This window comes from Schistocerca piceifrons, chromosome 7, assembly GCF_021461385.2.
Source record: "Schistocerca piceifrons isolate TAMUIC-IGC-003096 chromosome 7, iqSchPice1.1, whole genome shotgun sequence".
NCBI lineage: Eukaryota > Metazoa > Arthropoda > Insecta > Orthoptera > Acrididae > Schistocerca > Schistocerca piceifrons.
This window is the reverse complement of record NC_060144.1, coordinates 330788383-330932561: the sequence shown is the minus strand read 5'-3', so window position 1 is coordinate 330932561 and position 144179 is coordinate 330788383. Positions and strand designations below refer to the sequence as shown.

Genomic DNA, 144179 nt, shown 5'->3' with positions numbered 1-144179 from the left:
GGTGATTCAAAAAGAATACCACAACTTTAGGAATTTAAAACTCTGTGACAACAAAAGGCAGAGCTAAGCACTATCTGTCGGCGAATTAAGGGAGCTATAAAGTTTCATTTAGTTGTACATTTGTTCGCTTGAGGCGCTGTTGACTAGGCGTCAGCGTCAGTTGATGCTAAGATGGCGACCGCTCAACAGAAAGCTTTTTGTGTTATTGAGTACGGCAGACGCGAATCGACGACAGTTGTTCAGCGTGCATTTCGAACGAAGTATGGTGTTAAACCTCCTGATAGGTGGTGTATTAAACGTTGGTATAAACAGTTTACAGAGAATGGGTGTTTGTGCAAAGGGAAAAGTTCTGGACGGCCGAGAACGAGTGATGAAAATGTAGCACGCATTCAGCAAGCATTTGTTCGCAGCCCAGGAAAATCGACTCGCAGAGCTAGCAGAGAGCTGCAAATTCCACAATCAACTGTATGGAGAGTCCTACGAAAAAGGTTAGTTATGAAACCTTATCGTCTGAAATTGGTTCAAGGCAAGCAGCCCGTGACACAGCACTTCATCACTGGCCTCCAAGAAGCCCTGATCTTACCCCCTGCGATTTTTTCTTATGGGGGTATGTTAAGGATATGGTGTTTCGGCCACCTCTCCCAGCCACCGACCGAGCGAGGTGGCGCAGTGGTTAGACACTGGACTCGGGAGGACGACGGTTCAATCCCGCGTCCGGACATCCTGATTTAGGTTTTCCGTGATTTCCCTAAATCGCTCCAGGCAAATGCCGGGATGGTTCTTTCAAAGGGCACGGCCGACTTCCTTCCCCGTCCTTCCCTAATCCGATGAGACCGATGACCTCGCCGTCTGGTCTCCTTCCCCGAAACAACCAACCAACCCAGCCACCATTGATGATTTGAAACGAGAAATAACAGCAGCTATCCAAACTGTTACGCCTGATATGCTACAGAGAGTGTGGAACGAGTTGGAGTATCGGGTTGATATTGCTCGAGTGTCTGGAGGGGGCCACATTGAACATCTCTGAACTTGTTTTTGAGTGAAAAAAAACCTTTTTAAATACTCTTTGTAATGATGTATAACAGAAGGTTATATTATGTTTCTTACATTAAATACACATTTTTAAAGTTGTGGTATTCTTTTTTCTTGTCTACAGAACTGATAGGGTGTCTTCAAATATTGTGTGAGCAGTCTGATCTAAATGTAAAGATGAACTAGAAACTTTTACTTAATCTAACGATACCATCTCCATGTCTCATCTCGTAAGAAAGGGAAGGAAAAACTGACTGGTCTAATAGCAACTAACTTAAGAGGGAGGCACTATGAACTGATTGACAATAATAAACGTGTTGAAAGTAACTCATTAACACATTCGCTAGTTACCATTTCCTTCCAAGTATATAGTCATATCAAAACGCAAATCAATGTGCACCGTAATTATAAATTGCAGGTGGCAAGACAGTTCCTTAATTTGAATCTGTTATCGTGGTAGATGACAATTACTGAAGTTTCCCACAAACTGTGATAATAATTACACATTTACTGTCCAATTAATTGTCGAAAAGTCATTAAATTGCTGAATGATCTCTCGTATGCAAAATTTTGTTAAAACTTGACACATTTTACTAGTTATAATTTGTGCTAACTCGTCAGCGGTAAATTTTTGGACACAGATCTTACTCGTCTCATAATCTTACATGGATTGGCTAAAAATACTTCGAGTAGGCATATTTCCTTTTCCGTGTTCAGTAGGAGATATCAATGCCTTGTGTGTAATTCGAATTCCGTCTCGAAACTGATGTTCATTCCAAGGGGTGTGTCCAATTGTGCACATGTTTGAAACGCAAACTGTTATTCCTGACACGTAATTAAGGCGATGTGGGGAACATAGCCATGATGCTCGAGTGCTTATTTCAGATCACTTTCATTCCGTCTGTCAATCACGTTTGTTTTTCATTGTGCAGCACTTGGTGCTACGTTTTTCGCATGTTTTGTCTGGTAAAACGGAACTTCTGAAGGTGATATTGTGGTATGGTGGACAGTTTTGAAAATATAAAATATGATGGAAACAATGATAATCACGAATGTTAAATTCGATGCTCTTTATTTCATTAAGGTGATTATGATACAGTGCGTGGCTATTTCACAGAAAAATTTTTTGAGTCAGTTCAGACCAGTTGGATTATAACAAGACGTCATTTGAAGCTGAAACACTTCTGGTTTTAGAAAATATATAATTGTCATTTTTCAGAACAAAACAGAAATAAAGACAAAAGGAAAGCTTCGATTAGAAACTTTAATTGTAAAATTAATATAAGAATCAAGTTTTTATAACTAAGAGTACCTTAAAAATTCACCATTGAGACAGGGATTGAATATCCTCAGAGATATTAATTATGATCATTGTTCTAATAGAGATTAACTGTAATTGTTCCCATTGGGTCAATGTCGCCCAAACACTGAGCCTGCTGTGTTGTTCTAAAAACACTATAAAGTAATTGGCATGAGAGTTGCATCAGCCAAGCCTTATTTTGAAGTGGCTGTCAGTAAGGAATGTGAGAAAAACTCTCACATTATGTTGTGTAATGCACAAAACATCCACCTGACTGTCAAGTTATGTATCTATATGAACAATAACGTCGTCGAACCTCATGACACGAGATCAGTGATGTTGTCGACGTTTTAAAGCGAAAGTGAGTTACCCAACATTAACGTCTGTATTTCCGTCAAAGAAGAAACTATGTGCATCATAACAACATCGATATTCAAAGAGTGTTAATGATTAGATTGGCTGATGAAATTGTTTATTGGATACAAGTCCCTCCTGAGATCAAACAAATTCCAATATTAAATTTATTTTCTCTGCAACGAAAATTGTTGCTCTCCATGTTGTCATTTTGCACAGACGTCTGTCTCAAGAAACCTATACACATATCTTTCGATGCGCAAAAGATCATTTATAGGAGACTTGCCAGAAGGCTTTTCCCCCAAATAGTTGACAGGTGACAGCAGCATAGAAGGCAATGTTTTCTGAGCTGTACTTCCAAACAGATGGTTACTTCCCGCATATTTCACGTTAATTAGAAGCTCTTTGGCTTTGATTGTGGGAAAGTGATCATGACATTATTACAGATGATCGACAACCGTTATGAGGAAATTCCGAACTGTAATATGGTATATGCCAATACAGTACAAGATGCCGGAATCACTAAGGTTGATTTATTAAATGAGGGGAAAGTGAAAGAAAAATGAAAAAGTGGAAAAATGCGTAACACACTTGTGGGATGGCACCATGAGTGATGTTTAGCATACTGCACGAATATCTGAAGACAGGAGAATAAAGCAAATGACTGTGGATCATCAACACGAATTTTTAAAGATGTAGTACTGCAGTGCTGTAAAGTTTTTAATATGGGCGCGCTAGTGGACTTTTATCATGAAGACACCTGAAGCATTCAACAAGCAGAGATTGATTCAGTTTGCCAATGGGAAAGCGAGAAATCTTATGACAGCATACGAAAAATTTTGACAAGCAATTAGCAATGTTGAAGATCTTGTACATGTGGATGACAGTAGATGAAAGTACTTACTTCATCAAAGACAATACTGATCTGTACATTGTTGACTGTGTAGTGGCAACATGTGACAGTCGACATGGAGCTGTGGATCGATTCTGTAAACATCTCTGTGCTGTAGAAAAGACATGGGATTATACTTACCACATTACTACATTTAAATGATTCCGATCACCAACAATTTGCAAAACACGCTCTGCATGGCCAATTTTCAGTATCATTCTTCGAGAATATGACTGTGAATCGAGCGCAAATAATGAAAGCAGGAAAACTGACTTTTTCATACCAGATAAAGTGCCACAAACTTTTAAAACTTCCAATAAATCGAGAAGAAAGCAGAATAACTTTCAGTAATGAAAACTTCGACAATGCTGTTCAAACTGTTAAAACCCAATGGCAGTGAATTACTGATATCTTGGAGAGGAATTCAAATGCTGAAATACAAAAATTCTCACCAAGTTTGGATCTTGATTTGTCGAAGTTACAGGCTCCTTCAAGTATTATATCATTTATTGTCAGAAAAAAACAGCGAAGACCTTGGAAAGTTAGTGTACAACCTACAATGTTTCCTCGCTGCAACGTATGGGGTATTACATGTATAATGGAAGTCTGGCTGATGAAAAGGAAAGACATTCATAAAATTGTGTCAAATATTGATGATACAAACCTCCTGCTAAGAAAGAATGATTTTATAGAAATTCATAATTATACTTTTATATGTACATAGTTATGTTGATTGGCTTACATATTGTATACATATTTGAATGTAGTTTTGTTTCTATTCTATATAATAACAAATACTGAAAGACTTTGCATTTTATTGCCAGTTAATATCACACAGAACATGCCCCAAACACGGATTTGTAGCGCTCAGTCACTGCGCATAGTAATTGTAAACCCATGCATGATTGGAGGACATGCACCTTGAATTGAAAATGAGTTTAGGAAGGGAGTTAGGGTTACAAACTCGAGCGTTTTTCTAGACACTGCTGCCTCTTATTATACACAGAAAAGGAAATACGGTTCTAGCAGCCTCTCTTTTACATGAGTACTATAATTAGACCTACATTTATCTACTGTTGTTCACTGGCTTTTTACAAATTACAATTGAAAAGTTATATTTCTAATTAACTGAACAGTGGACCGAGATCATTCTAAATACAGAAGTAACTGCTATTGAATTGCACTGTCTGTTTCACCAAACTAGGATGCTCTATTTCAGTAACAATGTTTTAAATATGAATGCTAATTACTTTGAAACTTAGTGAGCACAAAAGGTGCTAACATATTTTCGACATTAGCTGTATAAATGCTACTGTCCTTTACATGGCTTTTTTATTTATATTATCAGGAAGTTACCAATCAGGTATGTAATTACATATGGACAAAGAGAACCAAGTTTTATATTACTGGCATTTGTAATTAGCGCGTTTTTCAGATAAACTAATCACACTTACTAACCAAATTAATGTAACGGATAATAAAGTGTAGCTGGATAAGCCATGAGTTAATATTTAAGATTTGTGGAAGTGAGAACGTGTCACATAAATGATCATACCGATCATATTTGGAAAAAAATGGCGGGATAGGATACACACAACACCTGGATGTAATGCACCAGCTTTGTTAAAAGTGATAGACATAACCAAGTTAGTTCTTTGCTAAACCCAAGATATAAGAAAAGAAAGTAAAATCTAAATGCTCCGTGATTCCCTTGTTGAAACATGTTCAGTGTCATTAATTGACATTGGAAATTGCTATATACATAGAAAAAATCACAACCAATGCTACTGGTTAGGAAATATTCTCTTCACAAATAAGTAAAAGACGTGGGCACTTATAGCGTTTCTGTTAATAAAGTAGAAATTATTAACTGGTGCAGATAAAGAATGTATGTCACTATGACTATTTCCATGTGAGAATTTTAACTGTGAAGCGATATCAGGTCCTTTTGTCTGAAGCTTCCAAACATACTGTTGCTTTGCATCACTAACAGATGGCACTCGATATACTGCCTTGGAATGAATGGCTGCCAATGAAGTTCATGGTTTGATGAAACTGAGTCAAACGATATTTGTAGCAACAAGGCAAGGATTTTGATTTTTTTATTTGCTACTGTTGATTACATAGTGTACAAACGATGCACTATTAATATAGGACAATTCAAGCGAAATAATACGAAATTACCTGAGCATTTTGGACAATACTAAAACTTGTATCAAGTAAATGCTTAAAATAGCAGAATAAATGGCAGTATACATTTTATTCCAGTGTCACAACTAAATAAATAATTTACATTTTTGTCATTATAATTTAAATTAATATACAAATTTTTTATCTTCGTCACTTAAGTTCAAGTGAATACTTTATAGTGTAGAATAAATGAGTCACATTTGAACCTATGATATAAATAAATTTACATTTTATTATTATAATTTATGTTAAGAATATACAACTTTGTTTTCATGACATAAATGAAGATTTCTTTTGAGAATTTTTTTTATCTAAGTGGTTTCCTCATTTTTACTCAAAATGATGCCTTGTAACTCTAGGAATTCATTCATTTCTTTAAAAGTTTGTTCTCTGAGGAAAGTTTTTAGTTTCCTTTTGAATACCTGTATGTTATAAATTTCTTTTTTAAATTGATAGGAAGCTTGTTATAAACTTTTATTCCTGACTCAGTTACTCCCCTACAGATATTTGTAAGAGTTGCAAAGCCTTGGTGGAAATTTATCCCTTGTCTCGTGTTATGCTTGTGAATGTCAGTTTTTCTGGAATAATTCCTTGTTGCTGGCTACAAACAGTATCAGTGAGTATATATACATATATATTGATTTATAACAGTAAATATCCTCTGCAGAATGTTCTGTTGGAGACCCCCTGCTAATTTTTGTAGTTTGAAGACTTTTTCAACTCTTGTAGCATTTCCCTAAAAGATAATGTCATAGGAGAGTACAGAATGTAAACATGCAAAATGTGACAAAAGAAATATTTCTCTGACGACAAGGTGAGAAATAGCTCTCAGGGCAAAACACCCTGTGCTAAGTTTCTTGAACAGTTGATCAATTTGCTCTTTCCATCTTAGCATGCTGTCTCTCTAGATGCCAAGGAATTTTGTATGTCTAATTTCATAATTTTTTTGTTTTGATCTCTACGTCAGGAGATTCGAGTTCTTTTATTTACTGCTTGAAACAGTAAAATGTTAGTTTTTGAAAAATTTAGGGTTAGGTTATTTGCTGGGAGCCATTTGTATAATTGGTTAGGGACTGTCGGGGCTGTAACCCGCATTGTGGAGCTGGGACCCATGATCTGAATACTCACATCATCTGCAAACATTTTTGTTCTGTCATTAATTGGAATTGGTAGATCATTAATGTATATCAGGAAAATCAGTGGTCCAAGTATTAATCCCTGGGGAATTTGTATTTTACATTTAACCAGACTGAATTTACAGTTGCCCCTGCCTCCATAAAGATAACTCTTTGATTTCTTTTGTGCAGATGAGATTCTAGCCATATCAAAGGTTTGTCTTTGATGCCATAGTGTGGAAGCTTTTTTAGCACTGTGTTATGATCTACACAGTCGAATGCTTTAGCAAGGTCACAAAAAATCCCCATTGGATACCTTCTGAAATTTAATTCACCTAGAGTTTCATCTGTTAGGCTCAATAGAGCTCTCTCTATGGAGGATCCCTTATGAAAGCCAAACTGTGCAAGAGTCAGGAAACCATTTTGTGACATATGGCTATAAATCCTATCATACACTACTCTCTCAAACGCCTTTGAGAACACTGGCAGCAAAGAGATAGGCCAATAATCGGATAGTACATTCCTTGCCCCACTTTTGTGGTTGAGTATTACTGCTGCATGTTTCAATCTGTCTGGGAATGTCCCTGTTTTCATTGATTGGTTGCATAAAGAGCTTAATATGTGACTCATTAAGGTTGCACATGATTTTAAGATTCTATCTGATATTCCATTATATCTAAGAGATCTAGAGCTTTTAGGTTATTTTTATGATTCTTGTTTCAATTTCTTTAGGAGTTGTACTTTTGAAATGAAGTTCTATTTTAGGTGCGATTTGCATGTGATTTAATAACTCTATTACTTGAGTGCGAAATTGTTCATGATCCCTGTTCTTTGAGCTACAGTGACAAAAGAATTATTAATATCACAGACTGAGACTTGTCTGGACCACTACCAGAGGACTGTGGAGTCCCTGGTTGCTCAGATTTTATGTTCCTATTTTTCTCATCACTTGTTATGATGTTTCGTAATGTTTCACATTTCTGTTTTATGTACTGATTTTTTCTGCATAATGCATTTGTGTGGTTTTCCTGATTACACATGTTAGAATTTTGTAGTATTTTTTGTAATGTATTTTCACTGTTAGGTTTATACTAGACTCTTTGTTCTATATACATTTGTCTCTGTTTAGCACATGGTATTTTGATGACAGCTGCTACCCACTCTTTCCTTCCACAACAGGTTGATGTCATTTTAATCTGTCTTTGGGGGAAGAGACTTCCAAATGTTTGAGTAATAAGGACAGGAATGAATTGAATTTCTCATTCATTGTATCTGCCTGGTACACTTTCTCCCATTGTTCATGGCATAAACTGTTTCTGAACAAGCAAATAGATTCTGTATTTGTTATTCTAACATGTTTAACCTGAGTCAGACCATTTACTGTTTTTCGACTGGCAAGTTTTAAGATTGTGAGTTAACCATCATGATCAGGTAGACCATTTATTATAGCTTGTGTTTTTATATCATTGTAATTTGTGGGGTCCAGGAACAGATTATCAATCAAGGTTTTGCTGTGCCCATGTATTCTTATTGGGAATGAGACCATCAGGAGTAGGTTGAAAGTTGATGACAATGATTCCAATTGTTTACGACTCTACCTTCTTGAAAGAAAATTAATGTCAAAATCACCATATACTATAGCCTGACTGCTATTCCTATAAAGGTTTGTAAGAACTCTAGCTGTGAGAAGAACTTTTTAATGTTTTCCACAGGTCCCCTGTAAACTGCAGTTATTATGACGAACAGATTTTCCAGTTCTAATTTGACAGCACAGCATTCAAAATCTTGTTCCATACAGTACTTAGCTACATCAATGCTTTCTGATCTAAGAGTACTGTGCATGTAAATTGCCAACTGACCATGCCTTAACTTGGTCCTACAGTAGTAAGAAACAATTCTATGACTATTTAAATATATCTGATTGATATCTGTAGTTCCCAGTTGATGTTCAGTTAGGAAGAGCGCATAAGCAATAGTTTCATCAGTGTCAGTTGTTTCTTGAAGATAAAGCGGTAGTTATTCTTCTTTATTTAGAAGGCTTCTTATATTTTGGTGAAACGTTTTTAAGCTATTCAGGTGATTACCTGTACTTCTGAAAGGTTTCTTAATATGGGATTTGACATGAGGTAAATTATTATGAAAGGGTGCAGCATTTACTCTGTGACTTTCCCTATCCTCTAGCCTAAAAAAGGCTTTCTTTGAGTGTTAACTACTGCCAGAATATGCTACAGTGGCAATAATCACTGTTTCTCATTTTTGTAGTGCGAGAAACGACAGTTTCATGTCTTTTATTTTATCTGATATGAAAGAATTACATGTGATTGTTTTGACTATTTTTTTGAGTTATAAACTTTTTTCCAATTCAAAGGAAGTTCGTGTGTGGTATGGAATCTTTGGCCAATACTATTGTTGTCCACAACATTCACATTTACAAACTGATCTCATATGTTTGAGAGCTGTTCATTTTCAGTGCTGATCTCACACGTGACCAGGAGGGTGGGGAATGTTGACATATGTAGAATTTGTGTCCCAGGTAACTTGGGCACTCCTTTAGTTGTTGGCAGGCTAATGAAGTTTCATTCCGGTACACATGGTTTGAGACAGCAAATAGTACAACATAATCTTTCGATAATAACTTACCAATTTCCTTCAAATGAACATACTTTATTACTTGAAACAGTGATGACCCAGGCCTAACAAAACCTGTTACCTACAGAGTTTGTGTCACTGTATGTACCTGAGAAGCAATCCCTCGCTTGTGACTGTCAGCAAGAATCACAAGCTTTCTCAGGTGATTACAATCATAATCATGTTGGCAGACGTTTTTAGGAACAGAACCACTAGGAAATTCTATATCTTCATGTTGATGTGGAGAAACAGTAGTGTTCCAAAGAGCAGCTATTGCAACACTCGGTATCTGTGTATGTTCAGTGTGATCTTCAAAAGCACTATTGTCATTTTCATCACTGAGCACTTCAAATTGGTGTGTTATAGGAATATTTGCTGACCTGTTTAGTATATCAGTTCACATATTGCAGTTCTATGTTTCTGTGAAGTTCTCATTTTCTTTCAATGAGGAGTCTGCCTTTGCACTTCAAATGTGAAATTTTGACTCTCACTTCACACATATGCCACCACTTTTAGCAGTTCACTGCTTCTTTTATCATATTCCCTATTTTGTTTCTTGAGACTGACATATTTATATTTTAAAGCACAAGTCTCTTCTAGCAGTATGGCAATAATTTCGTCTTTGCAGACTTTCGTTGTTGTTTTGCCAAGGCCATATGCATTACACCTTTTGCAGCACCATTGTTTTCGTCTTGGATTTACGTTTACACATGTAAAATGATACACAGTTTTACCGTTTATGTGGATTATGCCCTTTACAGCAAGCGTCTTGCAGTAGCATAGTTATGTCTGCTCCCTTGGTTTGTATAGCAGTGTGGTTGCTCCATGTGCGATTTCATTTTCGCAATTTTATGCTGCTCTATTTCTTCTTCCAGAAACCCTTTTGATAATAAAACATGCAATATGCACATGATCATGATATATATCAAGTCTATGAAATGTTAAGAACTTTTTATTGTTTCTGTTTCATTTATTCTGGGAATTAACATATTCGCAATTTACTATCGGCGCTATCTTGTTTAGGTGAATGAATGAAGTGTAATGTATTGTCTGTCAGTGTTCAATGAGAGGAAAATGTGTACTGAAATTTAGTTGAACTAACTGATAACCATGATGTTTATGCAAACAATCTGCTGAATTTTTTTACAGATGACAAAAATGTTTGTCAGCTGTGACCAGTGACATTCAGTTCATATATATTTCAAATAACAACTTTACTAGCATTCTTCTGAAGGGAGAAATGCAGTAAGAAGAAGACTCCAGCTTATGAAAATCTGCAGAGCACAAACTGGTAGCATGTGCAGTTTTCATGCATTAAGATAAATTATAAGACTTAAGGCCAGTTTACATCATGTCACATCCCATCCAAACATTCTGCAATGCATTTCAAATGGCATCATCCACACTGGACATCGTGTACTGTCATGTCACATCGTGGCACAATCAAGGTTTATCAGGAGGAAAGTTTTGATGGCTGATGTTAGTCGTCCATTGTTGATCATATGACCACCAAACTCATTTCCTCCCAAATATACGGCCAAGCACAGATCTCTATATTTCGTTATATTGTGGTTTTCGTGGCTAATATCTGCTGGTTTTTTCGTTAGTTGCTACAAATTGTTGCGTTTCGTTATTTCGGTTACTAAATTTTCTAATAAATGAAGAAAGATTATTTGAAGCAGTGAGGCAGCAGTCTGAATTGTATGACTTGAGTGTGCTAAATTACTTACCCTCTACTACATTTATTAAGTGAATTTTTATACATAATGGTATGGTATTTAATATTTTACAATGAACTGCATTGAAGTATGGCTGTGCTTTGAAGTGAAAAATGTATTTTGGTAGAATCAGATTGATTAGTAGTGGAATTTATTTGTAGTTGCCAGGTATTTATGACACTTCGTAAAGAAATGTATTGAAATTTCAGACACTGAAAGTTGTTTGTTTCAATATCGGTTTGTGGCGAGTTTATTTACTGTTATGTAGGTCTCTGGATTGCGTGTGGAACAGTTTTGCAAGAATCAATGGTCAATATTTGGTTCCACTAGCTAATGCCAGTACAAATAGGCACTTGAACTGTTAAAGCAATTAAAAAACGTAAAGAAAAACCTATAAATCTTGAAGGCAAAGTTATTGAGGGAGATATGACTATTACACAAAAATTTGCACTGAACTAGCAACTAAACTTAACATTAAACAAACCAATTTTTCACAGAATGTGATGGCAGCTTGTAACAGTGCGTTCCTTTGAGTGATTCTGGGTGCAGTTTGACACAACAAATGAAAAAACTGGAACTTCGACTTTCTAACATATAAAATGAAGTTTTGTCTTCCTTGTATAGTGTGTGTGCAGTTCCCTTTCTGTACCACATAATGACATTTTTCGGACGCACACTCTTTTTTTGCGCTGTTTTGCACTTCTGATTTCCTTCTCTAATATACACGCTATCTCTGCAACCTCCAAACCATTTGAGTCCAATAAATGTTAATTTGGCACAAATTTGGACGTTAAAATCGACGTATACAGGGTGGTCCATTGATCGTGACCAGGTCAAATATCTCACGAAATAAGCTTCAAACGAAAAAACTACATAGAACGAAACTTGTCTAGCTTGAAGAGGGAAACCAGATGGCGCTATGACTGGCCCGCTATATGGCGCTGCCATAGGTCAAACGGATATGAATTACGTTTTCTTAAATAGGAACCCCAATTCTTATTACATATTCGTGTAGTACGTAAAGAAATATGAATGCTTTAGTTGTACCACCTTTTTCGATTTGTGATAGATGGCGCTGTAATAGTCACAAACATATGGCTCACAATTTTAGACGAACAGTTGGTAACGGGTAGGTTTTTTAAATTCAAATACAGAATGTAGGTACATTTGAACAGTTTATTTCGGTTGTTCAAATGTGATACATGCATTTTGTGAAGTTATCATTTCTGAGAACGCATGCTGTTACAGCGTGATTACCTGTAAATACCACATTAATGCAATAAATGCTCAAAATTATTTCCGTCAACCTCAATGTATTTGGCAATACGTGTAATGACATTCCTCACAACAGCAAGTAGTTCGCTTCCGTAATGTTTGCACATGCATTGACAATGCGCTGATGCATGTTGTCAGGCATTGTCGGTGGATCACGATAGCAAATATCCTTCAACTTTCCCCACAGAAAGAAATCTGGGGCCGTCAGATCCGGTGAATGTGTGGGCCATGGTATGGTGCTTCAAAGACCAGTCCACCTGTCATGAAGTGTGCTATTCAATACCACTTCAACTACACGCGAGATATGTGCCGGACATCCACCATGCCATTCTGTTATGCAGTGAAACATCTTGTAGTGACATGGGTAGAACATTACGTAGGAAATCACCATACATTGCACCATTTTGATTGCCATCGATAAAATGGGGGCCAATTACCATTCCTCTCACAATGCCGCACCATACATTAACCCACCAAGTCGCTGATGTTCCACTTGTCGCAGCCACCGTGGATTTTCCATTGCCCAGTAGTGCATATTATGCTGGTTTACGTTACCGCTGTTGGTGAATGACGCTTCGTCGCTAAATAGAACGCGTGCAAAAAATGTCATCTTTCCGTAACTTCTCTTGTGCCCAAAGTCGTCGCCATGCAAGTCCTAGCGCATAGAAATATCGTACAGGTGCAATCGATGTTGATGTAACATTCTCAACACCGACGTTTTTGAGATTCCCGATTCTTGCGCAATTTGTCTGCTACTGATGTGCGGATTAGCCGCGACAGCAGCTAAAACACCTACTTGGGCATCATCATTTGTTGCAGGTCGTGGTTTACGTTTCACATGTGGCTGAACACTACCTGTTTCCTTAAATAACGTAACTATCCGGCGAACGGTCCGGACACTTGGATGATGTCGTCCAGGATACCGAGCAGCATACATAGCACACGCACGTTGGGCATTTTGATCACAATAGCCATACATCAACACGATATCGACCTTTTCTGCAATTGGTAAACGGCCCATTTTAACACGGGTAATATATCACGAAGCAAAGACCGTCCACACTGGCGGAATGTTACGTGATACCACGTTCTAATACGTTTGACCATTACAGCGCCATCTATCACAAAGCGAAAAAAGTGATCCAGCTAAAATATTCATATTTCTTTACGTACTACACGAATATGTAATAAAAATGGGTGTTCCTATTTAAAAGAACGCAGTAGATATCCGTTTGACCTATGGCAGCGCCATCTAGCGGGCCAACCATAGCGCCATCTGATTTCCCCCTTCAAGCTAGACGAGTTTCGTTCTTTGTAGTTTGATGCTTATTTCGTGAGATGTTTGGCACAGTCACTGTCAATGGACCACCCTGTATAAGCTACTACGTTGTGTATGTGCACTTCACGTGCAAAAACAGCGGGAAATCATCTTGAGAATGTGGCACCTCCCACGAAAAACACAGTTATGGGCAGACATAAAAGTCGATATCACGTGACGTGACGGACAATGTGAATACACTGGCGGCCCCGTGATGTGACGCCCCAGTGCCGTGATGGCAATTGTGAATTGGCCTTTAAGATAGGCATACATATCGCGTGTTTGATATGAGTTGTTGGCTTTGACCAGAGACATAGGAAACATGCGACAAACGCCGTAAACAATATGACTACTATTAGTGATTTTATTGGCGATTCTTCAAATGGGTTAAGCTACAGATCCGTCTGTCACTAACCAGTTTCTTTTTTTCTAATATCGCATCTGTTGGCTTAGCCAACTCACAATCAAACTGTCACCTACCAACCTAACCTTGCGCTCAATGCGTCACTATAACAGTTTTTTTGCTTTCACATTCCTTGGCTAACAAAACTGAATATATGCGTGAAAAGGTGACGTCACAGCAGCCATTAACGTTACTTCACTGGCCAGAGCCGACGACTTGTACTGAACATTCCTCTTGACACCAATGTTTTGACCTGAACAAATACGCAGGCGAAAATTACTACATAATGTTAAGGTACATCGTTGCTTTTATTTGCATATAATTGTTGAAAATATACAAAAAACATGACCTATGAGTGACTAACGAAACAGATTCTTGTTTTGGATTGTAGTGCGGAGTTCCTGAAGCGTGCTTTTATCATTGGTTTGCCTGCATTTAGCGTAGTATCGCCGAAAAATAGGGGAACTGAAACAACACAAGAAAATCGTAAGAGAAAAGCAAGGCAAATTATTTCTCTTTTTTTACCTCTTTCTGTAATATGGTAAACAATCTCAGTTGTAAATACTAGGTACAATACATACTTGAAACTTAACGACAATTAAATACTAAGAGTTAAGAGGAGACGATAATTTTTTTTTTTAAATTAAGTTTCATACCCTTCGAGCTGTTAAGTAAGTTATATGATATGTTACATGTTAGAAAGTGTCATTGTGCATTATTCAAACATGTTCTGCACTTTGTGCATTATTGTTATGAGTTATGTCTGCAAGGTTTTGTTGTTGCACAGACATAATTTTGCTGCTGAAGATCATTGCAATGGACTGCTAATAAATTGTTCTGCTTTTAATGACAAGAGTCATAATGATATCCGCTAATACTAATCTTATTGTTTACCATAATCATTTTACTCCAGATCAGTTTGAGACCAATAGAGATAATGGAGTTGTCAACTACCAGTGGTACTCCAACCTCTGCTGAGATGAAACCTGTTTGAAGTATGTCCTCAGGAAACACATAACATAGAGAAATAACATTTATAGCTTCAGTAACTTGTATATCCTAATTATACTATCATCTACTGCTGAATTATGTAGAATGAAACACTATATTTGCTTATGAACGTAGGCTTCCGTGGCCATTGTCACAGTCAATAAAATTTTTCTGGTTTTGTGACGACATTGTCAAAATGTGAAACTACCGTCGTTTCTGTCACTGTTGCAAGTGACCATGTTCAGGGAGTTTTTGTTTACTGCTAACTGAGGAAACTTCGTTTCACATATAGTTGCAGACGTGGCTGTCATCTAATTTTGATAGGCTGTTAGGCACTCGTTTTACATAATGACAATGTGGTCAAAAACGAAGAGAAATTTTATTGACTATATTTGCTGTTATGGTTTGATGGTTTAGTCAGTACGATGTATATTTTGGTCCATCAAGCTGCTGGTCATTACTCATAATTGACCACTATAATACATTTAGGAATTCCTGTTAAAGAAATCAACTTGTAGGGTTTTGTGAGTGATATATTGATCCAGAGTGAAAGCACACACAGCATGTTAACAAACACTTTTCATACGCCCAAAGCTTACACAATAAAATGTCACAAGAGGACACACCAAACAGATTAAAATAAACTATAAAAGACTAAATATATCTCACTGGGAGTGTCAAATGTTGCTTGTGATGCCTCCATTGATCTTAAAGTTGCTATACCAGCTCATAGCCCCCACTCTCTCCCTCCCCTATTCTACGAAACCCAGTGCCCCAGGAATGTTTGGGAGCTGGTGTTTTATCTGCCATCCGGCCGCAATACCTTTATTGTACATCCTGGCGTAGGTGACTGTGGCAGCCACAGCTGCTTGTTTGTCAGCTTGATGTATGTGCTGGTTGAATACATTGTCCAGCAAGGAGTGTTAATGGGTTACAGTCCCACCCTGTAGATGTGGGCTGGCCCCAGTTGAATCCGTGTTGGTGGCCTCTGCAAAATTAGTTGGCTTTAAGCACATGATTGAAACAGCCTTCCTACTCCCACTTAAAAAAATTGAAAGGCATGTGATCCTCTTTGTATCACAGCATAAGGTCCAATGTATGATGGTTTTAAAGGTGGGTGGAATGAATCATCTCACAGCCATACCTGAGTAGAATTGCACAGATCCTTGTGAATCAGCACTGGCTTGTCACCATGAGGCTTAGGTGTGGTTGACCACAGCAGAGACACAATCTCACAGAATGGCTTGCCAAATTCAGCCACTGGAATCTGTGTGAGTTTGCCTGTAATAATTGTGGCAAACAGTCTCAAGCTTCCCTGTAGACGAGCTTGGTCGCTGTGTGTCCTATATATTCTTTCAGAGCTGTCCTTAAACCCAGCAGGATTCAGCAATTCATTAGCTCAGACCAAATCACTTTCTTTGTCGTAACTGCATCATAGCACACACTCCCAGATGAGACAAATTATGAAATGTATCATTAGACAATATGCCAAAACTATTTGGGGACAACGACTCAAATTATATTACAAGATTTTTCACACTACAGAGATATGCTGAATTCCATGTCATGCATCTACAGTAATTCAAAGCTGGATTGCCTGTGACATGAACTTTGCATGTCTGCATTCTCCAGAAACCCATTGGAGGCTCCTTTTGTGAAGAGTGCCGTTAGAGGAACGTGGTCAGCATAGATGGAAAAATGTTACCCTTCAGATGAGTCTCTTAATATGTCTGACAGCGGCATACAAGCAGTACAACTCTGTCAATGGTGTTCCAGTTCTTCTGAGTACTGGTAATAAGCTGAGAAAAAAATGCTAATGTGCTGATCCATAATGAAGCTACACACCGCCTGTGATAAGCACTTTTAATACACTCAAAGTTTGCACAATACAGTTTTGCTAGGTCATAAGGGAATTTGGGAAATTGAATACAAAGAGCTTAAAAAAGACAAAATATATTTCGCTGTAACAATCGTCAATTGTTGCTTGTGATTTCCTCTTTCATCTTCAGGTCGCTAAAAGCTGAAGTACCTTGTATATTGCTTCGAACTTTATTGCTATCTTACTACTTGTGTCTTCATAAACAGCATTGTAAATATTTTGTCTGAGAACAAGAAAGTAAAAGTTCACCTTTCGCACAGTTCCAGTAAAAACTGTAGCTTCGAATTTAGTGCTTTGCAGACAACATACCAAAGTAAGATTATTTTAAGGGCAGAAGATACATTCTATCTCTCTCATGTTAAATTGAGCTGTTTACATGTATCTTTTTTCTGGAAGTTTTACCAATAGAACACTGTAATTTTTTCACATGCATTTACATTTAATGACCCATTTTTGGGTAAATTTTTAAAATAAAAAAGGTCATTGGCTCCTTTATAATACGATTAGAAAGCCAAAAAAGTATCACATATTGCACGTTTACTAAGACAGTTAAATGTCAAACGTCTCTGTGGAGTCGTTTCATAGACGCTCGTCTCACTGGATTCTGTGCATCCTATTCTGTTCACCACCTGATTGCAGTTTAATTTATTAACTCTCCCAGAAAGACTGAGCAATCAAAGTAAGGCTTATTAAATGATATTATGTTTGATTTTTTTGTGTTCCATAGGAAATTATGTCCTGTATTTATTATGCTTTTCCTGTCACCCTACCATATGTGTGCGTGAATGTAACTGAATGAGTGTTTTTATGAGTGGTTCTGGGTTTTTTTTGTGGTGGACGCTGAGTTGGTTGTCGTCTGCTAGGAGCAGGTGATGTTTGCTTCTCGTTTGGAGGGTAGCGCAAGATGACCAACTTAGGATCCCAGTACCTGGACAGAGAGGTTTACTCCTTTTAGTGTGAGGTTGGTTGTCTGTCAGTTTGGTGGCGGAAGCCTACCCCTCTGGTAGCTTCTGTTGCACCAATAGTTAGGCGAAGCTCGAGGGAGAAAGGACACTCTGCAGCTAGCGGTTTGTGAGTACAGTTCGTACCTCCTAGAAAGGGTTTCTGCATTGCGGAGTTAATTTTATTTCGTGACAGCAAAATCATTCTGCCATTGCACCATTAAAATTTCTTACTTTTGTGCCTAGTTCAATGTCTAATTTCCGAACAGTTAACTCGTAATCAAGTTTACCACGTGCTGAAGCTTGGCTGTTCGTAAGTGGCAGGTGCGGATTCCATGTCGTGTATCTACTATACAAACCTTGCGAATCGGATAAACCTCTTTCAAAGCTAGTGCATGAGCATAATGGTGATAGGCATCTCTCTTAACTATTTCTTTCGTGGGTATGTAGATGAAGTGATTGAATTATTGTGTTCCACTTCCCTTTTGTGTGTTTTTCCTTTTTTAATTGCGCTATTCTACCATTTTTTGGAGAATTATTTAGTTAAATTTTTCATTCAGGCACCAGTCATGTGTATTCATAGGATGTGCATCAAATTCAGTAATGAAATAAATGTGCTACATAAAAGATAAACTCTTTGTTCTTTATCTTTCTCATTGATGCCAGTTTTCAAATTAATTTTCTATTCCCTGATTCTTTTTATACACGACTTAGTGTTGTTCATCTTATTAGTTACTTTTAAAAAATTGCATTCTTATAATTAAATTCTTAATTTAATTAAACTGATAATTTCCAGTTTGGTCTTCTCTTAATTCTTAGGAAGGGCTTGGGCTGGTGGTGACCCTGTAATTTTTAAATTTATGATTGTCCTTGTGAAGTGGCTTAACCAGAAATTGTGCACAAGGCTTACATCCCCATTATTCTTGGTACATAACACATGCCGAGCCTTGGCTAGGATCCATTTACAGTTCTACATACATACTTCACATATGACCGACCCTGGCCTAGGATGTGCTAGACCTGCGAAATTCTGATGTAAAGTTAGATTTAGCAGTGTGTTAACTATATGCAAATTTTTCCACAGCGCTCAAACAACTTCTATGTTGCTTGAGAGAAAGAGTTTGTCTCAATATTATGAACAGCTTTGTTTGTTGTCTATTGTATTTATGTATATTTTTGAATTTGTGTGACATTTTGATATGTTGTTGTTTTTTTGCGTTTGACAAAATTGAGTACAGACTGCGTTGCAAGTTGTGTTTTTGCACAGTAAAATAATCGTGTGTTGTCGAGATCAGCGGACGCGTTATTACTCTTTTTTATTGTATGGATTTTTGAATTTTAAATTTATGGATAGACGCGGCCGTGCGAAAAACAATAGACGTGAGAATCAGGACGACAATAGCATTGGGCTGAATGTAAATAATGAACCTTTAGAACACATAGAAAACAGGATGTTGAACACAGTTGACCAAACTGAAGAGTAGAAAATCGTGCAAATCCGGATTGTCAGAAACTACAGGTCACTGAGAATCTTGATAGGGAAGATAAGAGTAATGGAACCAGCTTAACAGAGTGCTGGAGAAAGCTTAACAGAGTGGTGGAGAAATGGATGCGCTTTTGCAGAGTATGATGGGTCAATTAAGTAAGATCGACGAGGTACATAAATCTACGAAGGAAGCTGGAAAGCGATTGGAGGCGACAGAAAAGCGGTTTGATGTTGTGATACAGTATAGTGAGCAGACGCAGAAGCGATTGAAGGCGACAGAAAAGCGGTTTGATGCTGTGATAGTCTAGTGAGCAGACACAGAAACGATTGGAGGTGTTTGCCAACTAGCTATGCAGAAGGTGTACAGATTGAAAGAACATATGATGGAGACTTTTAAAGGAGATGGATATTTGATTGTAATGGGGGACTGGAATGCAATAGTTAGAAAAGGCCAAAAAGGAAAAATAGTGTGTGAACATGAACTGGGGGAAAGGGATGAAAGAGGATATCACCTATTAGACTTTCTGCACACAGCATAATTTAATCATTGGTAATTAAAGGAAAAGAAAGAAAGAAAGTTGGGCACACAGAAGAGACCTCGAAACAACTGAAGGCTTCAGATTGCTTATATAATGGTAAGGCAAGACCTTTCAGATCTAGTTTTGAAACTGTGTGACGTTTACAGCGGCAGATGTGGACTCTGATCCCAACTTATTTGTTATGAACTGTAGGGAAGAATTTGCAAAAAAGGTACGAAATTTAGGATCTGAATACGTTAAAAGATGCAGAGGTTACTGAGAGTTTCAAAGAGATAATTAGGCAACAATTGACTGAAACAAGGGAAAGAAATACATTACAAGATGGTGGGTAGCTTTGAGAGATGAAACAGTGAAGGCAACAGACGATCAAATATGTAAAAAGATAAGACCTAATAGAATTCCTTGTATAACACAAGAGATATTGATGAGAACATAATCATCTAAAGACTGAGATTGGCAGGAAGCACAAAATGACTAAGAAGGCAAATGTAAGGCTATAGCAGCATGTACAACTAGGCGAAAGATAAATACCACCTACAGGAAAATCAAAGAGGTCTTTGGAGGAAAGGGATGCAGTTGTATGAATATCAAGAGCTCAGATGGTACTAAGCAAAGAAAAGAATGGTGGAAGGAATATATTGTGGATCTATACTCAGCAAATGAAGTTGAAGACAGTATTATAGAAGAAAGGGAAGAGCTAGTAGACAAATATGAGGTGGGATATGATGCTGCAAGATGAATTTGATAGAGCACTGAAACAGGGTGTATACGCGGACAAGGAAAAGGAGAATTCTCGGATTTTTCCCGGATCTCCCAGTTAAAACCGCACTTTTTCCATGTGACAATACATTTTTTCCATGATAAGTGACAGTGTACTTTCCATCAGAGCTGTAAAAACATCAATCATTTGAATGGCAAAGGTTTTATACACTAGTGAGAATTTCCCGGCACTTTAGAAAACGAAAATCGGCAAGGGGACAAGAAATGCGTTTTGGAAAGATCTTTGATGTGCAGCAACATGTACGCTGCATATTTTCTTATTACGATACGCTGCACGTTTTCACATTACGAAAGTGTAAATTCCAATTCCACCAAACACAGCATGTTAGTTTCTGAAGCATTGAAACAGATTGCAATGCACTATTGTAAGCCAATAATAGCTCATGCCACATGATCTCATCAGCCAATCACGGCAGATATCCAGAGCAGAGGACACATGATGTACTCAGCCAATAGCAACATCACTGTTAAGTAGCGTGAATGCACAAATAGGAAAAGTTAATGGTTTAAATTAATATACATAGTGTAGCTCCAAGAAAAGCCAAGCTTACACATATAATATTGATCTCGAGGATTAACAAAACAGAAGCTAGGCTTTCACATGTAACATTGGTCTTTCTTTGCGTGTGTTACACTTTAAAGCGTTGTTTATACGACGACATTGGGTTGCGCCACTCGTTGCGTGGAGTGAGTTGCACGCAAGGGTTTCATATATGACTGACACGGCGACACCAGTGTACATTTCAGTTTCGTCGTTTTGTGGGTCCCTGAGTCGTGTCTGAAATGGAAGTTTTGGCAGCTGCACGTCACACGACTTGATGGAGTTAACGCTTGTTGCCTGGAATCGCTGCACAAGGAAAAAAAAATAAGAAACGTGTTTCGATTCATGACTAGATGAAGAAAAGACGTCAGCTCGGTTGCTCAGCATCTTTGCTTAAATAATTTATAACGGAATATCCAAGAAGTTCTTTTACTGCTCTTATAATGTCACCAGAACTGTTCACGTTTCCTCTAAATAGAGTTAATTATGCGATAAGGAATAAAGGTACTGTAATGCATGAAGCACTGTCGCAAGGACTGAAATTACGCATCATATTGCGTGCATTACAATCGAGCATCATATTGCGTGTATTACAATCGAGAACACTTGGCATGCTATAAGATACAGTTTTAGTTGGTGATGACGCTATTTCATTAACGCCAATAATTATTAACACCAATAATTATTAACATTAACACCAATGATTATTAACATTAACACTAATAATTATTCGACACTCGCCACATTAACAGGAGAATGGTTTGCAAACTACTCTCTCGAAGATAGATCTGTACAGTGGCAATATGACAAAATTCTAACGTATGTGAATGGGGAGCACTGCAGCGACGTTTTAAATAGATGAATATCGAATAAAGAATGCAGCTTGTTGAATTTGTATAGCCTTCCCTCATGTCAACAATATTCCTTAACAAAGAGTTGCTCAACTCGAACGATGGCATTTTAGTGTTGTAGACGAGAACATTGTCACAGCCAGAATTACTCTTGCTTGTATTTTTTTAAATTCAGTTGTATATGTGCTTCTAACTCAATAAATTTTGCCCTGCACATGGGCAGCAATACGTAGCTTATTTTTGTAATCAGCATCACCGAAACCCCACAACCACCTATGCAAAGAATAGATATCCAAAAAGCGAACATTATTCTCCGTTCTCCATGTCATATTTCAGTTTGTCTACACTCTACGAACACACACAACCTCAAAACTCATACAACTAAAGTGCGCGTCATTTATGTTGGCAGCCGAGTTTAGGTTCGTTCTGCGCATCTGACGTCACAAAACAGTCAGCCAATGAACAGAGAACGACGTTGCCAGATCTCGACTGCAGTGCAGAGCATGGAAGAGTGTCTTCAGTCTTAGAAACGTTCAGTCATAAATAAAGTAATAGAACAAATGCAATGTCTTGATAGCAGACTCTCTTTTATACTGCTTTTTCGCAATAAAGAACAGCGGTAACTGTTTGTTTCCTATTGTACTTCGACGAAGCGTGAGTAATTCATAGTTATACCAACAGTGTTTGTCAGTATTTTGCATGACGTGTTAGAGTCCTCATCGCATCCTGTAGGCAGACGAGCCGCGATAGCGTAATGGTTAAGGTGTTTGGCTTCTATCTGATAGGTTATGAGTTCAAACCTTGTGCAGTGCTTAATATTTTCATTATTTAAAGACAATATCGAAGTGCCTTACTTCACAAATTATATTCGTTTGAATGCAATTTTTTGAAATTTCTAGTGCTTTGTCTCTTCATTAACCCTTTCGCTGCTGCAGACACGTGCTCCCCGCATTCCGCGCTGTGGGCGATTTTGTCATCACTGCACTGCTCGCCTGTGCAGACACATGGTGTTCCCACTGCTTTGATACGCTTATCATTCGATTTCACAAAAACTATATGGCCCAAAAATTTGATTTTTACACGTCTTCTTGACTGATACCTTCCCCCCATAAATGACTTAATTTTATTTCGATGTTCAACGCAGTTATTATGCAGCATTAAATGTAGTAAACCATTGCACGAAATTTTGAAGAGTTTGCAGAGGTAGAAGTCCATAGCGTATACTTTACGTATGGTCGATTTTAGTTGCCACAATGTTGAGAATGAAATGTGGACAAGATACCTAAATTTCATATAAAATTTACTGTATAACAATATCTCATTTAATTTAAGCACCACATAGGTGTCTTATGTAATATTGAGAAATATTCCGTCTTTCGCGACTGTAATAAAAGTTTTATTTATACCGGACGCGTTTGGCTTTATTTTAAAGCACTTCAATCAATGAAAGGTATGGCACATACACAATGGTACTCATGTTCTCTTTCTTGTTTTTGTTCCACAGTCGCAGTTTTACCAATGGTACTGAAATATATTCCTCTTCTGCAACTGTAATAAGCGACTTATTTAGACCAGACGCGTTTTTCTCTTTTGAAGCATCTTCAGTGGACAGTATTTTGTCTCCTCCATTGCCAAGTCACCTTTCGTAGTTTTGTGCTGTGGTAACACAATATTCAACGTTTGTGTTAGCTGATCAGTGTTTTAGCAAATAAATGATGTTTGTGTGTGCCACACACAAAAATTATATTTGACATAGCTCAGAGCACTTCACTGATAGACGGTATATTCAAGTTCTAATGTTTTCGTAAGTCCACAGTTTTGTTTAATGTATTTTGTCTACTTCGTTTTGATTGATTGAAGTGCTTTAAAATAAATCCAAACGTGCTCAGTGTAAATAAAACTTTTGTTACAGTTGTTACAGTTTCTCAATATTACATAAGACACCTATGTGGTACTTAAATGAGATATTGTTATACAGTAAATTTTATATGAAATTTAGGTATCTTGTCCACATTTCATTCTCAACATTGTGGAAACTAAAATCGACCATATGGAAAGTATAATCTATGGACTTTTACCTCTGCAAACTCTTCAAAATTTCGTGCAATGGTTTACTATATTTAATGCTGCATAATAACTGCGTTGAACATCAAAACAAAATTAAGTCATTTATGGGGGGGAAGGTATCAGTCAAGAAGATGTGTAAAAATCTAATTTTTGGGCCAAATAATTTTTGTGGAATCGAATGATAAGAGTGTCAAAGCTGTCGGAACACGATGTGTCTGCACAGGCGAGCAGTGCAGTGACAAAATCGCGCACAGCGCGGAATGCAGGGAGCACGTCTTTGTAGCAGCGAAAGGGTTAATGCGGCCGTGGTGGCTTTACTTCATGAACTGCGCGCTCCCCCCTAAACGTAAGCTTGCGAACTATGCTATACTATGGCGCTGCTTCTATTGGCACGTGCGCCGTGTGCAACTGGCAACGCAGCAATCTCCCGCGTCTGGGCGGGCATGCGCGAGCCGCCAAGATAAAAGAATTGAACTACAGTGTCGCCAAAGTTCGATCACTCCGAAAGTGTTTAGTTTCACCAATGAGTTGCGCAAACGCGCGGCGCGCATTCGCAGTGGCCGGTAGCGCAGTTGCCTGCAACCTAGTGTCGTCGCGTAAACTAGGCTTAAGACACATCAAACAAATGTGTCAGTAAAGTTTCAAACAATGACATTAATGAAACTTCGTGGCAGATTAAAACTGTATGCCGAGCCGAGACTCGAACTCGGGTCCTTTGCCTTTCGCGGGCAAGTGCTGCATAGGAATTTCATAAAACGTACTAAATGTATCATTTGGCTTTAGCGACACATTCGTATGTCCAGATTCACAGTGAAGTAGGCCCCAACCTGATATTAAACTTTTCAGTGGGCTTTTCGAAATGCAAATTTTCTTGGTGTACCAGTACTGTATTCTCTCATGTTTGATTCTTTATTATGGCATAATGTCATACGTGGCAGAAGATGAAAATGTTCACTTGAATTTCAGTGAACAGTTGAAACTAGCCAATAGTGTGGAATGAAACACTTTTTTTCCTTATAAATTGACTGCATCTGCGGAAAAGAGTAATAAAAGCCACATTTATTTAGCAAATCGACAAAAATAACTTCATTGTTCTGCAAGCTCATCAGTGCTTGACTGACAAGAACGTGGAAATTAAATAAAAATCAGAAAACTGACACTAATGAACAGCCTTGAGTAGTTACGTGAACGTATTTTAATTCACTTGAGAGCTGCCAGCCACAGAAATCCGTTTAGTTTTCATTTGACATGTGAACTGTAAATAAAGAGGAATGGGGCTTCGGGAAACAGCAAAATCACTAAACGTAAATACGAGTCAACATCCCCGCCCCACTAAAACCCAGACTGTTCTGCGCAAGGGCGAATTTGGCAGCTTGGGCGCAACAGAAAAATTTTTCTGTAGCATGACCGCTTCAGCCACACTTCAAGTAGCCACAATTGGGAGAAGGTCATACGCAACTCAACTGAACCCGGTGGCAACTGCTCAAAACGATCTTAATGTAAAAAGTTGCGACGTCACACTCATCGGAAGCAGTTAGCTGATATGAAGTGTTTCATGGTCTTCGTCCTAAAGCCTCTGACACATTTTGCTGTTTATCTGTTATTATCAGTCAAAATTACAAAAATTTAACGAAAGACTAAAACAATGAAAAATTCCCGGAATGCTGGAAAATTTCCGGATTTTTCCCGGTTTCCTCCTTGATAAAAAAATTCCCGAATTTTTTCCCCAGATCTCCCAGAGCGTATGCACCCTGTGAAAGGCTTAACCTGAAACAAGGTCACTGAAGTAGTAGCTAGAACTGCTGAAACCCTCGGGAGAGCCAGAGATGACTACACTATCACACAAAGCGTGCAAGATATATAAGACAGGGGAAGTAGCCTCAGACTTCAAAAATTTTGTAATAGCAGAGGTTTAAAATACCGCTTCAGTTGTAAATTTCTTTTATTTTCACACGACCGGTTTCGGACTCTTATATGCCCACCTTCAGGTGTCATACTGGAAATAGCAAAAGAAGGGGGATAATTTTCACACGCCGCAACACACACAAGAAACAAAAAACAGAAAATTTCTTAGTTTTAAAAACTTTAAAAAAACATTTAGAAACCGCCAGTCGGGCTAAGTGCTGTGAAACTTATGTCAATGCGAAAGTGGCACCAGACAGTACTAAAGACGACTGCCTGGGTAGGGAAATATACAAATGATATCACAACACGCTGCGCTGTAGTCCCCGAACACTGCATGTACCAGGGAGTAGCGGATGTGAACGAGGAGAAAAATTGGTAAACCAGAGTGGCAAAAGTGCTGCCACCTATTGACGGAAGAACGCGGGGCCACTAGCCCGGTCATTCACAATTTGAACTTAGTGGTTTATATTTGAAATGAAGAAAAAACAAAACAAAAAAATACATACAAATACACAAAATAAGTTAAAAGTGCATTCTGCTTAGTACAGGAGCGTATTGAACAGGTTGGTACAGAACTGTGGTAAAACTGAGTGGAAGGTGCAATGTAAAATTATTTAAACTGTGAACAATGAAACTTTCCTTTTACATGAGTGGAAAACAAGTTTTAAATTTAGTGGGGATATATAAATGGCAATGTGGAACAACGCACCACAGTCATCAGTTAAAAGAATATATATATGTGCCACTCCTATTTACAAGCTCTCAATACAGATCAACAAGGAAAGTAGCGAAACCTTATAGTCTATACTGTCAGAAAGTAACATGTCAATTAATAGCTAGCAGCAATAGCACTAAAAGGACACATTAAGAGTGGGGTCAATTTAAAACTGCAAACCAACAGTCGACAACTAATCGAGGCTTACATTAGATAGGACCTGAGACGCATTTTACATTATGAAAGACAGGTAAATTTTTAATTAGTGAGGGCACAGATAATGCCACAATATTGTAGTGTGCCATAGTCATAGGATAAAATGAAAAACATGCAACTTTTATTAAGAGAGGACAATTTTACAGCTATGTAAAATAAACTGGGTGGACTTTGTGTTCCTCACTATAGGAGAGAGGCATATGCCGTACATACGTTAAGCCTACAGAAGTAAAAAAAAAAAAGAAATTATTGACTTGATAAAAAGTAGTATACATGTATGGCGTACAGTAATCAGGGACCAGAAAGAGAAGGAAATGAGGCTGGACGCTGCTTCAAAAAAGGAAAGTTATTCAGCAGGACTGAGTGTTTAAGCGCAGTTTGCTCGTTCAAAATGCCGAATGGATCTCGTTCAAAATGCCGAATGGATCACAGAAAATGCTGTGGACTATTTCTACTTCTTCTAAAATGTTTAAAAGCGAGCACTGTTATAACAATCAGTTGCAGATGTTCTTCCAACAGGATTATACAGTCCTCTAAAATAGTGCGTTCCATTATCGATTTAACAATTTAAACTTTTAGGGAAAGCTTGCCGCAGTTAGACTGGGATGCGGTGTACAGGGAACACGACGCTAATTTAAAATTTTACCTACACTACTGGCCATTAAAATTGCTACACCAAGAAGAAATGCAGATGATAAACGGGTATTCATTGGACAAATATATTATACTAGAACTGACATGTGATTACATTTTCAAGCAATTTGGGTACATAGATCCAAAGAGATCAGTACCCAGAACAACCACCTCTGGCCATAATAAAGGTCTTGTTAGGCCTGGGCATTGAGTCAAAGAGAGCTTGGATGGCGTATACAGGTACAGCTGCCCATCCATGCAGCTTAAACACTATGTCACAGTTTATCAAGAGTAGTGACTGGCGTATTGCGAAGAGCCAATTGCTCGGCCACCATTGACCAGACGTTTTCAACTGGTTAGAGATCTGGAGAATGTGCTGGCCAGGGCAGCAGTCGAACATTTTCTGTATCCAGAAAGGCCCGTACAGGACCTGCAACATGCGGTCATGCATTATCCTGCTGAAATGTAGGGTTTCGCAGGGATCGAATGAAGGGTAGAGCCACGAGTCGTAACACATCTGAAATATAACGTCCACTGTGCAAAGTGCTGACAATGCGAACAACAGGTGACCAAGACGTGTAACCAATGGCATCCCATACCATCACGCTGGGTAATACGCCAGTATGGCGATGACGAATACATGCTTCCAATGTGCGTTCAACGAGATGTCGCCAAACACGGATGCAACCATCATGATACTGTATACAGAACCTGGATTCATCCGAAAAAATGACGCTTCGCCATTCGTGCACCCTGGTTCTTCGTTGAGTACACCATCGCAGGTGCTCCTGTCTGTGATGCAGCACCAAGGGTAACCGCAGCGATGGTCTCCGAGCTGATAGTCCATGCTGCTGCAAACGTCGTCAAACTGTTCGGGTAGGTGGTTGTTGTATTGCAAACTCAGGGATCAAGACGTGGCTGCACGATCCGTTACAGCCATGCAGATAAGATGCCTGTCATCTCGACTGCTAGTGATACGAGGCCGTTGGGATCCAGCAAGGCGTTCCGTATTAACCCCCTGAACCCACTGATTCTATATTCTGCTAACAGTCATTGGATCTTGACCAATGCGAGCAGAAATGTCGCGATACGATAAACTGCAATTGCGATAGGCTACACTCATACCTTTATCAAAGTCGGAAACATGATGGTACCCATTTCTCCTCCTTACACGAGGCATCACAACAACGTTTCACCAGGCAATGCCGGTCAACTGCTGTTTGTGTATGAGAAATCGGTTGGAAACTTTCATGTCAGCACGTTGCAGGTGTCGCCACCGGCGCCAACCTTGTGTGAATGCTCTGAAAAGCTAATCATTGGCATATCACAGCATCTTCTTCCTGTCGGTTAAATTTCGCGTCTGTAGCACATCTTCATGGTGTAGCAATTTTAATGGCCAGTAGCGTATTTCGTGATATTGTGAGTATATTTGAAAACCGTTTCCCTAAGAAAACAATTAAATATAATTGTAAGAAACAATGTAAAAAGCCATTGCTTACTAACGGAATAAAAAGATCTTGTAAACAGAAAAGGGAAATGTATCTTGTAGTTAGGAGGAGTAATGATCCTGAAACAGTGAAACACTATAAAAACTACTGCACTGTATTAAGAAAAGTTATTAAAAAGTCCAGAAGTATGTGAATTATGTCTGAGATTAGCACATCTGATAACAAAATTACAATTTGGAATATTGTTAAAAGAGAAACAGGGCAACCGAGAGCACAGGAAGACTGTATTTCTATCAAATACAATGAAAAGTTTGTTAACAAGAAGTCAGAAGTAGGAAACATTTTAATAATCATTTTTAAGTGTTGTAGAGCAAACAGGATCCAGCTATTCATTAGAAAATGCAAAGCAGTATATGGAAGAGGCAGTTCCTATGCAATTTGATTAAGTTGAAATTCAACCACCTTTCCTACTGAAATTAGGAATTGATGGCACTTCCAATAGAGTACTAAAAGCTTGTTCCCAACAAATAAGTAGGATTCTCAGCCACATATGAAGTAGCTTACTGAAACAGGGCATTTTTCCAGATAGACTGAAATATGCTATTGTTAAATCACCGCATAAAAAACGGGATAGATCTGATGCTAACAACTACCGCCCAATCTCACTTCCAACAGCTTTATCCAAAATTCTTGAAAAAGTAATGTATTCAAGAGTAGCATCACATATTTGTAAAAATGAAGTACTAACAAGATGTCAATTTGATTTTCAGAAAGGCTTTTGAACAGAAAATGCTATATATGCTTTCACTGATCAAATATTAAATGCATTGAATAACCGAACATCACCCATTGGGATATTTTGTGATCTCTCAAAGGCTTTTGATTGTGTGAATCATGAAATTCTTCCAGATAAGATTAAGTATTGTGGTATGAGTGGGACAGTGCACTAATTAACAGTTCAGATAGTCTCCAAAAACCAGCAGTCCTCTAACTGGGGAGGTATCAAGAATGGTGTCCCACAGGGTTCAGTCTTAGTCCCTTATTGTTCTTAATATACAGGGTGTTTCAAAAATGACCGGTATATTTGAAACGGCAATAAAACCTAAACGAGCAGCGATAGAAATACACCGTTTGTTGCAATATGCTTGGGACAACAGTACATTTTCAGGCGGACAAACTTTCGAAATTACAGTAGTTTCAATTTTCAACAACAGATGGCGCTGCAAGTGATGTGAAAGATATAGAAGACAACGCAGTCTGTGGGTGCGCCATTCTGTACGTCGTCTTTATGCTGTAAGCGTGTGCTGTTCACAACGTGCAAGTGTGCTGTAGACAACATGGTTTATTCCTTAGAACAGAGGATTTTTCTGGTGTTAGAATTCCACCGCCTAGAACACAGTGTTGTTGCAACAAGACGAAGTTTTCAACGGAGGTTTAATGTAACCAAAGAACCGAAAAGCGATACAATAAAGGATCTGTTTGAAAAATTTCAACGGACTGGGAATGTGACGGATGAACGTGCTGGAAAGGTAGGGCGACCGCGTACGGCAACCACAGAGGGCAACGTGCAGCTAGTGCAGCAGGTGATCCAACAGTGGCCTCGGGTTTCCATTCGCCGTGTTGCAGCTGCGGTCCAAATGACGCCAACGTCCACGTATCGTCTCATGCGCCAGAGTTTACACCTCTATCCATACAAAATTCAAATGCGGCAACCCCTCAGCGCCGCTACCATTGCTGCACGAGAGACATTCGCTAACGATATAGTGCACAGGATTGATGACGGCGATATGCATGTGGGCAGCATTTGGTTTACTGACGAAGCTTATTTTTACCTGGACGGCTTCGTCAATAAACAGAACTGGCGCATATGGGGAACCGAAAAGCCCCATGTTGCAGTCCCATCGTCCCTGCATCCTCAAAAAGTACTGGTCTGGGCCCATTTCTTCCAAAGGAATCATTGGCCCATGTTTCAGATCCGAAACGATTACTGCATCACGCTATCTGGACATTCTTCGTGAATTTGTGGCGGAACAAACTGCCTTAGACGACACTGCGAACACCTCGTGGTTTATGCAAGATGGTGCCCGGCCACATCGCACGGCCGACGTTTTTAATTTCCTGAATGAATATTTCGATGATCGTGTGATTGCTTTGGGCTATCCGAAACATACAGGAGGCGGCGTGGATTGGCCTCCCTATTCGCCAGACATGAACCCCTGTGACTTCTTTCTGTGGGGACACTTGAAAGACCAGGTGTACCGCCAGAATCCAGAAACAATTGAACAGCTGAAGCAGTACATCTCATCTGCATGTGAAGCCATTCCGCCAGACACGTTGTCAAAGATTTCGGGTAATTTCATTCAGAGACTACGCCATATTATTGCTACGCATGTTGGGTATGTGGAAAATATCGTACTATAGAGTTTCCCAGACTGCAGCGCCATCTGTTGTTGAAAATTGTAACTACTGTAATTTCGAAAGTTTGTCTGCCTGAAAATGTACTGTTGTCCCAAGCATATTGCAACAAACGGTGTATTTCTATCGCTGCTCGTTTAGTTTTTATTGCCGTTTCAAATATACTGGTCATTTTTGAAACACCCTGTATATTAATGACTTGCAATTCCATATTTATGAATATGCAAAGCTAGTTTTTTTTTTTTTTTTTTTTTTTTTTTTTTTTTTTTTTTTTTTTTTTTGCTGATAATACAAGTGTAGTAATCACACCCAAGAAGCAAGAATCAGCTGAGGAAATTGCAAATAATGTCTTTCAGAAAATTATTACGTGGTTCTCTGCAGATACTCTTCTAAATTTTGAGAAAAAACAGTTTATACAATTCTGTGCAGTAAATGGCATTGATAAATATACACTATGAACGTAAGTCTGTTGCTAAGGCAGAGTACTCAAAATTTCTGGGTGTGTGCACTGATGAGAAATTGAATTGGAAGAATCACATCGATGATCTGCTGAAACGGTTAGGTTCAGTTACTTATACTATTAGGGTTATTGCAAATTTTGGTGATAAACATATCAGCATATTAGCCTACTACACCTGTTTTCATTCACTGCTTTCATATGGCATCATATTTTAGGGCAATTCACCTTTAAGAGAGAAAGTATTCATTGCACAAAAGCATGTAATCAGAATAATAGCTGGAGCCCACCCAAGATCACCTTGCAGACATTTATTTAAGGAGCTTACTTATATTCGCTTATGAAATTTATAATTAATAACCCATCCCAAATCAAAAATATCAGTGAAGTGCATAGCTACAACACTGGAAGAAAGTATGATATTCACTATTCTGGATTAAATCTCACTTTGGCACAGAAAGGGGTGACTTATGCTGCCACAAAAATCTTTGGTCATTTCCCAAATAGTATTAAAAGTCTGACAGAGAGCCAACCAACATTTAAAAGCAAATTAAAAGAATTTCTGAATGACAACTCCTTCTACTCAATAGATGAATTCTAACATATGAAGCAGTAAAAAAAAAATAAAAAAAAAATAAAAAAAAAAAAAATAAAAAAAATTAATTAATTATCTTGTTTAAAGAAAACTTATGTTAAAGTGACATGTTCCACATAATTACGAAATGTTGTATTCATGATCTATGGAACAATATATATATAAAAAAACAAAGATGATGTGACTTACCAAATGAAAGTGCTGGCAGGTCGACAGACACACAAACAAACACAAACATACACACAAAATTCAAGCTTTCGCAAAAACTGTTGCCTCATCAGGAAAGAGGGAAGGAGAGGGAAAGACGAAAGGATGTGGGTTTTAAGGGAGAGGGCAAGGAGTCATTCCAATCCCGGGAGTGGAAAGACTTACATTAGGGGGAAAAAAGGGCGGGTATACACACACACACACACACACACACACACACACACACACACACACACACACACGTCCATCCACACATATACAGACACAAGCAGACATATATATATATATATATATATATATATATATATATATATATATATATATATATATATATACATACTCATTAGTGAAGTTGTAAAAACATTTGACACTTTCAAGTGTAAAACTAAAGAAGAATATATATAGTTTTGTACTTAAATGGGGTTCATGGAAAAAAAAATTTAAGAAAGGGGATAAAGCACAAATAGTTTCAGCTTATTAATTTTACCTTCAGACACCCACAACTTGATTATTCAGATAAATCACTGACATTCTATTTTACTTAAGAAGTAAAATTTCATTGATTATTTTATAAATGAATAAAGGCTTTAGTTTCTCCAAATTCTATTACTTTAAACCCCAATTTGTTTAATGTTTACCATTATGCCTGGTGTCTGTAGGTAGAACAGTACATTGGAGCACCTGACAAGGTATCAACTAACCTGCAAAAAAAATGTAGTTTGACGATTTAAGGGCACTAGGGATTTATTGCAATGATTTTGTGTGATACGCAACAGGTTCAGGTGTTTGTTTATGTTATCAAGTAGTTTTGTGTGTTTACACTAAAGCAAATGTGACAGTGTGAAGTGATACTGCTTCATGCATTTCATTTCTATAGGTTTTTGAATTCTTGTTGATCTACAGAAATGATACAGTTCACAAGTACTTTGTCATGTTTTGCAATGATTTTACATCTTCACAAAAACTTTTTGCAAATTCTTCCTAATAGCTATTGAGTAGAACAGTTCCCCCTTTCCTGAGTTGCATCCAATCTTCACCACCACAAGTATGAAGAAAAAATAATGTTTCTAAGATGAGGCCAAACTCCACAGAGTGATGTTTATATCTTCATTAGAAGATACAGTTTCTTTCTGCCAGCCTTGGTAAGTGTATTTACAAAACTGTTTCATTATTATTATAAAAATTCACTGAAAACCTTAACAAGCCATATATCACTGAACTCCTTTTTCGAAGAATTTTTGAATGTGTCAGTATCTCAGTAGTTGTGTTTTTGAAAACTAAATACAGAAAGGCCTTATCATTATCAAATATCACATTATTTGTCTAAATACGAGCCTCAGTACAATTAATGAAACTACACTTTTAGAAAATGTGTATGAAGATGTAATGAGCACAATAATATTATGACCATCAGGTTTCTTCAGCATATTTGATGATTTACGTGTTTGTGTGTTTTATAGCTGAGTTGTCACTTTATTTCTACATGATATTTCAATAACTTCCTTAGTTTTCTTCGTCCAACGTTGAGTGCAGATTTCAATGCTAACTGTTTGGTTGGAGTTCAAACAGTGAGGGATTAAATCTATCCTCAACGTCAGATGTTGACAACTATGGAAACTGTCAAATAGTGTAACCCCGAGACTTGTAACAAGAATAATGGCTCTTTCGATGTCTTTTTCATGCCATTTTCAGCAATACATAAAACTGCACAACGTATACCACATTTTTTGGGTGTTATTTGCTTTCTGTAGGTAGTATGAGATCAGAAAGTTCTTTTCATGAAAGATAGAGGGGTGATTATGCTATTTCTGAACACCGAGTTTTCCAAGAACATCTACCACCATCATACTTTATGGGGGGGGGGGGGGGGGGTGTCTCCCTTTTGACTTCAGTTTTTACTGCAAGGTCTCTCTTAAATCATTGTATATACAATGGAGATTATATGAAAAATATTTTATTTGGAGTACTCCATTACTCATTTCCTTGGCAGAGGATAATGTGACTACTGATGATGATCTGCACGGTGTTTTCCATGACGTTGTCAAGAGCTGCACTTGGTTTCCAACATTATCTTTTGACTCTTCCCTACCATAAGCATTTTATTATCTACTAGGTTGAACAGTATAACTTGCTGGCCCAATCATTAGTCATGCCAAATTTTTGTTAATATGATGAAGTTCAACAGAGGATGAACACTCCAGACAGTTTGGACAAGCAGCAGATGCTTCCATAACGTGTGTGCAAATATTTAGTTTCTTCATGTTAGTTGTTATTAAATTTCCCAGATAACACGCATATCATTATTTCATATCTAATCTGATATGTACACTGCCCTGAAAGAACATATATACAACTTTAAACTCACTCTCACTCTTCCAACTCATCTACACATCTGTGGCACAAACTACTCAGTAACCTATGTCCTATTCAAACCTACGCTGCGTCTGAGAGGAGATTAAAGTTTTTCCTGTCATCATTGGCATATATCTCCATCTGTCTTCCTACAGCCAAACAGCTTATCAGTACATCTGTCCTGTGGCCAAAATTCTCCATTCCCTATGCTTTAATTTATTGCCCTCCTCCGAACAAATTACATCTAATCTACAAACATACGGTCCAAGCCTTTATACAGAGCACGGCAGAGGGTACCACACACACTACCAGTCATTTCTTTGCAGTTCCACTTGTGAATACAGTGAGAGGCAAACAATTGTCTAAGGGTCTCCATACATACCCTAATTTTGCACATCTTATCTTGATGGTCCTTACACAACATGTATGTTGGTGGCAGTAGAACTGCTCTCTGCAGTCAGCCTCATATGCCGGTTCTCTAAATTTACACAATAGTGCCTTACAAAAAGAACACCATCTCCCCTCCAGGGATTCCTATTTGAGTTCACGAAGCACCATCATAATACTTGCGTGCTGACTGGACCCACCAGTGACAAATCTAATCTAGCAGCACACATCTGAATTGCTTCAATACCTTCCTTTAACCCGATCTGGTGTGGATCAGAAACACGAACAATTCTCAAAAATTGGTCGCACTAGCATTCTATACACCATCTCCTTTATGGATGAGCTACTCTTTCCCAAAATTTTCACAATAAAGCGATGTCGACATTTCACCTTTCCAACTACCAACCTGACGTGTTCATTCTATCTCATATTACTGTACATTGTTAGACCTACATATTTAATCAATGTGACTGTGTCAAGCAGCACCCTAGTAATGCTGTATTCGAAAATTGCACAACTGTTTTGCCACTAATGTGCATTAACTTACATTTTTCTATGTTAGACCAAGCTGCCATTTGTCATGTCAACTAGAAATTCTAAGTCATCTTGTATACGCCTACAGTCACAACACTGATGCCATACCGTACACCACAGCATCACCACCAAACAGGTGTAAACTGCTGCTCACCCTGTTTGTCATCACATCACTTATGTATATAGAAAACAATAGTGGTCCTATCATCTGTGGCACTCCTGATGATACCCTCATTTCTGATAAACACTCGCCTTTGAGGACAACTTACCTAATTCTATTGCTTGAATGGTCTTAGAGCCACTCATACATCACACATCTGGAAACCTAAATTTTCATCAACACTCTGCACTGGGCACCATGTGAAACACTTTCTGGAAATCTAGGAATACGGAATCTGCCTGCCACCCTCCATCCATGGTTTGCAGAATATTATGTGAGAAAAGAGCAAGCCAAGTTTTGCACGAGTGATGCTTTCTTAATCCGTTCTGATTTGTGAAGAGAAGCTTTTCTGTCTCAAAGAAATTTCCTATATTCAAATCAGAATGTGTCCAAGAATTCTGCAGCAAACTGGTGTTAAGGATATTGGTCTGTGATTATGCAGGAGTCACCTGCACTTTTTCCAGTCACTTGGGACTTTGCACTGGGTGAGAGACTTGCAACAAAAGCAATTTAAGTACGAAGCCAGCACTGCAGAGTACTCTGTGTAAAACTGAATTGAAATTCCATTAGGCCCTGGTGGCTTACTTTTTTTTCGTCTCTTTCAGCTGCTCCTCTATGGCATGGATGTCTATCTCTATGTTCTCCATGCAGGAGTCTGCACAAAAGTCAGATGACAGTATGTTCTTACAATCCTCCTACGTGAAAGATTTCTTAAATGTGAAATTTAAAATTCCAGCTTTCTAAAGACACAATTCTTCTGGTCTTGCTTTCATGGCTTTCTGTTAGTATATTCTCTCTTTCATGATGCAGGAGAATTAAATCACCTTAATGCAACTGACATTTGCCCTACCACCGCCAATTTGGTATCCACTGCAGAACAGAGGTCCATCTAGTATGCGTTCCAGCGAGAAACACTCAGGCTGCTCCTGCATGCTTTTTTAATGTCACCACTCACCTTGCATTAGTTCATCTTTGTCCTTCCTTCTCTCTGGAAATACAGCAAAGAACTTCCGTAGCATCCCTAATATTAATTCACCTCCCTTGACATTACTGTAATAAGTATGTTCACAACTATATCTCTATTACGATGTGTAACTTATGTACTATACTTATTGCGATGGCACATATAATGAGAACCTCTAAGGATGTGTGGTTAAATGTAAGATAGGGCTTGAAGGTCCTAATCTTGTCAGAAAAACTAAATGCTTCAATGAAAGACAGATAAAGAAATGGACGAATGAATCCCCAAATGATGTCGCTCACTTCAAACACAATGCTCGTCTAATACAGTTAATTATAACTATTAAATTATGGAAATGATAGATTGTTACTCACCACATAGGAGGCATCGAGTCACAAACAGGCACAATGAAAAAGACTGCTTAACATGTTGAGTGGTCTTTTCCTTGTGCCTGCCTGTCTGCGACTACCAGCACCTTCACATGCTGAGAAGCAATCTATCCTTCTCATAATTTGCTGTTACATTATCATAGACTTTCTACTTTTTAATCATAACTTTCCTGTACATGTTGTAATGGAACGAATCTGACCAAATGTTCTGAAAAAAATAGCTGTCTGTTGTGATTCATTTCCCACTGCTTTCTACATTTCTCTCTCTTGCATCCTCTCTCTCCTAACTGAACCAGTTTTCTCTCTCAACAGAATTCCCCTTGCCTGCTTACTTTTCACCTCTGAATTAAAATATAATGTTTATGGTTTGCACAGTTGCACTAGTAGTTTTGAGATTTTGCTTGTGATACTGAAGTTTTACTCACATCAACTGTTAAATATACCTTTATTAATTTTTCCCATATATTGTGTTCATTCTATTTTACCATATGACATTGTGAAATATTATTTCATAATGTTTTACATACTTTGGTCTCGAAATAATATTTTTCTACAGATACTATTACCTACAATCTTACATATAATCCTTAATTTAATTTTACCCTGCACGTTTCACCACAGTCCATGGTGTTGTTGAGTTTATGTATGTTTATAACATTAGTCCTATCCTGGATACAATTTACATCATGATAAATAAACACTTTTTATTTATCTCCAATAATGTTATTTAATATTGACTATTACAAAGGGGAGTGTATTTCCACTAGGGGTTTATGATGAAATTTAAGCTGTCAACACTGGAGTATCTTGAAGTTTTGTCTGCCCTAATACATTGCAAAAGATAAGTTGTACTATCCAACGCTTGAGTTTTACGAACGTGAGTTCTGAGTATAATTACAATATTACTACAACTATAAACCATAGAGAGGAGATAATAAATACTTAGAGAGAGGACAGTTTTGTACTATGTAGCGATTTGATCTAATAAGTAACTGGTAAACAGACAGAGAGAGAGAGAGAGAGAGAGAGAGAGAGAGAGAGAGAGAGATTGGGGGAGGGGGGAGGGAGAGTCTTATCACGTCTAACTTAAATGCACTTGTAACAACACGCTTACAACAGCTGGAGACCACGCAAGAGTAAAATGAGTACTTCTTTGCTCCAGTACCTGCCCAGTGATATTTTATGAAACAATGAAGAAATTTTATTAAAATGAATTAACTGGAAGTCATAAATTATCTGCACTAGAGCACATACAGCATGCAATAACTCAAAATTACATTTTTATGGATAAGGAGATTCTTCTGCCACCTGCTTCAGTTATCTCAGGAATAATCCCCCTAACAATACTGTGACTAAGGAGACTTCACAACTCTATTACAGTTTTTCACCTTGCAAAAGGAAAGTTTGCTTTTGTAGAGGAATCTTAAGGGTAAAGGGTGGATTTTCACACAATGTGAAATTACTAGGATTTATCTTAACAGTAATCCACATACATACAATAAAATAATGATTTCTTTATAATGTCAGTTGTGTTTGTATCACATTTTTTTTCTACAAAAAGATCTCTCTTGTAACACTGGAGTAACACATACAAAAAATTATGTAAAGGGCAATATCACACACACACTTGCAAGATTTATAAAAGGACACACTTTTTTTCTGAAAAATATACCTAGCTAGGTTAAGTCTCACCACATTTATGCATCAACAACATTTGAGAACCATCAACAATTTTTTAATTCACTCTCTCCTGCACAACGTTTTGAGATTCACACAACTTTTCCGACATATAGTTTTCATGAAACTCCACACAATCCCATTCATTCATAGAGTTGTGCAACTACTGCTACCAAGACTTAATATTCCGCTACAATACAAATGACTCAACAGTACAGTATTAGTGTAACAGCATCTGCTGATTTTGATAACTTCTACAGCACAGACTGGAGTATTAACTCTTTCTGACTTCACTATAAGACTCAGAATTTCTATCATATCATATGAAACACATTACACAAAACTGTAGATGGCAATAGTAGTAGATGCTCAGTGATGGCACACAATTTCTTTCTAAATATTTGAGGCAAGTAACACAGTTCCACAAGTTAAGTTTCTGCAACAATGCAAAATAGTGTGCAATGAACTGAAAGTTCTAACCAATTTTCATATGCCACTGTTGTTAAATAATTAAGAAGCTGTATATAAAATCTCTTCATTATATACAGAATAATGTATATTAAGCTAATGTAATCTGAAACTGTCATTGCAGAACAGCCAACAATCTGACATATTTTAAGCACTGTACTAATCTGTTACTATCAAGTTATCTTCAAATTTTCATGAATACTTTCCTTTGTACTGAAACAATTTGTGTAAACACTTAAGGAATACCTACCATTAAATTATATTTAGAAGTCAATTTGTTAAGATAACAAAAACACACAAAACAACATTAAAAGAGAGCACCATTTGATACACACACTAATATTAACAGTCCATTTTTCAACAAGAAAGAACATTTCTTTAAAAAAATACACAAAAAGTAAAAGATGACACCACAAATATGAACAAACTTCTTGTTTTTCAGTAACTGTCTTGTCTTTCACTTTCTCTCTCAAACCTTTGATTAGCAAGACTCAAGATTTAGCATACAGTTTTGTGCACTGCTGTTTTTTAATCTGTTTTATGTGGAGTCAAGTTCGGATTCTTCTGTATATGTTTCCTAAAACAGCTTATCCAACAGTTAGTGTGTAACAGTGAAATTAATAATGTGGGAAACACACTGTCAAACAAATGAGAAGTCTCGAGTGGCGATCAACAATATGCTACATAACTAAATAACTCTGATAATGGCAGACTTTTTCAATAAACTTTCACATTTTTAGCATCCTAAACAAATTATCACAGAATTATCTGGTTCTTGTACTTGTCACTAATTTTAAAAGAAAGAATACACAAGGCCACAAAAATGAAAATGATAATGTTTGTACAAGTTAAAAGTGGAACATGCAATGGAAAAACTATATGTTTAATTGGTTTCAGTTTTGGTAACATTTTGTTTTTATAATTAAGGTCTATGAGCTGATTTACATTATGTTCCTTTGGCCACTCCCAATTGGTTGCAAGAGTGGAAGCCACTTACTTGGAAAGCTCACATATTTACTTCATCTCTTTGCTTGTGCAAACTGTTACATTATTGTTTTCTAGTAACACAAAAGAGTTGTCTTCTCTAGTTTCCATGCATTTCTAAAGAAATCCAAGGAAGGTTTCATTTATGCAACTTTTATCTGCACATCAAGTAACTAATTCATTTTCAAAAAGTAGCACAGGTCATAGCGAAACACAATCAATCACTTTAAGGAGACACAGAGTAATATTGAGAGATATTTGTCTGTAGTCCATGTCACAAATTACAAAAGAATGAGTCACACAAATACAGCAAAAGAATCTTAATTCAGCATTTTTCATTACTTCACACCATTTAAGGCTCTCCACAATGTGATTTATGGAATACAATGTGTGAATGAATGAATGAATGAATTAATTATTAAAGTTCATTAAAATGGTTTCCATATCTTGTATCTGCAACATATTATAAATTTTAATTAAGTACGAACACAATGTTGAATGAAGATATCACAATAGGACATGTCAGGTATTACTTCCTTGGGTGGTGGTGGTGGTGGTGGTGGTGGTGGTGGTGAGGGGGGGGGGGGGGTATCAAATTTCTCAGACATTTCACAAATAATATGCATAGCAAAAACTAGTAATCTTTTTCTCCATATAGAGAAAATGTTCAGTGCACAGACAGACAAAAGAATACTGCTATACATGTGAGCTTTATGCAAAAATGGTTCTTCTAATGTAGAAAACAAACACCCATAAATAAACACCATGTGTGGCCAGTGAGTCTGGCTTCAGTGGTCAGAGACAGTTGTTGTACTTGGGTGAATGAGTTTGGGTTTTCTAAATCAGAACACAGCCTTCTGGCCAAAAGGTCAAACGTAAAGTGTCTTTTTGTTGTGTCTGCCTACAGCTCAACATCTCTATATGGTGAGTAGTAACCTATCCTTTTCATAATACTGTTACTACGTCCTGGGTTTTCCATTGTTTACCCTTTTTTTCCATTTGAAAGTACAGGGAAAGAACGTGCTTTGTCCACTTTTTTCCCAAAGTAAGTTATGTATACCATCAGATGTAGGCTTCCATGTTGTTTAATATTTGTAATCAACCAGTGTGATAATATGAACAGTCCACATTCTATAACTCTACTCTACGGATGCAGGGAAAGAACGCTACTGAAAACCATTGCTTTAGTCTGAGACATTCTGTTCAGTAATGCAGGTGCAGTAAGTGATTCATTTCAGTGTGAATAGTTAATTATTTATATTGAATGATGTGTACTTCATCTGAGGATGAAAGACAAGAGTCCTTTAGACTCCCACAGTGTTAGGAAAACCCATGGATGAGAGCAAATGAGTACAGTCATGAAGAAATTAAGAGTTGAGCCACACGAACTAGGAAGAGGCTGTAACGGTATGTTTAAGTGTTTTGTGATAGTAAGGGCTGGAGAAAGATAAAATATTATATAAAAATTTAGTGATATGGGACACTGGAATGAACACTCGTTGTATCTGATAGGTCACATTACAATACTTTCACTTCAGAGTGCTATTAAGGGAGAATGAAGATGAAGCTCAGCTTTGAGCATACTACACACTACGAGTGAAAGGTGATGACATTGTACATGAAATTCCTATATGCAGAAAAGCCTTTATGAGGAAGTACATGGAGTACCAAGGCAATGATTAATAACGGGTCGTAATTTTTTGAAGCTGGGCAAGACTGCTCATGCTGGAAGGAATAAGCATGGCAATAGGCTGTAGAAAATTGAGGAAGAAGTTGGGTATTGATCGGAAAGTACACAAATTCAAAGGTGAAACATTTTATTCCAGAAAGAGACATTCATTTAAGAAGCCAAAAGTCTAATGAAACAGAAGCAACCTGCATGGACAAATAAAAGAATGTACGCTTACCAAACATAAGTACTAAGGATGTTTATTACACAAGGCAGTTGTCTGTTTACTCTTTCAATGTTCTCAGCTTTCAAGTGCAACTTCAGTTTTCTACAATTAGATTGAAGATATTGAAAGGAAAGGGGCCAATGAAGTTGTTTCCTATCTAAGTCACTTTGTGACAAAATTATTGGACAAGAAAGTCAAATGTCTTGAAGTTTTTGTGATTCATCTTCATCCCAGAAAAACAATTACATTGTACCAAAGTATCTTAATTATTGTGTGAGTGAACTGAAACTTTTGGAAACAATGGAAGTAGCTTCCCCTACTACAAGACACTATTTTTGGAGTGTGATAAGAATATGGGACTGATTGACGAGACAAGCATTAGCAGGAGTTACAGTGGATAGTGTGCAGATAATGGTTAAAGCTTGATGTAAAACTAAGCCTTTTAATGTTGTGCTGGTCAATTAAGATATGATACAAAATTGTGGGTCATTTCAGAAGAATAAATATTTGAGGAAATGTCCTTTCCTAACAAGACTCATTAGAGTGTTAGTCATAGTAAGAAACATCTGTGCGTCATTCAACATAAAGAAACTGATAATGAAGCTTAGATTTTATAGGTGGTGAGAGATTCACAGTGACTTCAAAAGTAGCAATCGCTTGAATACCCATCTCCTGCTTACAGGGGTAAAATGTAAAAATATAAAAATTTATTTCAGTATAATTTTGTATAATGCCAACAACAATAATAATATGTACCTATAGGTCCTCCGGCAACATTAAAAGAAAAGTATCACAGACCTCCAGGTTTTGAAGGAGTATTGCAGAAGAGAACCAAGAGTGTTTTACATAAACATTTTACACTAGGCTGAGAAGTGTATGTTGGGACAAAGTGATATTATATTTTACTCTAATTACCACTTTGCCACACGAAGTTAAAATAGCGAAGAGAAATTGCTTACCAAGAAGTGTCTTTATTCCAGAATGAAATTTTCACTCTGGAGCAGAGGGCATGGTGGTCTGAAACTTCCTGGGAGATTAAAACTGTGTTCCAGACTGAGACTAACTCAGGACCTTTGCCTTTCACGGGCAAGTGCTCTAAAATGTTTTAATCAGCCAGGAAGTTTCATTTTAGTATCTTCATTGTTTCAAACATTGTTTTTCATTACAAAATAATCAAACACAATTTCTAACAAAAAATATAGGTTTACTTGATTATATTCTATTCTGCTGTATACAAGTAGCACGTTTTTCCTTTGTTACACATGAGATCACTTTAAACATTATGCCAATAAAATTACAATTTTAATATCTAAGGAATCAGCTTATATTTAATTTAATGCATATAACGTGTCCTTCCAAATGACTTTTGTATTGATTAATTTTGTTCATTATATCCATGAAATTCAGTTTCAAACTTTAAAATTTCTCTCCTGAACAGTTTGATAATATGGAGAAACCACATTCTTTTCCTGTGCTCTTCATCTGGCATCATCAAAATAAAAATTTAAGTGCCTATTGTACTTGATATCTCTCACTAAATTGAAGGTTTTTAATCTGATTACAACAGAACAATCCTGAGAGAAATAAATGGCCAAATGATAGTGTTAACCATGAAAGCATTGCTTCCTGACTGGCAGTTTTCCAGAATCAGTTACTTTTCTGACCATTAATGTTAGCACCTTTCAGTCACCTATCATTATTCCACAGTAGCCATTTTTTATTTGCTTTGCGTCAACAATATTATGGCCCTAAAATGGAAAAGTCCACATGCATTGTTCTGTAAATTCTATTATAGTCTCAACACAGATTATGAGTAACACGATTGCCCACAAGATGTAGGAGTGGCAAAAGCCAGCAATGAGATCCTCACCCATCAATAAAACAATTACTGCGACCAATTTCACAGCAGGACACTTTACCCCAGCAGATGAGAAGTGATTTCTAGAAACTGTCATTTACTTGAAATGTAGTATATATGTATTGTTTTGGAGTGGAAGGTCATGCCATGCAACACTTGTAGAAAGCACTGTACCCAAAAATATTTACTATTTCTTGTCTTGTGACAATTCTGAACGTCAGCAAGACGATAACACATCAACAAAAACCTAAATGTTTATGAGTTGACCATCATGGTGGTGACTGTTTAACAAGGGACAGACATTTGCTGCTATTGTGAAAAAATAATTTTCAGCTTATGTCAGTAAGGAATGCAAACATGAAGGTAACAAGTTGCACAGTAACTATAATAATGAAATTACTTGTGTTATTAATTTTAGTATGTATCAAAAAGAGAGCCTCGAAATATGACATTTTGTTCATTAGCAATCAACATAGATTAACAACAAAGAGGGCAGGTAGCATACTTCTTCCGGAGGCAAACTGTATGGTACACGTGTCCACATGGATATGCAGTAAGGCCCTGCCCTTCTCTCAGCAAAACTTGTGATCCTAAGGGCAAGCAGCATAGAGCACATGTATCATGAGAGAAGTCAAGTCGTGCTCCCCAGTGATGATTATTTGCTCTTTCTGTGATGTTCTTATATCCTGTCTGTTTCAAAACAAATCCATCTTCATGAAGAGCTTTGTTGATCCTGTCTGCTGCCTGCAGATACAAGAAAAAGAAATAATTTTCTCCTTAATGCCAAGTTAGGGTAACCTGACAGTTAACACTCTGAATTTTTAGCTTTTCTTTCAGAACAGATAATACAAAAACAACTTAAGAAAAACTCTTAGAAATAATAATTAAATTTCACACACATGGTGTATAATTTTACTCAAGCAGCTTGCTACATAACTTCTTCACAAGGCTGAAATCTTTAATGCTACACAAGCCTTATTAGTACTGTTCCATACCTTTATCATCATCCTGTAACATGTGCAATATTATACTGTGAACAGCATTTATTTTCCTGAAAGTTTGTCCATTATAAATTAAGTAATGAAACGAAGCACCTGCATTAAGCAGTTAGATTTGGGGAGAAGTGCAATAATGTGAATCTTAATACACTGAATGAACAAAAAGTGCAGCAAAAAATGGGTCATAACCTCTTTATCAAAAGATGTAGTGTGTTCAGAATCCATGTTATATAGATGTTTCATATCTCCCTCCCCTTTTGCATGTGAATAACATATTTTATGCACAAGCAATGCTCACAGATGGATGAAGTTTACAGAAGCTGAAACCAGCATTAAAAAGCACAGGTGGTGACTAACTGCGTCTACTGACATGAATTGCAAAAGATTGGACAGGGTGACTGGTGCAGACATAATTGAGTTACCAATTTTGTGTAGAAGAAGAGTGTATCTATTCAAATGCTCAATTTACCTTAGAGAGATGTCGAGCTGCAGAGAGGCACAACAAAATGACTGCTGTACATTTGAAATTTTGGCTAAAAGGCCTTGCAGTAGAAAACACATGCACATGCATATGCACACATTTACGCAAGCATAATTATACCCATGACCACTGTGTCTCAGGCCACTGAGGCCACACTGCAAGCAACTGCTCCTGATGGGAAAAGCAATCCTTGGCTGGGGTGGGGGAGGGCAGGGTACGGGTGGGGGAGGGTGTAGTGCTGCTTGTGGGAGCATGCAGCGGCGTGGTGGGGACAGTGTAGGGATCCTAGGAGCAGTCAGGTGGCTCAAAGGAGGGGGGGGGGGGGGGGCGGAGGGGGAGCAGAAAAGTAGAGAAATACAGGAGGTGAGAAAGACTAGTGAATGTGTTAGTGGAACTTTGTAGTTCTGTAGTGGCAACATGTAGGGAAATATATGGGTGAAGACAGGACTATCGAAGGTTGAGGCCAAGGAGGGTTAAAATAACTCTCCCTGCACGATATCCTCCATTCCAGTAACCCCACCACCTTCAACTTTCGCTAATCCCTGTCCTTCAATTGTCTATCCCCTTCCCTTCTCCCACTCCAGCACTACACAGCCTTTAGTTCCCGAGTGTGTCCACTACAGCCCTACACTGTCCCTGCATGCTCCCACAAGCAACACTACACCCTCCCCAACCTCTACCCTTCTATCCTTCCCCCTCCTCACCCCAGCCTCTTCCTTATCCCCACCACCAAAGATCTTCTCCCATCAGAGGCAGTTCTTTGCAGTCCAGCCTTTGTGGCCTGAGAAAGTGGTCACGTGTATGTGAGTTGGGCTTGCACTTGTGTGTGTGTGTGTGTGTGTGTGTGTGTGTGTGTGTGTGTGTGTGTGTGTGTGTGTGTGTGTCTCCTTTTCATAATGTTGTCATTCTGTTGTGCATTTTCCATTGTTTCAAATGTGTAATGTCAACTAAGTATGTCAGCTACTAGAAAGTTACTTTAAATTATACATTACTTTCAGAACAGATCTTATATTAAATAGTGGTTGTGTTTTCAAGCTTTGTGAAGAAGCAAATGTGAAATTGCTTCCTGACTGTCAGCATAGTTGGGTGTTATGGAACAGCTGAACTACCGTGGAAATAGCCACCATGGATAGCAGCCCATATGTTTCTAATGGATTGCAGTGGAAGTAAGTAATGACATGCAAGCAATGAAATGTGATGTAATATTCTTATGTCACTGGTCCCTCTCAATTGCGCAGAAAATTCCACGGAACAAAGAAGCAACACACTGGTACAATGACGGAGGGGTGGGGAGATGTCATAAACGAAAATTGCCTCAATGATTCAGGTTCTTTACAAATTATTTGAGTGGATCTTGCAAAATCCTCTAGCTCCACAATTTTGTTTACTTGTTGGTGAAATATGATTAATTCTGATTTGCTTAAAAGAATCATTGTTCCTGTCTGGCCGTAAAACTAAACTGTGATGTGCTATAAGAAAAATTTTGACAGTCAGTCATTTTCAATTCAGCATCTTTTAATGTTTTCATACCTTGCGTATGGTTATCTCATAAGCACGTCAGAAAGTCAGTCCAATGTTAAAATTAATTATGACTGCTTAACCATACATCAAGGAACTCCTCTATCTTTGTTTGCTGTCACCATTTGTGTGAAGCTGTAAAAAATTCAGGAATTTCATCTGACACGAAAATACAGAAATTAATATACGTATCTGCTACATGATGTATGTTACACCCAAAAGTGAATAAATTAGTTAGCATCACGAACATATAGATGAAAACAACGGCTACGTGAGGGTAGACAGATGTAATCTCCTTTCCTGGTCTATCACGAGATATATAACTGTGGCACTCAAATGAAGTTCATGAAGACAGATTCTGTACAGGGTATAAGAAGTTATGTCCTACTGCTAGAGACTTAACCCACATTCTACTGCAATGGTGAGAATGATCAATTAGGAATAGGGTAAATCAATCACCTTTGTAACATATTTTGCATATCTCCACTTGATGATGTCTTATGGAACAATTTTCTGGGGTAACACATCACTTAGACAAACACATTGACTGCAAGGCAACGAGAGGTAACCATAACATCGATGTTCACTCACAGTTATCTAGCAGGTAGCTCTTCAAGAAGCTTGGAATTTTAACTACACCTTTACAACACATATATTCGCTAATGAAATTCATCATAAACAATACATCACAATTTGAGAAGGCTATCAATGTCAGTACCTACGTCATCAGAAGAAAAAATGACCTTTGTTACCGACTACTAAAGCTGTCAATGGACCATAAAGCACTTCAATATGCATCAATGAAAATATTTGATTACCTCCCCAATAACATCAAAAGTCTGGTTGGTAGCAAAGAAAGTTTAAAATTTTAATTAAAATCATTTCTTCTGGATAATTTTTTCTATTCTACACAAACTTTTTATTCAAAAATTGATAGCTTATAAATAAATGAACTAGTTTGTAAGTGTAGTTGCATAATGAATAGGACTGAAAAATAATATGTTCATTAATGTTAAAGCTAATTATGTATACATATCCCATACAGTATTCTGATTCGTTCCACATCATTTTATAAAAAACATTCAAATAATCTACGGAACATGTAGTTAAATAACTTTGATGCACTTAACCTTGTACTAAAACAATGTGAGTAGTGTGAATAATGTTTTATGACAACACTAAACAATGTATGTAAGTACTGCAGCTCAACTGTTGTGGGTACACTCTTCACTGCAAAATTTCAACATAGTTCATGAGAAAATTTTGGGTACGTACTGGAAGATGAAATACTGCAACAGACGAGTTGCTGTGTTGCTTGATTGTTGAAGTCAGTTGAAGGGAATCCGAAATGAAAATAATCAATTCAGTAAAGCACTTGTGTAACACCAAACTATGAAGAACTGAAAAACTGATATTTGGAGTTCATGCTTTTTAAAGATACTGGAAGATTGATCAAAACTAGTTCAAAAGGACTGCAGACCGTCTCATTCAAAGAGTAATAAAATAAAGAACACGGGTGGTCTGTAAATTTTTTTTTAGCTAAAATACCTGTATCTGGTAGCCACTACTCCAGCAGAGATTGTGGGAAAAGGTTTTTGTCACTCATATGAGCAGAGCAGTGTAGTACAAAGACTATTCTACAGAGTTTTGCGAAGACACTACGCCTGTCTCTTAAAGACTCTTCTGTAAAGAATTCCTTGGGACGAAACACGACTATTGCATGACACATGGGCCAAAATGGCCCATAGGATTATAGGAAAAACCAAGTTTTATCTTATCCTGAAACAGCTGAGACCACAACCACTACACCATCCACTCAACTGAAACATATTCACACTGGTGCTCTGGGCTCTCATGACCTCCACTGTTGACCAAACAGCCCCTTTAACTTCCTGCATAGGCCACGAAGGCCAATGTGTCACACAAAGAGTTAAAGAATTTAAAATTGATGATAGGCTGCTTGTAACATGACTGGATTTGAAAATTAAGCTGTCATCAGACTAAGACGTAGATACTGTAGTGTACCAACCATATATGGGCAGAATACTGTGAGCCTGAGTTGTGTATTGCAGCAGGCGAGTGCGGGATGTAATCACCACATTTGTAATGTTGTAAATCAAATGGAGCATTGCACTCCATTGCTACTGCACTTTGGGAAATATTTCGAGACTACGGATGGTGCCATTCTGTAATAGAACCAATGTCAGATGACAAAAGTGGGAGCAAGTCTAGCAAACTTCATATACACACATACCATCTAAAGATGGCTACATATGGAACTGTATGTTGACAAACACACATCGTCAAGTGTACCTGCACAAGCATGCAAAATTTCCTTGCCCTTCCACATGGATAAGCATGCTTTTACAAGTCACAGCTCGTTTTCCAGAAAATATTGAGCTCAGATGATAATCTGGCTTTGGCGGCCTTTTACTTGCATTATGAAGAAAAAACAATCAGAAGAGGAAATGTGTTATGAGGAGTAAAAAGAGGGGAATGAAATGAAAATATTATTCTCATATTAACTATTTGTGGTAGACACCCTACAGAAACTGTGTTAGAGTATTGCTGTTTCCCTTCTCTATTTCTTCGTGTAACATTGTAATCTTTAACTTTCCTTTGTTCTACATTACAGTACAGCCTTTGTAGAGTGTAATTTAACACTACCAAATAGAAATGAAATCATATCACCAATGAATGCTTGCACAAGCCTCCCTATTCTTGGTACATACGCACAATCATGCATAATCAAAATCTGATCAAACATCATGCTGCTTGTACAGTCCTGATGCTTTGGCAAATTTATCCTATGCACATTCGACCATGCTTCAGCAAGCACGCTTGTCCATGCGTGCTTGTCAAGCATGCAGATGTAGCTGCATTAATAGACCAAGCCATGTGGTAACAATTACACTATTGTCTCAGCAATACTGTAGCAATTCTTCATATGCCATGTGTTGCTCTTTCCAGCTGTCAGCAGTTATTAAAAATAGCATTGATCACTTTTCCCATTTTCTATAATAACCAGATATTTCAAACCAATGGACATTTAATGAATAAACATTACTCTTTTTTAATAAGTTTTATTTAAAAATAAAAAAAATCAGCACTGCTGATAAGGCAAATTGAAAGACCAGTTTTTTTTACCCAGTTATTGGGAAAACAAAGACCACCTGATACAATCTAGATCAAATGAATACCAAAAAATACAGTTAATCAGAATTAAAATATCAGTATAGGTTTTAACAGGTCACTTTTTCCCATTCCTACCTTACCTCTACCACCGGTTTGCACCATCCCGCCTCTAAGCCACCCCTCCCTGCCCTGGGGGCACTATGTTTGGTTTCAGAATTAGTGGTGGTATCTTCACTCAAACTGGTGTCTGGACCACAGACTATGGTGTTAACACAGTGCAGTGAGTGATGTATCACTTTGTTATCTTTTGGAGGATGTAATAGACATTGAAGTGAAGTGTGACCATGAACATAACTTGAAAATTACTTTGTCAAGGATGGAGGAGCCAACTGACTTATCTGAGTTTAGGAGTAATTGCAGAGAGTAGCATTTGGCGTCTGTAAGGTGTACACACTGTAACTTGCTTGGGAATACTGTGCCACACATGGAGTCAGTGTCTCTAGCCTATTATATGTATTGTCAGTGTGGTCACACTGCAAGGCCAGAATAGAGATTCTAGATGGCTCATGATAAACAAAAAAAAAAAAAAAAACTAGTTTGTGATGAGTTTTTGGAGCCATGATTCCTTTTTACTTTATTGTGTGTAATGGAGAGTAGTGTCGTGATGGCAGAGTCAGACACGCCAGGTTTAACGAGCTGCAAGCAGTATGGATATTGTTGGAATAGGTGGCACAGCTGACAAAATGCAATTGTATGGGAAAGTGATAGCTAGTGATAAACAGTTTGCATGGCTTCAGGTACCACGTCAAGAGGTGAAGCCAGCTGCCACAGGATTAATTGTTCCCTTGTTTTGGAAAATCATCTGTGGATGGGAGTCACTGACCGACACTCAATTGTTTTGGGCAGCAAAACTGCGACTAGTGGGAGATGTGAACACAATACATAAAGCACACACAGGCACTAAAGAATGCAGAAATTTTGAACAGATGGAAAAGGGGTGTTTGCAAATATGCAAAAAGAGAATAGTGTGAGATATTTTCAGGAGCAGTTGAGCACTGCTGTGAAGAGGCATGGCAAAACTGTGGAAGATATTGCAGACATGATAAGTAAAGTTAAAGAACAAAAATGTACAGAGAGACAGGTTGTTACTTACTGTAAAGAAGTGAGACATGCACCATTCCCACACACCTCACACACAAACAACTACCAACTCCAGCATCTCCGACAACTATCATGTGGGATGCAAGCAGCAGTCTGGCGGGGTGGGGAAGGGGTAAGGATAGTAGTGTATGGGTGGGGACAGAGAGAGGAACACTGTCTGCTGGAGTGTGCAGGAACTAGACTGCCAACAGGTGCACCATCAGGTGGCAGGAGGTTGTGAGGCAGGGAGAAAAAAAAGAGGGGAAGAGGAGTGGGGAAAATCAGGTGAATGCATCAGCAGCGGGCTGCAAATTAACAGGGTGAGAGATGAGAATGGGGAGAAGATGATAGGACAGAGGGGGTGGAAACTGTTGGGTGGAGGGTGTGGGGACAGTGTGTTATCATAGGTTGATGCCGGGTTAATTAGGGAGCAGAGAATTTGTTGTAAGGATAACTCCCATCTGCTCAGTTCAGAAAAGCTGGTGGTGGAGGGAAGGACCCAGATGGCTTGGGTAGTGCAACAGCCATTGAAACCAAGTGTGTTATGTCCAGCAGCACATTGTGCCCCAGGTTGGTCTACTTTGCTCTTGGCCATAATTTGTGGTGGCTGTTCATCCTGGTGTACAGTTGATTGGTCATCATACCAATATAAAAAGCAATGTAATGATTGCAGCAAAACTGATAGTGACATGGCTGCTTATAAACCCTGCCAGAGTGATCCCATCCCAGAAGTCCAACACACAATCCCTGCTTAAAGCCTTAGGCCCCTCCCTGAACATAACCTCTGAATCCATTTCCCTCCTCACCCCTATGACACCCTGCACACTCACCTTTTACATGCTCCCTAAAATTCGCAAACTCAACAATCTTGGACACCTCATTCTGGCTGATCATTGTGCCTCCACTGAAAGAATTTTGGCTCTCATGAACCAACACCTCCAACCAATTGCCTGCAGCCTAGCCTCCCATGTGAAAGACACCAACCACTTCCTTCACTGAATCACCGCCATCCCCAACCCGTTACCTCCTGGATCCCTGTTTTGTCATGTTGATGCCACATCCCTCTACACCAACATCCCTCACACAATGGCCTTACCACTACTGAACACTACCTTTTCCAACGTTCTTCAGACTCAAAACCAGCTGCCTCATTCCTCATACACCTTACTAACTTTAACCTAACACACAACTACTACTTATTTGAAGGGAAGGTGTATAAACAAATCCACGGCACAGCCATGAGCACCCTCCTCTGCTAACCTTTTTACGGTCCATCTAGAAGAGACCTTCCTAGCTTCCCAAAGCACCAAACCTCTTGTCTCGTTCAGGTTCATTAATGATATCCTATCTTCATTCCTTCACAGTGTCAAGACCTTCTCTCCCATCTGCTTTACCTGGTCCTCCTCAAACCAGCCTGCCATCTTCCTAGATGTTGACCACCTCCTCTCTGATGGATCTATCCACACCATTGTCCACATTAAACCCACCAACCACCAATGGTACCTGCATTTTGACAGCTGTTGTCTCTTTCACACCAAAAAAATCCCTCCCATACAGTCTGGTCACCCAGAGACTGCAATCTGCAGTGAGATTAACTCTCTTCTTCAGGACGCTGACGGATTCACCAAGGCCTTTAAAGAAAGGCACTATCCCCCATATCTAATCTGCAAACAGATCTCCGGTGCCATTTCCCCTCACATCCCCAATTCTCCCATCACCCCTAAGTACCAGCCACAGAGGAATACCCCTTTTACCACCCAGTGCTACCCCGGACTGGAACACGTTTATCCTACCCATCCGGGGCCAGGCCATGTGTGAAAGCAGCCACTTCATTTACCATTCCTGCTGCAATCATTGCACAGCTTTTTATAGTGGTGTGACTATCAACCAGCTGTCCACCATTATGAATGGCCACCACCAAACAGTGGCCAAGAGCAAAGTAGACAACCCTGTGGCACAACATGCAGCTGAACATAACAAACTTGATTTCAATGGCAGCTTCACTATGTGAACCATCAGGATCCTCCCCTCCACCACCAGATTTTCTCAACTGCGCAGATGGGAGTTTTCCTTACAACACATTCTCTACTCATGCAATTATCCCGGCCTCAACCTACACCTTCCGCCCAACAGTTTCCCTGTCCTATCACCTCACCCCCATTCTTGTCTCCCACCTTCTCTGTTTGCTGCCCTCTTTAACACACTTACCCGTTTTTTCCCGCTCCTCTCCTTTTTTTCTCCTTTTCCCCCCACCTCCCTGCCTCACAACCTCCTCATGCTGCAACTGGTTGGCAGCCTAGTTCCTGAACACTCCATCAGGCAGTGGCCATCTCTCTCCCCACCCGTACACTACTATCCCTTTCTCTTCCCCACTCCCACCAGACTGCTGCTTGCATTCCACGTGACAGTTGCATTCTGGTCCAAGATGCTGGAGATGGTGGTAATCTCTGCCAGTCTGCAACTTGATATGTCTTCTTAATGGTAAGTAGCTATCTGTCTTTTCCTACATTGTTGATATTCCTTGCTGGATTTCCATTGTTTGAAAGTTAATGAACACACATACGAGTTTGGGGCACAGCAAATGCAATTTCATTACAAGAAGCTGAGTACAGGGTGCTCAATGCCTTTTTTTGAGGAAGTTTCTGTCATACATGTCAAGAGGGGTGCGTATAGGTGCAGCAAAGGACCTGTATTCTGCTATTAGGTTAGTGACGGAATGCGAAGAAACTGACATATCAACAGGGGTACGAGACAGACGTGGGGTATTTTCTGCGAACATGGAGTGTTACAGGTGTGGACAGCTGTGCTGCCAGCCAAAGAGAACCACAGAATGGAAGGTATCAGCAGTAGATGTTTGGTAATGGACATAGGGTGGACGAAGACGTGGAAAGAAGCCTTTAAATGCAAATGGGAACTCTTAAATCCACCTACAAGCACTTCCGATAAAATTAGATACGATGAATATACATGCAAAGTGTGGAGTGTGCAGTAGTGAGTGTTGTAATAGGTAAGGAATATAAGTTTTTTTTTAAACATGGGGAGATTGTGCCAGTCACCAGTGATGACTTATTGGGTCAGAGGCAATGGAACCTGCCATGCTACAGGTTGAAGGAGTAGGTTGGTTGGTTGGTTGGTTTAAATGGGGGGGAGGGGAGGGGAGGGACCAAACTGTGAGGTTATTGGTCCCTTGTCCCCAGTAGAACAATTACCCAAGGGAAAGAAGAAAATAAAGAAGACATACGTCAGGAGGAAGGAAACCCCACAAGAACGACAGAAGGACAACAAACACTACAATGGACAAAACAGGATGGGAAAACCACAGACACGCAAGAAACAGGGAGAAGAGATTAAAAACAAGAAAGCAGATTACCATGGCTTGCTGACCATGAGAATAAAAAAGGAGAAGCCAGCCACTCTGCGATACATTAAAACCTCCACCCTAAAAGCTCCAGGATGGAGGACACAGAGGGACAAAGGACATGCGCTAAAACTCAGATCAAATGATAAAACCAACCCTCACGAATAAAAAGTAAAACTAAAGCTGCTGTTGAGGCATTGTTGCCCAACACCAAAGATAGGATACTGGGAAAGTTAAAAGTCCGCCGCATAGTGGCTAAAAGTGGGCAGTCCAGCAAGAGAAGGACGACTATCATTTGGGAGCCACAGCAACACTGAGGTGGGTCCTCATGACGGAGGAGGTAACCATGTGTGAGTCACGTATGGCCAATGCGGAGTCAACAAAGAACAACTGATTCCTGGCAAGAAACCCGCATGGAAGACTTCCACACATTCGCAGTCTCCTTAATGACACACAGTTTGTTGTGCATACTGTTATCCCACTCCATCTCCCAAAGCCGAAAAACCTTGCGTCGTTAAGACAGAATGCAGGTCAGTCTCAGAGATGCCCATCTCCAGGAGTGGTTTCCACATAGCCTGTTTGGCCAGCCTGTCAGCAAGTTCACTGCCTGGGATTCTGACGTGTCCTGGGGTCCACACAAACACCTCTGAATGACTGGATCATTCCAGGACAGAGAGAGACTCCTCGATGTTCACTACCAAATGATGGGGGAGAGTGTGGGGTGGGGGTAGCACTGGTCGATAGCTTGTAAGCTGCTCAGGGAGGCAGAACACAGAAGAAACGACTCACCATAACAGGAACGGATGTACTGAAGTGCATGAGATATGGCCAAAACCTCTGCAATGAATATACTGCAGCCAGCAGGCAAGGAATGCTGTTCAATATGGCCTGTGTGGACATAGGCGAAGCCACCATTAATGTCAGCCATTGGGCCATCGGTGTAAACAACTTCAGAGCCCTGGAACACGTCAAGAATCAAGAGAAAGCGGCACTGGCGGGGTTAACGGAGTCCTTAGGGCCATGCAAAAGGTCCAGACGAACCTTCAGCAGAGGGGTGCACCATGGAAATGTACGTGAATGGACCTCAAGTAGAGTTGGTAAAGGGAAGGACTCCAGTTCGGAGAGAAGGGATTGCACGTGAACTGCAAGCTTGATCCCTGACCTGGGCCGCTTATGTGGGAGACGAACTGCCACGGCTGGGAAAAGGAGACAGTAATTCAGTTGCTCAGGAGAACTACGAATGTGTGCAACATAACTGGTGAGCAGTTGTGCATGTCGGATCCACAATGGCGGGACTCCAGCCTTTACCAGGACACTAGTCACCAGACTCGTTCTAAAAGCTCCCATCGTTAGGCGAATGCCACAGTGGTGCATTGGCTCGAGTAAACGCAACGTTGAGGGTGCTGCCAAACCGTAAACCAGACTCCCATAGCCAAGGCGGGATTGAACAATGGCCCTGTAGAGCTGCAGCAGCATAGAGCTATCTGCACCCCAGCTGGTGTTGCTCAGGCTGCGGAGAACATTGAGGTGCTGCCAGCACTCCCGTTTAAACTGACGAATGTGAGGTAGCCAAGTCAATCGGGCATTGAAAATCAGTCCTAAGAATTGATATGTCTCCACTACAGTAAGTGGATCATCATTAAGATCAAGTTCAGGTTCCAGACGAACAGCACGATGCCGACAGAAGTGCATGACACACGACTTTGCGGCTGAAAACTGGAAGCCGTGGGCTAGAAAATGCAGAAATCATCCACATACAGAGAAGGGGAGACCAACGGCCCTACAGCTGCTGTCTAGGCCGTTAATGGCCACTAAAAATAGACACCCACTCAATATGGAGCCCTGCAGAACACCATTCTCCTGAATATACGGGGGAGGAGGGAGGGGGGGGGGGGGGGGGACTATGGGAGGCACCAACTTGGACATGGAAATTACGGAGCGACAGGAAATTCTGGATAAAAATCAGGAGTGGGCTCTGGAGACCCCACTCATACCAACGTAGCAAGGATATGATGTCGCCAGGTCGTGTTGTATGCTTTACGTAAGTCAAAAAAGACGGCAAATAGGTGTTGGTGTCTGGAAAAGGCTGTTCGGGTGGCAGACTCGAGGGACACAAGACTATCGGTGGTAGAGTGACCCTGGTGGAAGCAGCCCTGACATGAAGCCAGTAGGCCACGTGACTCCAGGACCCAACCCAACCACCGACACACCATATGTTCCAGCAACTTACAGTTAACGTTGGTGAGGCTGATGGGCCGATAGCTATCCACATCAAGCGGATTTTTACCGGGTCTTAGCACCGGAATGATGGTGCTCTCCCACCATTGTGATGGAAAGATGCCATCGCACCAGATCCGGTTGAAGATGCCGAGTAGATATTGCTTGCAGTCAGATAAGAGAGGTTTATTCATCTGACTGTGGATCCAATCTGGCCCAGGAGCTGTGTTGGAGCAATGCGCAAGGGCGCTCAGGAGCTTCCACTCTGTAAATGGGGCATTACAGTTTTCACTGTGGCATGTAGTGAACAAGAGGACTTTCCGTTCCATCCACCATTTGAGGGTGTGAAAGGCTTGGGGGGGGGGAGTGGGTAGTTCTCTGATGCAGAGGCTCAGCAAAGTGCTCGGCAATTGTGTTTGCGGTCAGTAGAGAGCACGCCATTCATATTAACGCCAGGGACAACTGTTGGGGTCTGGTACCCAAAAAGACGTCTAATCTTTGTCCAGACATGTACCTCTCCCAACACTCCTGTTCCTGTTGTTTTATAAGCAGGCGAACGTGGGCACAGAGCCGCTTAAAGACTATTAGGTTCTCTAGGGAAGGGTGCCGGTTATGTCACTGTAGAGCTCGCCGATGCTCTTTAATTGACTCAGCGACTTCTGGCGACCACCAAGGGACTGTCTTTCACTGGAGGCACCCAAGAGAAAGAGGGATGGCATTTTCTGCCATGAAAATTATTGTTGTAGTGACCTGCTCAATCACATCGATGGCACCACGTGGGGGAGATTCAACGGTGACAGCAGAGGTGAAGGCTACCCAGTCTGCCTTGTTTAAAGCCCATTTGGGTAGGCGTCCATGGGTATGATGCAGGGAGAGTGACAGGAAGATGAGGAAGTGGTCACTACCACACAGGTAGTCATGTGCTCTCCAGTGGATAGATTGGAGAAGTCCTGGGCTGCAAATTGATAAATCAATGGTCAAGTAACTACCATGAGCCACAGTGAAATGTGTGGTGGCCCCAGTATTTAAGAGGCAGACGTTGAGCTGTGACAGTAAATTTTTGACCTCCATACCTCAGCCAGCAAGCAAGTTGTCATCCCACATGGGGTTATGCATGTTAAAATCTCCCAAAAGTAGGAAAGGTTTAGGGAGCTGATCAATCAGTGCAGCCAATATGTTCAGGGGTATCGCGCCATCTGGAGGGAGATATACGTTGCAGACAGTTATTTCCTGTTTCGTCCGTATTCTGACAGCCACAGCTACAAGAGGAGTTTGAAGGGAAACAGGTTCACTACATACCGAGTTTAGGACATAAACTCAAACTCCAACTGACACACTATTATATTCACTATGGTTCTTTTAATATCCCCTGTAGCTGCAAAGGGCAGGGGTCCGCATTGTCAGGAACCAGGTTTCCTGGAGGGCAATGCAGAAAGCCGGTGTAAAGATTACCAGTTGCCATAGCTCAGCCACGTGGTGGAAAAAACCGCCGCAATTCCATTGGAGGATGACGTGATCGTGAGACTGGGAAGGCATGAAACACTCAAAGAGGCAGTCTACGCCTCAGGGTCATCTGCTGCTGCCGACTTATTTCCTGAACAGGCTATATCCATTGTGTCTGAGGGTCTGGTGAGATCTAAGTCCTCAGTGGATGCCAGAATCTTCACATCATCCTCAGGTGCATAGCTTGTAGGCAGAAGTGGTGTGGGTGCCACCGCAATTCCCTTGGTCTTAGAGGATCTTCTTTCTGGATTTCTCTCGCTGATTCTTGGGTTTCTCTGGCTGGGAGGGCTTCACTGATTCAGTCTCTGGGACTGAGGATGATAATGAAGCCCTACGACCAGCTGCTTTTGGGCACTTCAGCCACTGGCGGATGTCATCTGTCCCACTAGCAAAAACCTGGGAAGGGGGTGACCCAAGGGACCCCTTCCCAGTGAGAGTAGCTGAAGAAGACTTACACTTCTCAGGCCAAGAAGTGGGGACTGGTGTCCCCGATGGTTGGTGGGGACAGTGCTCCCGAGGTAGGTGGTGCAGGAACAACAGGGAGGGAAGTGCCCCCCCACCATCAAGGGGGCAGGTGTAGTCTTCCGGCTCTAAGAGCTGACTGAAGCTCATGGAACTGATGGGGCTACAACTGTTCTCATAGCGGCGGCATAAGAACAGGTCATAGCCACAGGATGTGCTCAAATTTCCTCTTGGCCTCAGTGTAGGTCATTCGGTCCAGGGTCTTGTATTCCACGATTTTCCTTTCTCGCTGTAAAATCCTGCAGTCTGGTAAGCAAGGAGAATGAGAATTCTCCACAGTTGACACAGATGGGAGGTGGGGCATATGGAGTATTGGGATGGAATGGACGTCCACAATCTTGACATGTGATGCTGGAAATACAGTGGGAAAACATATGCCCGAACTTCCAGCACTTAAAGCACCACATTGGGGGAGGGATATACGGCTTGATATCACAGCGGTAGACCATCACTTTGACCTTCTCAGGTAATGTGTCACCCTCAAAAGCCAAGACAAAGGTACCGGTGGAAACCTGATTATCCCTCAGACCCTGATGGATGCGCCGGACGAAATGAACTCTCGTCACTTTAAGTTGGCACGCAGCTTGTTGTCAGACTGCAAAAGAAGGTCCCTTTGTAATATAATACCCTGGACCATATTTAAGTTCTTATGAGGTGCAATGGTAATGGAAACATCCCCCAGCTTGTCGCAAGTGAGTAATGCCATGACTGAGGAGAGGCTGCTGTTTTTACCACGACTGACTGACCGCATTTTGGACAAGCCGTCCACCTCAACAAACTCGTCCTCTGAATGTTCTACAAAAAACTAAGGTTTCATCGAGACAAAGGAGTCCCCATCAGCTCTTATACATACTGATTCATGGATATTATCCTCGAGTTCCTCTATCGTATGAGGATTTGTTGTGTACACTTTGTCCTTCAGTGCACCCCACAAATAAAACTCGCAGGGAGTTAAATCAGGACTTATAGTGAGCCAGATTGTGTTACTACTCACTCTTTCATCAAACACATCGTGAACTGCGTTCAAAGAAACAATGGCCGACTAGCCCTTGCTGAATCCTGTTGAAAAAATGCTAAGCTTCATTCTCTTTCACCCAGTTTGTTAAAAAAGGTCGCAAAATGTTTTGCACATAACTTTCTCTTGTAATCGTCATTGAAAAGAAAAATAGGTCCTATTTTTCTGTCCCACTAACTGTTGCATCACACCCCTATTTTCTGATCATGAAGGGGTTCCTCATGAAGAACCTGCACTACAATGTCAACAGTTTTGGGAATTAACATACTCATGAAAATGGAACCAAGCCTCATCTGAAAACAGAATGAGGTAATGATCAATTTCACCCTCATGAACTTGTCTTAAAACACTTTCACAAAACTTAAACCTGAGTGCAGGATCGTCAGGTCAAAACTTCTTGTACAACTGATACTTTATTGGGTCTTAGGCCAAGCAGCTTAGTGCCTCTTTGTACAGAGGTGCATGATCTTCTGCGAGCACTGTACGTTCTCGTTTACACTTCTTGTCTTGAACACTTCCCGTTTCATGAAATTTATTCACTACTTTATAAACTGCATCACGACTCTGAACTCAAACACTTGGAAACTTCTGTTCAAACTACCTTCGAACAGTAGGAGTAGACTCTGTAAACACATACGAACTGTAAGTAAACACTCATGGTGGAATTAAATAATTCACTCTTGCCATTGTTGCCTTTGCAAACTTCACTGTTACACTCATGACGCTTGTTTCACCGCTCGAATGACACTGGCTGACAAGGTGCGTATTTCTGTATGGCCCTCAGCCTAAAACCCACAAAAAAAGGGAGGGAGGCATAGGGTGGTCCTGTAGGACACATTTGACTGGCAGGCGCAACTTCCATGGCCAGTCTGCAATGCCCAGGCATGTGATCATCAGATAAATGGAATACCCTGTATTACTAGAATCTGTTGATTGGCTAACAATACGAGCCCTTGACTACCAATCCATTCTGTGAAATCCATGCATCAATAGCACTTTCCATTTCATCAATATCTGTGGTGTAAGTTTTAGGTTATTCATCCTGTATAAGCAGTCTTGGTTAATCTAACGGTAAGAACAAAGCAACAAATTATTACATCTACAGTTCTCTCTTTCTCTCTCTCTCTCTCTCTCTCTCTCTCTCTCTCTCTCTCTCTCAAGTTAGTGGTTTGTAACTATCTGATGATCTACAATAACAAACACATCACGACGTTATAATCCAGTAACAGAAAATAGGTTCTTGATGAACAGAAACAGGTGTGAGAGAGAGAATGCTCAGAGTGAAATATCTGAATCATATAAAAATTACGGCATAGTGAGAAACAGAGGGAATGATATAAAAGGAGGAGGCACAAAACTGGTGTTTTATATAGACTGATAAGGTCACTATCCTATGGAGAAAATTTCAAAATTAGTACGTGTAAAGGAGGACAGAAACTGGAAACAAAATTGGAAAATTTATAAGATGGGTTGTACCTGGAATTTATGTACGAATACGAGAATGGGAGGATAAACGAACCCATGGAAGGGATAGTTTCATCCGAGATCAGGTAAATCCATTACAGGACTGACACAAACTTGCCTCCTGTGCTACCATACATACAGACCTATTCTACAGTATTAGTTTGCAGAATACCAGAGTGTGTAATGGATACTGACTACTAGCAAATGTACCCAGGGTCATATAAAATGAAACTACAAAACAATTTTTTCACTTATTGGAAAATTAGCAAGTTCATCACAGATATAAATGGATTATTTTAGGAGATGTGAGTAAGGTTTGCAGTAGTGCTGATCTCATCGCAAGATAAAACTTTAAAAAAAAGTAATTGTTTCTGGGAATCAGATGATTCAAGCATGGAATTTGGTAAGAGAATGAATACGTATTTATTGGTTTTATAAGTAACCATTACCATGCTTAGAACAAGAGCGGCAATTTGAAATATTTCTCATTATCTCATCTGTACCATTTTTAGTAGACAATAAAGAATTTTATAAATACAGTACAAATTGTTACATAAACAGGAGATAGAATTAACTCTGTTTATCTTATGAGACAATTTTTAAAAAAGACTGCATGTGGTGGAAATATAACTAAGAAGATAATAAATATTTTCTTATTTCTTTCAAAATCAATGCCTGGGCAAACAGCTACTTCGATAGAAATATTCCAGGGAATAAATATTCCACAGCTGAAGTTGGCTTCTTTATTCTGTCACAACCAGTTTCAAGGCTAAGCCTCATTATATTGTCTTCGATCAGCTCCTGCTTATTACTGTGGAAAAATGTAGTTTCGTTTAACAGCCATATGTAATTTCAAACTTCATTTCCATTATTTTTGTGGACTTTCTACAATCATGAATGCTGTTTGATGATGATGATGATGATGATGATGTCATTCTTTTGAAAATGAGACTTTTTTCTCAGAATTGGCTGTGACTAAATAAAGAATTCAACTAACCTGTGGACAGGTTATTTCCAGAAACATTATCATCAGCTGTGGAACCAGAATGATTTTCCCTGCAAGAATGGAGATGATCATGAAGTTCAATAGAAATGTTTTAACATGAGATAATGTAATGGTAAACATGAGAATCACTAGCAAAAAACAACATTAATCAAAATAAACATAGCAACATGCGGCACAGAAAAAAGGGTTTCGATTTAATATAGGAATATGGTAAGGAGAAATATAAATATCAAATTTACTAAAAACCAGATTCAAATTTTCTTGCATGTATCATTTACCTTTGATGAGAAAGTGGCGACTTTAGATGAATGTCCGGACAGCCCTTGTACTCTATCAACAACAGTACTTTGTAGTCCATCCTTTTTTACATTTACCATGGCTGCAAAGATGCAGGACTGGAAAAACCTGAAAAAAATTGGTCATGACAGGAAACAGTCCACAAAATGAGAGCAAAATTGTTCCCCTCCCCCATCACCCTTCAACATCTAAGTGCAGATAATGTTTTCAGCTAACATACCTGTTAACAGTATGAAAATAAAATTATTTTCTTATGGATTTAATACACAGTGAATTAATATACACCAGCTGACCAAAAAAGTGAAGCACCCAGAATGATGATGATGATTATTAGTGTTTTAGGGCGCACAACAACAAGGTTATCAGCGCCTGGTGAAGCACCCAGAAGACATGGCAGACGTCAATATAACTTAATACATGTACACATGATCAGCAAGTATCTAAATACATAGAGCTGCAATTCTCTGAGACAGGTACTATGGCCAACAGAGTGCATTAGTGTCGTTCATGTTAAGTGTTGTTGATAAGTCTGATCCGGTATACAAGGGGTGTGAACAGTGTCAGAAGCTGAGAGGTCACTTTGAAGATCATGGAGATGACGCCTATGTGTAACAGCATCGTCAGCACCTGCCAGAGTTTGAAAGGAACCGCACTCTGGGTCTCCATTTGGCCAGCTGGTTGAATCGTGCATTATCCAGATTTGTGAAGGGTAGAAGGAAGATTAGAGCTTAACATCCCAGCAGAAGTGAAATAATTAGAGATGGAGCACAAGCTCAGATTACGAAATGATGGGGAAGGAAATCCACCTTGCCCTTTACAAAAGAACCATCCTAGAATTTGCCTGGAGCGATTTCACAAAATTACAGAAAACCTAAATCTGGATGGCTGGAAGCGGATCTGAACTGTCTTTCTCCCAAATGTAAGTCCAGTGTACTAACAACTGCGCCACCTCGGGCTGTTATCTTGGGTGTCACCTATGGTTCAGCCACCAATCAAATAACAATGTACCGTCCTTCTTGTACACCAGAAACACAACCACTGGGAGTTCACTATTCTCTGGGCTTAATGCCAAACATTACACAGTTCCTCAATAAGAGTTTCATTTGATGAGTGCACAGTACACTCTGGGCTATACCACATCCCGACTGTCGAGTCACCTCGAGTGCATACACCACGGGCTACATTATGATACCCTATTAGGGCACGCCAGCAGACTCAATTCAGTGACTACATCTAGCGTTAACGATATGGTTTACATCTTCTAAAAAACTTTTACTGTATACTGTGTCATTCTCACATCAAATCTGGACAATCCTTTAGATGGACTATTCCGAAGCTGCTTTATGTTGAACTTGCTTGATGTGTTGTGTTAATAAAGTTCCATTGTTCTTCGGCTAGCCAGGGACATCCATTCATTAGTAGTAAGCATCTCTCTCATCAGTTGGTGACACAGATAAAACTTTTATATAACATTCTTGTCCTATCAGTAGCGAATGACTTCCTTTGTTCTGGGACCGTGAACCCTGACAACCAAGAACTCCCAGCTACATTCTGTCTCAAACCAAACCACTGGTTGGAGACTAGTAGCAGACAAAATAGTGAATTACTATCCCATATGTTGGACAGGTACCGTGATTTGGAAGCAAGGACTGCTGACGGTGTCACAGTGTGTTCAGCAATGAACCCACCATTCTGCACTACCCCAGACGAACACTGTTACCCTGTATAGCTGTGACCTGGAGAGGTCCCTTCTTCCTACTTTTTGGAGAGACACAGTGGTATTACTCGCTGCGTCATGGTGTCGGGAGCCATTGTGTATGGCTTCTGGTCATGGTTCATAATGATTGAGGGAACTCTCACAGCACAATGGTAAGAAACAGACATCCTGTGTCCTCATCCTTGCCTCTCATGCAAATGTATTTAGGTGCAATTTTTCAAAGGAACTATGCACATTCACACAAAGCCCTATGAACTGCCTTAATGATGTTGCGATTCTTCCGTGGCCAGCAAAATCCCCAGACCTGTCTGACGGAACATGTGCGGGATCACTTCGGACATAAACTGTGCTAGTGATAGTATCAGAAGTCAGAATATTAAGAACCAGTTGTAGGCCACCTTGCCTCAGGAGAGGGTATTATGGCTTCTCAACGAAATCAATACATGCATCCAGCCCACAAAAGGGCCACAGGGAAGAGGCTGCAACATCATATTGGGGTCATACTACCAAGTTCCTTGTAAACTTGAGTCAATTTGTAATCACTGAAATAACATTGTATATCTTTGCAACCCATGAAGTTTCACTTCGTTTCATCCTCACCTTCTGGGTTCTTCACTTTTTTTGTCATGCAGTGTATTTCATGAAAAGGACTTGACACACAAACTTAAATAGGGGCTTATTTTTAAATACAAAAGTATCGGTCAGGACTCAAATACTAAATACCTGCTTTCTTAATTAGGCACTTTCTACCTACAAGAGCAGAGCCACATGGAAAATGCTACAGATAGTGGAACAGAGTGACAGTACTCAAACAAACCAGTAATGGGAATGAAAGTGCAATTACCAAGATTTTTATTCATTCATAGTTGACACATAATGACAAATGAAACTTACTAATTAGGAAATTGGCAGTTTTATTGTAACACACATCTTCTCCTAAAGTTCAAGCAGTTTTCCAAGGATTCTACCAATATTAAACACACACACAATAATAGGCTACCTGGAAAGTTGTTTCCACCTTGTTATTAACAACAACATGTAATCAAATACTGTGTACACCTTATACCAGAATTGTCAGTTATTTCATAGCACATGAATTTTTTATACTGATGCATGAACTTCTGCACATACTCATCACAGGGCTATGCCACCAGTGGCCTTAAGCATGATTTGATGGTATCTTTGAAAATGCTGTAGTAAGAATAGCTATTTTTTCAAGACAGAGGAGAGGTTCATATCACTGGGAGCTAAGTGATAACTATATCTAGCACAGCAAAGTAATTTCAATCTACAGCTTGTCAATCATTCTAGAATTTTTATTTAAATGCTTACATATGGAACCTATGTTTTATCACGTCACAATGTCACACAGAAAATGATCACCTTCATCTGCGCTCCACTGCAGAAATGTGATAGTTGAAGCAATTCTGAGGGTCTCACAATGACAAGAAAATTTTAGCAGATAAGTTGAGGTAGCTTAATCTGTATGTTATTACAGCTCTCAACTGTTCACAGATGAGGAAACTTGTTGAATAATTACCGTAATTGCAAACTGCTAGTTTTCTCCATATATTCTGCCCATTTTTTGTATGACTTCATCAATGACTAAAGATGGTTGTCTATTCAATGCCTCATCGTGCACATCATTAGTCCACCTCCTAACATTCTACACAAATGTTTCACATCATTATCACTCATGACAACCTCTCCATACACTGCACAAATTTCACAGTGTATTTAAACCTTGTTCCTTCTGACAAAGTCCTTTATCACAACTCTGCCATCAAGGAATTATTACAATGACATTACAATACACCTACTCTTTTGTGTGATTTATGTTTGGCAATATAAACTTTTCTAACATGAACAACAGAATCAGTTCAGTGAATACATGAGAGAGAACGAGGTTTATCTCTAACTACAATGCATAAAAGTGACCATCACTCTACAATAGTCATTTTCATTAAGTTTCTGAAAGAGTTTCAGGAATTAGTGGCAAACAGCATGTTTTCTAGTAGGCCTACCGTTTAAGTCATTTATTCTGGGAATCTCCTATTTACTGCAGTTATACTTCATGTCTACATAGCTGTCCTGTAAGTAAATCACTACAGTGAAGGGAATATTAGACAAAACTGTCCACAACAATTACCTCAGTTCTGCGTAAGTCGTAATAACTGTAAGCCATTAAAACGCATCGGGCAAAACAAAAACCATTCATAAAAAAATATTTTTACCTATTCACCTGATTTGTAGGACCAAACAAAATATACCTTGGTTTTATGTAGTACACAGAAAGCCAAATGGAGAAAATACTGCAATAACTTCTAAAAACATTAAATCTTTCCCTGTGGTGGATATATCTGTTGGCATAATAACAATATTTGTACCAGAGACAGAGAGAGATTCTTTTGCTTTTGGTTCAAATAAAATGCAAGAACAGCATAAAATCACTGTCCAAATATGCACAATGTAGTTTTACCAATTCTTCTTCAGGCAATGAAGACTTTGTAAATTATTTGTGTTACTTAAAAAGATTTTTCATAAGCTGCGGTTACTACCTCATGTAATTCACAATCTAGCCCATAAAATGTGACTTAAGCTGAGATTATGAAATGGTCACAGCCACACAAAATCCCGACAGCTGACATTCTCTCATTAAATGTGGTAATTGGTGATGATGCAAACCGTTATTTTATTGTATCAGTCCAAAAATCCAAAACTTTGTCTGTTTAATGTAATAAATGTACACTTTCTTTTCTTGGAACAGACATGATAGTGAAAAGTGGCTTGTTTTAATCTCTCTGCAAAGTAACCCTGTACTGTTGTTGTTGTTGTTGTTGTCTTCAGTCCAGAGACTGGTTTGATGCAGCTCTCCATGCTACTCTATCCTGTGCAAGTCTCTTCATCTCCAAGTACCTACTGCAATCTACAACCTTCTGAATCTGGTTAGTGTATTTATCTCTTGGTCTTCCTCTATAATTTTTATTCTCCATGCTGTCCTTCAACACTAAATTGGTATCCCTTGATGCCTCAGAAAATTGTCCTAGCAACCGATCCCTTCTTCTAGTCAAGTTGTGCTACAAATTCCTCTTCTCCCCAGTTCTGTTCAGTACCTCCTCATTTGTTACATGATCTATCCATCTAGCCTTCAGCATTCTTCTGTAGCACTACATTTCAAAAACTTCTATTCTCTTCTTGTCTAAACTTTTTATCATCAATGTTTCACTTCCATACATTGCTACATTCCATACACATACAGGGTCCGGCATAAAAAACTCCTCGATTACAAAGTAACGTGCAGCGGACAGTAGAAGGAGCAGAGTGGTGGGGGGCGCGTCGTTAAGTAGCTGCCTACGTGCCGTTTTCAGTGTACGCAATGGCGTGGTCTGGTGAACATCGTGCCTTCGTAGTGGAAGATTTTATTAAAAATGGCGAATCGCCTATTAATACTCAACGTGCTTTTCGCGTTCGCTTTGCGCTCAGACGACGGGACCCTGTTCCCGATAAGAAAACAATTTATTCTTGGGTTGCTAACTTTCGTGAGACAGGTTCCGCATTAAAAAGGAAACCACCTGGACGACCACGGACTGCAACAGGCCCCGGAAATGTTGATGCAGTTAGAGCTTCAGTTCAACAATCTCCTCGACGATCCGCTAAAAAGCATGCGGCAGCATTACGGATATCTGATCGAAGTGTGAGAAGAATCTTGCATCGAGATCTTAAAATGCATCCTTACAAAATTGTAACTACGCAGGAACTGAGTGAACGAGACTGTGGTGTCCGTGTAAGTTTGTGCCAAGACCTTCTTCGGAACATTCGTCCCAACGATATTGTGATTTTTTCTGATGAAGCACACTTTCACCTTGCTGGAACAGTGAACAGCCAAAATTGCAGGTACTGGTGTGAACACAATCCCCAAGAACTTCATCAACGACCACTTCATAGCCCTAAAGTAACAGTATGGTGTGCTGTTTACAATTCCGGAGTGATCGGTCCTTACTTTTTCGAAGAAAATGACAGGAATTTAACCGTCAACAGTGAACGCTATTGTGCAATGCTCCGCGACTTTCTCCAACCGCAACTAAGGGAGCTTTTTGGTGAAATAGAGAACGTGTGGTTCCAGCAAGATGGTGCTACTGCCCACGCAGCGCGGCAGTCACTGGCATTGGTGAAGGAAATGTTTCCTGGACATGTGATCTCGTTGCGTGGAGACATTGGCTGGCCCCCATGATCGCCGGACTTAACACCCTGTGATTTCTTTCTTTGGGGCTATTTAAAAGCAAAAGTTTATGAACAACGTCCACAATCTTTACGAGCCCTGAAAGAAGCAATTACACAAGAGGTTGAAGCTATTCCACCTGAAATGACTCAAAGAGTAATGAATAACTTCAGGGAAAGACTCAAACAGTGTGTCGACAGTGCAGGAAGCCATTTAAGGGATGTTTTATTTAAAAAGTAAGACCATAAGAGTATTTTCTAAAATGGCATAATATGTACTTTTATTTAGTATAAATAAAATTGTTCTACCTTATTTGTTTTTGTTTTTATTAGCTTTCCTTAAAGGGGAGGTTTTTCTGCCGGACCTTGTACTTTCAGAAACGACTTCCCGACACTTAAATCTATACTCGATGTTAACAAATTTCTCTTCTTCAGAAATGCTTTCCTTGCCACTGCCAGTCTACATTTTATATCCTCTTTACTTTGACCATCATCAGTTATTTTGATCCCCAAACATAAAAACTCCTTTACTACTTTAAGTGCCTCATTTCCTGATCTAATTCCCTCAGCATCACTCAATTTAATTCTACTACATTCCATTACTCTTGTTTTGTTGATGTTCATCTTATATCCTCCTTTCAACACACAGTCTATTCCATTCAACTGCTTTTCCAGGTCCTTTGCTGCCTATGGCAGAATTACAATGTCATTGGCAAACCTCAAAGTTTTTTTTTCTTCTCCATGGATTTTAATTCCTACTCCAAATTTTTCTTTTGTTTCCTTTACTGCTTGCTCAACACACAGATTGCATACCATTGGGTATACGCTACAACACTGTCTCACTCGCTTCTCAACCATTGCTTCCCTATCGTGCCCCTCGACTCTTATAGCTGCCATCTGGTTTCTGTACAAATTGTATATAGCCTTTCGCTCCCTCCATTTTACCCATGCCGCCTTCAGAATTTGAAAGAGAGTATTCCAGTCAACAGTGTCAAAAGCTTTTTCTAAGTCTACAAATGCTAGAAACGTAGGTTTGCCATTCCTTGATCTATCTTCTATGATAAGTTGTAGGGTCGGTATTGCCTCACATGTTCCATTTCTACGGAATCCAAACTGATCCTCCCCAAGCTTGGCTTCAATGAGTTTTTCCATCCATCTGTAAAGAATTAATGTTAGTATTTTGCAGCCGTGACTTATTAAAGTGATAGTTCGGTAATTTTCACACCTGTCAACACCTGCCTTCTTTGGTATTGGAAGTATTACATTCTTCTTGAAGTCCGAGGGTATTTCGCCTGTCTCATACATCTTGCTCACCAGATGGTAGAGTTTTGTCAGGGATGGCTTTCCCAAGGCTATCAGCAGTTCTAATGTAATGTTGTCTACTCCTAGGACCTTGTTTCGACTTAGGTCTTTCAGTTCTCTGTGAAACCGTGGAGTATCATATCTTGCATTTCATCTACACCCTTTTCCATTTCCATAGTATTGCTCTCAAGTACACTGCCTTTGTGTAGGCCCTCTATATACTCCTTCCCCCTTTATGCTTTCACTTCTTTCTTTAGGATGGTTTTCCACCTGAGCTCTTTATATTCATACAAGTTGTTCTCTTTTCTCCAAAGGTCTCTCTAATTTTCCTGTAGGCAGTATATATCTTAACCTAATGATATATGCCTCTACATCCTTACATTCGTCCTCTAGCCATCCCTCCTTAGCCTTTTCGCCCTTTTTGTTGCTCTCATTTTTGATACATTTGTATTCCTTTTTGACTGCTTCATTTACTCCATTTTTATATTTTCTCCTTTCATCAATTAAATTCAGTATTCTTCTGTTGCACAAGGATTTTTGCTAGTACTCATCTTTTTACCTACTTGATCCTCTGCTACCTTCACTATTTTATCTCTCAAAAATACCCTTTCTCCTTCTACTGTATTTCTTTCCCCCGTTCTTGTCAATCATTCCCTAATGCTCTCTCTGAAACTCTCTACAACCTCTGGTTCTTTCACTTTATCCAGGTCCCATCTCCTTAAATTCCCACCCTTTTGCAGTTTCTTTAGTTTTTATCTACAGTTCATAGCCAATAGAGTGTGGTCAGAGTCCACAGTTGCCCTGCTTCCTAAATCTCTATCTCCAGGCCTCTTCCACATATAGAACCTTCTTTCATGATTCTTGAACTTGGTGTTAGCTAAGATTAAGTTATGCTCTGTACACAATTCTACAAGGTGGCTTCCTCTTTCATTACTTATCCCCATTCCATATTAAAGAACTACTTTTCGTTGTCTTCCTTTTCCTCCTATCGAATTCCAGTTATCCATCACAATTAAATTTTTGTCTCCCTTCACAATCTGAATAATTTAATTTATCTCATCAAACATTTCTTCAATCTCTTCATCATCTGCGGAGCTAGTTGTCATATAAGCTTTTACTACTGTGGTAGGCATGGGCTTTGTGTCTATCTTGGCTACAATAAAGCATTCAGTATGCTGTTCGCAGTAGCTTATGCACACTCCTATATTTTTATTCATTATTAAACCCACTCCTGCATTACTCCCATTTGATTATGTATTTATAACCCTGTATTCACCTGACCGTAAGTCTTGTTCCTCCTGCCACCGAACTTCACTAATTCCCACTATATCCGACTTTAGCCTACACATTTTCCTTTCTAAATTTTCTAACCTACCTGCCTGATTAAGGGACCTGACATTCCACACTCCGATCTGTAGAACACAAGTTTTGTTTCTCCTGATAACGACATACTCCTGAGTAGTCCCTGCTCGGAGATCCGAATCGGGGGGGACTATTTTATCTCCGCAATAGTTTACTAAAGAGGATGCCATCATCATTCAACCACACAGTAACGCTGAATGCCCTAGGGAAAGATTACAGCTGTAGTTTCTCCTTGTTTTCAGCCACTCGCAGTACCAGCACAGCAAGGCCGTTTTGGTTAATGTTACAAGGCCAGATCAGTCAATCATCCTGACTATTGCCCCAGCAACTACTGAAAAGGCTGCTGCCCCTCTTCAGGAACCACATATTTGTCTGGCCTCTCAACAGATACCCATCCACTGCTGTTGCACCTATGGTATGGCTATCTGTATCACTGAGGCATTCCCCACGAATGGCAAGGTTCGTGGTTCATGTACTGACATTAGAAGGTCAAAACTTTGTAATATTGTTATTTCTCAGAGTTGGTAATCTCACTTCTTTGCATATGTGACAAGGTTTGACTAAAATCCCATGCTTCTTCGACATAAGATTGTATTTTTATTCTGAATTCAGAAAGAAATTATTTCACCTGCCTTTTAACAAAGTTTATAAAAATGACAACTAAATTCACAACATTGTTTACGGCAGTGGTCTTCTTGAACATAAATACAATAATGACTGGCTATTATCTTTGATTTTGAAGCACACTGCTGGGGGGGGGGGGGGTTAAACACTTTAGCAGTTTCCAATTCACTCAAGATTTATTGCTGCAACAGTGCATATGTAGCACATGAAATGATTATATTTACAGACCAATGGCAGAAGCAGTTCTGAGGTACCATACCAGGTATCCATCCACTCTCAAACACCCATATTAGTACTTGATGTAGTCTCCATGGGTGGCAATGCTGGTGCTGACTCTGGAATCCAGTCAACTATACAGATGGTGAATACTGTCCTAAGATCTGTTATTCCACATCTGCTCGACCTGTTCATGTAGTTCTGAAAGAGCTGCTGGTTGAAAAATTGCACTAGTTACTTCTCACCCGTCACATCCCACATGTGCTAGATTGGAGACAAGTCTGGAGGTCATGTTAGCCAGGGAAGTTGCACGTCTTGCAGAGCATGCCAAGTTTCAGTGGCAGTGTGTGGGCGAACATTATCCTGTTTGGTAGACACATCACCTTCCTATTACAATAATGACAAAAGAATGGGTCTACCAACATTCTGCATGTACCGAGCACTGATTAGTATGCCCTCCGGAAACACAAAGGGTGAACGAGAGTTGCAGCATGTTGCATCCCAGACGGTAAGGCCTGGGATGGGGTCAGCGTGTCTTTGACAAATTCACTCTACAAGACAACACTCACCAAAACTGCGATGTATACACAACCAACAATAATTTGCATGCAGGCAGAGTCTGCTTTAATCGCTGAAGGCCACAGTGTGCCATTCCATCTTCCAAGTGATCCTCTGACAGCACCAGTCCAGCAGTGCACATTGATGCTGTGGCGTGACTGGAAGACGGGCTAGAGGTGTGTGTGCCCATGGTTCCATTGCCAGTAACAGGTTCACAACAGTTTGTATTGACACATCTGGACTTACAAGACCTCCTAGCTGTGCTGTGACAGCTGTACAATCCACCCCTGTTGCCCTTACAATACAATGATCCTGGCACGCATCTGTGCTGTGTGGACATCCAGAACCTTATCTATCGATCTGAGAATGTTCACGTGACCACTGATATCAGCACTGTTGCACAACTGACACAGCACATCCAACCTGCGTGGCAATTTTCTGAAAGGACCATCCCACAACTCTGAAGGCCACTGTTTGACCCCTTTTAAAGCCACTCAGTTGGCTGTAGGAAGCACAGGTGCATCTTCCTGGCACAATTGCCTGCTCACTTCACATGTTTGTACCACACTGAGCCTTTTGGATATGAGCATTCCCTATTAAAGGGTAGACATAGATGGCGCTCTCGTACCTATGCCAATATGATACCTCTTGGCAAACAATACTGAAACTATTATCAGTACATCTACTATCCTCCAGGTGACATATGCCATCATCAGATCAAAATAGACATTGTCTTTGGATGTGTATTATTTTTCTTTTTTTTCTGGAAATGTATATCTGTCAGTGATAATAATACACACAAAATGAAAATTCAATTAATAAAACATTTAATATTACTGAGACACACAAAGGCTGGCCAGTACTTACCTGCAGGAGGCTCAATCCCAATACATGTAACAGAAATACTTCAAGGCAATTTCTTCTAGTTTTTGGAACCATAACCTCCTAGAAAGGAAGTAGGATTGATTGGAGAAGGTAGGTGTGGGAAGGTAATTTCAACTGCAATCAGAGACAGGCCCACATGTTGTGAAATGGAAGGGAAGCAGGTAGAATCCCAATAAAAATGTATTATTTTTTCCCTTTTCCCACTTTTCATTTACTCTTCCTCTTTTAATCTATTTTTACTTTTGTTTCCTTTTCTAACCACTTTTACTTTCACTTCCTCTTTTAACTTATTTTTACTCTGTTCCTTCTGTCTCTGAAGTGAAGCTGGCATAGTGTTTACCACTGCACTACCAGTAACATTTTTGCCACACTTCCTCCCCTACCTACGGTTTGAGTGACCTCTCACTCAACTCCCCCCCCCCCCCCCTACCCCCACCCTCCCTCCCCGCTGTTGTGGGTAGATACATGTGATTATAGAAACTGTGACAATATTGATTATCCATGACTTAATCTGTTTGATATTCCATGCGAAATGTTCCTTGGTGTGAAATAAATCGATGTACTGTAATCATGGTGCTGTACATCCATAATATTCTGGTGCTGAAACTTGGAACAAATTACGATTTCCTGTGTGATATTAACAATTAATGGCTTACTTCACCCTGCAGCAAACAAGAGATGACATCTAATATAATATGATCACATGAATTGCTTGCTTCAAAATAGTGTTTGTGGTAGATTCGGAGACTCTTTCTTATACTAAAAGTTTGACACCTTCACCCTGTGTAGCTAATTTGACAGCAAAAGCTTCTTTCATTATACATCTGAGCATAGACTGTCAGATTTCTAAGCAATTCACCAACACACTCCAACAGTTTTGCAAAAGCAGTCTTTAGTAAGACATAATCCCAGATGAATTAGAAAAATAGTTAGCACAACTTCAAAGCAAAGTGAGTGAGAAAGAGGGCTAATACTATGCAGTTTTGTACGGCTCTTGTTGGACTTACCACAGAAAGCCCATTTGGCAATTTTGAACACTACACAGAAGCTCATTTCATTACATGATGCTATTCATAATATTCTCTGTGAGCACAAATATGACCAGACATGCTCAACTGCTAGGAATATGTAAGACTTCATAGCTATAAAAACCGAGCAAGGTGGCGCAGTGGTTAGACACTGGACTCGCATTCGGGAGGACGATGGTTCAATCCCGCGTCCGGCCATCCTGATTTAGGTTTTCCGTGATTTCCCTAAATCGCTCCAGGCAAATGCCGGGATGGTTCCTTTCAAAGGGCACGGCCGACTTCCTTCCCCGTCCTTCCCTAATCCGATGAGACCGATGACCTCGCTGTCTGGTCTCCTTCCCCAAACCAACCAACCATAGCTATAAAAGAAAAAGAAAAAAAAAAGAGAAAAAAAAATGACTTCAAGTTTCAGGATATTTTAGTCAAAGTCCAGTGCACAAGCATACTCGGGATTTTATTATTGGTGATCTTCAAAATTTTGTAAATCATTATTTGGAGCTTTAAAAGTGTCTTTATATGTCTATATTTGATGTTAATTATTAGAGAATATTTTCATTAATAAAAATGTATTTTTTTTAACATAATTTGAAAAAAAATGTTAAGGCAAGGGGTTAACTCTACACGAAAATGTTATTTAACTTGTAGGTCCCTGTGGTTACATCGTGTTCAGAGAGGCACAGAACACCTATTACTTCAGCATTTTCCATATCATCTGTGCATGCAATAAGCTAATCTATTTTGTTTTTCAACTCTCTAATGTTCTGATGAAACAAACTTTATTTTTCTGGAAACTGTTACATGTATTATGGTTTTGTACTGCTCCAATTTCTTTCAGCACTCTTTGTTTGTGATCTGACTCTAGACTAAAAAATGTGCCCCCTTGGTTCCAGGGATTCTGTCTTGTGTGCTTGTGCCACACACTGTCAGGTGGCTTGCAGAGTATGGATGTAGATGTAGACAAAAGTGTAGAAGGAAATTATATCACAATTGATGAAAAGATTACACACCACTTTCCCAGCTACCTTTCAATCTTAACTGCAGCCTCGCACAAAGGACTTGCTAAATTGCACAAAATAAATTTTCCTCGAGCTGCTTTACTTTATGAAGATAACATGTATATGGATCATTTTGTAGCAGGTGCTGATGATGACAATTCAGTGATTAACTTACATTACATGTTTACCTCACTCATGGTATAAATCAGTCTATCTATGGCGAAGTGGGCCACAAATTCAGGCCAACTGATTGCCATATTTCAATCAGAATGTGTTGTGAAGACTACAGATATGGAGTACTTGGGGGCCATAGGACACAGAGGCTGACAGACATGCTCAGACTGTCCACAATGTCATTGACAATATTAGAGAATGTCCTGGCATAAAGTGAGAAGTACTTCAAAGCACTGCCAGATTCTAGACCCACTGGGTCTGTTGTTGCCTGTGTCCTTCATGGCAAAAATAGTTTACCAGAAATTTGGCCAAGAAGAACTGAATAGGACAAACTCTTACCTCTTGAACCTTCCATATGCTTGTAAATGTGGATATAAACTTTGCCAGCACGTTCGCACATAAAAATGCCCTGAAGGGTTGGTGTTTCTGAAGACACTGAATCAGAAATCCATGTATTTTCTGATGCATCAGAAAAGGCATAAGGTGCAGTCCTTTATGTACGACATCACTACAAACATAAAATCAATTCATTTAGTTTGCAGTAAAGACGGACAACCTTCCATCAAGAGAAAAAAGTTCCTATGTCTGGAGCTTCTAGCAACATTTCTTGGTTCAAGACTACTTCATTATCTCAGTAAGGCCACGAGCTATGACACAGGTTGTGCAACACTGTGGACTGACTCAACTGTAGCCTTAGGAAGGATACGAAATGACCAAAATTGATGGAAGGCCTTTGTGTCAAACCACGTTATCGACATATAATGACGAAGAAATCCATCACAGTGGAGACACAGCCCTTGTGAGGAAAACCCAGCTGATCTGATCTCCAGAGGTACCACTGCAGACAAACTTCAGCACACTACTATATGGTTCCATAGGCCTGCTTGGTTAGCAATGAATCCGACACAGTAGGATTCTGGGAACAGATGGTGGGATCTGTCAAACGCTGCCTGAGAAACGTTTTAGGACAGTCACAGTTAGATGAATGAAAGTCTCAACACAATCCTGGTCAAAGGAAGCAGCACTAAATTCTAGACCTATTATTCAAGGGGGGAAGAAATCTCAACCACTGAAACCTGCACATTTCCTTGTAGGTGAGCAACTCACAACATTACCCACAGGCCCAGAACCACCAGTTACAAAGGATATGTCCAAGGAGTTTCAATGACAGCAGAAGATGGTTGAACATATCTACAACAGGTGGAAGAAAGCATACCTGATTCTGCTCAAAAACTTTCATGAAGCTCATCAACCAAGGTCAGGTTCAGGAAGACTTCAGTTGGGTGATGTCATTCTTCTTCAAGAGGATGTTTGCCCATAGCGCTTGTGGAGTAAGGTGCAGGTAGATCTTCATGAGAGAAGAGACAGGAAGATGTGAACTGTAACATTATGAACTTCTGAAGGGTCCATAACCTCACGTCCCATTCAACTGCTCATTTCTCTTGAAACTGACCAGGTTGGGGAAGATGTTGCAGATCGATATTTGTAATTACACACACTCTGACAATACTGATTATCCATGACTTTATATGATACATATTTCATGATGCACATTCCTTTGTGTCAAATAATCAAATGTTGTATTGGAATCATAGTGTTGTGTGTCCATAATATCACTCTAATCAATTTGTCCTTTCTCCCACAAAAAGGAAGCTATTTTAAACGTTTTATTTCACAGTACTTGGAATTGCGCCTCCTAATGTTAGTTACTGCCTGATCACAGTAAAAATATCGATGAATCACCATGTTATTTTTAATATTCAAATTTACATTATTAGTTTGTTTTGGGATTCAACATTAATCAAGCAAGGTAGATAACTAAAATGACAGAAAATCAAATGTGTTATTACTTAAGGTATTATACGGCAATTACAAACACACTGGTCAGACAAATTAAGAAATCAAATGTATGTATAAGACATACAACATTCTAGAATAAAGTATTTTATTAAATTAATTAATTAATACTGTACTGCACTTACTTTGCATCAAGTTCACCAGGCTGAATCTGTGGACTATGCTTCTTGAAGAGAGAGGTTGCTCCATGAGGGCCCAGGCTTTTGACAATCAAAGCACCCAACAAAGAGAGAGACAGTGAACCATGGAAATCCTTTTCTACCGTAAACGAGTAGCTACAGCCCAGGCAAATACCAGAGCGAAAAGTAAACACCAGAGATAAAACATGATTCCAGAAACTTACATCTGCTTCAGACAGATATTCTTCTAAATCTTGTATACTGCCCAACTGCACAATCAATTTTAAGTCTGTATCTGACCTATCACACTTCTTATGTAACATATTAAACCATAAATGAGGAATCTGTTTGCACAGAAGTAATGCTCGCTCATGATCAGTCCTCTGAAAGTAATCTAAAACAATTGTACCTATTTCAATAAATTTAACTTTCTCACTACTTGGTGTTTCCAGAGGATATCCACACTTGCATGTCTTTCCACAATCCTGGTTCACTGATTCTAAAGCTGCGGTGATGAAATTTGCAAGGAAGCTGTCATGTACCGAATCCAGTACAGTGTTTCTGAAGTTAGGCAATTTAACAACACAAGAGAGGAAGAGAAAATGGCAGTGACGTTTTGCAGATTGTTCACTTTCACCATGTTTCACCATATATTGCTCCAACTTTATGGCTAAATAACAAATATCCTTTACATACATTTCCTTTCGAACTGAATTGTACATTTCGGTCTGACCCATTTGCATTGTAATGAACAGAGCATTAAGTAGCAGCAATTCTGACCAACCATTGCTACTGTCACTCTTCTCTATACTTCTAGAACCAAGAAAATTTGAAGCACCTGTCTGGACTATATTTAGTAACACAGAAAGAGAGGTAAAGTAACAAGGCACTTCCAGTTTCCTTAAATCATCAAGAACGGTCTCAGGCTCAATTATTTCTGAACACAATGACAAAAATCTACCAATAGCAACATCTAATTTTAAACTATCTTGTGAAATAACAGTAAAGTAGTCTTTTAGAGAGCTTTCTGGCAGTTCTATATCATATAAGAAGTCTTTTAAGTGTTTGACTAGAGATTTATGCTTCAAAACATCATGGACTAAGAGTTTCATAGTTTCAAGTCTCTCTGGAGAAAAGTAGTGGTGAAATGGAAAGGCTGTTCCCACTACCAAAGAATCAACACTTTCATCCAAATGTTCACTTTCATCTTTAAAATGTGAACTGTCACCTTTGCTACAATCTAGTTTAGTATTCCTTCTGTTTATATAATGGTTATATTTACAAGAAATTGCTATGACACTACTACAAAAATTCATTCTTAGTGATTCCTTATCAGCAATATCCATTCTATGATATTCATCACAGATGTTAATTAAATCAGACACATTCAAATTTGGATACTCCAAGACACTTTGTTTTTCGTATGCTCTTTCTGAGTTAACAAGAGAATTATCTTCAGTTAACTGACAATCAGACAAAGCTTCAGATGGCTGAGAAGAGTTTTCTTGAGCAAAATTCTTGACCTTGTCTTCCAGAAACTGCCACTTCTGTTTCAGAGACTTTGTACTGTTGGTAATTGTCCATGTAACTGATTGTCCTATATCTCTCAGTGCTTGAACTGCTTCCTGGGATGGTACAGCAGATGTTTGAAAATCATCACTACATTTGCTATCAGGGTCCACATAATTTCCACAACTTTCTTCTGTTATCCATTTATTCATGTTGTTATCAACAAAAGGACGTTGCTGATCAATCAAACTATTTGTCACATCTGGCAGAGAACTGTGACTGACACATCTTTTGCTGTTCTCAAGTTCATTAACTGTTTCTAATTTGTGTGCACTGTTTCTTTCAGGGGAGAGACTTAGTGATCTTGATTTATCTTTGAGATGTTCTGTTCTTCTTACATTAGGGATTTCGGAAACAGTGTTCTTCTCATTGCACAGAAAGTAATCATTACCGACAATGAAAATTCCTGAATCAAGACGCTGAGCTATCTGTTTCTGTTCAGCATGTTTTGACAATTCTTTGAGAAGTGGTGATAGTGACAGGACTAAATCTTGATCAATTTCCAACTTTTCTGTAAGATCTGCTAACACACACAGTTTCGGAGACGTGTTTATTGCTTCCAATAACCATTTCTCATGAAGTTTACACATTAGGCCACATAATGTATACTGTTTACGAAAGTACAGTAGTAACAAGAATTTCTCCAATGGATGAAGTGTAAGTACATGCATTTTCCCTGTGGCCGTCCAAACGTAAATGCTATTGTCTACTGTGCCAGCATCCACAATATCAGTAAAGCTGTTATTCCACAGAATCACCCTGGCTGTATACGGATCAAAAATGTAAAGTCCATCACTTTTGAAAGTAAAGAGAAAACTATCAGATAAAGTGAGCAGCTTAGCAAAATTAAATGACTGTTGATTCCAACAGACACTGGAACCTTCTAAACTGACTGGCAAATTCTGACTAGAATAACTTATAACTGGTTCTGGAGGTACAGCAAGAGCAAGTTTGAACTGATGTGTGCTCAGAACAGTTCCATCTGATGCAGCTTCCCAAATACGTGATCCAGGTCGAGCACAAAACATATGTGGTTGCCTATCTTCAACATGCTTTGCAAAGCAGCCTCCAAATTCCCCTTCCCGAAGCTTCTGCCCTATCTGCCTATATTGTTCTCTAATTGTATCACAGATAAATGATCGTGTGAGTGTTGACACCAACAGAAGTCCATCCTGTCCATCCATTTGTACCACACGTGAATCAAGCTGCATAAGCTGGAATGATGGTGTGCTAAAAACATTCTTCCCCTGCAAATAACAATATTGTTACATTTAATACTTACAGCACAAAAAAAACACTGTTTCTGTGTATAAATAAACATTACTATAATCACTTTCCCTAGCAGATTACAAAACAGGCATTTCACAGACAATGAAAGATTCAGAAGATGTAACTAGGAGCTCAGTGCTCAGTATCATATGAGATACAACAATGACTGATTTTTTACTACAAAATAAAAACAATCATACAACAAAATAATATGCATTCTATCAACACCTGGCAACAGACTCCTCCCAGGCATTTATCAATATATAGTTAAATTAACAATACTGAAAGTACCAGCCCTATCATAAGCATCAGTAATGCACATTAAAAATACAGAACCAATAAGAAGATACTTATTGTCATTTCCAGTATGAAGCTTTCTTTTCAGCAGAAACATTATATTGGATAAAACAAGGGATGATGGAGAAAGAATAAAACTCAAAACCATGCAGTTAGTATAGTCTGTCTATAAATGGAAGAGCAAGCAACATTTGTGGTGGGGGAAATGGTCTCTCCCAGAAAAATGTTCAGGGGTGGTTTAAGAACATTTTTCCATGCAAGAAATGCAGATCTGGCCTCCAGCCTACTACCCTCCCCCTTCCCCTTCCCCTTCCCCTGACATTACATTAGTAGCCTTTCCCTGGGCTACAGACATTCTTCTAATTTAAAAAATAAACTTTTTGATTAAGCATCCATGTAACGGGATTCAAATTTCACCCAAGTGTTCATGATTCACATCAGCCTATGCACATTAATGCCATTTATTCAAAGCCCTCTGATTCACATGCTTCTACTGCTCTTCGTGTGACTCACGTTTCGCCAGACACTTCCTCTCACATTCAACACGGTGCGAGAAAACTTTTTGTGACTTTGAACATTTGTGGATGTTCTGTTCCCATGCACCTGGACACTGGTGTGTCAGTTTCTTTACCGAACCAATCAACGTATGACTTGCTTGGTTTGGTCCCGCTTCGTCTTTCGAATTCCACACTGACTGCATTATTTGGACAGGAAATCCGCTCTAGTGATGCTACAAACATTTTTGGCAAGGACGCATTTGAACTTTTTGGCCTCGCAATTCATGACAATGTACTTTGCATCAACACTAGTGACCATGTAGACAGTGTTGCCACACTGTGCGATGATTTTGCTGAACTCTCTTCTGATGGCCTTGGTTGTGCCACAGACTTTGCAGCGGATGTTGTAGTTAAAGACAATGCCATGTCTATTTTCTGGCGCGCACTGCGTGATGCCGTAGCTGCTGAACTTATGTATTTGCAAGACAGTGGTGTCATTGCACCTGTTTCTGCTTCGCCATGGGCTTCACCTATAGTGTGTGAAGAAACCAAACGGTCATCTCCGTATTTGTGCTGACTAAGTCTACAGTAAATCCCCAGACAGTGGTAGCTACGTTTCCCTTACCACGTCTTAAAGACATTTTTGATATGCTTGGCGTGGGAAAATTCTTTTCCATGATTGACGTGCGGGACGTATACTTTCAGATTCCACTCGACGAACAGTCACAGCGCTATTTTGTAATCAATACCCACCTTGGATTGTTCAAGTTTCGTCACCTTCTGTTCGGTTGTGCTTCGGCTCCTGCTATATTTCAGTCTTATTTGCAGCAGTTGTGTGCCACTGTCCCTGGTTGTTCCAATTATCTGAACAATATAGTTGTATCAGGTTGCACCCCTGAAGAACATTAGCAGAATTTGCGTGCCTTATTTACTGTACTTTTGCAGGCAGGACTAAAGTGTAACAGAGACAAGTGCAAATTTTTTCAAACTGAGATTCAGTATTTAGGACATATGATTAACGGACAGGGTATCCACCCCTCACTGTCACATCTCAGTGCGATTAGGGACTTGAAAGAACTTCAGTCTGTGTTGCAAAATTACATATTATATTCGGTTTATACCAAATGTAGTGCAGATTGCAGCGCCTTTGCATCTTCTTAGGCGTAAATGTGTTTCTTTTGTTTCGTCTACGGAATGTGACGCTGCTTTCCACAAGCTCAAATCTGCTTTGTTGAGTGATCGCTGTTTGATTCCTTTCAATCCCTCCAAACCAGTTGTTTTGGCTGTCAATGCATCGTCTCATGGCATCGGAGTGGTTCTCTTGCACCGCATTAATTCCGTCGATCGCCCAATTGCTTTTGCGTCTAAGTTGCTCAGTTCTGCCCAGCAAAACTATTCTCAAATTGAGAAAGAAGCTTCAGCTATTGTCTATGGAGTGACAAAGTTTCACGATTTTTTGTACGGTCGCAAGTTCTTTTTGGTCACCGACCATAAGCCTTTGACGTCGTCGTTTCCCCCGTCAAAGCCAGTTCCAGCCCATACGGCACAAAAGTTGCAACGTTGGTTTTTGTTTTTGTAAAACTACAATTACGAATGCTGATGCTTTGTCTCATCTACCTATCGGTCCTGTTTACTGATTAGCAGGATAAGGAATTAGCTGAATGGCCTCCATCTGCTATGCAGATTCGTAATTCACTTGTTTGACGCTAATTTGTGCAACATCACAACTTGTCTGTACACCACGAACTGACAATGATCAGTCTCGTATGGTTGTACCTCGTTCGTTGCAGTCGGAAATCCTCCGATTGCTGCACGCTGGTCATTGGAGTATAGTACAGACGAAGCAATTAGCGCTTCGTCACTACACTTGGGTCAACATTGATAAACATATTGAAAATTTGCTTGCTAATTGTCGCTCTTGTGCAGAGCATCAATCCACTTCTTTGTGTGGCCAACTCCTACTGCGCCTTGGCAGTGCGTCCATATTGATTTTGCGGGTCCTTTCTGGGACACCCACTGGTTGATAGTTATTGATGTGTACAGCAACTTTCCTTTTACTGTGCCTACTACATCTGCGAGTACTGTTCAGACTTTGATGTCTATTTTTTGTATTGAGAGCCTTCCTGAAGTTATTGTCTCTGACAATGGCCCCCAATTCGTGTCCTCAGAGTTTGAAGCGCTCTGTGCTGCTAACGGCATTCGCCATCTGACCTCAGTCCCGTTCCACCGCCAGTCGAACGGCAAGGCTGAACGCTTTGTGCGTACGTTTAAGTCGAAGATGAGCAAGTAGTGCACAAAGCATGCTTGCAAACGCACACTCTGGACTTTCCTTGCTTCCTATAGCTCTCAGACGCGCGGCACCCGTTCCCCAGCGGAAATGCTACATAGCCGTGCCCATTGGTTGCTCCTACAACTATTGCACCCACCGCCACATGCTCCTGCTGCTTTGCCTCATTCTGGCTTGGCGCCACATGATTTGGTGTTCAATCGCGTTTTCTCTTGCAGGCAGTGCTGAGAGCAGGGGCGCATTCTTCACCATCTTGGCCGCACCTTATTTGTCATTTCTGTTCCCTCCGGCACTGTCAAGTGACACCGGAACCAGATCCGTTTGCGCCGTCCTCTGTTTTCTGCCGCTGGTTGTTTTCCAGCAGAACTGAAGGCTTCGCGGCTTCCGCCGCCTCAGCCCACGACTCCACTGACAGCGCCTCCGCCGCTCGCGTCTGCCATTGTTGCTGCTGTTGGTCCGGTCACCGCTAATTATTTGTTGTCTGCAGTAATATTTACAGTTTTAGTTGTAACAGTAAAACACACATAGAAGTGATTTTCAGTTTTTATTTGAAAAGTACATTGAAATAGACTGAAATTCAATTTACAAATGTTTTTGACAAGAAGTCAGAAACCTGTCTCATTTGTTTATGTATATTTTTCTTGAAATAATTCTAGCATGTATGATGTATTGGGACCATCAGCATCATTTTCTGCAGCAGGAGATGTAGCTGTGCTATTGCAGCCTGGAAGTAGGTTTTGAGGAAAACTTACATAGCCTGGATAGTAAATGTACTTTGACTGTGGTGTAAAGTTCTTGTGATCGGAGTGGAGCATCAGGAACAGGCTGTGAGGAAATTGAGGATCCATAATTTCCACCATCTCCAGCTGGCCACAGTCCAAAAGGGGCGTTACTATAAGTAGCTGAATGTGACTAATGTAGTGGAGCTTATTCTTCAAACTGGGCTTCATTTATGACTCTCACTTCCCAGTGTTTTTCAAATTCACTTTCCAAGTAGTCCTAACATGGAGTGTACAAAGTTGCTGATCTCATCTGAATCTCGCAGGTAACAGAGTTTGTGTCAAAACTATCCACAGTGGCCACCCCCCCCCTCCCCCCCCCCCCCAAAAAAAATAACTAGATACGAGTGAGCAGCAGCCATCACATGGTAGGTTTGTTGGCACTCTGGTACAGCAGCAGCCAGGATGGCACACCTGTAGCGGTCACTCTGCCGACAGAGCTCCCACACTTAGGTAGATGCCAGTTGAGGGAGGTTCCATTGCATCCTATGCTTCTGTCTGGCATCTCTGCCAGCAGACCTGTCGCGGCATCCCAACACAGTAGGGCCATAAAGCTGAGGCAACTAGCAATAAACCATCCATTATATTTAAGAAGTAGTCAATTAGATAGCAATAAACATTGGGAAAACAGTAATAGTAAACAATGACAAATTGTCTCAGGTAAAGGAGAAGAAATTCTGAATAAGAACACGTTATAGGAGTTTTTATAAGGCAAGTGGGGGGGGGGGGGGGGGAAGAGAGAGAGAGAGAGAGAGAGAGAGAGAGAGAGAGAGAGAGAGAGAGAGAGAAGAAAGCATCATTGAAACATAACATTCTAAAAAGTAAGGAATAGAACACATTAGATACATTTCAACAACAATAACAAAATCAAAATGGCTATGGGGATTTAACAGAAACATCAAATAAGCATAGGAAGAGTATGAAAAACCAGATGTTGGAGGGGTCAATGGACGCCACAAGAATCACATGTACAAGACACAGACGAACCAAGGACAGGAGAGGGAAAGAAAGATTGATTTTATGTGATACTTACAAGAAGCCTATAGAAGTTATGTAGAGCATTACGAAGAAATGGATAACAGTACACTAAAGTTGGCAACAGATTCAAACCTTAAAACTAGTTATGTATGTTCTTAGCTATCACAATTAGCTTTCAGTGGCCTCACTGTTACTGTTAAATCCTAGCAATGGAAACTGAAGGTCCAGAACACCAAACTGAGAAAAATGATATGGTACCTTTACTAATGTCTATGCAAATTACAACATCAACACACTAGCTCATATGCAGGACAGAGTGAGTGGTTGCCATGGAACAGATTTGTGACCTTCAGCTTATATAGGGTGTGGTGGTGATACTAGTGTGGAACCAACAGATGGCAGTGTATACACTGAGGAGACAAGCCCATGGGATACCTCCTAATATCATGTTTGACCTAATTTTGCCTGGCATAGTCCAGCACTCAATGTGGCATGGATTCAACAAGTCTTTGGAAGTCTCCTGCAGAAATATTGAGCTAAGCTGCCTCTACAGCCATCCACAATTGCGAGACTGTTGCTGGCATGGGATTTTGTGCATGAACTGATTTCTCGATTACGTCCCACAAGTGTTCGATGGGTGGCAAAATCATTCGCACAAATTGTCCAGAATACTCTTCAAAGCAACCGTGAACAATTGACGCCTGGTGAGATGGTGCATTGTCATTCATAAAAATTCCATGATTGATTGGAAACCTGCAAGTGCCTGAATGGCTGCAAATGGTCTCCAAGTAGCCAAATGGTCCATGCAGTTGGACCATAGGACACAGTCCATTCCATGTAATTGCAGCCAACAGCACTGTGGAGCCATCATCATCCAGCACAGTACCTTGTTGACAAGCTGGGTCCATGGCTTTGTGGCGTCTGTGCCATACTCTAACCCTACCGTCAGCTCTTACCAACTGAAATTGGAACTCATCCGACCAGGCCACAGTTTTCCTGTTATCTAGGGTCCAACCGGTTTGCTCCCAAGTCCAGGAGAGGGCACAAGCAATGTTATGCTGTTATAAAAGGAAATCACATTGGTCATCTGCCCATTAACACCAAATTTCAACACTGTCCTCACAGATATGTTCATCGTACATTCCACATTGATTTCTGTGGTTATTTCATGCAATGGTGCTTGTCTGTTAGCACTGACAATTCCACTGCGTTGTGTGTGGTCAGAGGTAAGGCCTTAAATTTGGTATTCTCAGCATACTCTTGACACTGTGGATCTCTGAATATTAGATTACCTAATGATTTCCAAAATGAAATGTCCCGTGTGTCTAGCTCCATTCAGCATTCAAAGTCTTAATTCCCATTGTGTGGCCATAATCACATCAGAAACTTTTTCACATGAATCACCTGAATACAAATAGCAGCTCTGCCAATGCACTGCCCTTTTATATACCTTGTGTATGCAATACTGCCGCCATCTGTATATGTGCATATCACTGTCCCGTGACTTTTGTTACCTCAGTGTACAGTGACAAATATATGCTGAACTATCCAATGTCATCACAACATGAAATGATTGCCATCTTGTTTTATGTCTGCTTCTGACCATACAGCTGAGCATATATTGGTGTTGTGGTTCTGGAAAAATATACCTGTGTTGATAGTTCAACTCTGTGTGTGTCAGTTTCTATTTTAGAGAAAACATTTGGACCTCAGTGACTAGCCAAGTGATAAAATACATTGTTTGTGGAAATGCCTTGTTTTCTGTACTTTGCTGATGGGTGCATATTAATCTTAAGATGCTACCATGCTGAATGGAGTAAGGCAGCCTACACAGCTGAGTGGCATAGAAGATAAAACCCCTGTATGGTGCTTTCGAGCACCATTAGATAAAATGTGATTTTGACTCTACTTTCTGGTGACCAAGCTCAAGCACAGCTCAGGCCATACCACTGTTTTCAAAGAACTGCACCCAATTATAGCTTTCAAGTCGCGAATGTCTACCTGACCCTTTGTCAGTTGCTGCCCTTCATATCTAGTTTTTACGATTACTTCAAAAGAAATAACTATAAATGTATAACAGGTCACAATGCTATTGTGTAATTGTGGTGTGTGTGTATATTTCTGAGATCTATATGTGTACTCACTAGTTTCCTTCATTATTTTTCATTCTTCTCACAAATATGTCACATCTGCTGAGTGAGCAGGAAATTTCTGATACTTTAACGAAAGAATTGAAGGATTCTGGAACACAGAGAGGAGTACCTGCGTGTGAATAGTATGAGGAACATTCAGAATCTGGTACAGTGCTGCTTGATTATTTTCACCACCCTTATTAGTCCTATTGATACTGCTGCTGCTGCTTCTGCCGCCACCACCGCTGTTACAGTTTCATGTTTCATTTAAATTGTCTCATCTTTTTAGAGAGGAGTCTGATGATGCTCTTGCAACGGTTCTGACAATCTTCACTCAATCAAGTACATTGCTGCAGCATAGTTGTCTGCATCTCCAACACAGAGATGGTAAACATATCAATATGAGATGATTGATGCAGCATTAGGCTGGACATTCACTGACCCCAACAACCTGTTGTGCCACAGTTTTTAGAAAGTAGTGGAGTATAAGTGGTAGTTGATGAGAGCTCCACTCCACTGAGTGTTTTCAATGTTTTTCTTCATTCTGTCATGAAATGCACAAACTGGAATGCAAAGACACTTTATGAAAAACTGAAGACAGACACATTCTACAATCTGAGAGTGTTTAGTTTTTATGGGTAACTGCGAAGCTAAAGAAAATGTATTGGGTTTTTGTCATAACTATCCACGTTTCTCATGAAGAAACTAAAACCTACAGATTACTGTTCTACCAACAACTTCGTCTCAAACTCTTACACAGAATCCATAACGAGCATAAATATGTTGAAGGTCTCATAGTAAAATCTGCATTTTAATATGTAGAGGCCAACATCAGCATGGTACCAACCATAAAATCAGACATATTTCTGACGATTTATTAGAAGAACTCTTACAAAAACCCTTTTAACCACCTGCAAACTTCGCAATGGCATAAGTGGATTTGGTGGATGGTTGACATTTTGTGTTTATGTAGACAAACCTGATAAATATGGACCAAAAATATTTATTGTTTACGATTCTGAGACTGACTGTGTTCTTGTCTTTGGAGTTACAGTGGTATGGATCACAAGACGATTCTGTAAACAACATTCTTCCACAGCCTGTTTTCTAATTATTTGAAAAATTTCACGTACTTTTCATTATTAGATTTTTCAATTCTCCAAAAGTGTTTGATTTTCTGTGGCAAATTAAAATCAAAGTTGTAGGAACATGCTTGCCTCATTTGAAAGAGGTCACGCTACTCACATTGATAAATTTTACAGATCTGTGACAAATTAAAAATCAAAGTTGTTAGAGTGTGCATACCCAATCATAAAGAATAGTGGAAGGAAAGTGGTTTCAAAGAAACAGAAAACACAAGTGTACATCTGAGTACAAATCACTTCCTTTGTTTGTAGTGGAAAGATGTGAGAGATGCACTTTTTCTGTTCTCTAAATAAAAAATGACAAGCACAGATATTACTGTTTGTACAAATAACAATGTATGAAGGAAAAAAACTGGATGCAGTTACTCTCCATAAAATGTATAATAAGAGGGGACAGTAGACACCTTTTTGAACCAGATTGGTGTAGTGTTTACTCATTTGCTGTCAATATGTCCCACACGAGAACAGCTCCATCACCTACCTGAACAGTGGACCAATAGCAAGAGGGCTACATCACCTTATGTGGTTCTTGACATAGCTATAATTGCCACTGAAACACACCAATTAAGCCACAGTTCAGAAGTTCAGGAGAGCTTTTTCCATGCTTTGAGCACCCAATAGCAGTGTCAGAGAACCCCGAAATGAAATAATGAGCAAATGATGATCATTAAACTTTTACTTGTCAAAGGGTGGCAGATACACATACGAACAAAAGCCAACAGAATGAAGTGGTGCACAGAATCTGCCACAATGTAGTACTTTCAGGTTCTAGCATGGAATGGGTCTCTGTACCCACCATGTCTCTGCACCTGCACACTTAACAGGCAACACAGCACCTTCCCCCACCCCTACCCTACTACCCTTCCCCCTCCACATCCAATGCTTCCTCCTTGCCTCCACCATCCACCCCAGCAGATTGTCACTCGCATCAGATGCAGTCACAGTCGGGCTCCAGCTCCTGGATACAGTGGCTGTAAGTGTGCGAGTTGTGCTTGTAAAAATGGGTATGTAAGTTTTCTGCTTCAGAAGAACAACTTTGTCTGAAAGCTTTATATTTTACCAGTATTCTTCATTCTGCTTGTCTGCGAATAAATGCAATCTCTGTGTGGTAGTGATCTGTCCTATCCATATTGTTATTAGACAAGAAAAAAAAATCTACTCACAAAATGGCAGCAGGAGAACAGACATACAACAAAAAAGTTTTGTGTATGAGAGCTTTAGGAGCCAGTGACTCCTCCTCCTGGCAGAAGGATTGAAGGGGAAGGAAGAGGTGTGAAGGAAGAAGACTGGGGAGGTTTAGAAAACTGAGTACAGTTCAGAAAAGACACCCAGAATCCTTGCTCAGAGGAGACTTACCAGATGGGATGCGACGGAAAGACTGATTGTTGGGGACAGCACCGGATAAGACTCCATGTGTGTGTGTGTGTGTGTGTGTGTGTGTGTGTGTGAGCGCGTGCTCCTGCTGCCACTTGGTGAGCAGATTTTTTATCAATACAATTACATTACATTGTCAAAAATTGATTATTTTTGGTGTCATACTATCCACATTGTTGGACTTTCCATTGTTTGGTTATTTAATAACAACATCCTAAAACATGGCCGTCCAAGAATTTGTCTTGGGGGCCATACCTTGGCAACAGAGCCATATTACTCAGCCTCACTGCACATATCCCCTAACACCGTGGCGCGCTGTCTGAGTGTAAGGAGGGTGAAGATGGAGAAACTGCAAAGGCACAGCATTTAAACGGCAATGCAGTCTCACTGGGTACTACTCTGTTCTATATTTCATGTTTCTCAACAACATATATCACAAAGAAAACAGATTTTCAGTATTCTTTAATTACTTTTGGCATGCTGAAGACATAATATAATTTTTATCCAGTACAAACTGTAGCCATAAGGATAGACACAGACAATTTCACAGATTTTCACACTCAATTTGCCACGTAACAGTAACACACTTAGTTTCATAATTGAAAAAAGGTCCTTCACACAATTATGTCGATTGAAACACTTAAACACTTTTGCAACCTCATTATGGGAAAGTGAAACTCTACCTGAGGAACGCAATGTAGATGTCCAGCACAGTTTTGATGCAAAAGCAGTTTTCATAAAAACAAGAATTACCTTGCACATCAATCAGTTACTTCTGCACATGCACAGGGGTGCTTCCAAATGAAACAGCAAGTGGATTTGAAAACAGCTAGACAACAGATATAAATCTGACAGTGTCTTCAAAACATTTAGGGATATATGCTTATAATGCTTTCCAGCCCCCTATGAATTCTTCAAATCTCGCGTTTCCTTTAATGGCAGTGAGCTTACGGAACGGGACTGTGTTTCTCAGAATTTGTCAATTCCATAACATGATTTCTTTTTAAATGGAGCCCCATCAAATCAGAAATAAGTTTATTTATTTATTTTTTTTTTTCACCTTGCAATGTCTTACTGTGGCCGTGTGCTGTCACAGACTTAAAATGCAAGGTCGCAGTCCATTCCGGATGTTCTAATTTTTGTTCTTGCACTCCTTTTTCCTAAATAAATTCAACAACAGCAAGTTTTAAATCAAAAAATCATTCCAGACATGCCCTACAACTTAATCAATGTACTTTAAAGTAATATATAAGTCTCCATACTCTGTTCAGTTCCATCAAACTGTTGCAACTGACAGTGGAATAGCAGGTGCAACTTCAGAAATTTTACAATTAATACCACCATTTTCTTCACTTATTGCATGCCTGCAAATTAACACAAAGTACTTCTTGATGTACAGAACAATGTCGTAAATTTTTGCTCTTTCATTGTCAACAACATCTTTAATTTCTTTCTGCATGATACTGTAAAATCATTTCATATTAAATTTGCAATACCATTCACTTATGCAACTGCATGACAGATCTTGAGACTTTTCATCCTCTCTTCTGTTATTCCCGCTCATTTTTAAGGGTTTTTTCCATGATAGACCTCTAGACTTTCTTTTTGTGTAAACATCCACTGGACCTGTGAACATCCTTCATATCACAAAAAAATAGTGAAGGGTAAATAGCACTGAATAGAACTGAAGAGAGTTGTGCCAACCAAAAAATGCCACACTGCAGTAATCTTGTGCTGTACCAAGTACTTCCAGGAAGAAACAGCCAAAACCGAGACATACATGCAATTGTAGAGAACTTAGTGTAGAACAGTCATTTACTTTGAAATTTTATGACTGGGCGTAGGTTAGTTATTGGTAGGCATAACCATAACACCACCAGTTGTAAAATTTTGAAGTTTCAATGGATTTCACTATAATATTAGCGAAGTGATGATTATATTATGTCTCAAAAACCTCTGAACACTTACCAGCACGGGTGCACTGAGTACTGACACTCGCCCCAAGGCATCTCCAATGTACAGCTCATTTTGAGCACCCCAACACAAGGCAGTAACTTCAGTACCAACATGTTCAGATGACTTGTGCAAATGACGTGATCCAGCTACATGATTCCGCTCAAGCATACACACTGCTCCCTTAACAGTGGCAAATGCAAACAGCTGCTCATCAGGAGAAACTGTCACATGCTGAATAGGCCCCTCCTAAGAGTAACAGAAAGTAATTTAATTACTGCTTTCTTTTTAGGCAGGAACAAAGCTATATCAGCACTCTGGAAAGGAAAAAAAAGTTAATTAATGCAACAACACCGTGGAAAGTAGTAAAATTATTTGAGTGAGAGATGATACAAAAAGACTGAACAGGTCTTGAAAACTTCTTCGAACTCTTGGAATGACTGAGTCCAACTCGATCAGAATTTCGGTGTTGAAGGTGTGCCTGGCAATATCCCATACGAAAAGAATACCAAACTAAAGCAATTGCTCATATCACAGTATTATTTTACGAGTATTTCAGTCCACTAGTACTCCACATAATCAATGGATATAATCCTGAATAATTTAACTGCTCCAGTAGAACACAGACAGAGAGCAAAAATACTGTTTCCTTTCATAAAGTGATAACACAGTGTATGATCATATTAGACTGATAACAATATTATGTGTGTTCCTGCCACTGAGCAGCACAAGACTCTTGGGTTTTACAGCAAGATGTGAACTATTTCTTTTATTAGTACTTTTATCTACTTTTGGTAACAAAATTCTTCATCCTATTTCAATGAAATGATGATCAAAGAACTGCGATCCATGAATAATGTTTTAAAATGCATATTTTATGATTGTAGTCATTTTCTCCACTTACATGTAACAGGAGTATAGTTATTTACTTTTGTTTTATTTGAGTCTACAATTTATTATTATATCACAGCTGCCCACTGTTGTTTTTATTCATCTGTAGATCACTTTTACAAGGATATTGGACACGGCATGGTATTACAATTTACGAATAACAAAAATAACGTAATTCATATACACAGACATTTGTGCTACTTCACTCATTTTATCGTTTGTGCACAATACCATTTTGCAAAGAAATTATTTAAAATGTAAAAAAAAATTATTGCTATACTAGTCATTCATTTCTCACCCCCATTCACTGCGCGCGCGCGCACACACACACACACACACATACACACACACACACACACACACACAGTTTCACTATGTAACACTACAAAATCAGCTGACGTGAGGACCATAGCGATGATGGTTGGTTCCCATTTTGTGTGCCGAAACTTCCCATTTGCTAGCCTTAAAAACTGAGCATAGTGAGTGAGATGTTGAGATCAGAACAAGGATAAGGTGTTAGTTTTATGCACTGCATAGTTTTGGGAGTAAGTTTTTCAGAAAAGAAAGAAAAAAACACAATGAGAAAATGTTATGGAAATGACATGTGTTTTATTATTGTTAAAGCATTACATTTCTTACCAAACTCATACTCTGTTATTAAAAGTAACATTCACTGTACAGAATATATTCCTCAATAGGTACTTTTAAGTGCCTTTTTAAATAAGTTTGTTTTGTAATCTCTTAAATTTCCTTGGGCAATTTATTTTACAGTAACCAAAAAAAGAAAAAAAAAGAAAAAAACTGGTTTCTGTTTTATGTTTATTGATTCTTGATATGTGTGAGACAGAGCTGTTTGTGCAGTAACTATCAATGTTATTCTTGATGTATGCAACAGATCAGTGAACTTACTCACATGGTGTAGTTAAAATTCCCAGAGTTTTTAAAAGATCTTTACAATGAGCTTGACTGCTATTTTTAGTTATTATTCTTATGAACTTCTTCTGTAGTCTGAAACCTGTGTTCAAGTTTTGTGCTTTTGTTCCCCAGAAAATAATTCCATAGTGAATAGACACTGACTGCAGGCCTTCTGTCTAGGAGGCACCATAGGGAGGGGTCCAAAGAGGGGGACCTATCACTGGCAGATGCCGAAGAAGGGGGACACTTCCCTGGCTGGGTAGGGCTAGCAGCATCCAGAGGTGAGGGCATGGGAACCATAGAGGAAAAGGAAAGGAGAGAGAGGGGGACTGGGATAAGGATGGGGGAGGAATAGCAAAGGATGTAACAGAGGCAAAGTTAGATGTTATATACACATAGTGAAAAGGTTATATTTCAGGTGAGCCACAGTGTACTGTAAACAATGAAGGGACTTCAATCTGCCAAGTGTGGAAAGATGTACTTGTGAGAACAATGTACATGGGCAGCGGAACGCAGGAGAATCGTGGAGATTAACATGTTTGTCCAAATGAATGTGAGGATTTTCAGGTGCCCGGTAGATGCAGCTTTGGCAGTTTACAGTACCATTTTGTTTGAATTGTCCCTCATCAGACCAGATAACCATGCAAAAATGTTCATCCTTGCAAAGCACGCCTTCAAACCACTTTAAGTACTCCATCCTTCAATCCAGTTCATCCTCATTCATAGCATGGAATTTGCACTTTCCACTTTGCAGTCTTCAGATTTTTGTTTTATGCTTTATCAGCTTACCCTGCTTTCATGTGCACGGTGCTTCATGGATTTCTCAGCCGGTCTAGTAAAATTTTGCAATGCAGCAGCTCTGGAAGCTGGATTTGTTGATGTTTTTGGTAAGCCAGACCTTTCCTCATGCACAACCTGAAGAGTATCGTCAGTTTCAAATTTATCCCGAATATGATAAATTATTATACGTGTTGGTAGCCTAGATCTGTACACATCATGCCATTGCCATTGTACCTGCATCATGTTTTCATACTTCCAGTACCACTTCAATATGGGTTTGCATTACTCAAATGAAAATATTACTTCATTCATTGCTGCACTGCCAACTGCTGGAAAATGCATGCTAATTTCTGTTGAGAAAACAATGGACTACTCTACCATGTAAAATTGCAATGGTATGTCATTTTGGTTCAAAGATATTATCTGTCAAAAAGAATGTAAATTTTTCTGGACCCCTCTGTCGTGTGTTTCTCTTACACATTGTGCAGGTTGTTTTGTGGTGAAATGAGAAATTTCTGTTTTTGCACGTTTAATTTCAGTTATTTTTTACCCACGTCTCTACCTTCCCAAATGTTTGCTCGAGACAGTGGATTAACTCTTCATTAGTTTCACAGTGCTCTACTGGTGTTAAGTTATCTGCATACAGGATGGTACCAAGCTAAACATGCATGACTATCCCATACACTGGGTGGTCCTAAACTATGTGTCAAAAATGTAAAGGCAGGTACAAGGAACCTAAATAAGCAGATTTCAAACACAAATAAAGTGTGCAGTAATGGTACATTACAGTGCTAGCTTGTACAGTGGTATGAATCACAGGAAACCGAAAAGACATGTAAACACAAATAACATCAGAAATTTATTCATAGTTTTCGAGAGGTGCTCGAAACAGTGGCAACCAACTGCGATACACAATTAAAAGTGACGGCGCATGGATCGGCATACATTAGGAAAGATGTCAGGCATTTTGATCACATGACCAGCAACAACAGACACGCAGCCAACTAGCTCTTCTTCAGATGAGACAGGACTCTTGTACACCAGGCTTTTCAAATGACCCTGCAAGAAAATCCACACAGGTCAAACTAGGAGAACACAGCGGCCAGGGAAGTTGATCACCCCATCCTATCCACAGCTGGTCATAGACAGCATCCAGCTGATTCCTGAACTTTCGACTGAAGTGAACTGGGGCTCCATCATGCTGGAACCATATTCATCTGCAGATGGCTAGAAGAACATCACACACAAGTTCTGATAAGACCTCCTGTAGGAAGATGATGTATGTGTGGCCAGTTAAATGACAGATAGAATGTACAGTCCTATTAAGTTATTGTGCACTATGCCTTCCCAAACATTAATGGAAAATTTTTCTTGGTAGGCATGTGCTGTTGTGACACGTGGGTTACCATGTGCTCACAGGCGAGAATTAGGGATGCTCAAAATACACAACTGTGTAAAGGTAGCCTCATTAGTAAATAAAAGATCTGTAGGGAAGGTTTCATTGGCTGTAGTTCACTATAGGTATTCATAAGGCAGGTGGAGACATGGAAAATAATCATCACGGGGCACTGCTTGTACTCTCTGTAAATGATACAGATGCATTCCACCTTCACGTAAAATCCACAAAATACTTCGATGGCTAACACCCAGCACACGTCCTACAGCTCCCGAGCTTGTCGAAGGATTATCCTCTACTCTGTTTAGTATTATTTCTTCCATTACAGGAGTTTTGCAATATCTTAGAACACCAGTTCCACAACTGGAAACACAAAATGATCTACTCGTGCGTAACTCTCTACGAAGACGCTCGAATGTTGGGCGATCCAGCCGATTCCTATCCAAGAATCACTCCCTGTACATCCTTTGAAGAACAAATCCATTTCCTTGTGCAGTCCCATATACAAAATCTATGTTGGCCAGCTCTGCATTGGGGAAACGATGCATGCTGACTGACATCCATGTGGGAAATAACGAAACACTGGTCATCAGTGTGCTCTAATTCTAACGGCTCAAGGTGGCATTAACACACACACACACACACACACACACACACACACACACACACACACACACAGACACGTATTCCTACATGACATCTGCTTATTTTGGTCTGCAATCCGGGATGCAACCACAGAAATAAACACACATGTAATAAAAAATGAAATATTTGTGAGATGCATCATTGTAAACAAATTACAGCAATTTAAATAGTATTACTGTTAGTTCCTGCCTAACCAAAACCTCAAAACCAACAGATTCACAATAAAAAACTAAATTTTGTAAGCAGCAGTATAGCAACTATTTCAATTTTTTATAAGAACCTCTTAGAATCTTTTACAAATGCAAAGAGGGTTGGGGGGGGGGGGGGGGGGGAGGGGACAGAAGAAAGTCTGCAGCAGAACGCGAACTATCTTCATACCTAATGCAACTTCATAATATGACATTTCTAACCATGTGGCTACACGGAACACATGACAATAAGCATTTCAGATATTGTGTTACTAGCTCATCATCATGGCAGTAATAGCCATTACTACAAATCATACCACAGATGTTGAGTTTGTGATGGATCTTCAATGAGCTGTTCCCTTTAACTGGAATGGTGCCATAACACAGTTTCAAATATGGAAATTAGCTTTTACACAGTGCCCATTTTGATTTGTTTAAACAAATGAAGAAAGCACATACATAAATTTACAAAAGCAGAAATATTACTTCAGGATAAAATCATCACTAAACTCCATAACAATGTAATGTATGCTCATGAAAATATTTCACAGATGTAGAATGTGTATTCGATTGTGATATTATCAGGATTCTTAAATAATGTTTTCTATTTGGATTTCAATTAAGTGTTTTGGACTGTAATCTTTGACCACAGATGTTAGAAGACTGATGTTATCAGGTTTCTTAAATGTTTTATTCTCTTTGGATTTCAATCAATTATAGTTCCTTTGGCGATTTTGATTGTTTATAGCTTTTGAAGGTTTGCTTTTAGGATACTGACTGCTCTTTGCTGGTTAAATTTGAGTGGTTCATAGTTTTTTTGGTGATTTCATTGGTTTGTGCAATCTGTATAGTTTGTTTTCCGGATAGATTTGTTGTTTCCTGCATTCATTTACTTGGTATTTGTAGGATCTCAACAGTTTGTTTCTCCATTACATTTATAATTTATTTCGTTCCTTTACTTGGCATTTGTTTTGTTGTCTACCAGATAAATTATTTGCTTAGCAGCATCTATAGCATCTCCCAGTTTTGCTTCAGCTGTAGATACGGCAGTCGTTACCTATCTTGAGTGAGCCAGGAGATAACACCATCTGCATGTACAATAAAGCCACCAGATATTGACCAGTTTTGTTGCACCCCCCACCGGCCACATCAGCATAACAGTCTGGTGCCCCATTGCTAAAACTGGACAGTAGATTATGGCTCAGTCACATATATCAGCTAAATACCAAAATATTCATTTTGATCTCACTACATCATATGCTGGTGCTTAGTGAAGTGTTTGATACATTTAAGTCAAATCGGGACCCATTCCAAGCAGCAGAAACATCAGTGCTCCAACTGGTTGTTCATAGGTGATGTATCTGGCTTCTTTGCAATAGTTGTTGAAAGAAGTTTGCACTCCTGAAAACTGAACTGCTCCAAAATCTTCCTTGCATAAGTTTGCTGACTTATCTAGACTGCACCATCATCAAATCATTAAATCTTGAGTCTGAGGATGCACAGTGCTGGTTTCATGATGATCTTGAATTTAATTTTCAACTCTTCAATGAACTCCTGGCTTCCTGCTGCTCACTCACCATAACTAACCCACCATCTACATAAAGAGCGAATAACAGTGTCACCTTCTTCTCTGATGTATAAGAAGAAATCTGCATCACTTGCCTTGAAACCTGCTGACAAGAAAAATCCTGAAACGCATTTATTCTCTAGCATCTCAGTACTTGCTTAAGTCCATACAAACTTCACCTAGATTTTCGAACTCATTCTGTGCCATCACTGTATCCTTCTGGTTGTTACAAATAGATTACATCTAAATCCTCGCATAAGAAAGCAGTAGATATGTATCATATGCATCATCTCAGCTGCACCAACACTAACGTGGAACAAACTACACTCGGTTTAGCTACTGCACTAAAAGTTTTACAGCAGTCTACACCACAGTACTATTAAACCCCTCGATGACAAGTCTTGCTTTACATAACTGGAAGTCATGGCAACAATTTATTGTCTCAAAAATCGTAAAAAATTAAAAAAGTCTGGATTATGCAAATGGAAGGTTAACTCATTTGTAAACATTACATATAGGGAGACACACACACACACACACACACACACACACACACACACACACACACACACACACACACACACACAGCACGAGAAAAAGAAACATGAAAACAAGGTTGTTGTCGCAACCCTGTTTTACTGTCAGTTGCAACAGTACATCACAACCTACACGCATTTCATGGCATCATCAGGAGCCTCCCCAAGAATCGACAATAATGTAACATTACACTAGATGGCAGTCTTTTTCCAGGAGAATGAAATGTGAAAAGGGGCCACACTGTGAGCTGCACAGCCATTCAGGATGAAGTTACCCAACTTTAACAGCACTCTGAAGTAAAGACTGTAGTTCACCATGGGAGAAATGCACGACAATGCTTGTGGAAGTGGTGGGGAATGTTGCTCTACCGCACCAAATAGCAGCTCAGTGGGTAGATGCATTCAGGCATGGCAGAGCTGCGACAGCAGACATGCAACAATGTGGGCGGCCTGTCAGTGTGCGTACAGACTGTGCTCGTAGCCAGATTGGCCAGTGCTTGGAGAACAACAGAATGGACGCTGTAAGAATTACAGTACCGTAATGGTACTGAGGTTGTTGGTTAGTGCTTCAGGATGCAAAAATACTAATATCATAAGCACCTATATCAAAACGTAGCAAAAAAAAGTATTAAATAAAAACACGAGATGAAAAAGGGAAAACCCAATCAAGCAACTTTAAAAGAGGAGCAACTAAGGACAAGGACAGCCCTAGGGAAAATTTCTCAAAACAATGTTGAGATGGCAGAGGTCCCCACGAAGGGGAGGGAATCAAATTTGCTTCGCCATGCCACTGCAGCAAATAAGAATTAAGATGCGATGGACAGAATGCACATCATCTGCTAAAACATCCGACAAGGCAGACAGCAAAAAATGGTCGCCTGATCAGAACGTGGCGCACCATCAAGGGTTGAAAGAAGTAAGCATAGAGTGGGGCAGGATCGGCACTTAATAAATGATGGTGACTAAAAGACAGTGTCCTATAAGCAGGTAGGCTAGAATTACCTCCTCGTGATGTGAGGACCGAAAGTCGACAATGCTACGGGGTTTACGTCCCAGAGTTTGTTCTCCTGGAGAGAAGACCACTGTGCACTCCTAGGTCATACTATATGAAGACACACAGTGACACGAAGATCATCCGAGGGAATGGAATGACTAGCAGCCCGAGGGAGAAGAGCTACAGCCCTTGCAGCAACATCAGCACCCTTGTTCCCTGGCACACCGACATGACCAGTGACCCATAGGAACACCACGTTAACGCCCCCCACAGTAAGCGAGAGAAAGCATTCTTGGATCCGTTGTACTAAAGGGTGGACTGACTAAAGTGCACTATGGCTCTGAGCAGCACTGAGAGAATCTTAGCAGACAACACAGTTTGGAAGCCCGTTTCAGCAAATATACTGGGTGGTATGATAAAACGGTGTAGAGCTCTGCGGTGAAAATCAAGCACTGGTCAAGAAGCAGATATTGAAAAGGGTCATCGCCAAGTAAAAAGGCACACCCAACACCATGGTCAGTCTTGGAACTTTCAGTGTACACGAAGACACTGTCCCCAAGCCATGTGTCAATAGCGAGAAACTCCCTGCAATACACCAGGCCAGAAGTAGTGTCCTTAGGAAGTGAATAGAGTCCGAAATGAGCACATACCTCAACACGAAAGGAGGGTGGTGAAGAGCTTGCACCTATGGGTAATGTGGCATGAAGCATAAAGCAACGCTTTCAAAACAGAGAGAAGATGGACACAGCCCATACTGGTGGTCAAGGGAATCATCAAAAAATGGAGCATAGGATGGGTGACTTGGCATAGAAGACAGATGACTTGTGTAACAACTGAGGAGAACATCCCGCTGGTAAGACAATGGTAAGTAAGAGCGTAAAGAGTCTCAATGGTACTAGTATAGAAGGCACCAGTGGATAAATATATCCTGCAATGGTGGATGGTGTTAAGACACTGTAAGATAGACGGACGTGCGGATGAATATACAATACATCAATAATCCATTTTCAAATGGGCGGTATAAATGGAGGAGGATGGTTCGATCCGCTCTCCACGAGGCACTGCATAAAACATGTAGATTATTGAGGAAGCAAGTACAACAAGCTGTCAGATATGAGATGTGGGAAGACCAAAAGAGTTTCCTATCAAACACAAGTCCCAAGAATTTTGTTGGGTCAATGAATGGAAGAAAAAATGAGCCGAGACATAGGAATGCGGGAAGAAACTCCTGGTGCTGCCATATGTTCATACAAACAGACTTGTCAGCGGAAAAGCAGAAGCCATTGTTGGTGCTCCACGAGTAAACATGATCAAGAAATCACTGAACATGCAGCTTAAGTCAGACAGGTTCATTGAGAGCTGCACCAAATTGCAAAGTCATCAACAAAAAGAGAGCCTGAGATACCTGGCAGGAAACAAGCCATAACGGGGTTAATGGCTATGGCAAATAATATGACACTGAGCACGGAACCCTGAGGCAAGATGATCAACTGCAGAATAATGCCTGTAGAATCCACATACAGTTTTTGTGAAGAGATTCTGAGATTTGAGCCACCACACAAGCTGACCATTAATCATACGTTTCATCACCTGGCAGACACCACTGGTGAGGGACACAGGGCATTAACTGGAAGGAAAGTGTTTGTCCTCACCAGGCTTAGGTATGGGAATGACAATGGTGTTCCACTAGCAACTGAAAAATCTGCCATCTGTCCAAACACGGTTACTATATGTATGGAGGACAAAGCATATGAGCCCACAGGACATAGCTATTGCAACATCAGAATGTGAATGCTGCCCGGTCTTGGAAAGTACGACTGGGACGAAGAGAGCTCAAGTTTAATCTCCCTCATAGTAAAGACAGTATAGTAACATTCACGATTCTGGGAGGAGAAAGATATCTTCCACCACCTGTTTCAGAGTGAGGAAGGCAGAATGGTAATGGGTGGGACTCTGTCTCCAAAATATCGACCCAAGGTATTGGATAGATGTTGTTGTTGTTGTTGTTGTTGTTGTTGTTGTGGTCTTCAGTCCTGGGACTGGTTTGATGCAGCTCTCCATGTTACTCTATCCTGTGCAAGCTGCTTCATCTCCCAGTACCTACTGCAACTTACATCCTTCTGAATCTGCTTAGTGTATTCATCTCTTGGTCTCCCTCTACGATTTTTACCCTCCACGCTGCCCTCCAATACTAAACTGGTGATCCCTTGATGCCTCAGAACATGTCCTACCAACTGATCCCTTCTGCTGGTCAAGTTGTGCCACAAACTTTTCTTCTCCCCAATCCTATTCAATACTTCCTCATTAGTTATGTGATCTACCCATCTAATCTTCAGCATTCTTCTGTCCAAACTATTTATCGTCCATGTTTCACTTCCATAAATGGCTACACTCCATACAAATACTTTCAGAAATGACTTCCTGACACTTAAATCTATACTCAATGTTAACAAATTTCTCTTCTTCAGAAACGCTTTCCTTGCCTACATTTTATATCCTCTCTACTTCGACCATCATCAGTTATTTTGCTCCCCAAATAGCAAAACTCCTTTACTACTTTAATTGTCTCATTTCCTAATCTAATTCCCTCAGCATCACCCGACTTAATTCGACTACATTCCATTACCCTCGTTTTGCTTTTGTTGATGTTCATCTTATATCCTCCTTTCAAGACACTGTCCATTCCATTCAACTGCTCTTCCAAGTCCTTTGCTGTCTCTGACAGAATTACAATGTCATCGGCAAACCTCAAAGTTTTTATTTCTTCTCCATGGATTTTAATACCTACTACAAATTTTTCTTTTGTTTCCTTTACTGCTTGCTCAATATACAGATTGAATAACATCGGGGAGAGACTACAACCCTGTCTTACTCCCTTCCCAACCACTGCTTCCCTTTCATGTCCCTCGACTCTTATAACTGCCATCTGGTTTCCGTACAAATTGTAAATAGCCTTTCGCTCCCTGTATTTTACCCCTGCCACCTTTAGAATTTGAAAGAGAGTATTCCAGTCAACATTGTCAAAAGCTTTCTCTAAGTCTACAAGTGCTAGAAACGTAGGTTTGCCTTTCCTTAATCTTTCTTCTAAGATAAGTCGTAAGGTCAGTATTGCCTCACATGTTCCAGTGTTTCTACGGAATTCAAACTGATATTCCCAGAGGTCGGCTTCTACTAGTTTTTCCATTTGTCTGTAAAGAATTCGTGTTAGTATTTTGCAGCTGTGGCTTATTAAACTGATTGTTCGGTAATTTTCACATCTGTCAACACCTGCTTTCTTTGGGATTGGAATTATTATATTCTTCTTGAAGTCTGAGGGTATTTCGCCTGTTTCATACATCTTGCTCACCAGATGGTAGAGTTTTGTCAGGACTGGCTCTCCCAAGGCCGTCAGTAGTTCCAATGGAATGTTGTCTACTCCGGGGGCCTTGTTTCGACTCAGATCTTTCAGTGCTCTGTCAAACTCTTCACGCAGTATCGTATCTCCCATTTCATCTTCATCTACATCCTTTTCCATTTCCATAATATTGTCCTCAAGTACATCACCCTTGTATAGACCCCCTATATACTCCTTCCACCTTTCTGCTTTCCCTTCTTTGCTTAGAACTGGGTTTCCATCTGAGCTCTTGATGTTCATACAGGTGGTTCTCTTACCTCCAAAGGTCTCTCTAATTTTTCTGTAGGCAGTATCTATCTTACCCTTAGTGAGATAAGCCTCTACATCCTTACATTTGTCCTCTAGCCATCCCTGCTTAGCCATTTTGCACTTCCTGTCGATCTCATTTTTGAGACGTTTGTATTCCTTTTTGCCTGCTTCATTTATTGCATTTTTATATTTTCTCCTTTCATCAATTAAATTCAATATTTCTTCTGTTACCCAAGGATTTTTACTAGCCCTCGTCTTTTTATCTTCTTGCTCCTCTGCTGCCTTCACTACTTCATCCCTCAAAGCTCCCGTTCTTCTTCTACTGTATTTCTTTCCCCCATTCCTGTCAATTGCTCCCTTATGCTCTCCCTGAAACTCTGTACAACCTCTGGTTCTTTCAGTTTATCCAGGTCCCATCTCCTTAAATTCTCACCTTTTTGCAGTTTCTTCAGTTTTAATCTACACGTCATAACCAATAGATTGTGGTCAGAGTCCACATCTGCCCCTGGAAATGTCTTACAATTTAAAACCTGGTTCCTAAAACTCTGTTTTAGCATTATATAATCTATCTGATACCTTTTAGTACCTCCAGGGTTCTTCCATGCATACAACCTTCTTTCATGATTCTTAAACCAAGTGTTAGCTATGATTATGTTGTGTTCTGTGCAAAATTCTACCAGGCGGCTTCCTCTTTCATCAAGAGGGCAAAATATTGGTCCAAGGTATTGGATAGATCAAGAGGGTCCACAATGACATTGTTCGTTACGGTCGAACCAGAAACCAAGGTTCCTGAAAGCTGATGGAGATTATCTCAAATGACGGAAGAGAGAGAGTAAAACTGGTAAAAGAGCTTTGAAAAGGAAGTCTACTAACTTTCTTGCTATATCTGAAAATGCAGCAACACTGCGCACTTAGCTGTTTATAACAGATACAGTTTGCCATCGTGGAATGTAATTTAAAAACGCAAACTCTGCTCCATACGCGGATTGCTAAGTGGCATGCCTCAGTCTGCCAAGGGATGGGGGCACATCATGGCGAGGAAGAGATGCAGGTATGGAACATACCGCAGCAGTAAGGATAGCATTTGGGTCGTTCCACGTCAAAGGGACCACTATTACAGGGTGTTCCCACTTGACCATCTCCAAATCTAATGAAATTTGGTGTGAAGGTTCTACATGGACTTTGAGGGTTATATACCAAATTTCAGTCCAGCACCTTCAGTGGTTGAATTTTTAGGGGCTTTTAAAGAAAGGTTACTCATGTTCGCATCACATACGGAGGTGCAAATGTGCCCAGTTTGCCAGGCTTTTTTAAAAAGTTCTCGCAGGCATTTGGTCATTTGGTTTAGTATACATCAGATAATTTTTTATGCTGAACCACATCACAGCAAAAGTTAGGGATTTAGCCACACTTAAATATAGATACCAGCCCGTAAGAAGCTAAAAAAAATCGTCACACTATTCTGAGAGCCTAGGTTTGACCGACCACTTATACTTTTCATATGAACGAATCACACCAAAACTTCAGAGGGTTATTCCTTCCTATGATGTCTACATATGGATCAAATTTAATTAACATTGAGTGCCTAGATGAAAAGATATGCATCTGCAAAAGGTGCCCAGAATTTTCTATGTGCAAATTGTAGGGAATTTTTGGGAGGAAATATCTCAACTGTATCTGTTTTTTTTTTCCCCCACAGCTGGAAAAAGCATGCTTTAACCTTTCAAAGCTATATTGTCTAATTTCTGAGTCTTGCATATTGATGAGTAAGAATACCTATCAAAAGTAGGGAAAAATGGATTATCGATAAATACAAAAAAATTAATACAATTTCAAGTTGTACATCAAAAAATTTGTAATTGTACTATCTTCTAATAGTATAAGATTTTCCTGTGGTTTAGGGAATGTAACTCTGCTAATAAGAAGTGTTTTTACATTATTTTACAGCACGGAATATAAATATAATAAAACCTCAGAAAACACTCTTTAAGATTACAAAACCTAGAAGATCACAATGGAATGCTATGTTGCTTTAGAAAAATTTAACCCTATAACCCACGGAGGTGCATGACACTCAGTTTACATCAGCATTATAAAGAAGCAATAGTTACAATAAGGCTCTATCCTCACAACAGTGATATAATGCTGAATCACCACTTTCAATTTTTGCTTTCATTATTGGCAATTTTCACAGCATCACTCCTGTGGGGTGTAGTCTTTGGTGTAGACACTGTACAATCTTAGTGTTGAGTACCAAGTATTTGAATAATCGATAATCATTGTTTGTAGACAAAGTTAAGCACTAAAACAATGTATTTGATAGGCAAATTTGTTTATTTTATCTGCCAGAATCTGCTATGCTTCAAACCAGGATATTTATGAGCTTTCAAAACTGTTTGTTATAGGTTAATAAACTACTGTATAAAATGAACCAAGAGACCCTTGCCAACTGCTACTTTGGTGGATCAGATGGAGCTGATTGTCGTAAGTCATTACCACACTATTATGGCAAAAGTCAACTACAATCAGTTAGGAAATGTCAACAGTAGACAAGGAGCTTTTATGGCGACATAAATCTGACAATGCTTTCTATTCCCATGTTGGCCAGTGCCGGTACAGAAGGCCTGCAAGGAGAGGTTGGCTCCTCTTTGTAGTTTGTAGGCGCCAACAAGCTCATCTGCTACTCTGATGATAGTCTCACCATCAAATCATCTTGGAGGCAAGTAACTTAAAACCTGTGCGAGCACTGATCATGGCAAGGTCAAGAATGCCATAAAAGACATGCACAAGCCATTGGTGGGTGCCAGCTCGGGCACTATGGAGCCTAGTCATTCAGTCAACTATATCGCCTCCTCCCTTAGTTTCATTGTAAAACTTCAACTACGGTGTGTACGCGGACAAGGAAGAAAGTTTCAGATTTTACCTGAATTTCCCAGTTAACAATGCACTTTTTCCAAGGTGAAAAATATAATTTTTCCATGATAAGCGACAGTAAACTTTCCCTTGGAGCTGTAAAAATATCAACCCTTTGAATAGCAAAGATTTTGTACACCAGTGTGGAACTTCAGAAAACAAAAAAAACTCGGCAGAAAGAAAAAGTTTTGGAAAAACCTGTGATGTGCAGCAACATTTATGCTGCATATTTTCATATTATGATAAGGTGCATATTTTTGTATTCGTATTGCGAAAGCATAGATTTGCAACAGCACACTAGTTTTCGAAGCACTGAAATCAAGACTGACATGCACTTTTGTAAGCCAGTCATAGCTCATGTCACATGATCTTATCGGTCAATGACAGCAAATATTCAGAGCATACGACATGTAATGTAGTCAACCAATAGTAACATCACTGTTAAGTAGTGTGGACACACAAATAGGAAAAGTTAATAGTTTAAATTAATGCAAACAGCGTAGCTACAAGAGAAGCTAAACTATCATGTATAATATCTTTCTCGGATATGTTACACTTTAAGATACATCACACAAATGTGCTAGTAGATGACAATGTCTGGTCTTCTGGGTTTGAAATTCTTCAAAGTGGCTAGTCCTCAATGCATTAAATTTTAAATGAGAGCCAAACAATCTGCGATTTAAGAAATTCATTGCACATTTGCACATGTAATATAATTCATCTTGCATAAAAGGAAATTTACTTTGAAACTAATGTTTTTAAAAGCACCATTCACAATATTTTCCTACGGTCTGTTAGAAATTGTTTCATCAGTTGCCAGAGAGTACCAGAAAAAGAGGAGTTATTGCACATGGGCAGCTACAATTACGTAGGAAGTCCATATCTTCATAGATAAATAGTATTAATAGATCTTACATGATGTCATACAAGAAATAGGATACTCCAAGAGCATTGGAATTTCATACACCATACTAGGATGCATAATTAGGCTTGAAGTACACATGCATACGAGGGGCATTTGAAAAGTCTGTGCAAAAATATAAACTACTTACGAGTTTGTGGTAAACCTTTTTTATTTTTCGACATAGCCTCCTTTTGGACTTATACACTTTGTACAATGCTGTTCTAATTTGTTAATCCCTTCCGAAAAATAGGAATTGTCCATGTTCGCAAAATAGTTATTAGTTGCTGCAATCACCTCCTCGTTTGAATGAAATCTTTGTCAGCCATTTCTTCAAATTTGGGAACAAATAGTAGTTCAAGGGAGCCAAGTCTGGAAGTAGGGGGGGATGTAAAATGAGCTGGAATCCTATTTCCATTAATTTTGTTACCACAACTGCTGAGGTGTGTGCTGGTGCATTGTCGTGATGGAAAAGGACTTTTTTGCAGTCCAATCGCCAGCGTTTTTCTTGCAGCTCTGTTTTCAAACGGTCCAATAACAATGAATAATATGCACCTATAACAGTTTTACCCTTTTCCAGATAGTCGATGAGGATTATCCTTTATGAATCACAAAAGACAAGTCACCATAACCTTTCCGGCCGAAGGAACGGTCTTCGCCTTTTTTGGTGCCGATTCTCCCTTGGTAACCCATTGTTTCGACTGTTCTTTGGTCTCAGGAGTATACTAATGTATCCATGTTTCATCCACAGTGACAAAACAATGCTTCAAGTCCTGCGGATTCTTCCTGGAAAGCTGCAAACCGTCGTTGCAACACTTCACACGATTCCATTTTTGGTCAAGCGTGAGCAATTGCGGAACCCATCTTGTAGATAGCTTTCTCATGTCCAAATGTTTATGCAAAATATTATGTACTCATTCATTCGAGATGCCCACAACACTAGTAATCTCACGCACCCTAACTCTTCTGTCATCCATCACCGTATCATGGATTTTATCAATGATATCTGGAGACGTAAACTTCACAGGGTGTCCAGAACATTCAGCATCACTTGTGCCCATATGCCCACTCCGAAAATTTTGAAACCACTTATAAACTGTTCTAATCAAAGGTTCAGAGTCATGGTAATGTTTATCAAGCTTCTGTTTAGTCTCCTGAGGCGTTTTGCCTTTCATAAAGTAATCTTTAATCACCACACGAAATCCTTTTTTGTCCATTTTTTGACAATCACTCGATTCCTTGATTCACACAAATGCCAAACCCAAAGAAATACACCAATATGGCTGAAACTTGGTGTGCATTCATTCCAAAGATGCTACTAACTAAACACGACCTCAATACGCACTAGTGGTGCCATCTCTCGGACTTTGCACGGACTTTTCGAACGCCCCTCATATGTCCAGATTCCCAATGAAGTAGGTCCCAACCTGATCTTAAGATTTCAGTGCAGTTTTCAGGATGCAAATTTTCTTGGAATACCAATACTGTATTATCTCATGTCTGGTTCTTTATTATGGCATAATGACATAAGTGCCAGAAGATGAAAATGTGCACTTGAAATTCAGTGAATAGTTGAACCTAGACAACATTGTGGAACGAAACACTTGGTTTCTAACAAATTGACTGCCTCTGGGGAAAACATTAATGAAAGCCAAATTTATTTATCAAACTGACAAAAATAACTTCATTATTCTGCAAGGCGACTGACTGCCATAAACGTGGAAATAAAATAAAATCAGAAAACAAACAAATAACATATGACAGCCTTCTGTAATTATGTGAATGTATTTTAATTCACTCGATAGCTCCCAACAACAGAAATCCATTTTGTTTTCATTTGATGTGAGAAGTGTAAACAAAGAGGAAACATCAAAATCACTAAACGTAAGCATGGCTTATGTGGAGACTAACCTGCTCCGTACTAAAACCCAGGCCCCTAAGCGCATGCAGCAATCTGGCAACTTGGGTGTACCAGAAAATTTTTCCGGCTACCATTTGGCCGCTTGTCGCTACTGCTGATACAGCTAACAGCCACACTTCAAATAGCCAGAAGCGGGAGAAGGTACTATCCATACGCAACTACTGCGCATGTGCGTGAGCCCACAGGCAACTGGTCAAACGAACCTAAAGTAAACAGTTGTGATGTCATGCTTGTCGGCAGCAGTTTATTGTTATGAAGTATTCCACAGTCTTCGTCCTACAGCCTTTGACACATTTCGCCACTTACCAGCTCTTACCAGTCAAAATTACAAACATTTAACTGAATTTTAAAACAATGAAAAATTCCCAGAATTCTAAAAAATTTCCAGGGTTTTCCTAGTTTTCTCCAAGATGAAAAAATTCCTGGCTTTTTTCCACATGTCCCGGATTATATACACAATGTTCACAGTTTCTGAAAATTTCTTCTCAGTATTCTCATTGAAGTGACATCCAGCATGCATGTTACTCAGAATAAGAACATTTTTTTCTTCTTCTTTTTGTCTTAATATCCTGTAGGAAGATTGACACCAAATTTGTACAAGTTTGTTGCATACAATGCGTCATCTCCACTTCGCACCACAGGAGGGACCTCTTTCAGTGATCTCCGCATAGTACCAACTAAAATAGTTCATTTTTGTTTCAGCACATTTGCCAGATTAACAGAAGTGAAGAAATTGTCATTCGTGATGTTAAATAGTCACAGTTGAGGACTGCCTGTGCCAACTTCATAAAATGGTGACCAAGACCTTCGCTCAGACCAAGAGTTTCATGTTTGCCACAGTAAGGCAATCCGTTCAGGCAGCAGCACTTGTCAGCGTCACACAAAAGCCAGTATTTTATCCAACACTTATCTGGTTTCTTTGGCATATACTGTATGAATGGGCACCTGCAGTTGCAAGGATACAACACCCATCAGCAATCATGTTCTCACCTCGCTTGTAACAGGCAATGCAGTATATAGGTTCCATATTTCTGAAGGAAGGCAAAATTTATCAGTTTTCTTGTGTTGTCTCCTTGATGATATAAAATTAAGCCTAAGAAGACAGCATGTTGCCAGTCCGTAAGGAACGGAAAGCCACAGTTATACATAACATCGTCCGACCTCCAAATTGTTCTTATTTCAGGTTATTTTTTGTCCTAAACTGGCATAATACACTTCAACATCTCGTGAATCGCTTTGAGCCATGCTCAGAAACTATTTGAAGTCTGCAGACCAGTGTTACTGAAATCAAATTACGTTAAACTGCACATGGGTAAAAAAAACGGCCTACATGGTACATCAGGTATAATAGGTAAATTTCTCGTACTTCTAAGTAAGCTATAGGGATGAAATTTTGACGAGTTGTATAACTCCAGAAACGACTAAAAGTCACAGGAGCGTTTGGTCCTGCAATGATTATGAAGGGGGCAGGACCCTTCTGCGTCAAAAATGATTCATGTGGCACTCCTGATGTTAAATTCGACTTCTTATTGTATTTGCTAGTATGTTTCAAGTTCTCTTCTCAACACTTAATTGCACTACCACAGTAAAGAGAGAACATGGTGCTATTGCCACTTTCATGTCAGTCATGCAGTGAGCCAACTTTATTGTCACACCTTCCCACTATTCACGACATGTGCTATGGTGACAAGAATTGGTGAGGCACACACCTGCAGTAAATATATTTATTCTACACAAAAGAGTAAATGAACAACTGACATATGAAATGTTCACAATGACTAAGAACTTGCGATCATGACACTGATGGCCTCATGACCATGATAGCTCCACTCAAACACTGTCCTGAAGGGTACACACTTCTCAGTGACGTGGACCAGAACGAAGCAAACTTTCTTCGCCATTGCGAGGTGCTGTGTACTTCATGGACATGATAAAATGAAAGCAAAAACAAACAGAGAGCACCAAGCTAACTTCAATACATGCCAGCAGAGCACTCGCATTGAACTCGATTTGTGGTCCATCTGCACTGTACAGTGGCTCAGCTCACACTGCCTGTTACTTTCTGTTGACCTGCACCCTTGATATCACACCACTGTCAGAATTCTGGCTATTGGTAAGTGTGCATGCTGATGGATACCTGACACAGCTAACTTGTGCCAGCTGTGAGCAACTCTGGCCCGTTCACACATTTCTGCAACACGATTGCACATAGATCGCCCTTTGGAGAGCAGAGCTACGGAGCTGTAACAAGGCCCAAGCATCATCCAGCCTGCATATGGCTTGTAGACAGATGTTTGGGTTTCATGCAGATCATGGTGACATCATTGCAAGCACCATGACGGTGAGCCATCAGTGGTGACTGGACACGCGCACAGTAGGTGTGTCGTCCTGCAGCTGACTAGTGACAGTAGTGGCACACGGTGCTAGCCGCAAACTGCTTGTAGTAACATGTAGCTGACCTCACGGCTGTGAGTACAAAAGACCACCTAGAAAAGCACTGATGATAAATGATAACAAAATAAAGCATTCATGGGCTGCACTGTTCAGAGTTCACTGACACACACAGAGACAGAAGCATGGTGCGGGATTCAAAGCGGCCTCAATGCTTCACCGTGGTGGAACCACATAGTTTAAGCGAAGTGTCTATTCTCTTGCAACATTGATCTCATCATGACTTGAACTGCAAAGGACAAGCCCAGCAGCACAGAGTGCGGTGCCCAGAGCTTGATGGCAAAGAACATAAAAACCAGTGTGGAAGTTCATCCTGCCTAGACACCCGATACAGTGCTGACACAGGGAAGTGAACACGAGTCCAGGAGCTGCAATGGACAAGCAGCCAGTCATGTGGTAGTTGGTGTGTGGAGCTCCAGTGGAGGCGATGTGCTGATTATGTGACCTGCTGGAGACAAGGCACCTACATCAAATGGTGATCTACATCTACATCTACATTGATACTCCGCAAGCCACCCAACGGTGTGTGGCGGAGGGCACTTTACGTGCCACTGTCATTACCTCCCTTTCCTGTTCCAGTCGCGTATGGTTCGCGGGAAGAACGACTGTCTGAAAGCCTCCGTGCGCGCTCTAATCTCTCTAATTTTACATTCGTGATCTCCTCGGGAAGTATAAGTAGGGGGAAGCAATATATTCGATACCTCATCCAGAAACGCACCCTCTCGAAACCTGGCGAGCAAGCTACACCGCGATGCAGAGCGCCTCTCTTGCAGAGTCTGCCACTTGAGTTTATTAAACATCTCCGTAACGCTATCACGGTTACCAAATAACCCAGTGACGAAACGCGCCGCTCTTCTTTGGATCTTCTCTATCTCCTCCGTCAACCCGACCTGGTACGGATCCCACACTGATGAGCAATACTCAAGTATAGGTCGAACGAGTGTTTTGTAAGCCACCTCCTTTGTTGATGGACTACATTTTCTAAGCACTCTCCCAATGAATCTCAACCTGGTACCCGCCTTACCAACAATTAGTTTTATATGATCATTCCACTTCAAATCGTTCCGTACGCATACTCCCAGATATTTTACAGAAGTAACTGCTACCAGTGTTTGTTCCACTATCATATAATCATACAATAAAGGATCCTTCTTTCTATGTATTCAAAATACATTACATTTGTCTATGTTAAGGGTCAGTTGCCACTCCCTGCACCAAGTGCCTATCCGCTGCAGATCTTCCTGTATTTCGCTACAATTTTCTAATGCAGCAACTTCTCTGTATACTACAGCATCATCCGCGAAAAGCCGCATGGAACTTCCGACACTATCTACTAAGTCATTTATATATATTGTGAAAAGCAATGGTCCCATAACACTCCCCTGTGGCACGCCAGAGGTTACTTTAACGTCTGTAGACGTCTCTCCATTGATAACAACATGCTGTGTTCTGTTTGCTAAAAACTCTTCAATCCAGCCACACAGCTGGTCTGATATTCCGTAGGCTCTTACTTTGTTTATCAGGCGACAGTGCGGAACTGTATCGAACGCCTTCCGGAAGTCAAGAAAAATAGCATCTACCTGGGAGCCTGTATCTAATATTTTCTGGGTCTCATGAACAAATAAGGCGAGTTGGGTCTCACACGATCGCTGTTTCCGGAATCCATGTTGATTCCTACATAGTAGATTCTGGGTTTCCAGAAATGACATGATACGCGAGCAAAAAACATGTTCTAAAATTCTACAAGAGATCGACGTAAGAGATATAGGTCTATAGTTTTCCGCATCTGCTCGACGACCCTTCTTGAAGACTGGGACTATCTGTGCTCTTTTCCAATCATCTGGAACCCTCCGTTCCTCTAGAGACTTGCGGTACACGGCTGTTAGAAGGGGGGCTAGTTCTTTCGCGTACTCTGTGTAGAATCGAATTGGTATCCCGTCAGGTCCAGTGGACTTTCCTCTATTGAGTGATTCCAGTTGCTTTTCTATTCCTTGGACACTAATTTCGATGTCAGCCATTTTTTCGTTTGTGCGAGGATTTAGAGAAGGAACTGCAGTGCGGTCTTCCTCTGTGAAACAGCTTTGGAAAAAGGTGTTTAGTATTTCAGCTTTACGCGAGTCATCCTCTGTTTCAATGCCATCATCATCCCGTAGTGTCTGGATATGCTGTTTCGAGCCTCTTACTGATTTAACGTAAGACCAGAACTTCCTAGGATTTTCTGTCAAGTCGGTACATAGAATTTTACTTTCGAATTCAATGAACGCTTCACGCATAGCCCTCCTTACGCTAACTTTGACATCGTTTAGCTTCTGTTTGTCTGAGAGGTTTTGGCTGCGTTTAAACTTGGAGTGGAGCTCTCTTTGCTTTCGCAGTAGTTTCCTAACTTTGTTGTTGTACCACGGTGGGTTTTTCCCGTCCCTCACAGTTTTACTCGGCACGTACCTGTCTAAAACGCATTTTACGATTGCCTTGAACTTTTTCCATAAACACTCAACATTGTCAGTGTCGGAACAGAAATTTTCGTTTTGATCTGTTAGGTAGTCTGAAATCTGCCTTCTATTACTCTTGCTAAACAGATAAACCTTCCTCCCTTTTTTTATATTCCTATTAACTTCCATATTCAGGGATGCTGCAACGGCCTTATGATCACTGATTCCCTGCTCTGTACATACAGATTCGAAAAGTTCGGGTCTGTTTGTTATCAGTAGGTCCAATATGTTATCTCCACGAGTCGGTTCTCTGTTTAATTGCTCGAGGTAATTTTCGGATAGTGCACTCAGTATAATGTCACTCGATGCTCTGTCCCTACCACCCGTCCTAAACATCTGAGTGTCCCAGTCTATATCTGGTAAATTGAAATCTCCACCTAAGACTATAACATGCTGAGAAAATTTATGTGAAATGTATTCCAAATTTTCTCTCAGTTGTTCTGCCACTAATGCTGCTGAGTCGGGAGGTCGGTAAAAGGAGCCAATTATTAACCTAGTTCGGTTGTTTAGTGTAACCTCCACCCATAATAATTCACAGGAACTATCCACTTCTACTTCACTACAGGATAAACTACTACTAACAGCGATGAACACTCCACCACCGGTTGCATGCAATCTATCCTTTCTAAACACCGTCTGTACCTTTGTAAAAATTTCGGCAGAATTTATCTCTGGCTTAAGCCAGCTTTCTGTACCTATAACGATTTCAGCTTCGGTGCTTTCTATCAGCGCTTGAAGTTCCGGTACTTTACCAACGCAGCTTCGACAGTTGACAATTAGAATACCGATTGCTGTTTGTTCCCCGCATGTCCTGACTTTGCCCCGCACCCGTTGAGGCTGTTGCCCTTTCTGTACTTGCCCAAGGCCATCTAACCTAAAAAACCGCCCAGCCCACGCCACACAACCCCTGCTACCCGTGTAGCCGCTTGTTGCGTGTAGTGGACTCCTGACCTATCCAGCGGAACCCGAAACCCCACCACCCTATGGCGCAAGTCGAGGAATCTGCAGCCCACACGGTCGCAGAACCGTCTCAGCCTCTGATTCAGACCCTCCACTCGGCTCTGTACCAAAGGTCCGCAGTCAGTCCTGTCGACGATGCTGCAGATGGTGAGCTCTGCTTTCATCCCGGTAGCGAGACTAGCAGTCTTCACCAAATCAGATAGCCGCCGGAAGCCAGAGAGGATTTCCTCCGATCCATAGCGACACACATCATTGGTGCCGACATGAGCGACCACCTGCAGATGGGTGCACCCTGTACCCTTCATGGCATCCGGAAGGACCCTTTCCACATCTGGAATGACTCCCCCCGGTATGCACACGGAGTGCACATTGGTTTTCTTCCCCTCTCTTGCTGCCATTTCCCTAAGGGGCCCCATTACGCGCCTGACGTTGGAGCTCCCAACTACCAGTAAGCCCACCCTCTGCGACTGCCCGGATCTTGCAGACTGAGGGGCAACCTCTGGAACAGGACAAGCAGCCATGTCAGGCCGAAGATCAGTATCAGCCTGAGACAGAGCCTGAAACCGGTTCGTCAGACAAACTGGAGAGGCTTTCCGTTCAGCCCTCCGGAATGTCTTTCGCCCCCTGCCACACCTTGAAACGACCTCCCACTCTACCACAGGTGAGGGATCAGCCTCAATGCGGGCAGTATCCCGGGCAACCACAGTCGTAGTCCGATCAGGGGATGCGTGGGACGAGCTGGCCGTCCCCGACAAACCCCCATCCCGACCCCCACAGTGATGCCCATTGGCAACAGCCTCAAGCTGTGTGACCGAAGCCAACACTGCCTGAAGCTGGGAGCGAAGGGATGCCAACTCAGCCTGCATCCGAACACAGCAGTTGCAGTCCCTATCCATACTAAGAACTGTTTTGCTAAGAACGTGTGAACTAATCTACAGAGAGCGCAAACAAATCGACAAAATTTAAACGGTTATTAAAATACAAGATTGCCTAGTAAATGCAGTAATGCTGCTACTTGCGCACTGCTGACACTGCTCGGCGGCGGAAGGAGACTAAGCGAAATTACACTATTCAGGTACTAAAACACGATGCTACACTCTCAAATACTATAATACGCCCGAAATTTATGACTTAAACAATGCAAGTACCAAAAACACGCAAAGAAATTAAGAATTAAACTATGTAACAAATGAGTGAGCTAGGAGTATACGACTTGCTGCTCAGCTGCTTATCCAACGGCGGCAGGGAGCACACTGACTGCGGCCAACCGACACTGGCCGTTCAAAACAAAACAGTAGACAAACGACTACGTGAATTTACACTATTCAGGTACTAAAACGCGATGCTACAACTCTCAAATACTATAATACGCCCGAAATTTATGAATTACACAATGCAAGTACCAAAAACACGCAAAGAAATTAAGAATTAAACTATGTAACAAATGAGTGAGCTAGGAGTATACGACTTGCTGCTCAGCTGCTTATCCAACGGCGGCAGATGCCAGGTTGTAACCCATTAAATACCTGGATTACAGGCAGGCTGTGCCGCATGGTGGGATGTTGTTATGATGTAGCTTGACTGTTTGAAGCAGACAACAGAATGAAAGCAAAAACTTTGGGAAGTGAAGTATGGAACTTATGGGCACCACTGCTTACACGCAAGTCATGCAGTGAGTTTGCTCTAATGTTGCACCCACGCACTATGTTTAGGACACAGGTTATAGTGATGGGACTTGATAAAGTACATATTTGCTGATGCAAGCAGAAAATAACACAGATCATCAAACCAACTTCCATACACATCGATGCAGAGCTCGCATTGGGCTCGACACACTTAGTCTGCAGATTGTGGAGGGAAAAAAATGCATCTGCATGCTGCTTTATGCAGACCTACTACACCTATGCGTGTCACACCGTTGTCAGGACTGTGGTTATCAGTAAATGTGCATGCCAACAAATACCTGATGCAACTAGCTTGTGCCAGCTGTAAGTAGCTCTGTTCCATTCATGCATTTCTGTGGCACAGCTGCCACACAATCTTCAGAAAAATGTCGGAACGGTATCCATACACAGTTAAATTTAACATGCACATATTACAGCATTTCCCAGGTCAGTTGATAAGGTTTGGTACAAGTTTCACAAGACTTGAGCACAAAGTAAATGTGCAGCCACCAAGGGGAAGTTCCATGATGATCACTGACTACCAATGAGTATTTGTGGAGGAAAATATGTATTGTGATTGACAGAATGTAATATTTTCCAATGAATTAGTATTTTCTACAGGCAATGATGATCCAGCATAGGTATATAGGCCACAGCCATAAGGACAGAGAAAGAAAACTGCCAGTTCAATTTTTATTGTAAAGTACAAGTTGTGAAACCTGTAATTGAATTCAAAACTGGTGCATGTGCAGAACAAATACCACATGAAATTACCACATATACATTAAAAGTATGTTTACATCTCAATTATTTTTCATATATTTACCTTGTTAGGAATCAACTGTAGAAACACACACGATTCTCTGCGAAACACATAGAGGCCTCCACTTGTGGCACCAAATATTAGAAAACTTTTTGAGACAGTGAAGCAGGTGTACTGAAAAAAAAAAAAGCTGTGATAACCTTATTTTGTTTTCAATAACATTTATGAAACCTGTTAAATTATGTATATATAATGTATTTTTTTTATTTTCCCATTAAAATGAAGTATTTTCAGTTTTACATAATATAAATCAGTAGTGACTGAGAACTCCACACTTATTTGTGACATGCAAATTACTATTATAAGCTTGTGTGGGTCAGTTGAACTTATGGACACCAGATGTAATAACAATGAGTTGTGCAGCTTCGTATATACATAAACAGAGAAAAAAAAAGAACACTGAAAAATTTATTGTGGTCTTAATTATTTTTTTGCAATATAGACCATTGTGACAAACTAATCTGCAGCACAACTCAATGTCTTAGAATAGATTGGAAGTTGGCAATTTAGTTACGAGTTGGCAAAGCCAATAAATATGATGTCATGATGACAACTACAACTCTTGTTACAATGTGTATCCTACACTTACTGGATTTCCACACTTGGTTTATGATGATTTGTGAATATGTCTTGGGTCAAACCTGATGGGTGGCCTTGACAGGATCAAAATTTCTGCTCACGATTCACTTTGTTGTTGGTGTGTGTGTGTGTGTGGGGGGGGGGGGGTTATAGCCACAGCTACATCCACATCAATATTCTGCAAACACCGTGAGGAGCAAAGTAGAGGGTACATCCCACTGTACCAGTTATTACCAGTTGCACAAGTTATTCCATTCACATATGGAGTATGGGAAGAATGATTAACTGAATGCCTCTGTGTGTGTGTGTGTGTGTGTGTGTGTGTGTGTGCAGTAATTATTCCAATCTTGTCCTCACGATCCCTACCTGTGTAATAAGTACGAGGCACTAGTATATTCCTAGAGTAATCATTTGAAGCTGGTCCTTGAAATCTTGTTATTAGATTTTCTCAGGATAGTTTATGTCCATCTTCAAGAATCTTCCAATTCAGTTCCTTCAGTACCTCTGTGACCCTCTCCCACAGTTTAAACAAACCTCTGACCATTGCTGCTGCCCTTCTCTGCATATGTTCAACATCCCCTGTCAGTCCTACCTGATACGGGTCCCATACACTTGAGTAATGTCCTAGAACGAGTTGCACAAGTGATTTGTAAGCAATCTCTTCTATAGACTGATTACACTTCCCCAGAATTCTACCAATAAACCGAAGTCTACCACCTGATTCACCCACAACCGAACATATGTGATCACTCCACTTCATCCCTATGAAGTGTTACACCCAGTTATTTGTATGAGTTGGCTCATTCCAACACTGACTCATTGACATTACAGTCACAGAATACTAATTTTTTTCCTTTTGTGATGTGCAGAATTTTACATTTCTGAACATGTAGGCCAAGTTCCAGTACCTGCATCACATCGAAATCTTAAGATTTGACTGAACATTTACGCAGCTTCTCTTGGACAGTACTTCACTGTACAGATAACTGCATCATCTACAGTAAACCTGATTTACTATTAATATTGTCTGCAAGGTCATTAATATCCAACATGAACAGCAAAAGTCCCAACACACTTCCATGGGGCACACCCAAAGTTATCTCGACATCTGATGACTCTACATACAAGATAACATGTTGTGTTCTCCCTACCAAAAAGTCCTCAATCCAGTCACAAATTTCACTTGATTCTCTATATGATCGTACTTCTGACAATAAACATAGCGGTTGCCATGATCCAAAGCCTTCAGCATGTCATGTGAGAAAAGTCCGAGTTGGGTTCCACAAGATGTTTTCGAAATCCATGCTGGTTGGCATTGAGGAGGTCATTCTGTTCAAGATACCCCATTATGTTTGAGCTCAGGGTATGTCATAAGATTCTACAACAAATCGATATAAAGGATAACGGACAGTAATTTTGTGGATCACGTCTACTACACTTCTTGTAGACAGGTGTGAGCTGTGCCTTTTTTAAGGACTGGGATGGTTTTTTGTTCAAGGGATCTATGACAGATTACAGATAGATGAGGGGCTAACTGAGCTGCAGATTCAGTATAGAATCTGACGGGGATTCCATTGGGGGCCTGGAGCTTTGTTCAATTTTAATGATTTTCTCAACACCAGTGACACATACTTACATCATTCATCTTTTCAGTGGTATGACAATTAAGTTGGGGCAATTCTCGTGGGTTTTCCTTTGAAAACGAATATTTGAAAACAAAGTTAAGCCCTTCAGCTTTTGCTTTGCTACCATCAACTTTAGTTTCTTTGTCATTCTATAGTGACTAGACACTAACTTTGGTGCCACTAACAGTCTTTACATATGATCAGAATTTGACAATATTCTGCTACGGTAGTCATTAAAAGCATCATACACTGATCTCTTGGCAGCCAAATGCGTTTCATTCAGCATCTCTCTAGCTATAGTCTTATCCTTTGTTTTACATCTATTATGCAGTAATCTCTGTTTCTTTAGAGTGACTGTATACCATAGAGTTTCCTTCCCATCATGAACTGTTCTATTGGATAAATATCTATCCAGTGCACAGTTAATTATTCTTTTAAATTTGAGCTACTGCCCCATTCTGAAAGTTTCAAGTTCCTCATTGGATATGAAACTACTGATTTTTTTATCTAGTTTACTGAACATATATGTCTTTCTGCTTGGTTTGGTTGTTCTAGTTATATTTTGGTAATCACCTTTGCCACAACCACATTATGGTCACTGATACCAGTTTCGATATGGACATCCTCAAGGTCAGGTCATGTTTATTTGTTACCATTAAATCCAATACATTTCCCTCATGGGTTGGGTTCCTAACTATCTGTTCTAAGTAGTTTTCAGAGAAGGCATTTAATAATGGTTCACAGGATGTCTTATCATGCCCACCATTTACAAAACTGTAATTTTCCCAAATTGATTGTTGTATGATTAAAGTCTTCCCCAATGATTACATTATGTTTGGGAAACTTGTGTATAAGTGAACAGAGGTTTTCTGTAAAGTTTTCGGTTACATCAGGAGAGCTTCTGTAAAGTTTGGAAGGTAGGAGACGAGGTACTGGCAGAAGTAAAGCTGTGAGGACGGGGCGTGAGTCGTGCGTGGGTAGCTCAGTTGGTAGAGCACTTGCCCGCGAAAGGCAAAGGTCCCAAGTTCGAGTCTCGGTCTGGCACACAGTTTTAATCTGCCAGGAAGTTTCATATCAGGGCACACACTGCTGTAGAGTGAAAATTTCATTCAAGAAAACAGAAGTTTTGAGAATTTCAAAGGGACCAAAGTTGTGGGCAATGTTGGATTGCAACAGAGGAAAGGAATACAATGGAAGATGAATGGGTAGCTTTGAGAGAGGAAATAAGGAAGGAAGTAGAGGGTCACATAGGTAAAAAGACAAAGCCTAGTGGAAATCACTCGGTACGACAGAAGATATTGAACTTAATCGACACACGGAGAAATATATAAACACACCAAATAATGCAAACAAAAGTGAACACAGACATCTAAAAAATGAGTATGACATAAAATGCTACAGGCCAAGCAGGAATGCCTAGAGAACAAATGTAAAGTTGTAGAAGCATACATAACTAGGGGAACAAAATACACCATCTATTTAAAAATTAAAGAGATCCTTGGAGAAAGAAGAAGCAACCGCAGGAATATCAAAGCTCAGATGACAAGCCAGTTTCAAGCTAAGTAAGAAAAATTGAAAGGTGCGAGGAATATTTAGAGGACCTATATAAGGGCAAAAAACTTGAGGATAATATTACAGAAAAGGAGAGGAAGTAGGTGAAGATAAGACGGAACATATGATACTGCAAAAACAACATGACAGAGCACTGAAGACTGCAAGTGGAGAGAAGGCCCCAGAGTAGAAAACATTCTGTCAAGAATTACTGAGATCCTTGTAAGAGTCAACCAGTACAAAATTATTCCAACTGGTGTGCAAGATATACAGGATGGTTCACGAAGATAGGCAAATATTTTAATATATTATTCTACAAGTAAAACTAAAGAAAAAAGTTCTTATAAACATACGTTCACAAATGTTTGGTTACGGAGTTACAGGTGATAAAAGCTTTTGCCTGAAATTTAGCAACTTCACTAATATAAAGCCATCACAAAACTGTGTGAAGTTAAAGTAAAGCATGATCCATTTATCTTGCTGTTATGGATCTGGTGAATCTAATAAAACATGTCCCAAATGTGTATCTGCAGTAATTTTCCAGAAATCCAGAGAAGCAAAGGTTATTACACTAGTAAATTTGTTTACTTTCCATTAAGAATGTAGAAATGTTTATGTCATTGTTGGCAACCATTAGGGAGTTGTTTCAGTCGTTTGTGCAATTGTCTGGCAATTAAAAAACAAATTGCACCACATAGTTAACAAATTAAAAATTTTACAAAATTACGTCTTTGCTTCTCTGGATGTTTTGGAAAACAACTGCAGATACGTATCTGGGACATGTTTTATTAGGTTCACCAGATCAATAACAACCAAATAAATGGAAATCGTGCTTTACTTTAACTTTGTACAGTTTTGTGATGGCTTTATATTAGCAAAGGTGCTGAATTTCAGGCAAAATTTTTTATTAGCTGTAATTCCGTAGCTAAACATTTGCGGACCTATGTTTATATGAACTTCCTTCTTTCATTTTACTTGTACAATAACATATTAAAATATTTTCATATCTTTGAGAATCACCCTGTATAAGACTGGCGAAATATCCTTAGACTTTAGGAAGCTTGTAACAATTCCATTTTCAAAAAAGGCAAATGCTGACTTGTGAATACTACCGAACCATCAGTTAAACAAGTCATGGTTACAAAATACTGACAAGTATAATTTACAGAAGGATGGAAAAATCAGCAAAGTCCAGCCTTGGGGGAAGATCAATTTGGATTCCAGAGATATGCAGGAACATGTGAGGCAATACTGACTCTATGGCTCATCTTCAAAGACAGGTTGAGAAAAGGCAAACCTATAATTATGGTATTTGCAGATTCACAGAAAGCTTTTTGCGGTGTTTTCTTGACTATACTATTTGATATTTTGGAGGTAGTGGGAATAAAATACAAGGACAGTAAGATTTTTTGCAACTCGTACAGAAACCAGGCTGCAGTTATACGAGTCGAAGGAAATGAAAGGAAGGCAAGAGTTGCGAGGGGAGTGAGTCATGGCTGTAGTCTATCCCTAACATTATTCCATCTGTACATTGAGCAAGCTGTGGATAAAACCAAGCCAAATTCGGAAAGAGAATTACAGTTCACAGATAAGGGGGGGAAAAAAACTGAAGTTTGCCAAAGACATTGTAATTATGTCAGAGACAGCAAAAGACCTGGAATAGCAGTTGAACAGAATGGACAGTATCTTGAAAGAAGGATATAAGATGAACATCAATAAAAGTAAAACACGGACAACGGAATGTAGTTGAATTGTATCAGGCAACGCTGAGGGAGTCAGATTAGGAAACGAAATACTAATAGTAGTACAAGAGTTTTGCCATTTGAGCAGCAAAGTAACTTATGTTGACCAAAGTACCGAAGTTATAAAATGCTCATTGGAAATAGCAAGATGAGCACTTCTGAAAAAGAAGGTTTTTTTTTAATGGATTAGGTACTTTTCATTCAAACAGATCCATAGTGATGAAATCCTCCAGGATGTAAAACATATCAGAAAGAATAAACGATAAATATATGCAAAGGAAAACAGGTGTGCAAATGTACCTTTTACAGATCCCAAGTGAAATGGTCCTCCACATCTTTTCATTTTATCGGTAATAACTAACTTGTTACAAAATACTTAAATGTTCACACTAAGGTACACATGATAATTCTTCTGCTATGGTTGCCATGGATCATTAAAAAGAAAATTATGTAAGAAAACTCACTCAAAATGATCTCATTGCTGTACCAAATTTGTACAGAGATCCTTCTGCATCTATTTGCTGCATTCATCTCTTAGTCTCCCTCTATTATTTTTAACCCCCCGCCACACACACACACACACACACACACACACACACACACATTTCCCCTCCAATACTAAATTGGTGATCCCTTGATGTCTCGGAAAGTGTACAATGAACCCAATCCCTTCTTTTGGTCAAGTTGTGCCACATATCTCTTCTCTCTTCAATTCTGTTCAGGACTTCCTCATAAGTTACATGATCAACCCATCTAATCTTCACCATTCTTCTGTAGCACATTTCAAAAGCTTCTATTCTCTTCTTGTCTAAACTGCTTATCATCCATGTTCCACTGCCATACATGGTTACTAATCATACAAATACTTCCAGAAATGATTTCCTGACAATTACATTTACATCTGATATTAACAAATTTCCCTTCTTTAGAAATGCTTTTCTTGCCACTGCCAGCCTACATTTTATATACTCTGTACTTTGGCCATCATCAGTTATTTTACTGCCCAAATAGCAAAACTCATCTACTACTTTAAGTGACTCATTTCCTAATGTGATTCTCTAAGCATCAGCTGATTTAATTTGACTACATTCCATTATCCTTGTTTGGTTTTGTTCATCCTTTTAAGACACTGCCCACTCCGTTCTACTGCCCTTCCAAGTCCTTTGCTGTCTCTGACAGAAATACAATGCCATCAGCAAACCTCAAAGTATTTATTTCCTATACCTGAACTTTAATTTCTACATCAAATTTTTCTTTGGTTTCCTTTATTGCTTGTTCAGTGCACATATTGTAAGCCATCGGGGATAGGCCACAACCCTGTCTCACTCCTTCTTCAACCACTGCCTCCCTGTCATGCCCCTTAACTCACGATTGCTGTATGGTTTCTGTACAAGTTGTAGATAGCCTTTCATCCCAAATATTTTATCCCTGCCACCCCCAGAATTTCAAAATGTGTGTTCCAGTCAACATTGCCAAAAGCTTCCTCCAAGTCTATGAATGTAGTTTTGCCTTTCCTTAACTTATCTTCTAAAAGAAGTCGTAGGGTCCTTACTGTTTTACTGTTTCACATGTTCCTAAATTTCTCCAGAATCCAAACTGATCTTCCCTGAGGTTGGCTTCAACCAATTTTTCCACTCTTCTGTAAAGAATTCATGTTAGTATTTGCAATGAACACTCATTAAACTAATAGTTTGGTAATTTTTCACAAATGTTAGCAACTGCTCTCTTTGGAATTGAAATTACTACATTCTTCTGTAAGTCTCGTCCATTTTGCACACCAGATGGAAGAGTCCTGTCATGGCTGGCTCTCTCAAGGCAATCAGCGGTTCTGACGAAATAATATCTACTCCAGGAGCCTTTTTTCAGCTTATATCTTTGACAGCTCTGTCAATTTCCTCACACAGCATCATATCTCCCATGTCATCTTCATCTAAGTCCACTTCCCTTTCTATAATATTGCTTTCAAGTTCATCTTCCTTGTACAGACACTATGCACCCCTTCCACCTTTTCCTTCTTTGCTTAGGACTGGTTTCGAGGTCTTGATATTCATACAGCTGCTTTTATTTTCCCTGAAGGCCTTACACACACACACACACACACACACACACACACACACACACACACACACACACAGCCTGGCCACCCAGGGACAGTGAACCTGCAATGACAAAAACTCCTTTGCTCAGTATGCTGAGGATCTCAGCAAGGTGTCCACAGGCAGGCACTATCCCCCAGACCTAGTCCGCAACCAGATCTCCTGTGCCAACCTAGTCCGCAACCAGATCTCCTGTGCCATTTCCCCCTCACACACCCAATCCTCTCACAATCCCCAAAAAACAGCCACAAAGGAGTGTCTCCTTCATTACCTAGTACCACCTCGGGGTTGGAACAACTGAACCATGTCCTTCGCCAGGGCTCTGATTACCTATCATCATGCCCTCAAATACTAGAGATACTTCCCACCCCTCCTAAAGTAGTCTCCCATCGCCCACTCAAGCTCCACAACATCCTGGTCCATCCCTCTGCCACTCTCAATCCCAACCTCTTGACACGACGATTGTATCCCTGTAGAGTGTAGAAGATCCAGGTGCAAGACCTGCTCAATCCACCCACCCAGCATTTCCTATTCCTGTGACAGGTTTATCCAACCCCATCAGGGACCGGGACACCCGTGAAAGAAGCCATGTCATTTACCGGCTCTGCCGCAATCGTTGCACAGCTTTTCATATTGGTATGACTATCAACCAGCTGTCCACCAGTATGAAAGGCCACCACCAAACTGTGGCCAAGAGCAACGTAGACCACCCTGTGGCACAACATACCACTGAACATAACAAATTTGATTTCAATGGCAACTTCACTATGTGCGCCATCTGGATCCTCCCTTCCACTACCAGCCTTTCTCAACTGCACAGATGGGAGTTATCCTTACAACACATTCTCCACTCATGCAATTAGCCCAGCCTCAACCTAGACTAACATACTGTCCCTATGCCATGCCCCCAACAGTTTCCACCCTTTCTATCCTATCATCTGATCCCCATTCTCGTCTCCCACCCTCTTCAACACACCCACCCGTCTTTCACCACTCTTCTTTTTCTCCCCAATTCCCTGCCCCACAACCTTCTGACACTGTACCTGTTGGCATTCTTATCCCTGCACACCCTGCCAGACAGAATTAATCTCTCTCCTCTCCCGTACACTACTATCCCTTTCCTGACTCACCAGATGGCTGCTTGCATCCCATGTAATAGTTGCACTCTGGCCTGAGATGCTGGAGTTGGTGGTCGCACACTCGTGCCTGTTTATTTCTCTTTTGCTAATGAAGACTGTGGGCGAAGCTTTATGTAAGTGTCTTTTAATTGTGCCTGTCTGCAACTTAATATGTCTTCTTCATGGTAAGTAGCAATCTATCTTTTCTTACATTATTGTTGTGTTGTTGAAATTGTCAGTCTACCAATGTGCTACCACATTGTTAACTGATTTTATGCTCACCACTTCCAAACTGGTTCACCCGTAACAGCTGTATGCGTGCTGCAGGACATACTTCCAGTATCTAAATACACAAACTGGAACTGTTGAAGTAATGCACATTGCATATCAGAATTTCAAAACTGAATGTCATGATCTATTGACAGTATCATTTCTCTCCTGAACCAAACCTCTCTCCCAATTTTGCACTTTAAACCCTGTATTATTATACCACCTGCTTACCTTCATCAACGAAATGATCAGAAAGGTTTCAAAAGATGTGGTTACAATTAAACTGTCACACTTTGTCCCAACCTAGCCCAGGTTATGCCACAGATCAGTATGTCAGCAAAACTGAAGATATTGCATTCACACCCATTTGCTTTGATAAGTCACAACCAAACTGTCACCTTCCTACCTAAGCTACACCTTGGGCTACATTACAGATCACTCACTCACCACAACTTACATTCCAAAAAAACTAATACAGATGCAAAAAACATTGCCAGTGTTCTGTTCTGTTTCTCAGTAGGTTCAGCTGATGCAATAAAAAGTCCCTTAGATGCAAGAAGAATTTTATAGTTCAATATCTCTTAGATCTGCTGCTGCTGCTGCTGTTCCAGTTTCAGCTACTGGCAAATAGCCACTCCTCTCATGTCATAACTTTGCTTAATCTGACTTTTATATGATGTGCATTGCTAACTATCAGCCTGCATAACAGACTCAAGTATCGAGCTTTTTGTTGTATCACATTTAACGTCCTCATGTTCAGAGCAATGTTTCCTTAAACTGGCATATTTACACTATTACGTTTCACCCTTCTATTTCCGAGCACTCATGAGCCACATGATGGGTGAGCCCCTGAGCTTATAGTACAGAGTTTGGAAATTGATGTGTTGTGATGATTAATGCCAAAAGCTTTAGACAGATTACAGTGTACATCAATGATAAGCTCCCCACAGTGTAACTTCTGGTGCAACTTATATAAAACTCAGAAAGACTTACAGAAATTTTTTATTGAAGTTGTGTAGTATTGTGGTAAGAAAATCAGAGGTGCAAGTTGGACAATTTTTCAAACATTTTTCAGAAACAAGATATACCATAATACTCTAAGATGCATGTCATTTGCCACATCATTTCTCTTCCCTTTTCTGAACAGTGGCTTGAGCTTTATGAGCCGTGCGTGGCTGTGTTCCCGCCATTATGTATTTTACAACCTGTTTTTAACATACTTCCACCTCACTACGTTAGTATAAATTACTACTGTCACCGAGTTGCTGCTTTGCCTGACTGCGAGCGTCATAGTATCTTTGCTCGACTGCTATTACTTCCTGGTCGCCGTCTGTCGTAAGCGACTTTGGGTCGTGAGTTCGGGCTGCCAGTCAGTCGGAACGCATCTGGAGTGCAGTCTGGACCTGACAGTCAGGGAGTTGCAATGTGGCACTAGTGCAGTCGGATAGGAGCAGTGAGGTCTGCGTCGACATGGCTCGCCCAACCATTGCCGCCATGCATCACTTGAGCCAGGCCACGGTCTTGGTGGATCGTCGGTTGGTCGTCCTACCAGACGATGCATTTTGGCTCACCGATCGTTCATGAGTCAGCTCTGTGTGTGTGTGTGTGTGTGTGTGTGTGTGTGTGTGTGTGTGTGTGTGTGTGTGTTAGCGCGCGCATGCATCGAATCCCGATTTGTCTTCATGTGTGCTCAGTCACTGTTGGGTATCGTTCAGGTCTTTGTGCAAAGTGTTTGTCAGGTTGTGTGTGTTGTTGGCCCTATGTCCAGTGATGACTATTTTAGATGTTGTCGGCATTCTGAGGCGAGTTGGTCGGTTGCCGCAGACCAGGAAAGTTATCTCCGCGCGGTGCAGTCGGCTGGGCCCACTGGCAGTCCCTAGCGTCGGAGCATGTGTGGAGCTGCCCGATCACTATGAGCTTCTTGGTTCACTGATCCAGAACGTCAAAATTGAGTAGTGGTTTCAAGTGCCCAAGCCACGTCCATTCATGTTGTGTGGTTCGTTTTGGTGGTTCGCTGTTGGGGAGGTTTTCCTGTGAGCAACACTGAGTGTTTGTATTGCTGAAAGTTAGCCTCCATGGGCTTGAATTAACTATATTGGTTGACTACAATTCAAGTGAACCAGTGGAATTTTCTGCTTTGTGGGCATTAGTGTTCCAGTTACCTGCCCTGGCCACTAACATAATTTCAGGCAGTGTCCTTTCCTCACCTGTTGTCGCTGTCCAACACTGTGTGTAGTTTTGACAGCTTAATACACGTACATATTTGATTGTGGATAATCACGCACGTAACATTTTGTGTTTGAATTCTCATGTACCGATTGGTGGCAAGCAAGTCGTTTGTCGATCGGTCCGTGGCTGTCCCTTGGTTGGGTTCCGAAGGATCAAGTGTAGTTGGGCTCACCACCTGTCTCACCTAAGTGAACAAGGGTAGACCGACCCCCTGGAGGCTTCTGAGTGCTGTTGTCTTTACTGTCTTTCTCCCTAGTGTTTAATTGTCTGTTTATACTCTATCATAGCCAATGATAAAAAAATTCTTGGTTTCACTGTGTTTTATGTAAGTAAATTTGAATTTGGGCAAGCAGATATTTGCCGAAAGGTTATTGCCGTTGTGTTGTCTTTTCTTTTAGTCCGGCTTCAGCTACTTAAAACTTAAGGCTTATGGTTATATTTTTTAAAAATTTTGGAAAATTAATTTGGGCCTTCAACCTTGGAACCTTATTCTTAGAATTACCTTACAAGTTTAAACAGTGCTTCCTTCTGCCTTTGAAACGTTATGGTAATTTATTTTAAAATCTTGAAAATTTTATTGTGGGCTTTTATTTGCTTTTTTAACTGCATTTTTATCTTGTTGATTTTTAAGATTTCTTGTTTGGAGGCCTTCAGCCATGAAAGAATTGCAGTTTGAAATTCTTAGTTGTAAAGGTTTGGCTATGTGCCGTTTTGGTTGTAAATATGTTATTAAATTACAATTTTAAGGTGAAACTGACTCCAACCTCATTTGGCCCTTTCCACAATCCTAATCACCTGTTCTGCCCAGCGGGTTTAGCGGGCGTATAACTTTACTTTATTTAAACGTCTAGGGAAAGTCCCAGTTTGCGATTAATTGTTCACAATAATGTAATCTGGGAAGCCAGCTATAGAATATCTGGAACTTAAATTTCTCATTACCACTGACATTCTTCCAGATTAGCAAGACTAAGACAGAAACAGGGTTGTTACTTGAGCTTTCTGGTAATATCACTTATTACTGCATGATTTGAGTCCACTGACTGTTCGCTTACAATTTAGGAAGTTGCCATAACTCTCTTTGGATTAGATTGCTGCTTTACAACCATCTATACAGCTTTCACATTGTTGCTGGCAGTTCTGATATAAGTGGCCTAATTATGTAAGTTTTTTCTATTTTCTGATTCAGAAAGTGGCATTCAAATACGTAAATATTTTTAGAAAACAGTTTAACTTTTTACACATATTCATACATCCACCCATTTCAATATAAATTTCCCTCCTTAGTAGGTGCCTGAAATATTTTACATAGCAATAACAGTGTCTATCAACAGATGTGTAAAACTCCCATTCATCATTTTATTTATTTAATGGTTTAACTAGCTGTGTTAGCTTAGAGTCTTTGGGTACATTCTAACAACATTAAACAGTTTATCCAACTAGTGTCACTGACTTTTTCCTTGAGTTTATTGATTATAATGAAAATAAAAAATTGAGCAAGATCCAAAACACGCTTCCAAATAGTGAATAAAGATAGGTATGAGGGAGGAAACTACTATGTGTAGAATTCAGTACAAGTGACAGTTGGAAGTAAACACACCAGTTATACCTTAATGAGCATCATATGACAAACAAAATTTAAGGGCTGCAACTTGAGGGGTATAATTATTGTAGAACAAGCAGAGAGAAAGGTGGTGCTGTAATTTATATTTATAGCAAAATTATTTATAAATCTTTAGATTTAAAAATATTCTGCAGATCAACATTTTGAAGTCTATGGGATTTAAATAATTAGAAAGAACCTGTCAGTTACAATGCTTACAATTTACAGAGCTCCAGCAGCGAAGTTTGTATTTTTCTGAATAAGTTGGAAACACTTTTGGGAAAATTTTTTCTCATATCCAGAAATTTAACCCTGTAACTGCTCTGGACATATTACGCGTGCCTCTTTGTACCCGTTCCTGTGTGCTCTGGATGGGTGAATGCGCACACCTTTGTACCTGTCCTTGTGTGCTCTGAATGTGTTTAAGTGTGCCACCAGTCCTACCTGGTACTCTCAACATGTGCACGCATAGACACTTTCAGAGTACCAGGTAGAAGGACTGGTGGCGCACATAAACACGTTCAGAGCACACAGGGACTGGTAAAAAGGCGTGCGCGTTAACACGTCCAGAGAAGTTAAAGGGTTAATAGTTGCTGGAAACTTAAAAGTCAACTTCTTAACTGATAGTAACAATAGAACTGACCTTGCACATTTAATGAATTCTGACAACTTGGCAGCTATGGTTAACTTCCCCACTAGAGTTACAGAAAATTGCAAAAGTCTGATGGACAATATTTTCATTGACAGGAATAGAATGAACAATGCAAATATAAGCCAAGTCATAAACGGCCTTTCTGATCATGATGGCCAAAGCTTAAGGTTAATAACACCAGTTTATGCAACAAAATCTCCCACACCTACTAGTCCTTTAGATGCATCAACACAAACTCTTTTCGACTTAATTACCATCAATCGCAAATAGATTAGGACCCAGTTTGTGGGATACTTGATGTAAATGATAAATTTAACATTGTCTTAAATGAATTTATCTCCCTGTTTGAAATGTCTTTTCCAAAAAGAATTAGGAAGAACACCGAGGCTGTTTCTAGTAAACCAGAAGGAATTAATATTTCTTGCAAGACTAAGAGAGAATTACATACCTCATTAAGATTCTCAAATGATCGTCTTAAAAGATCTTATTATAAACTGTGCTGTAAAGTTTTAAAGTGGGTGATAAACAAATCCAAAAACTTATATATAACAGCTGAAACTGATAACTCTAAAAACAAAATCAAAACAATTTGGAATGTCATAAAAAGAGAACATGACAAAAAAAAATTAATAATAAGACCACAGAGATAAGCCATAATAACATGGTGGTACATAATCCTGTAGCAATTTCTAACATATTTAACAATCATTTCTTAACTGCAGCAGATCATGTTGGTTGTCAGCATTCATTAAATATGGCCATGAATTTAATACAAAGAGCTGACCACAACAGATGTGACCCAATTTGTATAGCTCCAGTCACCACTAGTGGAGTCAAAAATATAATCAAATCCTTAAAAAACCAAAATTCCACAGGTATCGACAACATTTCATCAGAAGTTGTAAAGCACTGTAGGGATTATATACATGTCAAGTCCTGTGCCACATTTTTAATGAATCTATGCAGCAATGTATTCTCCCCGAGAGACTGAGGACTGTTACTGTGAAACCACTTTTTAAGAAGGGTGACAAAACTAATTCAACTAACTACTGTCCAATAACTGTGTTAAGTTGCATCCCAAAAATATTAGAGAAAGTAATGTACAAGAGAACTGTAGAGCACCTCACCACTCACAACATCCTCAACAAAACCCAATTTGGCTTCCAAAAAGAACAGAGCAACAGGTCAAGCTATTTTCTCTCTCACAAATGACATTCTTGAGTCACTAAATAACAAAATGCCGTCTATTGGAATTTTCTGTGATTTGTCAATGGCTTTTGCCTGTGTTGACTACAACATTCTCTTAAATAAGGCTAATCTTTATGGTTTGAATTGTAATACTGGTAGATGCATTGAATTATATCTACACAATAGTAAGCAGAAGGTGATACTAAATGGTTTTGATGGCTGTCTTGTCTTATCTGACTGGGGTACATTAAAATGTGGAGTGCCACAAGGATCCATTTTGGGGCCTTTACTGTTTCTTATCTTTGTCAATGACCTCCCACTCTGTACAAACACTGAGAGCAAATTTACTTATGCTTGAAAGTCAATCAATCAGTGGACTAGTAAATAAATACAATGCTGAACTTGTCGATTTCGTACACCGGTTTAAGTCTAATGGATTAACACTAAATATAAAAAAAGAACAAGAAAATGAAGCAATCAACTTATACTGTGATGGTCAAAATATATTAAAATGTGACACCTCTAAGTTTCTGGGCATTATAATTTAGGACAAGTTAAACTGGTCTGGACATATTCTAGATCTTCATAAAAGATTAAGTCTAGCAACTTATGCCCTGCATGTAATTATCCCAGTTGTTGATATGAATGCTATCAAAGCAGCTTACTTCGACTATTTTCACTCCATCATGTCATATGGCATAATTTTTTGGCGTAGCTAAAACGATCTTTACTGCACAAAAGAGAGCAGTTAGAATCATGAGTGGTGTTCATCCAAGATATTCTGGTAGAAACCTGTTCCGTAAGCTCCAAATATGATACACCACAGGTCAGTACTTATTTTCTTTGATGAATTTTGTCTTGCATAACAATTCACTTTTTTACACCCAATAATGGCTACCATGATCGCAATACAGGATCTAAAAATGATTTACACAGAGATCTAAAACAGCTAAGAATTATACAAAAAGGTGTTAATTATACTGCTACAAAACTCCAACAGAAGTTCCATGTGACATCCAAGACCACATTAATTCCCCACCTACATTTAAATTTAAATTAACAAACTACTTTATGGATAAGTCCTTCTACTCTCTGGGTGAGTACCTGCAGAGTAGGCCCAATCAGTGACAGTCTTTTGCAATTTTTTATTGCATTTCCTATTTATATTCTAGTCTCCTTCTCCCCCTCCCCCCCCCCCCCAAATGAACCATGGACCTTGCCGTTGGTGGGGAGGCTTGCGTGCCTCAGCGATACAGATGGCCGTACCATAAGTGCAACCACAACGGAGGGGTATCTGTTGAGAGGCCAGACAAACATGTGGTCTCTGAAGAGGGGCAATAGCCTTGTCAGTAGTTGCAGGGGCAACAGTCTGGATGATTGACTGATCTGGCCTTGTAACACTAACCAAAACGGCCTTGCTATGCTGGTACTGCGAACGGCTGAAAGCAAGGGCAAACTACAGCCATAATTTTTCCCAAGAGCATGCAGCTTTACTGTATGGTTACATGATGACGACGTCTTCTTGGCTAAAATATTCCAGAAATAAAATAGTCCCCCATTCGGATCCTCGGTCGGGGACTACTCAAGAGGATGTCGTTATCGGGAGAAAGAAAACTGGCGTTCCATGGATTGGTGAGTGGGATGTCAGATCCCTTAATCGGACAGGTAGGTTAGAAAATTTAAAAAGGGAAATGGTTAGGTTAAAGTTAGATATAGTGGGAATAGTGAAGTTCGGTAGCAGGAGGAACAAGACTTTTGGTCAAGTGAATACAGGGCTATAAATACAAAATCAAATAGGGGTAATGCAGGAGTAGGTTTAATAATGAATAAAAAAAATAGGAGTGCGGGTAAGCTACTACAAACAGCATAGTGAACGAATTATTGTGGCCAAGGTAAGACACGAAGCCCACGCCAACTACAGTAGTACAAGTTTATACGCCAACTAGCTCTGCAGATGATGAAGAAATTGATGAAATGTACGATGAGATAAAAGAAATTATTCAGGTAGTGAAGGGAGAAGAAAATTGATTTAGTCATGGGTGACTGGAATTCAAGAGTAGGAAAAGGGAGAGAAGGAAACATAGTAGGTGAATACAGATTGGGGGTAAGAAGTGAAAGAGGAAGCCGTCTGGTAGAATTTTGCACAGGGCATAACTTAATCATAGCTAACACTTGGTTCAAGAATCATAAAAGATGGTTGTACACATGGAAGAATCCTGGATATACTAGAAGGTATCAGATAGATTATATGATGGTAAGACAGAGATTTAGGAACCAGGTTTTAAATTGTACGACATTTCCAGGGGCAGATGTGGACTCTGACCACAATCTAGTGGTTATGAATTGTAGATTAAAACTGAAGAAACTGCAAAAAGGTGGGAATTTAAGGAGATGGGACCTGGATAAACTAAAAGAACCAGAGGTTGTACAGAGATTCAGGGAGAGCATAAGGGAGCAATTGACAGGAATGGGGGAAAGAAATACAGCAGAAGAAGAATGGGTAGCTCTGAGGGATGAAGTAGTGAAGGCATGAGAGGATCAAGTAGGTAAAAAGACAGGGGCTAGTAAAAATCGTTGGGTAACAGAAGAAATATTGAACTTAAGTGATGAAAGGAGAAAATATAAAAATGCAGTAGATGAAGCAGGCGAAAAGGAATACAAACGTCTCAAAAATGAGAGCGACAGGAAGTGCAAAATGGCTAAGCAGGGATGGCTAGAGGACAAATGTAAGGATGTAGAGGCATATCTCACTAGAGGTAAGATAGATACTGTATACAGGAAAATTAAAGAGACCTGTGGAGAAAAGAGAACCACTTGTATGAACATCAAGAGCTCAGATGGAAACCCAGTTCTAGGCAATGAAGGGAAAGCAGAAAGGTGGAAGGAGTATATAGAGGGTCTATACAAGGGTGATTTACTTGAGGACAATATTATGGAAATGGAACGGGATGTAGATGAAGATGAAATGGGAGATAGGACTCTGCGTGAAGAGTTTGACAGAGCACTGAAAGACCCGAGCTGAAACAAAGTCCCGGGAGTAGACAACACTCCATTGGAACAACTGACAGCCTTGGGAAAGCCAGTCCTGATAAAACTCTACCATCTGGTGAGTAAGATGTATGAGACAGGTGAAATACCCTCAGACTTCAAGAAGAATATAATAATTCCAATCCCTAAGAAAGCAGCTGTTGACAGATGTGAAAATGACCAAACTATCAGTTTAATAAGTCACAGCTGCAAAATACTAACGCGAATTCTTTACAGACGAATGGAAAAACTGGTAGAAGCCGACCTCGGGGAAGATCAGTTTGGATTTCGTAGAAACACTGGAACACGTGAGGCAATACTGACCCTACAACTTATCTTAGAAGAAAGATTAAGGAAAGGCAAACCTATGTTTCTAGCATTTATAGAAAGCTTTTGACAATGTTAACTGGAATACTCTATTTCAAATTCTAAAGGTGGCAGGGGTAAAATACAGGGAGCGAAAGGCTATTTACAATTTGTACTGAAACCAGATGGCAGTTATAATCGTCAAGGGGCATGAAAGGGAAGCAGTGGTTGGGAAGGGAGTGAGACAGGGTTGTAGCCTCTCCCCAATGTTATTCAATCTGTATATTGAGCAAGCAGTAAAGGAAACAAAAGAAAAATTTGGAGTAGGTATTAAAGTCCATGGAGAAGAAATAAAAACTTTGAGGTTCGCTGATAACATTGTAATTCTGTCAGAGACAGCAAAGGACTTGGAAGAGCAGCTAAACGGAATAGACAGTGTCTTGAAAGGAGGATATAAAATTAACATCAACAAAAGCAAAACGAGGATAATGGAATGTAGTCGAATTAAGTCGGGTGATGCTGAGGGAATTAGATTAGGAGTTTTGCTATCACGCGATCACAATAATTGATGAAGGTTGAAGTAGAGAGGATATAAAATGTAGACTGGCAATGGCAAGGAAAGCATTTCTGAAGAAGAGAAATTTGTTAACATCGAGTATAGATTTAAGTGTCAGGAAGTCATTTCTGAAAGTATTTGTATGGAGTGTAGCCATGTATGGAAGTGAAACATGGACGATAAATAGCTTGGACAAGAAGAGAATAGAAGCTTTCGAAATGTGGTGCTACAGAAGAATGCTGAAGATTAGATGGGTAGATCACATAACTAATGAGGAGGTATTGAGTAGAATTGGGGAGAAGAGGAGTTTGTGGCACAACTTGACAAGAAGAAGGGACCGGTTGGTAGGACATGTTCTGAGGCATCAAGGGATCACAAATTTAGCATTGCAGGGCAGCGTGGAGGGTAAAAATCGTAGAGGGAGACCAAGAGATGAATACACTAAGCAGATTCCGAAGGATGTAGGTTGCAGTAAGTATTGGGAGACGAAGAAGCTTGCACAGGATAGAGTAGCATGGAGAGCTGCATCAAACCAATCTCAGGACTGAAGACCACAACAACAACATTCTAGTCTCTGGGTATATTATGTTAGCTGTAATTCGTCTTTGCTGCCTAAGATGATCAATGTACTAATTTTCTCTTCTCTGCATCAAAAGTTACTTTCAGTAGTTTAAGTCATGTTTATTTGAACTGTATCTATTTAATTTTAGTTCATCCTTTAAGCTTATATCACCAGATTGCTACATTCTTGTCATTACACTAATGTTTGTTGTATATTTATAAAGATGCACATCCTTGTGATTCATCACTATACTGATTCTGATTGGAACACGTGGTGATGTGACAAAACTGAACTACAATAAGTATCTGAACAAACTTCTGTTGCTTATAAGAATTTGTCAGCGGGCACAATATCACAATGAAGGCATCTTTTACACTAAGTGAGAAAGGCGCATGTTAGTAACTTACCTTGATTCTCTGTGTGGATCTGAGAGGAGCGTACAGCGATGACACATCTTCTAAACTGGATAATACGTAGGGCACAGAGCCCATGTTTCAGACCTTATATCATCTTGAGTTTAAATTCCTGAGGAAAAATTGTACTACTTATATTTATCTTGTTATGAAAAAAAGGACGTACACTTCTGACGAATGGCATGATGAAATGTCTTTGACATTTACTCTATCTTAAACAGTCTCTCCTGAGCCTACTATCCTCGTAAAAATAGAACGGATCCATCACTTTAACATCGCATTAATAACTTAATATGGACCCGACTCAGCTGCGCCAGCGAATAAACAACACATGTTATTATGTAACAGTACTACACAACACAAAAACAGAGTATGTCTTAATTGACTAATTCATTACTACTGGAATATTGGCCACATTCATCCCGTACGCACTGTCCTCACCACCGCCCCCAACCACTGCTACATAATCAAAGATAATATTTACGTAAATATTTGACATTTACCAATGTGACTTATTTATTGATGTCGATGTCCGGACTTTTCATTAAACACGGCGACTTACTTACTGCGAACATCTTTCTTTCTTTAAGGAAGACTAAGCATTGTGTAATATTTTTATGAGGCAAAGTGTCCTTATTGTGAGCAGAACTTTATTAACAAGTCTGTGTTGTTCGCCAGCCATGGCTGGAGAGACTAAGACAAAAATTACAAAATTGATATCTACAAACAATGTGTAACAATACAAAATATTTTAATACATTAAGCTTTTTACTACATATACTTTTAAGTTGCTGTTCACATTAGATTTCTCTGAAAAATTCACTAGTTTTGGAGAAAGTTCAGTAGATCCATTTACTTTCTTCAGATTAAAAAATTCTTTGATGGAGTACAATGGACATAGTTTCAAGCCTCTTGAAATTTTGTTCTTCAATCTCTCCGGGGATAGGATCCGCATTTCCATAGGTAATCATCTGAACATTTTCAGGAAAGTGATCCGAAGACTGTCTCTTGTTTTGGGTCGACAAGTTGGTATATTAACGCTATCTTTGTTGCGAGTTTTGAGGTCATGTATGTCATCTCTCTTGCTGAGGGAATCTACATTTTTATTAATGTGAATGAAACAGAAAAATACATAATAACTATAAAGAGTCATTATTCGCAATTTTGTGAACAATGGATTGCAGTGCTCCTCTGGGCTACTCAGTACTATGATTCCAATTGCTTTTTTTCTTTTTGCTTTTTAGTAATAATACTTTCTTGCAGCCTGTAAGATGACGTGTTAGTAACAGCCTAATAGTCGATACTGCTGTGAAACAGTGAGTAATTACTATTAAATACTGATCGGCTATCACTTGTTTCAATTTTCTCAGGAGGTATATGTCTCTTAACACTTTTTCATAAACATGCGCAGCGTGATCTTGCCAATCAAGTGTGCTGTGCACCACGAACGCCAGTAATTTTACAACCCATACACAGTTTAGGTATCCTTTGTCGCTGATGCTTCTTATCAATTCTTGCGGTTTTTCTTCGTCGATGTTCGTTTTGTTTATAACAAACCATTCTTTTGTCACATCAAATAAGGCATCTTATTTTGAGCCTTGCTGGCATCGATACCTTTTGAGTAAAGAGTTGTGTCGTCCGCAAATTGCAAGAACTGCATTTGAGAGCCTAAGTCATTTACAAATTAGTAGCAGGAAGGGGCTCATTACCAATCCCTGTGGCAGATTATATTCCAATTTCTGTTCACACAAAAGCGCTCCAAAGACTGGCACTATCTGCCGTGTGTTTTCGAGACAATATTCGAGGGTTGCCAACTCCATACTGACTGAGCCACAGTCTAACATAACAGTCGTGACACTTCGCCTCGATTTTGTTGCCTAAAGCGCCAGCAGCGCCCCAAGCGGCTGGTAGGTTGAACTGTGAGTTCGGCGCGATCGTGAAAGCGAATAGTGATTATTTATTTTGATTTATACAATGGTTTTTACCATCGGGAGCGTTTGTAGCGGAATAAATTGCAGCAACAACAGGAAGAAGACACCACAGCTGTTTTTTTTAGGTTTCCTAAGGATCCTGAGAGGTATATACCATCATGTTACTAAACTGTATTGTCAGGATTCACTTGCAAACTATATGTGTATAAATGATGAATGTTTCGTTTTAGGAGCAGAAAATGGCTAGTTAATAGCAGACGAGAAGACCTTATGAAGAAAGACTCAGTTTACTTGTACAATAATATTCGGTTTTGTCCACTACATTTCGAACAAAACCAGCAACGCAGACAATAACAAACTCGTGTGGAATGCTGTACCCACACTGTTTGACATCCAAATAAGCCACCTCAACTGACGATGAAAAGGAAACTGCCACAAAGATTCGACAGTTAATCTAAAGCTGTAAAACAGTCCTATGACACAGAAGCAGCCAGTTCAACTCTCCATGTATCAGTGCCAGATTCGTGTGAACATCAACACAGACCTGCTTTGACGATGAAGTGGTTAGATTAAGTGCAGCTGTTCGTGTCTTACAAAAGCGTGTGAAGTGTCAGAATGCGCAGATCGAGCGAAACTATTACGGGACAAGGAAAGTGCCTACAGACACATTGTTTGAAAATTATTAAAATATGTGGTTTTTCGTGAAATGTAATGTAATCAGCTCATTTCAGCATATTTCTCCCACTATTTGGCAGTTGATTGTCCACTTAGAATAATATGGAGGTGAAGGTCGTACTTGCGGCAACAGGTGGCAATGGCACACACAGTAGGCCTACAGAACGATAAACGAGCTGTCGATCGCTTTTGCATGTAGAGGTACGTGTCTGTGCTTCTCACATGTGAATCTGTGTTTTTATATTCTTTTGATATCGACGTGGTAAGCTGCAATTCTGTCCAATGTCACAAGTGTTTCTTCACGAATGTGTTGTAGCTTGCCACTCTATTCATGGTTTTTGTCCATACTTGCGCTTATTTTAGAATCACTTTTAGAAACATATATGCCTTCTGATACTACACAAACTCTTGGAGGCAAGAAAATAACTCGAATAATTCGGAAATTACGTAGGAAATGGAAGCAAACAAACATTATGCTTACGACGCGTCTGACGTTCACCTTACCTGCCACTTGGAGCGCTAGTGTCGCTCCATCTGTCAAACGGCAACAACTTCTACAGCAGTGAGTGTCGCGACTGTTATGTTAGACTGTAACTGAGCTTATCTAGAAGGGCCCTATAAGGAATGCAGTCAAACACTTTTGTAAGGTCACAATATGCCACTGGAAAAGATTGTTTTTCTTCAAAACTGTGCTTTATTGCAGTAACCAGATCTAGTGCTGCTGTTGTAAATTCGCCTTTTTGGAAACCATGCTGTGCATTTAAGAAAAGGTCATAAATTCCAAAGTAGTTGAAGCGTGACAATATTATTAAAAGGATAGTTGCTACTCGCCACGTAACAGAGATGCTGAGTAGCAGATAGGCATGACAAAGAGATTGTCAGAAAGTTAGCTTTCGACCAACAGGGCATTGTGTGTGTGTGTGTGTGTGTGTGTGTGCATGTGTGTTCGATGGAGGCCTTGTTGGAAGAAAGCTAACTTTCCGACAGTCTTTTTGTTGTGCTTGTGACTCAGCATCTCTGCTGTACAGTGAGTAGCAACTATTCTTTTCACAATATTGTCACAGTCTATCCTGTATTTTCCATTGTTTCATTTAGTTTGATATTTGGTCTTTCAGTGTAGTCTCAATGACTCTAGCAAAGATTGAAATGATTGAGATGCATCTGAAGCTTGCTACCATGACTGGGTCACCCTTTTTATAAACTGTACTGCCCTTGAAAAGTTTAAGAAAGTCAGCAGAGAGACACTTATTAATTACTGTAGTTAATGGTTAAGTAATGCTGTGGATAATTTTCTTGAGAATGATAGAGGTCATCCCATACATACGATGATTGCAAAACGATGATAAGATTTTACAATCATTATTACTTCGTTTCTTGTAACTGCCTCCAGTTCATCATTATGCAACTTTGTCACTTCCTACAGCAGCTGTGGGGTCTATAATCAAGTCAGGGACTGCATTTGTAGTGTTCCTCACAATGCCAATAAAGTAATTGTTGAAGTTTTCTGGACTACACAAGTTTAATGGAGAAGGGATTTTTTTCCTGTGTTCACTGATCAGGTCCCAGAATGCCTTGCATGGGTTGTGAAATTCTTCAGCGAACCAATCATTGCTTTTCTTTTTAGCTTCTTCTACAGTCTTTCTATAAAATCTTTTTGTCTGTAAATATTTGCTGCAGAACATTTCCTTTGCACTGGGATCTGTTGCTGTTTCGGAGTGATCATGTGATAGCAGTAAAATGCATTTTATTTTTCTCCTTTTTTTTAGTGTACCTTGCTTTTACTTTCACCATATATTGTCTGTGTTATTTCATGTTTACAGAACGTTTTCTAGTCGTCTGTGGAGTGATGTAGGGAAATATCGTTTCAGTAGTCTGGAAGAACTCTTCAAATGTATCAGTCACTGCCATTTCCTGTAGTGCAAGCTGTCACTCAACTGCAGATAGAGCTGTTTCAAAAGCAGTTAACCTTTCATATTTATTTATGACCCTTTTCGTAAATACATTATTAGAATGGCAAGGAACAGTTGGTCGATAAATAGCTCTTTTTGTATAAATTTCCATGACAAGTGCTTTGTGACCAGAGATCATTGTGTCAACTACAGTCACCAACTGCAGGCATGATTTGCAACACGTCGTTCGTACCTGGCTATTAGGTTCATAAATTCTCTCTTTAGTACTATCGTCACCAAAGTGAACACTGAAATCTCCACACAATGCAATTTTTCATTTCAAGTTCATTTATGAATAGTAACACAGGCACAATTCCATTTGGATGAGAAAACTTTCAAAGTTGCCATTTGGAGAACGGTAGACTAACACAACAGTTATATGAGGATCTAATAACTCCCATTCTAAATCTAGATCCTGACAGAATTTCTTTAACACTCGATTCTCTGTTGGTATATGCAGATACACCATCAAATGAAGCAGCTGTTCTGAGCCATGCACTTACCAAATTTAGGTATTCGATACAGTCATGGTACTCACCTTTTTGAGCTGATAACCAATGTTCACACAGACACTGTACTTCTGGCTTCACTTTTCCTATAGAGAATGGCAACACTTCAAGTATAAATCTAAGACATTGTACAATCATCTAGGAAATATTTTCACTGGGGGGGGGGGGGGATGCAGTGGGGAGAATGTTGGGAGAACAGAAGAGGCTCTCTCCTGGAACTACAGAGTACACAGTAGGAACATTTTGATTGGGGAATAGGAAAGGAAAATCTGTGTCCTTCACGCATAGTTAGAGGAAGCAAGGACGGAACTCATAAGGATCAAGGGAGGTAGGGGGGATGAGGGTGGTTGGGAACTGGCAGCTGGTAGGAGGATAGGAAGAAAGAGAACGCTTTCTGACAGTTTTATCATCAACACCAAAAACAGGTATCTACTACTGCCAGAGTTAAGTGGAGAAGAGCCTAAGGTAGAATGATGAGTAGGAAATGTGCAGCACACTTCAACCAAGGCCAAGAAGCCTAGGAATGTACAAAGTCTTAGGAAGAAGAAAGTGCTGCTGCTAGGTAGTAGCCATGGGCGAGGTGCAGGCCCTCAAGTACAAGAAAGCTTAGTGGTAGCGTACCAGGCCACCAGTGTCTTCAAGCCAAATGCAGGGCTAAATCATGTGATAGAGGATCTAGGGTCTTTATGTAAGAACTTTACAAAGAGGACCATGTAGTGATAGTGGGTGGGGTGGGAAACAGTTTGGTCAGGGATGGGGCATATGACATAGGTGGTGACCTGGACAAGATAGCTTCCCTGACTCATGGCACAAATGTACACTTTGTTGAGCTGTTCTGGCGTCATGATGGGCCACACCTTGATGGAGCTCTGAGGCGAATCAATGTGGGGTTAGAGATGGCTCTGAGGATAGCCAACTTTGCTCACATTTCCTGGTGACCATTGGGACTATATACAGATGGGGTTTCACTAGGCATGGCCTACACCTAAACAGAACTGGGAAGGAAAGATTCATGAAAGTATAGGGAGTGGATCTTGGGACACACATGGTGAAATACCTGTTGTTATAGGTGGGAAAAGTTGGTCTTTTTATGGATAAATCCAGACAACACGTCCCCCTGCCTAGAGAGTATCTCCAGCACTTTAAAAATACTGAAACAATCTCTCACAAGACAGATTTTAACAGCTCAAATATCACATATACCAAATGTCACAAAGAAAAACAAACCATTGGAAAGAGTAACACGGGGAATTTCACAGACTTAACAATCCTCCATCAAAACATACAATCAATAAAAAATAAAATACAACTATTAATAGTTGAGCTCCAATCTTTGAACTGCACAGTAGTTTGTATTACTGAGCACTGGTGTAGAGACAC

General features: G+C 39.7%; 1 protein-coding gene across 3 annotated transcripts; it reads right to left on the bottom strand.

The window, feature by feature from the left end:
• Positions 1-41370: 41370 nt before the first annotated feature.
• On the bottom strand, positions 41371-138176 carry LOC124804639 (Hermansky-Pudlak syndrome 5 protein homolog). Of its 3 annotated transcripts, none has more exons than XM_047264858.1 (7): positions 137943-138176; positions 137730-137847; positions 118225-118335; positions 92560-92793; positions 78271-81080; positions 63191-63317; positions 41371-45299 (listed from the first exon to the last, which is right to left on the bottom strand). In XM_047264858.1, exons 2-7 carry the CDS (start codon positions 137811-137813, stop codon positions 45033-45035), a joined length of 3633 nt encoding a protein of 1210 aa, XP_047120814.1. In that variant the 5' UTR covers positions 137814-137847; positions 137943-138176; the 3' UTR covers positions 41371-45032. The 3 variants fall into 3 exon arrangements, with proteins under 3 accessions (XP_047120814.1, XP_047120812.1, XP_047120815.1); XM_047264856.1 differs by having other exon boundaries at positions 137953-138176; XM_047264859.1 differs by lacking the exon at positions 41371-45299 and adding an exon at positions 47564-47687 and having other exon boundaries at positions 137730-138176.
• Between the last annotated feature and the right edge of the window lie 6003 nt (positions 138177-144179).

Coding starts and splice junctions, on each gene's coding strand:
- LOC124804639 (XM_047264858.1), bottom strand. CDS start 137,813: ATGGGCTCTGTGCCCTACGTATTATCCAGTTTAGAAGATGTGTCATCG. Junction 63,318..78,270: donor CCTGGTGAACTTGATGCAAA/GTAAGTGCAGTA, acceptor AATTTTTTTCAG/GTTTTTCCAGTCCTGCATCT. Junction 45,300..63,190: donor TCGCCACTTTCTCATCAAAG/GTAAATGATACA, acceptor TTGTATCTGCAG/GCAGCAGACAGGATCAACAA.